Here is a 101,554-nt window from a genome sequence, read left to right on the forward strand (position 1 = left end):
TTTTTTTTTTTCTTTTATTAAAGGAAAACCTTCCTTTCTCCTGCCCGCTCCCGCGCACCCACCCACCCCTCTCCCTCTCTCCCTCCCTCCCTCCCTCGCTCCGCGGGGCGGGGGCATCCCGGCTGCGCTCCCCGCGCCGCTCCGCGGGCGCTGCCGGGGGCGGGCGCGGGGCCGCGCGGGGCGCGCACGTGTGGGCGGTGTCGCGCGGGGCCGGGGAGCCGTGTGGCCACCCCCCGGCGCTGTCCCCGAGCCCGCGGCGTGCATGGCCCTGCGCGGGCGGCGATGGCTGCGCGCTGATGGCCCAGCCCGCCGCGCTCGCCATGGCTGCCAGAGAGGAGCTGTACAGCAAAGTCATCCCCCGGCGGAACCGCCAGCACCGCGCCGGGACCATCAAACATGGCTCGTCGCTGGAGATCCTGCTCTCCATGGGCTTCCCCAAAGCACGGGCGTAAGTCTCTGCCCCGCAGGGTTTTCCCCCTCCTTTCTTTTCGCTTTAGAGAGAGAAACGGCGGGCGCCGCTCGGCTGCGCTGCTCCGGACCGGAGCGGGGCCGGACGCGGGGAGGGAGCGGCGGGGAGCCGGGGATCCAGCCGGGAAGCGGCGGGGATGCGCTGCCGGAGAGGGGGGATGCACTTCTGGAACGGGGGGGGGGGGATGAGCTCACGGAGAGGGAGGATGCTGTGCCGGAACGGGGGGATGCGCTCCTGGAGAGGGAGGATGTTCTGCCGGAGAGAAGGATGCGCTGCCGGAGAACGGGGATGCACTCCCGGAGCGGGGGGGGATGCTCTGCCGGAGTGGCCAGGACAGCGGGGGATGCTCTCCCGGCAGCGGGCAGTGCTTCCCCGGCTGCGAGGGGACACGCTCCTGCCTTCTCGGAGCAGCCAGGGCAGCAGGGAATGCTCTGCCGGCTCCCGGAGCCGGGGGGATGCGCTGCCGGGGCAGCGGGGCGATGCTCTCCGGGGCTGCGGGGGATATACGGCCCGAGGATGCCTTCTCGGAACGGCCCGGACAGCTGGGAATGCTCATCTGGCAGCGGGGGATGCGCTCCCGGAGCGGCCCGGGGATGCTGCAGGACCCGCGGGATGCTCGGGTCTCCTCCTTCGGTGGCCACCACGGCCAGGCAGGAGCCCCGGGCACACCCGGTCCCGTCCCCGCAGCCCGCCCGCATCGCCGGGAAGTTGGAGATCGCCAGGGAGGCAGTCTTTGCAACCCAAATTGAAATTGCTTTTGCTCGGACAGCCGGGGGATTTTCTTTAATCCGTGTACCAGTCACCCTAAAAGCAACGGAACAACAGAAGTAAATTTCCATACGTAGCCCGAAGGGGTTCGGTTTTTCCTTGTCCAATTTATGCCCTGGTGTAATCTCCCTGCCTGTGCTTACGTTTTAAATTAATCAGGCAGCAAACTAATGACAACTTAGTGATGGAACAGTGACTCCTGAAGTGCGACTGCTCGCTTTAGGATGCAAATGAAACCGGGGGGGATCGGGATGGTTCCGTGATCTGCTCAAGTTTTCTGGTTGTTGTTGATACCAATCAGAACTCCGGGGTTTTGCAGCCTATCTTGTCACAGGGGTTTTTTTTTAATGAATATAGAGACAGGCACATGCAGTTTAAGGACATATGTTCCTTGTGGATTCCTGGGATTGCATGGATCCACCAGCACATGCAGGAAATCTTATTTTTGTTTTCCACGGTGCTGCTGTGCACTCCTTGTGGCTGTCAGTTGTCTCCTGAGATCAGCACACAGCTTTTAGGTACAGCGAATGCAAATGAAGAGCAGAGCGGTGACTTCATGCTCTGCTCGGTTGGAGCAAAAGATGTGCATTTATTCCAGATGAGCTGGAATAAAAAACCAGCTTAATCCTATGAATGAAAGTGGTTCTTACCTGCACAACAGTGCCATCAAGGCTGCCAGGCAGCCCTGCTCTTACCTGATGCAGGAACTGTGTCTATGGGTCACATTCCTGCCCAGGAAAGCACTGACATTTGTTAAAATGCACTCAGAGCTTCACCGTGCAGAGCAGAGGAGGTTAAACACAGGGAGCAAGCCAGAAAAAGGGTAAAATGTCCCTAAATGCAAAAAGTACTTATTGGCAATCCAGCCAGGCAGATGTGTTGATACTGAGGTCAAGATGAGCCTGTGTGACAGCTCAGCTCTCTGCTGGGAGAGGGACCCCTCATCCCATCCGGAGGAGCAGTGAGTGCCCCTCTTCCAGCCGGCTGGAAATGCTACCAGTAATTGATCACTAAAATTCAGCCAGGAAGCAAAACAGAAATAAACCCAATAAAATCCAAGCAGTGCCACCAAGGGTAGGATGGGGAATGGAACACGGGTTTGGGAGCTTCAGAGAAAGGAGTGCATGGCAAAAGGACATTCCCTAAAGGTCCAGAAAATGCTTTTTAACTCAGAGCTTATTTCTCTGTAAGTGGGAAAGAGAATACCAAGATGCCGGGGAGGTAAAAAAAATTCATCTCCCTACCAGAGATGGTGTGGAGAAGTAGCCTCAAAGCCCTTGTGAGTTTTCCCCCAAAACTCTCCCACCTCTGTTTCCTGCCCCAAAGCCACAGTCGCAGCAGGAGATGGGGAATTCGGTGAAATGGGATTTCAGTTCTGTGCACACGAACACGAGCCAGGCTGGTATTTAAAAGTGGTGACCATCTGCTTGGGTGGCTTATGCAAAACAAACCTCCAAGTTGTCAGACAAGTCTGTCAGGCATGTCACAAAACACCATCGCTGCTGGCAGCAGCGGCCTCCTGGCTTTTTGGGAGAGCCAGGGGGAACTGTTTGGGGCAGGGGACAGAGAGGAGCAGGTTGGGCAGGGTCACAGACACAGGGGTGAGCTAGAATCAGAATTTTCAGGTGTGGTATTGAACCAGGAGTGAGATCCTGGGGAGAACTTATATTGCCTGACTTCCAGCTTTACCCTGTGGATGTTAAAATAATCAAAGGTAAAAGGTTGAATGCGACTTCCAAGTGTTTCTGAATGGTTAATGCAGACTAGGTGAGTTGAGGGGAGGAAATGGGCTGAGCCAGGCTGGAGCCAAGAGAGGATGTCAGGTAGGGAGTGCAAAACTGCCGTGGATCGTGTGTTATTAAATGAGCCTTTACTTGTCCGTCCCACAGGTGATTTATGGGGGGGACTGGGGACAAAGGGCCCACCAAAGAACCTTGTCCTTCCTTTCTGGACTAAGTTCTGAACCAAAGTGCTTTCTGGACTAAGTTCTGAACCAAAGTGCTTTCTGGACTGAGCTACATTGAGGCCAGGTACTGAAATCAGTGGGGCTGCGCTGATGTCCCCCAGCCCAGACTGAGACCTTGGAGGTTCTCCCTGTTCCCCCCTCTGAAGAATTTTTTGGCACGGGTCTGTCTGTTTTCCTTCTTCCCAGCACCAGCTCCAGTTCAGGGCTCCTCTGAATCACAGGGTGATGTTCAAAGCACCTTTGGGAGCTTTTGCCTGAGCGTGGCACCTGCTCCGACCGCTGCCGTGTGTCATCCCTTTGAAGCAGCCCCACGAGCTGCTGTTCTGCCTTGCTGGGTTTTGCCAGCACACAGCCATTATTATTTTATTTTGCAATTAGCCCGTTGGATTACGCACTGTCTGGTCTCACAGGCTGTCCCTATCCCAAGGAGTCTCTGGTTTAAGCAAGGAAGGAAGGCAAAGGTGATGTTACAATTCCCGTTTTGCAATTTGGGCACCAAGAAAAACACTTCACCCTTTTTCATACAAAGGCCAAACCAGACCCCCAGTGCTTCAATGCCCCAAATGCAACAAGAGGATTCCTCCAGAAAGAGATTTCATGCAAATATTATTTCCCAGTTGCCCCAAAATATTATTTATCATCTTGTTAGGCATTTCCCATCAGTGGTTGGCACCTAATTCTCATCCAGTCTGCCTGCCAGCACCTCTCCCTGTTGTGTTTAATCCCTGTATATCCCTGAGAGTAGAGAGAAGAAAAAGCACAAAGTAATTTACAGGCCATCAAAAGCACAGGGGATCACTTACAACTCTTATGCATGTAGAAGCAATTAAAAAAAAAATCCATAATGTGTCTATAGAAGGCTAAGATTAAAAAAAAAAAATTAGTGATGGACTGCAGTTTCAGTCAGGATGGAAGATGACCTTTGACCAAACTTAAATTATTGAATATTTTTTATCCTGCATGCTGCAGAAATCAATGCAGCTCCAGAATTTGCAAGTTTTAAAAGTTTCATGTCAGCCTTTAAACTCCTCCAAAACATCCTCAAAACCAGAAAGTTCAAATTCTACCATGAGGAAAAAGAACTAATCCTGCTTTCTGTGTTTTAGTTCTGCGTTCACATTTGTGCATGAATATGTAAATGTATAAAATTTCAAATGTTTCAGTTGCTGCGTACAACTCTGAATTCAAGCCACAGCTCTGAGCTGCTGTTTCAGAAGAGATCCAGGCCCAAGAAAATGAAGATAATTCCCTGGTCCCTGCCATTACTCAGGCTGGGTAAATCACTGCCCGTAACCAGACCACTTAAATTAGAGATATTGTGCTTTTTCTGTCACTGTGCTGTCTCTGATAAGCAGGAGAGATGACACAGGTGGCAAAGCTTTCCAAAACTAAATGGATGTTCCTTCCCCTCATCTGGGCCTGGAAAAGGGTTTAACTCTGTGTTCATGGCCTGAAGAGGAGTTAATTCCCCTGGACCTGAATAAAACCAGTCTGACTCAGATTTGCCTTCTCAGAAACGATGAGAATTTAGAAGTATTCAGGGTTTCATTATCGTCAAAGAAGCGAAGCTCAGATCAAGTTTACAAACAGTAAAGGCTTCTCTGGCCTTTTGAAAGGGTTTTTAGCCTGCTAAGACATGTTTTGCTTAGTAACAGACTTAGCAACATCGCAGGATTTCAGCACAGCAAGGCTGGGAGTCTCTCCTTCCTCTAGGGCTGGAGCTGGATTTGGGGAATTACTGCATGGAAGCAAAGTGCTGCTCGTAATCTTTGGATTTTGAAGTGGTTTCCCTTCCTGCACGGCCTTGCCTTCAGGGTGTTTGTTTTCTGCAAATATTCCTGGCTGAAATTCATCCTATGACAAAGACCCAGCCCAAAATCAGACCCAAGTTCCACTTGAGCCCAAGCATTTGAGGGGTTTTCCTGATTCACAGTGCCTCGTGCAGGGCCAGGGTGTGGAGGGAAACCCCATAGGGAGGGAAGAAACCGATGGGCAGAAATGTTGGTGGAAGCAGCAGCTTGGGAGGCTCCTTTGGAAGTGATTTCCAAGTTTAGCAGCACTGGAAGAAATCTTGAACTCTTGAATAGAAAATGCAGGTGTTGTAGGCACAAGAGCTAAGGGAAAAGCTTCCCCCAATGCTCTGTCTGTGCTGATCGCTCAAGACAGCGAGTCTGGGGCTTGGATAGAGCCGTGGGTTGTGTGGCAGAGAAACCATGTAAGAAAATGCTTCCATTTCCAGTGCTGCCCAAGGACATTTGTGAGCAGGAGCTCCCTGGGAAGAGTTTGTGACCTGTTTCCAAATGGTGACAGGGGCAGAAGTGGCTGGAGGTGCTCCTGTGGGAGGTCACTTGCAAAAGCTGCTGGTTCCCTGCACTCAGCTCTGCCCACGCTGGGGTTTAGGGGATGAGGTTGGAACAGTCTGAGCAATGAACTGCTCTGGTTTGTGTATTGCAATTCCTGGGTCAGCTCTGAGGCCTCGGAACAGTTCTCTCCATCTGTGCTGGAGGGGATCCAACAGATCTGTGGTGGGACAGGGACAGTGAGATGAGGCAGCAGCTGCCAGGAAGGTGCTCTGGAGAAAGCCTTCAGAAACATCCATTTGGGACTCAGCCCCGTGGCTGCCCTGCACGTGGATTTTTAGTGTTCTTCCATTGCCTTTACTGCAGATTTCTGCTGGGGGACTGAGATGATTCCTGCAGGATTCAGGTTGTTCTGTGCCGGCGGCTCCAGTGTGTTTGGGGTGCAGGGATCTCCATGTTCCTTACTTTAAAGACCCAAAGTGATAAAGCACAGAGGGCTCTTTATTTCCACTGTATATTCTGAAAACTGAGGCACAGAGAAGCTTAGATACCAGATCTGTAGTTAGGCTGATATTTGCACCTAAATCTGTGGAGTTTCAGTCCATTGATGACAAGATTTAGATGTGGTCTAAGTACAACTATTTCCATGGCAGGTTACAACATTTTCAGGGGGAGGGAGATCTCTTATCAGAGGCAAAGGAGTCGTGATAAGATCACACTGTAAAATGATAATGGCAGCAGCAGTGCTGGTGTTACCTCAGTGATTCAGGATGCTGGACAGAGAACTGCCATTAATCAAATCTGCTTGGCTGGCAGATGTGGAACAATCAGATATTCAGGGCTGATATCCACAAAGAAAATGCTTCTGCCACAAACATGGAGGGAAGAGTTGAAGGACAGAGCACCCCTGCACAAAGATTGCTCAGCCAAGGTCAGCGAGTCCCTGTGGGACTTGCTGGCCCAGAGAACAAGCTCGTGTGTGTTCAGGGAGGAAAACAAACAGCAAACCCCTTTCTAGTGCCTGCACACCCCACACTTCACTGGGATCTCGTATTTGAGTGTTTAAGCAGCATCACCGCGTGCAGGGAGGTCCCGGGTCAGCCAGCAGCCAGCATTCCCTGGATTGCTGAGATGTGGTTTTCAAGGCTGTCTGACTTTGGCAAACGCTGACAGAGATGTCAGAGAGTTTCCTGGTCCCTGAGTGCTTGGTTTGTTTTGGTATTAAAATTACATGGTGACAAGAAAGCATTTCCTTGGGCTTCCATCCCTCTGATGATTTTCTTGTCTCGGAGCCAAGGTCCTGAACTTGATCCTACCCTGTGCTCTAGGAAGGAGAGGAGCTCAGAAAGTGCAACCCAGACCTCATATGTCACTGAGGGAGCTGAAAAATTGCTCTGTGCCTTCTGTGTCAAAGCCCCAAGCAGTTAAAAACCTGATCCTTAGGATGCAATTCCCTTTCAAGCTTCCTATCAGCTTCCAGGGATACAGATATCAGTGTTATCTCTTCTGTCCCTTCTTCTTTCTCCTCACACCTATCTCCAGACCTGACACCGCGGTCAGGAGCCAGTTTAAATTTACTGATGAGATTCTCAAGACAAAGAGTCGCTGGAGGAGTTCAGGATTTCAGATATCCAGCATGTTTGAATGGAGCCTTGTTGGCATTAAATGCTGATTCTCCTTCCTCCTTGGTGGTGGTGGCAGCATGTTGGGCTGTTTCCTGTAGGATTCTGCCTCTTGTGAAGCCCTCTGGAAGTTCATCCCTGGATTATTGCTGCCACTTTGCTATGCAGCAGCCTGTGCTCAGAGGATGCTGCAAGCCCTCGAGACTGGCAGAAGTCGGGGGGAATTCCATTCTTTGAAAGATGATGAGAAAAAAAAATCAAAAAAAAAAACCCCTAAAAATGTGGTGCTTTTAAATATCGAGTGCTAACCCTGCTGCCTCCTGAGGACACTTTGGTGGTTTTAAGTCACTTCTGAAAGAGAATTTGGACTCCCAAATCTTGCTCACAGTTGAAAACGCTGCCCTGGGTTTTAACTAAGAGCTCATCGTGGATTCACAGCATGTGCTGTGCAATTGCACGAAGAATAGAGACATCCGTGTGTGTGTCTGTGCTGCACCAGTCTAATTATCCTCAACAAGCACAGTCATCAAAGGAGCTGGAGTTCAGCAGCTGACAGCGTTTTGGATTCCAGCACTGGGACTCTCTGCAGCCTTTGTGCTCCACAATGGGCTGCACTGCCACGCTGGGTCTTGCTCACCCCTTCTATAAGCACCCAAAGAGGAGAGTCCTGGGCGTTTTCCTGTCCCCACCTCTCTCTGTGCTGCCTGGCTGTGCACAAAGGCTGAGTCTGGACAGCAGCGAAGTGGAGGGGAAAAAAAAACCCAGGGAGAAATTGAAGGAATTGCTGAAGTCACCGTAACAAAGCAGCTGGCAGCCTGCATGAGCAGTGTTTGAGACAGCCTGGACCTCTTGTCTGTGTTCATAAGGTGCTGACCCTTCAAACCCACTCTCCTAAAATTTCTCCTGGAGTTTAGCCAAAAGTGCTGCTTGAGGTACTCCTGAACACCCACAACTCATACAGAGCTAAGAGACACCAGCCTCACACACCTGGGGAGCAGGAGTGCTCCTCCATTCCCTGGGAAGCCTCAGAATTCCCATTTCTCACACAGACCCCCAAGAGAACGCAGTTGCACGTGCAGGTGTGACAATATCCTTCAGGTGTGCTCAGGACCTGAATAAAACTTAAACAGTAAACCAGTAATTATAAACTGAGCCTGGAATGAGGCAGAGGAGATGTGTTTGATGTCTCTGCTTTCCTCAGACACCAAACCTGTGCCCTTGAGGCTGAATTCTGGCATTGCCAGCACCTCGCAGGCCAGTCCCTGTCGGCAGGGGAACCCCCTGGGAATGCTGCTGGGAAGGATGTGGCTGAGCAAACCTTGGGATCTCTTCCCTCTGTGCTAGACCCAAAGACTGGGAACTCTGAGAGACACCCACAGCGTGGCATGGAAAAGGGTTTTAACAGTGCTGCACTCACACCCATCACCCCCTGCCGTTATCAAACGCAAGGCAAGTGCCACTTTTCACCCTTTCATGAAGTGGTGCTCCTCTCTTCATGACTGCGCACAATTAATCATCTGGGGCTGCTGACTGTGACATAATTTGCCAGTGTAGAGCTGGGGGTGTTTCAGGGAGGTTTTCTCATCTCCTGATTTGTAAAAATGACTATTTTCTTTCCCCTCTGCTTAATGAAACCCAGCACGTTCTTTCACGACTCATCCCATTAATGGCCTAATTCATCCAAGCCCCTGAGCACGTGCTGGAACCGAGATGTCCCAAACATTTCCACCCAAGCAGGCATTAGATGGCACTGGGAAGACCTGAAATGGATGAGGTGGTGCTGTTTTTCTTCTAAGCTGTTCCCCATTTTACCGAGAGCGATTTGCAGTTTCGTGATGCAAATTTCAGGCCCTGAGTTGGTGCTGAGATGAAACCCCTGGGATCATTTTTCCCCTCCATGGCCCCAGGGAGCAGAAACCTGATTTTTATGTACCACAGCCCTGGAGGAAAGGTAAACATCCTTCCTGTTCCAGAAGCTGACACTAAATAGAGCCAGAAAGAGCCTCTAGAGGGGAGGATGGGGAGAGGCCACAGAGGAAGGAGCCAGGCCCTAATCCCAGCATTGCCTCCAAAATCCCTTTTTCCCAGTGGTTACCCATAGTTACAGCAAGTTGGATTGATGGGTAAATCCACAGCTGCTTGAGAACGGCTCTGTGAGGAGCAGCCACTCCCAGATAAGTGCCATTCCCATTTTACAGACAGGAAAATGTAGCCTGAGACAATACATCGAGGCTCTGGTGCCAGAGAGGGCACCTTAATTAACATTTGCCATCCACTCGAGACAAAGGGCTCTCCAGAGCTGCAGGCTCTAAGTGGTGTCAATGATGTCCTGCTCCCTCGTTGTACAGTTATATTGGATTTTTGCCTCACAATCAATATTTCCTCTGGAGAGGAGCTGCCAAGCACCAGTAAGGGTCAAATCACAATGTATTAGCCAGGGATGAGCCAGTTCTCCCAGGCTCCATTCAAAGAAATCTCCAGCTAACCCAGATTTGGAGCTGGTTCTTATTCACATCAGTCCATGGGCAACAGAAGCAAGCCTGGGAGTAAATGGAGTTTACAGCTGCACCTTACAGGTGACATTTCTGTTCCCTTTACAGTCTCTGCATGGCTGTATCATAAATGCATTCATGCTCTGAGGGGCAAAGCCTTCCAGCAGTGTAAATCAGCCCAGCACCATTTCCTTTGTCAGAGCAGTAATAACACACACCAGCCGAGCATCTTCCCCAGAAATAACCCAACTTTCACTGCTAGCACAGTTTCCTTTAGAGAAATGGGTATTTTATACCATTCAGGGAATGCAAAAAAGCCTGAGCATAAATAAGAGTCAGTACCAAAGCCTCTGGGAAGGAAAATAGAAACCTCAGGTGTTTCACAGCACGTTGATGTGTTGGGGCTGTGGAGTGTTTTATAAATAGTGACTCCAGCTCCCTGCCTGGAGTTGGGGCACATGAAACTGCCTTTCCAGGCAGCTGGATCCATGGGAACCCTGATTATTTGGGTCTCAGACACGTCAGCAGAGGATGAGTCAGGGAGGGCCCACAGAGCCCCACAGTGTGTGGTGGCACAGCACAGCTGATGCTGCTGCCCTCCAGGATCACAGCAGGTACAGGAGAGTCCATCCTCTGTCCTGTTCAGCCCCCAGTTAATCTCTGTCATGAAATCTGTGTGGGGTGAGCTGCACAATTAGAACCCCTCACACCAACCCGAAAGCAGCTCTGTGAGGGGGGATTTTTAGGTGTTGCTTAGCTTTGGTAACAACAGTGCAATTTGCAGGGGGAAAATCACCTGCTCCCCCCTGGTAGGTCCTGTTTTCTCCCTGAGGTAAAATTTTCTACTTGCATGGGAAGGTCAGGCTTTATGAGGATTCTTCATTTCATCATCCAGCTTCCCAAAGAAGCCCATCAGATGCTATCACAGAGAGGATTTCACTCCCTACAAACACCCTGACTTTGGGGATCCACGTATCTTTTCCATCTTCCTCCGCTTCCTGTCCCAAAGCTGCTTATCCTCACTGAGATCAAAGGACTTCCAGCCCTCGGGAATTCCAGGGGGAAGGATGATGTGCTGGAAGTGCAGAATGTGCCTGGGATTCAGCTGGACTCACATATTCCTACCAACATTTGCCAGCTTTTAGCGGCACAGCCTGTAACTCCTCTGGAAGCGCATCCCACGTGGGGGAACTTGTTCATCACCCTGTGATCTCGGCCCTGGCTGTGTCCTGCCAGGCTTCTGCTGTGAGTCAGCCTGACTGAGGGCACAGGGCCTGCTGAGATCCTTTTCATCTTCTCCTGGGCAGCTCCAGGGACCAGCTGCTGATTCCTGTGCTCGTTCTTGGTGTTCAGCGAGGCCCATCTGCTGCAAGGGGAACTTTCAAAGCGTAGGGCCAGGGCTGCCCGGAGAAAATGTGACAACAGGAGGGGGGAAATGAAGAATCTTTCACAGAAATGTGTCATCCCCAAAGAGCCTGAGGCCAGGTTGGCAGGGCTAGGTTTGGAAGTAAATTCTGGGAACCCAAAGCAGGGGAACAGGATTGCTGTGTCTTAATATTTCCTCCCTCTGTTGAGCCCCCACCAATCTCCATGACAAATGGAGATAAAATTCTCCCATAACTGCTGCCACTGCTGCTTTCCAGCCAGAAGACCAGGAGCTTGCTGAGGTGTCATGGGATTTCCCTGGATGACAGCTCAGGAATTTTACATATTTGCTGTCAGCAGCTTGTTTTAGGGGAGAAGGATGGCAGAGATGGCACCTCAGCCCCTCCTCACAGCCACGGGGGCTGTGCAGGCATGGGGAGGGATGAGAGCAGCGAGTGCCAGAGCACCCAACCCAAACCCAGCACCCAAAACCCTCTGGTACCTCTGTGGGAGTGAGGAGGACACTCACAGGGGCTGTTTTATCCTTTCTGACAGCGAAAAGTCAGTAGAAAACCTTGTCAGATCTTACAGAAAGCTGAAATGAGCAACACAACTGAGCCACCAGTGCAGAAAAAGCATCTTCCTTGGTTCCTTGAGCCACAGCCAGCTCCAAGTGCAGGGTGCTGCCTTCTTTTGGCTTCAGGACTGCAGTAACACCCTGTCTCACAGGTGTTCTGGAGTTTAAATTCATTAAAGATGCCAGCTGTGATAGCGATGGGCCACAGGAGTTGTGTTTGGACCACAAAAAGGGCAGGATTCCCCCTTGGATCACCAAAAGTTAAAAAAAAAAAGTCCCCTAAAAATCTAACTGAGCAGCACACAGGAGGAAGTTGTGTTGCTGGGGTTTGGGTTTATTCTCTGAAAGGAACTAATTATGAAACCTGAGGCTGTGTCTGGAAGCCAAGGCCTTTCTGGAAGTCCAGAATGGATGAGCTGAAGTCAGCAGCCACTCTGGGAGATCTTGGCGAAGGGATGCTCAGTGTCTCTGCAAATTAAGGACTCGCAAGGAGCATGAAAGCATTTTAAGGTTTTTGCCTGAGGACACAAAGAGAGGCTCTGGCAGCGCTGGGTTTGGAGCTGGGTGATTTGGGTTTGCCATCAGGCCATAAATAACCCCAAAAGGTGCTCTGAGGTGGCAATTAGCTGCTGTCCCAGGCATCCACCTCAACCTTGCACCCGCTGGATATTATTTCAGTTTTGCTGCGGCGCATCCCCAAATCTTGCAGGACCTTTGATGTGACTTTCATTTCAGTAACAGACGTGAAGTTTTGTGGTTTCTTAGGCTGGGTGTAAGCGATGGTGAGGAAGGAATCCTTTTTCCATGCTTTATCTTCCCCTTGCCTGCAGCACATCAGTTTTGAGTGTCAGGAGCACGCAGGCAGTTTATTTGTGGAATATCTCTCTAATCACTGAAGTAGCTGAAGCAGTTGAACAATTTAGATGAGCTTACCAAAACGGGATTGAATGTTGTGATTAGATAATTGTCCCTTTGCTTCAAGGTATGAGTCAAAGCAGAGACAAGTTTTTGGTTGCAATGAAAATTCCTCAAAACTGTGGCTTTTGTGGTGGTGGTGGTGGTAAAACAAGCAGAGAATATCAGCAGCATCCCAGCCAGGTTTGGGAGGTGCTGAGGGGTGTTTAAGGGATAAACATCCCCGTGGTTTTTGAAGTTTAGGGCAAAGCTGGGCAGAGGGAATGGCACCCTTTGAACAGCGCACTCCCAGCAGCCACACAGGTCCCCACATGTGGGTCCCACCTCGCGGGAGGAGCCCAGGATGGATTTTGGTGCCAACCTGGCAAGGAATTCAAATGTGCTGCTCAAGTTCAAATGCATGAGCAGCCCCGTTGGTTGGGATTACTCAGCTCGGCCTCGAAACAATTTTGGTTTTAAATCCAGTGCAGGGTGGAGCTTTGCTGAGAGCCCTTTGCTGCTGGTGTTACCGTGAGCTAGCTGCCATCCCACATTAGAACTGCTCGATTTGGTTATCAGGATTAGCGGCTCTAATTTCATTTCCTCTTGGGTGTTTGTCACAGAGGGTTTTTCTCTGATGTGTTGGCGCATCCTGTTTGGTCTGAAATGTGCAATTCCATCCTCTGGCTCTGCTCACTGCTGTGCCCACTGCCCATGGCCCTCACCTCCTTGTGAAGGAACAGGGTTTCGAGCACGGGCATTGCCCTGGAAGAGCTGTGACTGTTCTGCCACCCACAGCAGGGTGAGGCAGGCAGAGAAATCTCCCGGCAGCGTTTTTGCCATCAGCAGGGTGATAAGTGTTATCTGCATCACCCCTTCGCAGCGAGGGGAGCTGCAAGGACAGAAGGATTGAGCTTCTGTTTTCAAAACTGGCTGTCAATTTTTCGGGTTTCAACATGGCAAAGCAGGCATGTGTGAGCACTCCCAGCTGCATCCCGCCCTCCTCGGAAACCCTTCCACAGCTGAGATGGAGGCATCCAAAATCTGCACCTGCTCGTGGCAAACTGAGCCTGTCCTTCGTCCAAAGGCAAATTACCAGTCCAGTTTGAGCACACAACCTGGGGTGGGATGTCTGACATAATCTAGGAATTCAGTAGTTGTTTTCAGTGGTGTGTGGGGATAGATTTTAAGAAGTATTCAGGCATCTAGACAACAATTCCAGCCCCTCCTGTTTGGTCTCAGTGATTCTCTCAGCAATGTCTTGGCTGCTCCCCCAGCCAAGTTCTGCACTCTGCTGCGTGCCAGATTTGGCTGCATATCTGCACTGGCTCCTCTTGTACCTGTGGTGTTATGTTGCATTCATGCATCTTATAATTCAGGGGAAAAAACAAGAGGTTTATATTCTACCTCATTCAGGTTAACCTTTCCCTTTCAATGCTGCTGCTTAAGATCTTGTAACCACACGGAGGAGGCAGAGGGATCTGACATCTAACACAAGAGCTTTCTTTCAAGATGTAGATTGCATTATAGGAAATGAGAGGCAATAATCGAAGGAAGTTCTTCATTCTCGTTATCCGCTCTCCCCGTCTCGTTTCTCACGGCAGAGCACTTCTGTATCTGCAGCACAGCCCCTCTCAATTCTCTTCATTAGAGATGGGGCCTCAGCATTGCACCCTCTGTGCAGCCACAACCACCTTCCCCAAGCCAGCATGGATTTTTTTTTTTTTTGCCTTTACCTTTAAACAACTCATTTTCAAACCCAGCCAAAGATGCAGCTCCTCTCCCGCAAAAATCAATCGCTATCAGAGCTTCCCTTTGTCCAGCCTCACTCAGAGCACGCTGCCTTGAAGAGGAATCATTCCCTTGGATTCATCAGCCTTTGGAAGCATTGATTTTCCTGCCTGCCTTGTGTGCTGCTGCTATCCAAGTCAGCTCTGGAAATGTGATCAGCCTGGCCAGGAGATTGGCAGGGCTCAGCTGGTCAGAGGGCCAGGCTGGGAGAGGAACGTGTAAATGCTCGCAATAACTGGTGACAGTGAATCTCCTGTGCTGGTGGCTGAATGGAACCTGTTGGGGCATGCAGAGAAGGACTTTTAGGTTCTGATTTAAGAGAGCCCTAAACAGATATTTACATGCCGTTGATCTCAGGGAATGGCACGGACTGAGGTAAAGGAATATTTTGTTCCTGCCTCCCTGAGCAAGCTGAGCACAGCCTGCTTGAGAACAGAGTCATTTCCCCGCTCTGCACGTGTTCAAAATGGTTCCACACAGCAAATGCCCAACAAACCCAGCCCTCAGAGGGTGCTGTGCTTTACTGGCACCGGTTAAAGTTTGCAGGGAGCACTGAATTAACTTTGGGTTCGACTTTCAGGAGGTTCCCGAACCCCTGTGAGCACCCAGTCCCCGTGCCAGGGGACACCTTTGCAGAGGTTTGGGGAAACAAGAAGAGCAGATGTGGAGGTGGCCATGGCCACTGTGACCTCCCACCCAGCTGCAGAGCACGTCCCTCCCCACAGAGGTTGTTCAGCATCACTGGGAACACGTGGCCACCTCTCCTCCCCATCATGTTAACGCTTCCCAGCCGTGCTCCTCACCTTTGCCGGGGTTATTGCACAAATTTTTTCCCTTCTCAGGGTCTCTGCTTTTGCAGAAATTCAAATTCCCCTGATGTGGTGGCTGGGAGCACTGAACACATCCCAGAAACACAGTCCCTGGCTTCTCTCCATCCCTTCCCTCTCCCAGGAGTGTCAGACGGGGCACAGCATGAAACTGTTCCTGCTCGGGGCAGGAAGCAGAGGTCAGAAATGCGGAGCTGTAAATCTGCCAGCAGTGGCTATTTCTGGGGTCAGCTCTGCTTACAGCACTGCTCTGGTGACAGCACAGCTCTGGTGACAGGTGATTTCGCTGCTGGCCCACCTTAGGTGAAAAGAAATGTTGAAATACAGGATTGTTGTGTCTTCCTCTCCCCCGCTCCTTGTGATGCACTCAAAGGAGAGGAGCAGTAATTCTCCCTCCCCTGAAGTGTGCAAGTTTTACAACTGCTCTGGCTTTTTGCAAGTTGTGTTCTTCTGGTTTCTTGGATCACTTCTGACTTTCCTGTGTCTCCATGATCTCTACAAGCCATAGGAGAGTGTCTAGAAGATAGTGGAGGTCCCTTCTTCCATCCAAGCACTGGTGTTTGGGTTCTCTCCCTGCTCTGCCTCCTGCCAGTCCCAGGGAAGCTGTCAGGACCCAGCACAGGGGCAGTTTGTCTCCTGTGCACTTCTGAACCTGAGGAGGGAAAGGAAATGGCTTCTTCCATCTCTGCAGCACTTCTGCAACTCCCCAGCTCCCCCAAAAACATCCTGAGGCAGTTAAAAATTTATCCAAACACAACAGATGTGTAAAGCTGGAAATCCCTGAGGTTCCTTAGGGCTGGTAGCTGTAAAAATACACAGAAAATACCTATTTTCTAGCTATATCCAGGCATTTGCACACATTTATCTACAATGTTCCTACAATGGGTATTTGAAGTTTAGCAGCCATTTGTGGCCAGTGTGTGGCTTGCTTTCTTCTTTATTTCCCCCCCCCCTCTCTACAATACAAACCATCAGAATTAGAAGCACAAACCATGACAGCTTGTTGGTTTGGAAAAGAACCTGAAGACTGATGACAAACATCAAGTAATAAGACTGAAAATTGCATCTTAATCACCCAGTGAATTATTGTGGAGGGTCTGCAGGGTGAAATGATTCAGCCACAAGGAAATTGTGTGCAAAAGCTGCCACTGGAAACACAGAACTGTCCTACGACGTATTCGTAGGTCTTGCTCATAGGAGCTTGGTGAATAAAGTCTCACCTTTGCAGAGTTATTAACATTTCTGTTAGCCAATCCTAATTTTAATTTCCTTTTCTTACTGCATTTATACTTCAACCACAACAACGTGTGCCAGTAAGTCCCACCACTCAGTGCATCATCTTAAAAGCTCTCAAGTGTGCTTGCTTCTGTTTTTAAACACAAGAACTCTGAAGCTCAGATCTCAGGTTGTCTGAAGAACCATCTGCATCAACTCCAGAGGATGCCCAAGGCTCCTGAGCTTTTATTTTAGGTGGCTTAAACACATCTAGAAGCATCCAAACCTGAGTTTAGGCGGTTCAGCAGAGAGGACTTGAGTTTTACTGGCAAAATAAAGTCAAACTTCTGCTTTCCCTCTCTCCCCAAAGATATCCAAGCCCTCTGTTCCTCAAACACTTGTATGGGTGCTGCTTGTATATTTTTATTGAGAGACCTGGGAGAAAGCATGGACGTGCCCCCTTAGCTCTTTTAAATGCATTTGGAAGAGTTCAGTTATTAATCTTAGTAGAAGTTTTTACAGTTGGGTCAGGCAGATTTAAATCCTGGCCTGCAGGAGGTACTAACAGAGCCATGGTTCATCTGGGCTGGGCATCTGCTTGCTATGAGCCCATCAGGTACCAGGCTGAGGGCAGGAGTGTGACACAGATTTCAAAGATGATATTGCAAAGACACATAAAATCAATGGGAGCAGAGCTCTGACTCATAATTAAATCATAGCAAGTACAGCTTGGAATCTAGAGCTCAATCTTACTGATTTTTGAAGGAAAGGAGAGATCTGAGGACACAAGTTACTGCAAGCAAGAGGTTGGTGGGTATTATTGAGCTTAATTCCCTTTTAATGGGAAGCCAAAAAGCATTTAGCAGAAGTGGGAAATCCCCCTTCTGCTTTTTAGATAAAAAAATTATCTTAACACTTCAGTGTGAGAGCCTTATCTGCCCGGTACTCCCCTGTTCTCCTGGCTGCCAGGGTGGCTGTGTCACACCTCACTTTTAAATCCTCTGAACCCAGCCTTGGTGGAACAGCCCAGAAATTATTCAGCAAAAGCAGGAGCGAGCCATCATCAGGCAGAGCAGTCATGTGGCTCTGCTCTGAGCCAGCCCTGGGATGAGCAGAGCTGTAAACCAGTTTACAGAGTCATGGTGCAGAGTGATCCAAGCAAATCCCAGCACCTAATTCCTTGGATTCTTAGCTGAGCTAATTCTTGGGTGGGTGATAGCAGTTAATTGGAGGTGGAGGGGAAGCCATACAGGAATACTGGGAGGAAATTCTGCCCTGTTCTCCAGAAGAAAGGAGCCCCACAAGAGCTGACATCTGCACCAGCAAGGAGCTGGGAGGAGCTCAGGATCAGCCCTGCAGGAAAGGGAGCCTAGAGCTGAACCAGAGCCAAGCTGGGAGGTCGCTGGGATCCCTGCCACCCGATTTCCTCCGACCTGGAAGGGAAGGTCACAGCCTTCCAGAGGTGACTGAGAGGGATAAACAGCTGGGCTGTCACTTGGTGGCAGATCAAGGTATTGCTGCATCTGCTACATGGGTGGGAAAACTCCTTCCATCCGGTTGGTGCCTCTTTTGTTTGTTCATTCTTCCTGACACCTGATAACAGAGCTTGTTCCAAGAGCTTGTCCAGGTGAGCACAGCTCATGCTGTGACCATCAGGGACTTCAGCCGGCTGCCTTCTACTCCTCTTCCTTCAGAACAGATCCATTGCAAGAGGATTTTCCCTGACCATGGCTTGCAAGAAAATTATGAGAGGCCAAAAATTTCAGGGACAACAGCAGGAGTGTGGAGATGAGGACTTTACCCAGATGGGTTTGGGCAGAAGCGCTTTGATGGTGAAGATCTGCACATGGAGGATGAATGAACCTTTATTCTGCAACCAAATGCACACCAGATGCTGGGATGAAAACCAAAATTTCTCCCTGCAGGCCTGGGAGGGCAGAATCACATCTGGCCACAGGCCACCTCACGGCTCAGCAGCGTTTGGAGGCTGCTCTGGGGGTTCTGCTGTGAGCAGGTGCAGCGGTCGGAGGTGACAGAAGGTTCAGCTGCTGACGGGATGGAAAAAGAGTCACACAAACAGGTCTCGATTTTCAGTTCTGGAGCAAAGCCGAGAGTCATGTGAGTGACCAAACATTGGGCAGTCCTGTAACCACGGGCTCCCCCCACCCAACCCCCAGTCTCACATCCCGCACACGTCTTACCTGGGCTTCGGGGTGTACTTGACTCTCAATATTTGCCATGGAAAGCCCCTCTGGGTGGTGTTAACAACAGTTCCACTGAAAAAAAAAAGAGTGTTTGATGCAAAAACCTCGGGGCGTTTCACAGCAGTGCACGACAGGGGTGTCGGGGGACACCCTGGGGGTGCAGAGTGGGGTGTCCTGGGTGAAAGCTGCTCTCCAAATCCTCATCCCCTTGTCCCTACGAGTACTGCAAGCTCCTGGATCAAGCTTGACTTTCAATTCCACACAGCAGCTGGAGCCATTCTGGATTTACCTCCTTGGTGGCCTGTCAACCAGCTGGACCCTCCCAGACACAGCCAAGCTTATGGAAAAGGAGAAAATCCAAAATGATGGTGCTGCTGCAGAAACCACACTGCTTTGGGAGTGGAAAACTTACCAAAACAAGGTCTGAGACCTACACAACACATCTGGCCCTCTCCCTCCAGGAGATCCCAAAGACTCTTTATCCCATCCTCTGTCCTGTGGGCTGTTTATTCCCTCCTCTGTTTAAGCTGTGAGCATTTCAGGGCAGGGACTGTGCCTTATCCTCTGAACAAACAGCAGCTCCGGGCCTGAAGGAGGTCAGGGCATCTCCCACCCCGCGTATTTCAGCATTCCTGGGCAGCCTGGCTGTGAACAGCACACGGGGTTCAGCTCTCAAACTGACAGAAGACATGAGAAAATGTAGTAAACAGCCCTGTTTGTTTGAGAGGGGGTTGGGGGATGTAGGTGGTGCGAATTTTTAATTTTTTTTTTTTTTTTTTTTTTCTTTAAGCCCCGGTCACATTTTAGTCTCTTGACTGTTGGGTTGTGCCATGTTTTAGTGAAGATGGATGGTTTGTTCCCGTGGAAAAGGATGGAGCATTCGAAGAAGCAACACCCCATTAGTTATGAGCAGATTTAACACCCCTGCAAAGCTGCCATCTGCCACCAGGAATGGGGAATGGAAGCAGGATGAGCCTCAGAGGCTGCCAGGGCCCGGCTGCCTCCTGCTTTCTGCTTTGTTCCAGGCAAGCTGAGATGTGAGCTGACACCTCGCTCAGGTGTTGTGCCTTTAAAAGAGCATTTCTGTAGCTTCTCGGAAAGGAGAAGCTCTTGGGTTTGTTTGGGGGGTTGTTGAGAGTTGTCAGCCGGGGGGCTGTAATTGGCTTTTTTGCACTGTAAAGGGAGGAAATGGTGCTTTAAAGATCAGGAGATTCCCTCTGCTAACAAAATGGTAGCACCACGTGCTGTTTGCTCTCTGCTGACTGTTTCAGGGCCCAGAGAAATGCAAAACTCACAGCGACTTTCATCTTGCCCCACTGACAGCACAGGAAGTGGTTCTTTGAGTGTTTCCTACTCAGCTACAAGGAGGAAACACGCACAGGGCAGGACTCCCCAAATGTGACATTTCGGGTGGAGACCACAAGGCTGAGGGGAATTATGTTCACATGGGGACACCCCCAATGCATCCCAGACTTCTGCCTGCTCCAGAATCTGGGAATCATGGAATGGTTTGGGTCGGGAGGGGCCTTAAAGATCATTTGTTCCAAGCCTCGGGTGGATGCCACGCACTAAATAATGGTTTTAACCCAGAAGAAGGGAGCAGGTGGAATTATAAAAGTCCCTGTGGATGTGGTGCTTGGGGACACGGTCAGTGGTGGCCTGGCAGCACTGGGGGAAAGGTTGGACTCTGTGATCTCACAGGTCTTTTCCAGCCTAACTGATTCAGGGGATGGGGAAAATGATGCCAAAAGTATGAGGTGAAATCCTCGCCTGTTTTTGGGGTGTGCTGTCCCCTACCAAGCTGTGAGCACAGGAACCACCAAAGTTTGTTGGGTCTTTCAGCTCTTTTTCTCCCTTACAATTCAGTCATTGTGCTGTGGTATAAACAACAAACACGGGGTTTTATCAGCTCTCCTGCCCACTTGCAAGGTCAAAATGAGTGGAGCCTGTTAAAACAAAAACAAAACACATGCAAGGATATTCCTCGGCTGATAAAACCCAAATTAATTCTACAGATGTACCGATATGCTAAACTGATGAAAATCAGAATTTCCTGGAAGCAGCTGGACCAAACTGTGGCTGTTGTCAAGGCAAAAGTGTTTAGGGAAAAGGAGAGACAGTTCCAGGGATTTGCACTCTTCACCATATTAATGACATTCATAACGTGACTCACTCGGATGCTTCCATCCCCAATGAGCCTGGCTAATTCCAACATGAGATTTTACTGTGTGTGCTTCCTTCTACTCCTCCTTTCTAAATGATGTCCCAGCACTCTGCCATAAACATTTCCCCTTAACTCTTTGCCCTGAATGGATTATTATCCACAAAAAGACGATGCCTGAGGCAACAAACAACAGGAGCAGAAGGAAGATGAGATGTATTTTTTTTTCTTCTAGTATTCAGCAAGCAGGATGGGAGAATTACCTTGTTCTCTCACTGAATTACTGTGTGCTAAGTTTAGCTGCTGAACCCATTTGTGCTGTGGTTTTCTCCCTATTAATGAGGGTAATGACTACCTGAGACAGCAGCCTGGAGTTCAATCCACCAAGTGCTGCAAAACATCCAGAAAAACTCAGGAAATCGGGTGTAGGAGCCATGCTTCCCCTGGAACGATGGAAAACCCACCTTTATTCCGAAGTGAAACGCCGTCCCTTTAAGTCATTAAAGACGTAACTGCAATACAGACGCACTTAAATAAATTATTTCAAGTTATTTCTAGTCGTGTGTGGGAGGTGGGTGGGGGACCAAGTTGATACTCGGTGGTTGGAGCAGCCTTTAGCCTTTACATCTCTCCCCGCTCTGCACAGGCGCTTTTTGGGTCTTTTGAGCTCCTGAGCCTGATGCAGACAACGAAGCAGGTCCTGATCAAAGTTAAGCACCCTGTAAAAGGCACTCGGTGACAATACAAGAGCAGCGTGGCCCTGTCCCACTGGGGAGATGAGCTGAGAGCCCTCAGGCAGCTTGTCAGGCTCTTGGCTTCTCCACTTTCCATTTAAGCATGAAACCAGATCATTTCCGTGGGATCCTCGTGGCTTTTTTCCTGTGAAACTTCATCTGTCTGCAGGCAAAACTCAAAAATCCCTCCTGAGCCCTGTGAATGTTCCTTAATGAAGCCAAATTTCGGTGCCTGTTTCTGTCCCCATCCATCACACACCTCAGCACTGCAGCGCAAGTCTTCCTGCTGCAGGAGCAAATTACAAACATCAACCCTGACTTTCCCGTTTTGCCACACTTATCTACCTTCTATTTCCTCTCCTAAAAATGGTTGGGAATTGAAAAAAAAAGTCAGATTGCCTGCTAAGAGTTTTTCCTAACAAATTCAAGTTGAAAGAGGGGAAATTTAGGTTCGCTTTCCTCATTCTGCACAGAGGTGGGAGTGCAGGGCTGCACCCTGTCCATCCATAGTATTCCTAAAAAAACAGGAATATTAGCCCTTGTGACACACAACTCTGGTTATTTCCCTCTGGAGTTGCTGAGCTCCGTTCCAGCACAGACATTACAGATGAGCCCTGACCCAGGAATTCTTTCAGGGATGGGGTTTTCAGAGAGGCTGAAGAAGTGGAGCAAGGCAGACCTTGGCAAAGCAAGGTGGTTGGGATTTGGGAAGCTCCCAAAGCTCAGGGTGCCTGTGAAAATCCCAGCTGAGGTGCTCAGGAAAAAAAGAATCACCGAGACTTTGCCGAGGTACCTCCAGGAGGGAGCTGTGGACAAAGCAGGGAAATCCAGAGCTGCCCTGAATGAATGAAAGGAATAAAATGCGCATTGTCTGAGGGACAGGGCTGGGATCCCAGCCCTGGCTGGAGCATCCTGTGGCAGGGACGTGGGACTGGCACCCAGTGCTGTTCCCCACGAGGGATGATGATGATGATGATCCCTGCCAGAGCTCCCTGCTCCCAGGACACTGGCTCCAAACCCTGCTTTCAATCCATGCAAAAAAGAAAAAGAAAAAGCCCTTCCCAGAGCAGGCAGAAGGGAATGCAATTAAGGTGGCCTCGTGAAGCTCATAAAGGCTCATAATGCATGAAAATGAGCAGAGACAAATTACGGGGGAGCATTAGGAAGAACATTTCTAATTGTGAGGTCAGCTGGCCCTGTTCCTTCAGCCTCCCAGCGCTGAGCTGGAAGGAGAAATAAAAGGATCCTACCGGGAACAGTTCTGGGCTGTGGGGAGCTGGGCAGGATGAGTAAGATGGAAACTCCTCTACAATATAATGCACTTTTTCAGTCTTTCTGCAGAAATCCAGCCACGGCTTCTGGCACTTATTTGTCAACCTGTGTCCTTCAGGAATGAAAATCTTTGGTTGTTTTGGCCCAGCTGTTTTCTCTGTCCTCTCCGGATGTTTCTTTGGCAGAGGAGTTCATGCAGGTTCCTGATTCAGGAGGAAGGAATATCTCCCATCCTTAAACTCTCAGTCACTGCTGGAATTGCTCTCCAGTTCCTACTGACATATTTGGCTCTTCTTTTGGGTTTGTTTTCAGAGCTTGGCTGCTGCTGCAGCTTGAATTACACAAATACCACATGCACAGAGTGAAAAAACCCAGCACCTTGTTCTCAGTGTTTCCTGCCACAAGTCAGATCTTCTGCCTGCCCTGACCTTCTTTCCAAGCAGTTCTTTAGCCCTGTGTGCTCCTTTTTTAGCTCAAGGAATGAAATCTGGGAAGCCATCCCTTGGAATCCATCCCCAGCCTTTGGTTTCTTAGGATCACCCAGCAGCTGCCTGTTTCCCAGGCTGCGAAGCAGGAATATCCCATTGGTAATCCAGCAAAAACCCAGCAAGCTTTTCCATGAGAAAAACTGTGGGAATTGGGGTGTTCGTCACAAATGTCCCAGTGATTAAAGCTGGTTCAGGGCTCATTCGTGCCTCGGTGGGGAATGTGAGATGGAAATGAATATGAACATGAATGTGCGAGTACATTTTTATTCTGGATCTCATCTCTTCCAAGGCAGCTGCAGGGCAGAGGGATGGACAAATAGTAGCATTATTCTGGGGTGTGTGTGTGAGTACATCTCACACGCTCATGCACAGGGAAGAAATCATGAGACGGAGCTTAAATAAGCCTTTGTGCAATTTTTATCTACGGTTTTCCACTATGACTCACCATCATTTACATGTTATCTAACACTGAGAGTCCCAGCTTTAGGTTCCTTTCAGTAGGGGAAAAAAAAACCAAACCCCTTCTTGGAAGAGGTTGCTGTGGCTGGAAGGAGTTAAGGCTGTGCTGGAATAAGTGTCAGCAGACAATCGTGTTCTAAAGAGCAGCAGTTACCAAAATACATTTTAGCCGGCAGCCTGCAAGAACAATGCAGCCATTGTACTGCAGGCACAGGACTTGGCACCCAGATAAGCCGGAGAGGGAATCGTGTTCTGTTGATTACGGAAGTGATGGAATCCATTGAAAGGTTATTGTTTGAGCCCTTTGGGAGCAAATTCCAGCCCCTTTGCGGAGGGTGTTGGTGGAGTTTGGGGTAGGTGGTGTTACCTTTCTTCTCCCAGAGGTAGCCTGCGGGATCATAAACGCAACCTGCCTCCAGGTGACCTCCTGGCAACCCCCTGCAACCCCAAATTTCCACCACAAAGGCAAGGCAAAGGCTGAAATGTTGGGCAGAACACTTGAGCGGAACTTTCTATTGTCATCAAAAAAGCCCCGCTCCCTAAAAAGAAATCCGAGTTGGAAAATTTCACCTCTTCTCAACGCTGACAGAAGTTGCGTGTTGGGTTTGGAAATGTGTAGCTCTCAGACGGGGAAAAAGTTGATTTTTCAGGCTACATAAAGTGCTTAATCCTCATGGATTTGGACAAGGTGTGAGGCTGTCGCTGGTTTGGCTTTTATCCAGGTTCTTGTATTCCTGGTTTTAGCAAAGGTCCTGCAGCTGGTGCAGGAGGCCAAAGGCTTTAAAAAAACCTCAAGGAAGACTTTTCTGTGTGGGAAGTGTCTGAAATAATTCAAACCACCTTGATTTGAGAGGAGGGAAACGATGGGAACTTCAGTGTAGTGAGGAGGTTTTTAAATGGTGGTGGATTGCCCCAAAAAATGCTCTTGGAGCTCTCCCTATTAATGGCACGGAGGGACACAGAAAATCAGCCACATCCTCGCTAAAAACTGCCAGAGATTTGTAATAATTCTGGGGAACTGCCACAAAGTTTGAAGGTTGGAGTTTCTGAGCTTTTTTTTCTCTCCATCCTGTGCCTATTCCAGCAGAAATCTGCAAAACTCAGGGCTTGACTAAGGACAGAAGCTCCTGGGCCGGGCTTAAAGACAGTGAGGTTTAATTATCAGAACGTTAAAACTTGAGATTTTTTTTTTTTTCCCTATTATAATTTAGGACACACTGAAGTTGTTTTCTTAAGCTTTTCAGCTTTTCTCGCCAGACAGGAAGGGCATGGATCGACTTTGCCTTTACTAATGAAACTCCTTGATTCTGAAACAATCACTTGATATTAGGAGCTGTGCCATTAAAACAACAACAAGGAGAGGTAAAATTACAGGAGGAACTCGAACAATACGAGTGTGAAATGGCTTTTAAAATTCTTCAAAGGTTATTATGTCCACAACACTTCGCTGATTTTTTTGAAGTGCCTAATTTCATTTGAATCACTTCCCTTATAAATGACACACTTAAAAACCTGCTGATGTTGCCTCCAATACTTAGAAAAACACCCAATTTTTAACTTTTTTTTCCCCATCCCCCCTTGTATCTCAATTTTCCTTGGATTGATAATTTCAGGCAATAATTTCCTCTTCTTTTTAACCTCAGGAGCAGCAGATGAACTCAGTTGCAATTCCTCAGGTACAGTGCAGAGCCTTCAGAAATCTTCAGTTTGTTTTGCAACAGAAGCTTTATTTTCCCTGATTTTAATTCACTTCAGACCTGGCATTACTAATTTTAAGCCAGGTTCAGTAGGGAGCTGTGGCATTTCATACACTTGTCCAAAATGCCCACACCTTCAATTAGGAACGTTAAGGCCAGAGACATTTGGAAGCCACTGGGAATTTTTTCAGCAGGTTTTGGAAGAAATTCTGTGGTAACCTAAAGAAAAGCAGCAACAGGCAGAGACCTCCCTACCTCTATTTTGGGCAGAGGATAAAATGCACCCAAAAATAAATGGATTTGTCAACATCAAGCAGCAGAATAGAACCAAATCCAGCACGAGATTGAGTTGCTCAAGCCCCCTCACCACTTTAATAATCCTGTTTTATCTTGAGTTTTGCTGCCTGGCCTTCCTGCTCTGCAAGGAAGAAGCTCCTCCATTAGAAAAAGCAAATTTACTTTAATTTCTTCTCTACTCCATCCATCCATCTGGGTCCCACAAAGAGCTGTGATTTCATGCTGCAGATGACAGGAGAATTCATGAGATCTCACTGATCTTGGTGAATCACCCAACAATAGAGGTTCTGTATTTGTGTAAACATCCCAGAGACAAAAATAGGGGAAAACTCAGAGAAGCATAAATGTGTTCATATCCAGAACAGGCTCCACAAAGAATACTTTGTGCAGTCTTCTTATTGTTGGGTTGGTTTATTTTTTTCTTTCCCAGAAGCATCAGCCGTTCCTTAGGCATGTAATTTATGAGAGGCTAAAATCTAAATTATGCATCAAAAAGGGAGAGATGCAACTTCAGGGTAATAACACATTTCAAAAATAACTTCAAATGCGTCGTTCAGAGCAGCAGCCTATAGCTGGGAACCAGTGCCCAGTCAGCAAAGGCAGCAGAGAAGTAAAAATTACTCTTCCTTACATAAAAAAAAAAAACCTCCTGTAGAGATCTTTATTTTTAAATCTGACAGTGGCAGAGCTGGATCCTGGAACCCTGAATCTATTGGGAGGGGTGATCCTTCAGAAGTGCACTGAACAGAATATTAAAATAATGCAGGAAATTATGTTTCAAACTGAAAAGAAAAGGGGTTTTTTTTTGCTTAACAGACAGAAAAACACTCAAACGCAGCCCAGGGCTGATGTTTGTACAAATAAAAGTCCCTTGAGAACTCTGAGATCCCTTTTTGTCCTGCTTGAGCTGCTCTACACCAACCTACAGCAGGGAGAGAACTTCCTACTGAATTTCCCTGCACTTAGGGATGGCTGATCTTTCCCTAATAACTTTTATCAGCTCTTTTTACAAAAGATATTTGCTTGAGCATAAAGAATTGGTGAGTCGTACGTAAAAGCTGCTTTCCTGGCTTAAGGTGAGAGATCCTCCCCCTGGGGAGTGCAGAGACCTCACTGGGAATAGATTACGTCTCACAGTTGATTTAATTTCTGTCTGCCTGTGCTAATTAAAGAGCCTTGCACTGTGATTTTTGCCACGGTGCTGCTGAAGGAGCCCTGGGATAACATCACCCATGGCAGGAGCTGGCAGTGCCAGGGGGAATCCGTGGGCTAAATATGCAGCAGAAAGGGATGGGGCACAGCAAGAGGCAGGGAAAAGGCAGAGGGAAGGAGGAATTTCACATAACCTGGCGTGGCAGCAGGGTCTGGACTCCACCTCACTCTTTTCCCAGGCACTTCCAGCCCGTGAACCATCTGAACTCTTTGGAAAGCCACCCATGGCAAAGCAGACATGCCCTGCAGGAGTGTGGGCAGCCTGGAGCGGGTCTGTGTGCCAGGGGAATGGTGCCCTGGCCACAGGACTCGTTCCCTGCACAGAGTGACCCATGGGTGCCATCCCTGCCTGGCTCCTGGAGAGATTTCCCCTCAGAACTTCCTCGAGGCAAAAGTCTGTCCTTGCTGTGGCAGGAGGCTTTTAAACGGTGCCACGAAGGAAGGGATTCAGCCTGAAACGCCACTAGATAAGGGAGAAGTGGGGAAATCTGGGCATAACCCGGGCAAGAGGCTGCAGGAAGGGCTGGCACAAACCCTCCCTCGCTGTTGTCCCACGAACAGCTGGCACCCAAAATAAAAGCCAGATTCTGCTGTGCGGGACCCAGATGGAGTCACTGCAGATTTGCTGCGAATCCAGCGCAGCTCCTGGGGATTCCTGCCAGGAGAACTGCAGGGAGCACGTCCTCTCCAGCTCCCCTCAGCTGCACGGGCACAGTACCAGTGTGAAACTCTTGTTTGGGAGGTGGCAAAGCCCTGTGCTCACACGTGGCCACCGTACGCTCTCTTGGTAGGCCAAGAAAAAAACCCCTTTTTTTGTTTTTGGGAGTGTTGGATACAGAAAAACAGCAATAAGGAGGGTGATAACTCTGGGAGATGACCTTGGAGATGCAATTTCTTGTCTCTCAGCTTTTAGTTTCTCGTCAGGGCTGTGCTGCAAATGAAAGCCTTGACTTTCACAGCGAGCAGATTTTTATCCTTCACCAAAATCAGGGCCCCAGTTAAATGTCAGGACCAGGGCTGGGCTGGATAATAAATTTTTCCCTCTCTCATTTTCCTCCCGTGGGTATGTTTACAGCTCCCAGGGAATGCAGTTGTTGAAATACCACCAGAATATGTGATCACACTGTCAGGAGATACAACAATAATCACTGATTAAAAAGGAAGAATGAAGAGAGTAAGAGCTGGTGGCAGCATTGCTAAATGCTGATCAGCGCTGTAAGACAGCCTTTGATTTTTTAAATTAATTATACATTCCCTCATACTTTGTACTGCTGTAGATTTAATTGGACTCCTTATTTTTAGGCAACTACAGCAAGAGGAAGATAGGATAGATCTTTCAGCAGCTCGGCTCCAGCCTAATTCTGCCTCATTCAATGCCAGTGGGAGCAAAATTAGGCTGATGCTGAGCTCTTGTGAAAGCCTCGTGGTCTCCGTGCAGCTCAGCACGCTGCACGTTCACCTGCCTGGCAGGATGGAGTCATTTCCACACAGGAATCCAGGCAGAACTGGGCTCAGCTTCCATAAAGATCCCCAAACTCCCAAATGGTGCCGAGGTCTGTCTGCTACCTACAGAATTCGCCCTGATAATTCACCTCAGCCTCACTCCTCGTGATTTATTTGTGCTTTGCAGAGAGAAAGCATGAGATGTTAGACTGCAGAACAAAGAGGATCGCACTGAGGAAAAGGGTCTGGTTTCAGCTGCAGCCTGAAATCTCGTATTGCCCTGGGGAGGAGGGGAGCCACAGGAGAGACACCTGCACACACACAGAGCAGTCCTCATTTCGGGGAATCTGATTGTCTCTGCTTCCCAGGGGTGTTCTGTGGGGGTGCAGGGAGGTGGGAGCAGGCTGGGAGAGCAGGACTGAGGAAGGGCTGTGCTCTCTCCTGTGTCTATGCACAGCCTGAACAGCAGCTGCTGGCCCTGGCAGGGCAGGGTCCTGCAGAGCTGCAGCTGGGAGCCCTTTACCTGCAGGATTGGCTGACTCAAAGCTCAGCTGCTGTACCTGACACGTTCTTCTTGTTCAACACACACATTCTGCTCTTCTGGCTTTCCCAGGGTAGCATTTCCTACAAAACCTTCCCCCTCCCTGTGCAGCTGTGGCTGTATCACAGTGCTGGTGTGGTTTATGCGCTCTCAGCCCTTCAGTCCTCTCCCTCTCTGCACAGCAGCCCTGCCTGCCCCGCTGGATCCACGGCAGGAGAACGTGTGGAGCAGCTGAGGTGCCTCTGAACCTGGCCTGGCTGTGAACAGCAGCTCTGGGAGTGCCAGGACCACTCCCAAAGCCTCTGTCTGGGGGCTGATGCTTTTCCCGTGGCTGCAGCCCATCCTAGGGCTTGTTCCTGCCAGGATCCTCTGATGGCTGATCACCAGGAAGCTCACATCCCGATGTTTTCCAGATGGTGCACTCCTGGAGCTGTCCAAGAGCCTGTTTGGATTTTTCTGTCACACAGAAGCTGCAAGACATGAAATACCCTTGGCAGCTCTACGTCTCTGCCACGCTGGGTTCAAATATCCCAGGCTCAGGGGTTGTTGTAGGAAGTTGGAGAGACCCAAGGGCACACACAGGGGTGCAGCACAGTCCTGTGAGCCCCAGCTCCTTTGAGAACCAGACCTGAGAGAGGCAGAGAAAAGGTTGAAGGGTGTTCAAGGCCAGGTTGGACAGCGCTTGGAGCACCCTGGGATAGTGGAAGTGTCCCTGCCCATGGCAGGGGATGGAACTGGATGAGCTTTAAGGTCCCTTCCAGCCCAGACCATTCCGTGATTCCATGATTCTGTGACTTATCAGGCATGCCTCGCTCTATCAGCCCCTGAAATTTACTGCAAAGAATTCCTCTGAACTGATACATTCTCCTTCCTTGCCTACTTTTCCCGAGGCAGCTCTTAAATACTTACCAGAAAGGGACCTCACATGAGTCTAGGTGCTCTGCCATCACCACAGGAGCCTGCAGAACAAACTAATCTTTAAAAACCAAGAGGACTTTACAACCAACCCTTCTAAGCACTTGCAGCTCGTTTTATTTATTTATTTTTCTGGTTCCAGCTCCCAGGAGCCCACTCTGACAGGCGAAGGGAGGGGTATTGCTGTAAGCACAGATACTGTTTTGAAGTAGCAACACTGCAAGGTGTTTTTCTACTTCCTAATGCTGCTGTTAGTGCCAGTGCCTGGCTGGAATTGTCCCTGGATCACTGATTCCATCCCAGGACACCCTGCCTCCTCAGCAGGGTGGAAAGAGAGGCCAGAACAGATGGAAAAAGCGGCTCCTTCTGCATTCAGGAAAGAAAAACTGCACCTCTCAGGCTGCTTTCTAGATATCAGCCACACACGAAAACCCAGAGAAGATGGGGCTCAGTTGTAAAAGGTTTTTTTTCCCCCATGAATAATTTTAGCAGCACACCCCCACAGCAGCACTCGCTGCGGTGCGGGGGAGAGCTGCGCTCTGGAAATGAGGTGCTGCTCATGGGGGGTGTCTGTCTGTCTGTCTGTCTGTCTGTCTGACAATACCTGCCTGCAGAGCTCAGCCTGGATAACGAGGGCTCCAAGGCAAGCATCCAAGGCCTGGCCTCCCACACAGCCCTGGCAATGGGAGGAAATGTGTCCCTGGTGCTGGTGAGGTGCTAGGATGAGGTGTGAGCTGTGTTTGTTGGCTGGGGAGGGAGGAAAAAGCCATGGGAAAAGCTGCTTCATGCTCAGGCAGCACAGCTCAGCTGGGAATCCTTGTGAGCAAAGGTCTGAACTGAAGGGAAGCCCCAAATCTCCCACTCTTCACAGAACATCCGTAGAAATTTTGGCCAAGGACAGGGATAAAGGAGGTGGAGGACAGGGCAGGCTGTGTCCCTGATCCTCACACACACACAAAGCAAGCTTTTCTCAGGAAAAAGGAATGAGGGCTTTGTCCTTATCTATTCCCACCCCATTGCTGCCACCTCTTAGGTGTCCAAAATTAAAATGGCAGTGGGGAGAGAAGAGAGGAGAGGAGAGGAGAGGAGAGGAGAGGAGAGGAGAGGAGAGGAGAGGAGAGGAGAGGAGAGGAGAGGAGAGGAGAGGAGAGGAGAGGAGAGGAGAGGAGAGGAGAGGAGAGGAGAGGAGAGGAGAGGAGAGGAGAGGAGAGGAGAGGAGAGGAGAGGAGAGGAGAGGAGAGGAGAGGAGAGGAGAGGAGAGGAGAGGAGAGGAGAGGAGAGGAGAGGAGAGGAGAGGAGAGGAGAGGAGAGGAGAGGAGAGGAGAAAGGAGGTTTAATCACATCGTAGTACCCACATCACGTTGATCCTGGATATGAAAAACACAGAGTTGGAGTGGAACACCTTTGTGGTCAGTGCTGTAAAACTGGCAGGATTTCAGCAGGGCTTGAGCCCTGGGAATTCCCATCCCCTGTGATCAGAGGAAACCGTGTGCTGGGCACTTTTTAAGATTAACACTGCTTGTGTTTACCCAGGTGGCTCAGCAGAGACTGAAATGATGGAGGGAGAGACCTGCTGAGCTGGTATTTTCTGATCTATACCATGGCTGGGCCCTGTTGAGGCCTCTGCCACAGCTGCAGAAGCATTTGAGTGTTAAACAGACATTTTGGGGCATGGGAAGGTGAAGTTTTTCCCCCGCAAACGTGAGAATTAAGCCCTGGAGTAACCAGTGCTCTGTGATACCCGCTGGATTTGGGAGTCTTTAATTAAAGGCCATGAACTGGGTCAAGGAGGATCCCGTGGAGAGGGGATGGAGTGGGACCGCAGGGGATGTGCTGTGCTGAGAGTTGTGCCAGACCTTTGCTGCTTGAGGGGATTTTTGTGAGCAAACGCTCCAGCAAAAACACACCCCTGTGTTACCTGCCAGCATCAAATCCCCAGGTTTGCAGGGAGCTGAACAAAGTTCCTTTTATCACGGCAAACACTTGGTTTAAAATCCTTGGAAATTGTGCTGGGAGGAAGAAGAGACCCAAAGCCTTGATTTGCAATAACCTTCCAGCACCTGCTTTGCATAAGAGGAGGGCTGGAGTCTGTAAGTACACGCTTGAAGTTAAAGAGATGCATAAGTACTCTTTGGTGTAGGGCTAATTACTAAATCCAGGTCTCGTTAAAGTCTTCCTCTTGCTTTTTTTGTAACTCACTCACATATTCTGCAGCATCAGATACAGGAATAAAGGCTCTCCATTTAGAGCTGACAGGCCAGAACAAAATCAGGCAAGTATGCAGGGAAATCTTCCCAGTCTGTGGTGAAGTGTTCTCATTAAATTCTTAGATCCTTCTTTATCTCACTGTTTCTCAGTTTATCACAATTCTTCATTTCCTGTTCCCTTTTAGATTTCAAACGTATTTATTTTTAATGTGGGGCTTTTTTTAACCCTTCCCTAGTGAAGATTGAAACTTTTTGGAGTCTCTTGGTTAGACCTCATGAAAAAAAAAAACAAACAAACAAAACATTACTGAGCCAGACACTGCAGGGTCATTTTTAATATATAAGCTGGAATTCGAGTTTAAAGTCTGGCCACGAGTTTACAACTTACCACGGTTATAACAGCAAAATAATTATGCATTTTTATAACTTCTGTATCACCTGAGGACTCCAAAGTGACCTGAAGGAGACCAAATATAGCCCCCCCAAAGTGAAATTCAGAGCAGAGCTTGCTACCTCGCTTGTTTTCTCTTTCCCTTGATGGAAACTTTGACTTTAGCAGTAGCTCACTGCTGTAACCGCACACTTCAAAATCTCTGAGGCAAGAGGCCGAGCCCTGCGTGTGTTTTCTCACCCCCAAATGGAGCTTGTGGTACCAGGGGACTCCCAGCCCCAATTCTGTTTCAGGGGGTGTTTTAGCCTTGAGTCAGTGGCAAATGTCCCTCATCATCTGCTGCATGAACCCTCTTTTCCCCTGTTCCTGCAGCGTTTTCGGCTTCTTGGCCACACCTCCCACGTGGATATTGACATAATAAATATTGACATAATTTGGTCCTCTCTAGATGACCAAAAAAAGGTGAGCAATACTGATTTGGATTATTGTGCAACCTGTGTATTACTGAAAATGACAAGGCTTCAAAAATTTCCTGAACAGAGCTGTCTAGAGCAGGAGGCTATTTTGAGTCTTTCTTTCTGCCTTTGACCCAACTATTTCAGCACCCCACCCTTCTTCTTCCTTCCACCTTCCTTAATTTCTTAAGACTTCCTTCTTGCTGCTTTGCCTGAGTCTATTTTAGGTGTGAGAGAGGGCTTAGCTTCTCGCCAGGCATCCACTTCCCATTTTCCATCTCTAGGGTTTGCCTTTTCAGCAAAGCTGTGAGTCCATGAGCACACAGAACCTGTGAGAGTCCCCATGATGGGGAGGAACTGCCCCTGAGGAAGGGAAAATCACCACTTGAGGAGAAAATAAGGGGTCAGAATGAACGTTGCAGGGGATAATGGAAAAAATGATCAGGGCAAAGGACACCAAATGAAGCTGAGTCCAGGTGTTAGGATGAGGGTGGCTGAACTCACCCATTTCTGGCAAAGACAAGATATTCCCTTCTTCACTGGATAGAAAGGGACTTGAGTGAATGGATTTATGGAAGAAATTCTTCCCCATGAGGGTGGTGAGGCGCTGGAAGAGCTTCCCCAGAGCAGCTGTGGCTGCCCCATCCCTGCAGTGCCCAAGGCCAGGCTTGGAGCACCCTGGGACAGTGGAAGGTGTCCCTGGTGGAACCAGATGATCTTTAAGTTCCCTTCCAACCCAGACCATCCCATGACTCTATGATTTGGCTGTGCAGGACCCAACCTGACAAAGTTTTGACCAAAACCTGTTGTTTGCACCTCAATCCAAATCCCATCGCTGCCAAGCAGAGCAAGTCCAGACCAACACTCCGACTCTCCCTCTGAGGGTGTCCATCGCACCAAGGCCTGGACTCTCACCGAGGAGGAATTCTGCATCACAGCTTTCCTCACAAGATCCAAGCCAAGCACTCAGTGCTCTGTGTTCAGGCTGTGGCTGTACCACGCTGGCTCTGGGCTGTGTTATCTCTGCTCGCTTCCTCTGTCAGCCCGGGAAACCTCCCCGGAGCACCGGGCTTTGCTCGGGCTCTGGAGGACAAATCAGCTCTCCACTGGCAGCCAAGAGGAGCTCAGACTCCTGCAAACAGGAGCAGCACATCAAAACCTACTGAGAATTAGTCCCAGAAAGTCACATCCTTGGTGGCCGTCAGGGCTCAAGTTCCCGGTAAAGCCCGGTGTCCCCAGCTTCACAGAACAGCAGCTTTCTGGCAAATTGTGCAACTGCACCGCCCCCAAACTTCCTGTTTTGAAACCCCAAGAAGCTGGAAAATGTTAACACTGGCACTTTAAAGTGCTACTTGTGGCTTTTCTTTTTGGTTTTTTTTTTTCTTCCCTTCCTAAAGATCTACTAAAAATTTTGATGTACAGAGGAGTAAAGTGGGGCTGCCTTGAGGACTGGGGGCAGAAAGAGGGCACGGGGAGCTTCAGAGCATCCCTGACCTGCTCCACCTCCCTGGATTCGGGTGTGCAGGGCTCTCAGGTTTGGGGCAGCAGGTCCTGGAGCTGTGCTGGGCACTGGGGATGCTGCGGATGGGCTGTGACAGATGGAGGGGCAGGAGCTGCCGAGGTGGCAGCGGGACTCTGGTGACTCGCGGGGTGCCAGGAGCAGCCACCTGGCCCTGCTTCCCATCCCCCTGGAAGCTCCACCAGCCCAAACCCCATCCCTGATGGGAGAAAGAGGCTGTGGCAATGAGAGCACCTTGATCCCAAAAGCAGAGCTGTGGCAAATCTCATTCCTGGATAGGGAGAAGAGCAATTAGGGAGAAGAAATCGTCATGTTTGCCTCAAACGCTGCGAGGGACTTAATTTCTTTCCAATCAGCGTGACAACTGCTTCCTTTTCTGGCTATCACTGAGCCTCCAGATGGTGCATTGGAGCATCCTTAAACCTCCAGCTTGGCTCCTTGCAAGGACATTGTCTTCCTGGTTAGCTAAAAATGGATTAATAGTTTTGAGATGAAAGCTCCTGCTCCCTGTGAATAATGAACTCGCGGTCACTCTGCAGCGTTCTGGCCACTGTTAAAATCAGGTGTTCGAAGGGGATGAGCCCCTGCCGAGTGTGCTCCAGTTCTGAGTGAATTTATTTGCATTAACTCTATCTGGCTGTTTTGCTGATGGTCACAATGCTGCAAAACCTGTAAGAGCAGCAGTTATTTCCCACCTTCCTTAACCAAGTCCCCATTTTGCAGTGATTGCCCTGCATCACGGTTTTGAATCTGAACCAGGCAGCTGAGGTGCTGCCATTTTTTGTGGGTTTATTAGGGAATTGTGAAGCATCATTTTCTTAAATTCCCAGCTTCGGGCCTCCTGCTATGTTCAGAGCTTGTTTGAGCAGCCATATATTTCTAGATTAGCACATGTGGAGAGAAGCTGAAGGAAGTGAACCAGGAAGCCAGACAGCAAATGTCATCCAAACCAGAAATTGAAAAGAAAACCAATATCAGGATTATAAGCAATCCGAATGGCAGGGCTTTGCAGCTGAAGGGGAGAATGAAAGGACAGAGGAATTCTGATGGGGTGTGACCAATTCAAATCAGCCCAAAAACCTGTGCCTTGTTCCTCCTCCATCCTGCGGGGACACGGAGGGGCTGGCAGGAGCGGGACATGCAATCCCACGCCTCATAAAAAGCTGCCCTGTTGTTGTTCTAAGGAAGGGACTCTCCTGCTTCCTCTTTAAACTTGTGTCTCTTTAGAAATGGTAAATGGCTGCCACATTCCTGCCTTTATCCCGGCCACTTCTCAGGAGTCTGTGCTTCCCTCTCCTCCTGCTTTAACAAGCCGGCTGAGCAGGGGATTAGGGAATGACTCGGTGCACATGTGGGGAGAGAAATCCGCCTTCAAAAATCTTACATAACTCTAAAAAGCAGGAGACACATGCCCAGGCCCTCATTCTTTGCACATAAAAATCATCATCTCCTCCTCCTCCTGTGGCCAGGCTGCAGTTTGCTTGTCTTCTGAAAAAAAAGGAGCATTTCAAATTGTGGAGACTACAAACACACAGCAGCGTGCTTCCACATTGATTTCTGATCACATTTGCCCTTTGCCTTTCTTCCTTGGCTAGTCCAGATCTGGGAATGAGTAGCCAGCCCTTGGGAAGAGGGAGGAAGGGAATTTCCAGCCCCAGCAGGCACCTTCCATAAACATTTCCGTGACCTCCAGGATGCGGCACGGCCGGAGCTCTTGCAGTCCCTGTGCTCCCAGGCACTTCCCCAGCCCCTCTGGAAGTTCCTGTGCTCCAGGCAGGACCTGGGTGTTTTCCATGGCTGGGATCTGCTCGTGGGCCCTGCTGACCTCGGGTCGGGGATGTGGTTGGGAACGGCGCCTTCCGAAAGGGGATCTTGGGGTGTAAAATCAGCTCGTGCTCTGGGGGGGATGTGGCTGCAATTAGAGTCAGTTCAGCGTGAGCAGGGATTTATCTCTGCCACCCATCAGGCAGGAAAACAGCAGGAGAAGTTCAGGTAAAACTCAGTGAAGGGAGAAGAATTAATTATCCTGCCACGCTCTCATATCGGAGTCGTTCTCCTCGCAAAAACACCCGGGGTTTTGTTGTTTTTTCCTTCTCAAGTGCAGAAAAGGAACATCCCCAACCCCCTGCCCTAAACAGGAACTGGATCCCTGGTGATATCTTCCTGTCCTGTCCCTATTTATAGCAGGAAGGTCACCCAAATAAGAACAGAAGCAGCATGATATGATTTTTTTTTGGGGTGGCCGAGTGAATTCAGCATGAATTCAGAGGAGCACAGCACATTTGGGAAGAAACCTGCCTGTGGCTGTTTTTGTGTGGAGAATAATTAAGGAATTCATGGTAGCCAGGAATTCGGGTGTTTTTCCCTACACCACATAAGCAACTCATTAAATGCACAGAAATTTTCCTTGCAAAACTGTTCCTCAATGTGCAGTTGTGTGTTGAAAGCCTAGAACAGGCACATTTCCATTGTTGGACTGTTAAGAAACAATTGATTAAACCTGCAAAAATTCAGGAATCTGTAAAGGTCACTCGACTGGCGATTTGGGAAAAAAACCTCACAGAAAATACTGGGAATTTTACTGTTTGTGGAGATTTTGTAACAACTTTCCTGGAGGTTATAGAGCAGAGTTTGAATTTGGGACCCCCCACCCCATGATTTTGGCATGTAAGGCAAGGAGAAATTTAAATTTTGGGCTCCTGACCTGTACCTGGACTGAGAGATGTGCTCCAAACAGCAGCTGCAGCCAGACAGTTCCTATTTTTTCCCATTCCCTGGAGCCAGCCAGCATTTTTGCTTTCTATTCTTTCAGCATAAACCAACAGAGGTGGAAAAAGCCAAGCTTTAAATAGATACACAGAGCTAGTTGAATATATGTTTATATAAATATGTTTTATAGGCACAAACAAGCAAAAATGAAGGTGCTTATTTTATATTCCTGAGGAAAAATGCTCTGTTTGACAGCATCCTTCTTTCAAACTCATTTGGCATCAATTATGAGCTGTAATTTCTATTTTACCCTGTCAGGCAGGCCTTGGAGTGGGTCCTGATCAGGAGAGCCAAGTACTTCCACCATATTTTTTAAAAAAATCTTCATTTACACAGCTAAATATTTGATGGGCCAAAGACTCAGGTGGTGAATTCACCCCTCTGAGGGGTTGTGCTCAGGGGGAAGGAGTTTGTGTGAGCTTGAGGGATGGGCTGAAAGGGCAGAGTTGGTCACTCCCTCTCTTTCAGGGGCTGTCTCCATCCCTCCAGGGCTCATTCCCAAATCCCTCGGTGCCTGCGGAGCTGGGGCGGAGGCTGAGGCTGCTGCTGGCGTTTTCTGCAGCCTCTAAGAGCAGAAATTCAGAATAAATCCAGGTCCCTCTCGCAGGCAGAGCCAGCTCAGCTCTGCTGATGGCACAATTAGTGAAATGAAAGGAGAGCCGATGGAAATCCCTGCTGGAGGCATCAGCCCCCTGAACTTTGCGCACTTTTTTAGTGATGTGTCTTTATCTGCATCATGTTTTATCTCAGAATAGTTCCCCCATGCCTTGCTCTTGCTCTGTTTGCAGTGGTCACTGCCACTGGCAGCCCCTCCTTTTTTAAGCTGGGCCTGAATAAAGCTGAGCACTTCTTAAACTGGACTAGAAAGAGAAGGCTGAGCACTCAACAGAGGGAGGATTTCTGTGTGGTGCTTCTGAGGCTGAAGGTTCTCGTTATGGTTAATGCCTCATTCCCCATTACAGCCATTTCCTCTGAAGCAAATGGGATTTGGCCATTATATTTTATGTTTATTGATATGTATTTCCAAGCTGAATCGACATTCCCTTTTTTTTTTTTCCCAACCAGAAGTGACAGGAAGCCAAAAATCCTTCAGCAGTAAGGGGGGAAGTTCTGCAGCACGCAGAGCTCTGTGCTCTGCCACTGAGTGGGCTGGGGTTAAAATGGGCACCATTTACACATTAATGGGTAAGCTGGGGCAGCAACACCAATTCTGCTGTCGTGTTTTGGGCCAAGAGGGCAGCTCGTTAGCTGGGATGCTTCCTGGCAGTATTTCATCCTGTTTAAGCAGTGATTGAGTGGTTTTCCTTGGGCCTTGTCATGGGGAGGGCTTTGAGGCTGAAGAATCAAGCACATCTAATTCTTCCTGATGAATAAAATACCTGCTGTGCCTTTGGAAGCCATTCCTATCAGGATTTTCTTTCCCCCTCCCCGAATTCTCCAGACCTGCAGTTGCACAGAACCTCTGCCTTGCTGTTCAAAATTATTGTTCCATGTTTTTGGGTGCTGTTAAATCATTTCCCTGCACTTCATCTCAGAGGCAGCAGAAGCCAAGAGATGGAGGAATTGGGCGGCTCAGGGGACCAGCAATGCTGCACAAAGCTTCTCATGCCCTACCTGAATCCATTTTGCTTGACCAGAAATGGTTACTGGGTGATACCACTGAGTAAATGCTGAAAAAATAAGTTCTTCTCTTACTTTCTCCTCTTTTCTGGTTCATCTGAGTCACAGTTTTGTCTAATACTCCAGCCAACACTTGCTACCCAGTGTGAGGAAATCTGAGCACCTAAGACATAATTTGTCACCTAATTAAGTGACCTGATTTTCTCAGGAGCAGGATATGTTTTCCAGCTCCCCCTGCACTCAGCAGTTGTGAAAATCAGGCCACTTTTGTATGGCTGTGACCAGTTTTGAGTACTCAACTTATAAAAGTCTGATCCTGGCCTGGGAACTGGAGGTTGGGTCCTCTCCAGGTTTTGGCCAGGGTGGAATTTTGGGAGGGATGCAGAGACTTATCAGTCATCAGCACCATCCCCTGCACTCAATTAAAAAGTAAGAGGGAAAAAAAAGAAAAGAATCTCTCAGTTGCAGGTCCTGGGATAAAAATATCCCTTGGCTTTGTTTGCTTTGTGCAGCATTTCCTCCTCACACTGAAAATTAAATTGAAAAGGGAGCTGATTGTCCCTGTGGATGATGGAGGCAACTCTGGAAATCACACATGAACATGAACAAATGTGTGTGGGTCCAGCCTAATGTTCTCTGGCTTTGGGGTCCCCAGGCACTGTAGGAGCTGCAGTTAATTCCAGCAGGGCTCTGCTGTGTGATTTGTTCCAAGGAATCATCAGGTCTTTGAGGAAAAGAGTCACCAAGGGTGGGTGGCAGAAGCTGGATTGTGTACAGCTCCTCCAGAGGTCTGTGCTGGGGTCTGGGCAGAGGAAATCCCGGAGAAGCTGCTCATTTCAGAGCCAGAGCTTTTCTGGGAGGGCAGTTTTAACTCCCACATTTCAGAGGAGAGTTTTGCAGAGTCACATCCCAGGGGTGTTTCAAAGAGCAGAAACAACCCGGACAGGAGGGGAGGTGACCTGGGCAAAGGCAGCACAACAAATGATGGGAGCAGGGCAGGGACAATCCACAGGCACTGCTCCCTGAGAGGTCCCCCTTATCTTTTAGCTCATTGCCTTTGCCTGAGCTGCTTTCCAAGGCAAAGCAGTGGCTGCTTTGCATCGAACATTTTCCAGAGCAGAGAAAGGTCAGCAAGGCAGAAACAGCAACCCACGGTGGCCACCACCCCAAATCCATCCTCCCAGAGGGCAGGAGCTGGGCCCAGCACTCTGCTGACCTCGAGGGAATGCTGGCAGATAAGGGCAGCAAAACGGCTTCGGGAGGAAGTTATTTTCATAATCACACGTTTGCAACACAGCCCTTTTAAATTTTTTTTTTTGCAGCATTATCTTTCTGCCTTCCTCTTACCCTCCAAACGAACAAAAATGTGTATATTCAAGGGGTGGGGACGGCAAGGGCAGAGCTGAAGCGCAGCTGAGTCAACAGCACATGGTTGGGCGCTGGTGGGTAACGCTGCAGGAATATCCTCCGTGGTTGTCAGAGCACTTTGAAAGTCGTCACTGCAGACAGAAAGGGTGACACAAGCACGGTCACAAAGTCTTGGAGGGTCCCAGCTGCTCTAAACCCAGAGCCACGGGCTGGACCCTGCAGTCTGCCCCGTTTCCCTTAAGTAGGAAGCTCTGAAATCACCTACTCATGGGGAATTCTGCACCTTCCCCAACTGAGAGCCTGTCTCTGCCCCATGACCCTGAAATTTCTATCCTTTTCTGCCTCCTCCACTCGTAGTTCTTGCTCCATTTGGGTTCTGGGTGAATCCCTCCCTTTGGCTGTCCCTGGTGTCACAGAGCTGAGCTGATCCACAGCTGCTTTCCAGTGTTGGTGTCGAGCATTCGGAGAACACAATTCCATGTCTAAAGCTGTTACCTGTGCTGGTCTGCTCTGGAAAACTTGCTGAACAGCAGCCCTGGGTGTTCCTAGCTGGAGTGAAAAGGGATTTAGAGGCATCCTGAAGAGAGGGAAGCAAAAGAGCTCTTTGAGTGTAGCCAGGAGTGAAGGGAACTTTTCTAACCTGGAAAATCTCTGCTTTCTGCCCTCTCGTGGCAGTTGAATTTTTCTTGTCCTCGGTGCAACGCCTGCACTTTCAGACCCAAACCTTTGGGGTTTCATGCTGAAATTCCCAGCAAAGAGACCATCAAATGCTGGTGTTTCTCTGTCCAGAAAAAGTGGGGAAGTGGGAAAACCCAGAGGTCCATATTTCATATTTTGCCCTGGCTGTGTGACTTTGCCCTTCAAACAGTTCATGGGGATTTGACAGGTGGCACATCCAGAAAAAAGCCCCAGGGGTGAGAGAATTGGAAAGGGCATCCCACGAGTTTCCAAACACACAGCAGCAGCTGTGGCAGGAGCCACAGGACCCAGCAGCACTGAAATTCTCTCTTTGTTTTGCTCTCTCTGCAGACAAAAAGCGCTGGCATCGACAGGTGGAAGGAGTGTTCAAGCAGCATGCGACTGGTTGGTATGAAGTAATAAATGTTAAAAAGTAAAAGAAGTGGTGAATTTAGGATTTTAGCCATTAGAATGTGGAATGTTTAAACGGGGGCGTTGCCTGAAAAGCACCTGCAGAATTAGTGAGATGCTGTAAATAAGCAATCCAGAAATGAGCCTGGCCTGAGAGAATTGGTGGAACAGGAACAGGTGAGAGAAGGAATCCCCCCACTCTGCAGCTGAGCAGGAAAGCTGAGAGCTGCCTTCCCAGAGGTGTGGAGCCATTCCTGGTGCTCTCCTCCCTGTGTTTCACACACTGAAAGGCAGAAAAGGCAGAAGCAGTGACCTGGGTTAGACCTGCAGAGTGCCAGCCTGAAACTCAAACCCAATTTTCGGTATTACTTAGCAGTGATAATGGGCTGCAAGCGAGGCAGTGCCTGACCTGCCAGAGCTGATTTTTCCCGTAAAGGGACAATGAATGGCAGCCAGCACATGGGAAGCTGGTAAAAAAGGGTTTTTTTTGCTGGGGAAAAGAAATCTGTCATTATCTCTCAATTGAACAGTTTTTTTCTGCCTGCCAGGCTCTTCTCCCACGTGGGTGACCCGTTCCTGGATGACACCCTGCCCCGGGAGTACGTCCTGTACCTGCGCCCCACCGGGCCCCTGGCGCAGAAGCTGTCGGAGTTCTGGCAGCAGTCGAAGCAGATCTGTGGCAAGAACAAAGCTCACAACATCTTCCCACACATCACCCTGTGCCAGTTCTTCATGGTAAAGCACAGCTCCTCTCCTGTCTCTCCTTTAGCCATTCCTGAGCAGCCCTTGCCAGGCTCAGCCTGGAGACTTCCTCCCAGTTTAGAGGGGGGCTGGGGGGGGGTTTTGCTGATGCCTGGGCTTCTGGAGGAGGTAATTGTTTTTTTAAGCTGTTGTTTTCAGGGAAGAGCAGCAGCAGAAGACCGAATTCTCATCCTCTCCAGTGATCCTTAGCATGAGAATGGGTGGGGGAGCTTGGGAAGGTTACTTGGGGATAGCTGATCCTGCTTTGAGGACAAGGGAGGGGCTGAGCATTTCTAAACATAGATTTTTTTTTTTTTTTTTTTTCCTCCGTGCCCCTGTGCTTTTTCTCACTGCATGAGGGGAAAGGTGAACCATTGACACCCACCCACATCCCTTTCTTTCCTGAGCAATGCCTATCCTGCTTCCCTTGGCAGTGCGAGGACAGCAAGGTCGATGCCCTCACGGAAGCCCTGCAGGCCACGGTGATGCGCTGGAAATGCAAATTCCCGGCCCCGCTGCCCCTGGAGCTGTACACCTCCTCCAACTTCATCGGGCTCTTCGTCAAGGAGGAGAGTGCTGAGGTGCTCAAGAAGTTTGCTGCAGACTTCGCTGCGGAGGCGGCTTCCAAAGCAGGTGAGTGACTGCTCTGGCAGCTGCCAGGAGCTCCTGGTTGGGCACCATCAGAAACCCAAAGCTCTGATGCCACGAAGGAGCAAAGCAGCTGCCAAAGCTCACGGTTTGGGCATTTTCAGAAGCCCAAAGCTCTGATGCCACGAAGGAGCAAAGCAGCTGCCAAAGCTCACGGTTTGGGCATTTTCAGAAGCCCAAAGCTCTGATGCCACGAAGGAGCAAAGCAGCTGCCAAAGCTCACGGTTTGGGCATTTTCAGAAGCCCAAAGCTCTGATGCAAAGCTCAAAAGCAAATCCCTGATCTTTTAAGTGAAAACTGAGGGGAACACCCCTCCCGGGGCTTTGGCTTTCAGTGCTTTTATCTCTCACTCAGTTTTCAGTGCTGTCTCTGAAAGGGAAGCTGACATTTGGTGGTTCCTTAACCTTTCACACAGCCGCCCTGAGCGGGGCTCGGCGTTTCCTGCCCCGCTCTCTGCCTCCAGCCACCACCACGGAACTTTCCCCGGCCATTTCAAGGCCGTGTTTGTTTGTTCACTGCATGTCTGAGGTGTAAAGGGGGCTCCAGAAAAGACCCCAAGCGTCCTTTCCAACCTCAGTGCTCACAGGACTGTCCCCACGGTCCTCTCCTGCTTCTGGAAGGAGAAATCACCAGAACACCTCGTCCTCCCATGGTCTCCACTGCTGAACAACCTCGTTGGGTGTCCCCCAGTTACCTCCAAACTGGGAAGTCACAACAGCTTAGGAGCACTGTAACATCTCCCTGATTAACCCTCCCACCCTTCATCACCAGAGAGCTCAGCTTGGGCTGCCCACAACACAACTGGTTTAGTCCTTCGCTATTCCAGGCTTATCCTGGAGTTTAAATGCATCAAGAGGCAGCAAATTCTGCATTCCTGGGGTGTTTCCATGCTGGACAGGCACCCCACAACCATGCAGGAATGCTGTGAGTCTGCCCCTGCTCCAGAGGAGGGATCCAGAAGTGTCCAGAACCTCTGGAATGTGTTGCTTTCACCTGACCCAGAACTTCCCTTCCCTTTAGAAGAGGGAGGGAATTTTATCTTTCAAAAGAAGATTCTGGAAGGCCGGCATTGGGTGGGTCCGAGGACACTGCAGCCACAAGAGAGCAGGATCAGTGTTCCCCTCCAAACCAGCACAGCCAAAAGTTCAATTTTTTACCCAAAAAAACCCCCACTGACCCAGAATAAAGAAGCATTGGTGACTTCCAACAATCTTCTGCCCCTGAGACTGCTCCAATTCAGGCCAAATTGGGGTTTTTTAGGGGAAGGCAATTGCTGCATTTCAGCCACAGCTTGGGCAGGTTATCACATTAAAGTCTCTGGGTTTTTTTCAGAGATCCTGAACATATTTTTTATTGCTGATCAAAAACAACAACAACAACGACAAAGAAAAAAGATGGATGAGCTTGCAAAGCTACCCCTGGCTGGCACTTGGAGCCAAATCTCTGAATAGCTGCAATTGTGACTGAATAATCAGTCGAATTTAATTGCAATTTTTGGTTGAATAAGCGAGAATAAATTACACGCAAACAATGTATCCTGTGATTTCCACATCTGCTGGAAGAGCCCCAATATTTCACATACTTTCACCTGGAATCTTTTCCTAATGCAGGTTCTTTTTTTGGGCCATTTTGAATCGTTATTATGTTTCCACAGTTTGGGAATAGCTCACCCTCAGTGGCTAAACTGATAATCCGGCTAATGTCAGGGGAAGCGATTTAATCAACTTGCAGGAACCTGCAAATTCCACGGATCTGTAATTGTTAGTGCAGCAGAGAGAACAATGGAGGGAGAGTAAAAATGATGCTTTTTAACCTGCTTATTTTGGACAGATCCTCAGGTGCTCATGAAAGCCTCCCCACTACCTGGAGAAGTGTCTTTTTTGTTGGCAGGAGATGCAGCGTGTTCACAGCTGCAATAATTACTGTCACACCACCGGCTGTTTGGCAGTTTGGCAAGGATGCCTCGTGTGGCACCCTGCTGTGCCTCAGGGCTGAAGCAGACCCCAAACCTCTGATCCATTTGAGACCCCACAGCCTCTCCCAAGTGAACTACAATTTGTTCCTCCTGAGCACCTTTGGGAGTCCAGCTCCCGTTAGAGGCGACAGTCACTAATCCAGCACAAAGGGGTTTTTAACCCTCCTCTTCCCGTCACAGATGTCCACGTGGAGCCCCACAAGAAGCAGCTCCACGTGACCCTGGCCTATCACTTCCAGAGCAGCCACTTGCCCACGCTGGAGAAGCTGGCCCAGAGCATCGATGTCAAGCTGGGCTGTGACTGGGTGGCCGCCATCTTCTCCCGGGACATTCGCTTCGTCAACCACGAGGTAAAGTCCTGGAGCTGTTTCATCCCAAAAAAAACCACCCCAAAACCCCAAACAAACCAGTCAACAAACAGACCTTATTGCCTTTTTTTGGGGATTTTTACTCACACTGTCCAAACTTGACCTTCACCCACCTCATTCCTTGCTTCTTGTGGGAATAATGTCATGCTGATTAATTAGTTCTAATAATGACTCTCCTGTGAGCTCAGCATAAGTCCAGAACCCAGAACCAGACCAGCATTTTAACCTGACCAGTCCAGTTCTACTGTACAGTCTTGACCTTATTACTAACCACAGCATTTAGTTTCATCATGTAGGAAACACTCACCCTCACAGCCTTTCTATTTCAATTACTCATATGGATTCTTATACCTGAAGTATCTAAGCCTCATAAGATAGTTTCTTTAATTATGTTGTTTTTCAACATAAAATATAGAAAAAATATTAATTTCCTTTTGAAGATTGAGCATAGAGAAGCCACATGTGAGATCCATCATCACTGGAAATATCCCAAAGTTTGACCTCATGTCTGAGCCAGTCTGAGGCCTGGGGTGGAAAAACAGGCACCTCCAGAATATGAGACATCTCAGATGTCCATCTCAGGATGAGATGAATCATGTCTGGAGGAGGGAACCTCCAGAAAATGCCTGCTCAAGCTCAGGAGGCCAACTCAATTAACTCCCCAAAGTTCATTGCCCAGGACCAACACACCAAATCTGTGGCCAAGCTGGAAAAAAGCTCTTTTAGCCCAGCACGGGATACACCAGAAATGCCAAAGCTCCTGGAGAGCTCTCTGAGCCAGCCCAGGCTGTGCTGCCACGTGTGACAGCCTCCTTTCCACCCAGAGAGCCGTGTCCCTCAGAAGCTCCACTGATGGCACGGGGAGCTGGGATGGAAACCAGCCCCCAGCTTTGCAGATCTCACTGCAGCCCCGTGTGAAGGGTCTGGCCCTGAGCTATCAGGGGACAGGGACTGGTTCCCACCTTCCTTTGGAGATGCCACAGATGGTGCAGGAGGATTAGTGAGGGCTGCCACCAGCAGGAGAGCCGAGCTGCTCAGCAGATGGTGGCTTCTCTTTCGTGGTGCCACCGCAGAAGTCAGGCTTGTCCAGGGATGGGAACAGGTCAGTTCTCCTCCTAAATGGAGGATTTCCGTGGCCACTTCCAAGGAAAGCTACTTGCAGCTGTTCGATCCATGTGGGTTCCTCGTGCTCAAGTGAATTACAGAATCACACTCGCTGATTTGCCCCCACCTTTTAACTTAATCCTGTTCATGTCAGGAGACACAAAGAAAACAGTGTGGTCGCATCCCAGAATTTCTCACCACCTGTGCTTTTTGCTGTGCATTCCCATGAATTCCAAGCTCTGAGGGCAGCATGTCAAATCTTTTAGGCCCCCCAGTAATGTCTCTGCTCTGTCTTCAAAGGCAACAGCAAACAGAACTGCTCTTTGAGATCAAACATGAGTAGGGAAATCAAGAATGGTCAGTGACCACCAGAGCTGTCTGAATTCCAGAACTCAGTTCCATTCTTAATGGGGTGTTTGGATTTAAACACACAGCCATGGCTTTGCTTGCTCTTAAAAATCATCCACCCCTTGCCCTCCTGGTTACCAAAAACACGACTGGAATCAAGCTGGGAAGAATTAAATGCCTAGAAAAGCTTTCCAAGAGAAAAAAGGGGCAGGAATCCGAAGGAAAGCTTTCCTGGATAAAGCACTGGGAGAGGAGCTGAGGTTAAAGGCTGGCAGTGCTCCTGCCCCACTCTGTTAAAGATTCCCTTCCATTAACAACCCTTCTGTGCTTTTTCTCCCCCAGACTCTGCAGGTGATCTACCCCTACACCCCCCAGAACGATGACGAGCTGGAGCTGGTCCCAGGGGATTTCATTTTCATGTCTCCAGTGGAGCAAACCAGCACAAGTGAGGGCTGGATTTACGGCATTTCCCTTGCAACTGGCTGCTCGGGGCTGCTGCCTGAAAACTACATCACCAAGGCAGATGAATGTGGGACCTGGGTGTTCCATGGGTAGGTAAAGCTGCTCACCCCACTTTCCACGGCTGCGAAAAGGGGCTCAGCAGCTGGGATTTCAGCTGGGAAGCGAGGAGGGCTGCTTAGAAGGGCACTGAGGGGAAGGAGCTGGCACACAGAGCCCGGTCTCATCAGCCAAGGAGGAGCAGATGCTCTCCCTTAGCGTGGGATTAGAGGACAAGGTGATTTTTTAGCTGAGATGTTGCAGCAGCTCTTTATGACTCCCAGGACTGCTGCTGGTTAATGGAGCTGGAGCAGATGGCTGCTGTAGGCACTGCTGTGCAGGCACCTCTGAGGTGGGCCTGGATCAGAAAGGTGTAAATTTGAGCGTTAATTTGGGAAGAGGCATCTTCTGTGCCTGACACCCTGGTGAAAAGGACTTTGGATCAGCAACATTTCTTAGCAAGATTTTTAGAAGCCTGCCACTGGCTTCAGTGAGAATGCAGCCCTCACCTTTTGAATAAGGTTATGCCTCTTGATTTTTGTGGGAATTCGTTAAACAGCAATTTTAAAAAGTTATGTTTGAGGGGTGGCTTGATACCTAAGCGCCCAAACACCTTTGGCAAACCTGGAGCAGAGGGAATTGTTTCTATGGAAGAGGAAAAGGTGACAAAAAGGGGGGAGAGGCACATTCCAAGCACCATAAAATCACACAAATCTGGTCCCATCACACCAGGCAGCAGGTCAGATACCCAGGGAAGGGATGGGGACATGGAACAAAACACAGACTGTCTGTATTTCACATTTCAGTGGGCAAACCTGCCCTGTGGGAAGGGCTCTGAGCAGAAAAGAAAAGCATTTGGTAACCCCTGATACAGGCCAGACAGAACTGACCTAACTCAGCACTTAATGCAGACTGAGCCTCCTCAAATTAAACAAAAGGCAGGAAACAAAAGAGCAAAAAGGGACACCCCAGGCTGTTCCTTGGCTGTGAATTTTCAGGCTTCACATGAGCAAGGTGGTGAGGGACAGACACAGAGCAGGCACGGGGCAGTCACGGCTCTGATGTCCAGATGTGACACCACCACCTCCTCCCTTCTGGAAACCAGCTCAGCCCTGAGCCCTCCCCAGCCCAGAACGCCAGCAGGCACAGAGAGAGATCTCTCATTCACCCCTCATCCATCCCTGGCAGAGCAGGGAAGACAAGGCAGCACCCAGAAGACAGCAGAGGTTGTTGTCTGCCTTCAGTCCCTGTTTGCTGAGCAGAGGAACCACGAGCCATGGGGAAAAGCTTCCAAACAATGACCTGTCCTTAGGAGATGACTAAGCTGGAACAGCCTGGCAGTCTCTGTTTTCCAGCAGCAGGAAGGAGGCAGCACTGGAGACAGGCTGGTGGCTCTTCTCCAGGCAAACTCTGAGAGAGTTTGCCTTTGCCTCAGCATCATTCCCAGCAAGTCCAGCCATCTATAAATAGATGGTGAAGCACTCGTGGCCTTTATTAAAAGGCTTAGAAAGAAAGAAAGACTCAGAAATTGAGTGGCAGCTCCTGGGGGCAAAGGGAAGTGGGGTAACAAAAAATTTCTTGTTATTTTCCAGACCAGTGTCCTTAAAAAATTGTCATATGGGCAAGGCAGGAAAGGGCTGAAATGGGAGGAGGGGCTGACAGCTGGAAGAAATTCACTTTGTACTGAGCTAGAGATGGGTCCTAAGTAAGAATTGAGATTCTGTTCACACTGAGATACTGAAGTTTTGGGGTCAGTGAGGAGGGGTCTGTGCTGACTCCAGTGCTCCACCTGCATTTGTGCAATGAGGGGAGCAATTCCTTGGGGCAGGGCCAGCCCTTGTTGGGAACTCAGGAATAATCCAGCACCTCAGTGTCATCCCTGCACCCTAATTCCACCAGATAACAGATCAGGACCAACAGCACGGTGGGGTTTTTTTCTCCTTTAAATCATATAAATCATGCAGGTGACCTATTTTTGTCCCTCTGGCAGAGGCACTCGAGGTTATTTTAACAGCTGTGAAACCCCTCTGAGATTTTCTCCTAACTGGGTGCTATCAGGAAGCAACTCCTGACATGTTTAAGGCATTGAAAAGGTGCCAGCTCTGGCAACTATTTCTGTCAAAGTAAATGACCACATCCATTACCTGATAATGTTCTTTTTTTTTTTTAATGACTAAGCAGAGGTAACTGAGTCAGCAGAGGGTTGCTGCAGCTTCTGGAATTGCCTGTCACAGTTTAGTCCCCAGGGTTTTGGTCAAAGTCCTTGAGGATCTGGGAGTGAGAGCTTTATTCATCATTAGGCAAGGCCCTCGAGGGGGAATGGGGTCTGTAATATCCCTTTGGCTGCACTTAACAGGAAGCACTGAGGGGAATAAATTCCCAAGGAGGTGGGGAAGGGAACAGGCAGCACTGAATAATGCAGGAACAACAGGGCTGAGTGTGCTAGGTCCCTCCCAGGGGGTAGAAGCTGTTCTGGGCACAGGAACCCTGAAAAATGCCCAGGGAGAGGCCCCAGCTTCCTGCTGAAGCCACAGCTTGTGCTACAAAGGTGAATGAAAACTCCCTGTAGCCTTTAATTCCAAAACTTTGGACCACAAGCCCATGGTCAGTGACATGGACTGGTGCCCAGGTGATGTTAGTGAGCATCCTGTGGTCGTCAGGAAGGTCCTGGCATTTTGCATGAGAATATTCCAGGGCAGAGAGAGCTTCCCAGACCAAAGTTTGGGAGCTGTTCTGTAACCTGTTTCTAAGGAAACAGCCTGTGGAGATGGAATTTGCCTCCTCGTGTGAGCATCACCTGGCAAGCTGCTCTCTGGGCAGCACTAAAACCCAAATAATAATGAAATAACATCGTAACAGTAATTACCACCGGCTCCTGGAGGCTACAGAAACGTCCTGAGAGCAGCCTGAGCACACAAAGCATGCCCAAAGCCAATATTTGTCTATTTTTGGCAGGTCCTACTCCATTCTGAACACCACATCTTCCCCATCCCTTCAAGCCTTTGCTGATGGAGCTCTGGAGAGAAGGCAGCAGGAAGACCAAGGGCCAGGGGACGCAGGGCCACTGACCATCATCTGCCAGAACGTGCAGGTAGGGACCCCACAGCCATAAATCATTAGGGACAAGCTCCCAGTGAATGGATTTCCCCCCAGAATTTATCCCCGGGGCTCTTTTCACTCCCTGCAGCACGAGTTACAAAGTTTTTGAATGACACAATCAACCCTGTCCCCAAACTGCCTCTTCAGCAGAGGATGGGGTGGCAGTGATGCCTTGAGAGGCCACCTAAAAACAGAGACTAGACAGGAGTAAGGGAATAAAGGCAGGAATTTATTTGAAAGGCCTTCAAAGGTGCCCCTGGGGAGCCAGAGGCTGTTCTCAAAAATGGACCCTGAGATGGACCCCAGGTCACGAGTTCTTCACACTTTTATAGGTTTGGTTCATTGGCATAGCAGGGTTAATTCTCCAATTAAAGCTTCAGTTAATGATGTAATTTCCCCTCAGCTTGCCCCCCTCTCAGAGGCTTTTGGTTTACACTTTTTGGGCCTAGGACGGTCTGGGTGTCCTTGGAAAGCAGGGCCAGAGAGGCTTTGTTATGTCTGCCTGGCTTGAGAGAGCAGAAATCAACAGCTACAAGAAACTCCAGAGTCACACACTGAGCAGCACAGAATTTAAAAAATATAAAAGTTAAAACCTAAGCCATCATTCCCCCTCCTTTAGGGCCCCATCCTCTGCCCCCTTCAGCAGCTTTACAGCAGCATAAACTTACCAGGATGCTAAATACCCGAAGAGCTCCGTAAATCCATAAAAGTCGTAAATCCATAAAAGTCATAAATCCTGCAGCCTTCCCTGTGACGTTTGCACAAGGGCAACGCAGCAGGGGCCTGGTGCTGGCTCCTGTGGGTTGCTCAGATGTCTGTGCTGAAGGTCAGAGCTGCTGTCCTTTCCCTTGCAGCCGCTGAGGATCAGCAGCCAGCCGGGCCCTCAGAAGCGCTGCCTGTTCGTCTGCAGGCACGGGGAGAGGATGGATGTGGTTTTTGGGAAGTACTGGCTGTCCCAGTGCTTCGATGCCAAAGGTGAGCCCGGGGGGTTTCCTAGGAGCGGCCACTGCCTGGTGGAAGCTGTGGTTTTTTACATAAAATGATGCTTTGTGTGCTGGCAGAAAGTAATCCAGGGGGGAAATACTCCATTTGCCAATATTTGGGAAAATATTGCGGTACACTCTGCAGTTACATCACCAAAGAGCAAAGTAGGCATGATGTTGGTAGCCAGTGTTCAGTGGAAATATTTGCTGCCATCAAGAAAATATTTTGCACTGCTGGCTCTCAGTCCTGAATGAAAATAACACTGCTCAGAGTGGTTTTGGGGGCATAAATTGGTGTTTTCAACCCAGTGTTATGCTTGGGTTCCAGACTATAGTGAAAAAATTATAACTTCAGGCTCTGTTGGCCTTAGAGCTGATCAGAAATTTGTCCTAAAAGTCTTTTTTCTGTTCAAAAACACCAATTTCTTGTAGGATGATTTCACAACTCCCTTCTTTCTAAACTGTGCCTGAAGAGCTCTGACATTTCCAGCCCCCTGTAAAAGTGTAACATTTGTTGTGGGAGAGAAGTGACTTTGCCTTGGGGAGAATCGATTCTAAAGAAACATTTTAAAACCTTAACAACATCCTGTGCTGACTTGGAGCTGGTGAAAGGCGTTGGATTTAATTCTGTGAGATTCCTGATGGATTTACATGGGGAAAAAGTGTTCACGAGCCAGGCAGGAGCTGCAAAGCACAGCCGAGGTGGTGAGAGAGGGGAAAATCAGGTGTGATGTTTCTGCCTCTGTCTGAGGGGATAATTCCAGCTTGGCACCTCTCCCTGCAGGAAGGTACATGCGCAGTAACCTGAATATGCCTCACAACTTACCTCAGAGGAGTGGTGGTTTCAGGGATTACGAGAAAGATGCTCCCATCACCGTGCTGGGCTGTACCCAGGCCAGGCTCGTGGGTAAGTGCTGCTCAGCAGGCAAAGCTTTGAGCTGAAGGAGGCGGGATTTGGGTGGGATTTTGGGAAGGAATTCTTCCCTGTGAGGGTGGGGAGGTCCTGGCACGGGTTGCTCATCCCTGGAAGTGTCCAAGACCAGGCTGGATGGGATTTAGAGTAACCTGGGATAGTGGAAGGTGTTGCTGCCCCGTGGGGTTTTTGGGTTTTTTTTCCAACCCAAACTATTCCATGATTCCACGAAGAGCTTGCCCAAGGAAGCTTCACAGTCTTCCTCCCACACCCTCCATCAGAGAAAGGTAAAGTGCAAGGCAGGAAAATATTGATTGGATGCCCTGAGCTAATGGGATTTAAACGTTTCAAGGAGCTTTGCAGTCCCCTCACCTTCCCCAGCAATTTCCCTCTTTCAAAGGAATCTCCTTCAGCTCACTTCCTTCAGCTGCTGCAGCTGAGGAAAAGGCAAAGCAGGACGTGTAGGACATGGGCTGAAATCAGAGCCATCAGCAGGATGGGTGCATTGGGAAGATTTTGTTGTTATCCATGCTGGGGAGAACTGCAGCAGTGGGACTGGCACCTCATGCAAAATGCGCTTTTTTCATCTCCAGTTTGCCTCACCAATACACGTTTATCAGTCTGCCTGGCTTTATATTGTCATAAACACAGCCCAAATCTTTTCCAGTGTTCTCCCACCCTCCTCCCCATCCTTGTCCCTGACTTCTGAGCCCGTTGGTTTGTGTACAGACAGAAAATCCTTTGCCAGGAAAAGAGCACATCTTGAGAGCTGTGATGATGAGGGGAGCCCAGCCCCTTAAAGACACGAGCTCCAGCACTGAGCATTTTCTCCAGCTCAAATCCTTCCGAGCACTCCTCGCTGGTCACATCCAAACTAGGGCAGCTAAAATTATCCTGGCTTTTTTGAAGACAAATAAATCACTGTGCAGCAGCAGCAGCAGCAGCAGCAGCAGCAGCACGAGGAGGATGCTCAGACTCCTGGCCACATGGCAGCGGGGTTTGCAATCTGCACGTGATGGAAGGACAGCTGGGAGTGTCACACCACACTTTGTGGGGCGTTCAGGGGCCTAAGGACACTTTGTGGGGCATTAAAGGGGTCTAAGGCCACACTTTGTGGGGCGTTCAGGGGCCTAAGGACACACTTTGTGGGGCATTAAAGGGGTCCAAGGACACTTTGGGGGGCATTCAGGGGTCCAAGGACACACTTTGTGGGGCAATAAAGGGATCCAAGGACACACTTTGTGGGACATTAAAGGGGTCTGAGGACACTTTGTGGGGCATTAAAGGGGTCCAAGGACACTTTGTGGGGCATTCAGGGGTCTAAGGACACACTTTGTGGGGCATTAAAGGGGTCCAAGGACACTTTGGGGGGCATTCAGGGGTCCAAGGCCACACTTTGTGGGGCATTAAAGGGATCCAAGGACACTTTGGGGGGCATTCAGGGGTCCAAGGACACACTTTGTGGGGCATTAAAGGGATCCAAGGACACTTTGTGGGGCATTCAGGGGTCTAAGGCCACACTTTGTGGGGCATTCAGGGGTCCAAGGACACACTTTGTGGGGCAATAAAGGGATCCAAGGACACACTTTGTGGGGCAATAAAGGGATCCAAGGACACACTTTGTGGGGCATTCAGGGGTCCAAGGACACACTTTGTGGGGCATTAAAGGGGTCTGAGGACACTTTGTGGGGCATTAAAGGGGTCTGAGGACAAACTTTGTGGGGCATTAAAGGGGTCCAAGGACACACTTTGTGGGGCAATAAAGGGATCCAAGGACACATTTTCTGGGGCATTAAAGGGGTCTGAGGACAAACTTTGGGGCATTCAGGGGTCCAAGGACACACTTTGTGGGGCATTAAAGGGGTCTGAGGACACACTTTGTGGGGCAATAAAGGGATCCAAGGACACACTTTGTGGGGCATTAAAGGGGTCTAAGGCCACACTTTGTGGGGCGTTCAGGGGGTCTGAGGACACACTTTGTGTGGCATTAGAGGGGTCTGTGGACACACTTTGTGGGGCATTCAGGGGGTCTGAGGACACTTTGCTGGTGGCATTCAGGGGTTCAAGGACACACTTTGCTGGTGCCAATAAAGGGGTCTGAGGACTGGCTTTGTGTGGTATTAAAAGGTTCCAAGGACACGCTTTGCTGGTGGCATTCAAGGGGTCCAAGGGCACGGCTGCAGCTGTGGTGGCACCGTGTGACCTCGATGGTGCTTCTGCCATAATTCCTGTGATGACCAGAGCCCGTGAGCAGCTTCCCTGTGACAGAGGGCTGGTAGATGTCCCTCTCCTTCTAAATGACCCCACTTCTCCCAAGAGATTTCTAGGTCAGCCTGCCATGGTGACAGCCACTGTCAGGGTTAATGTCCCCTCCTTGCTCCCCCTCCTTTGTCCTGCTCTTCCAACAGAACAAAAATGTGGCTGCTGCTCACTACAAGCCTGAGCAGATCCCTGCTCTCCTTTGGTTCCCCGAGACACTGCAGGAATATTAAAAACCCTGACAGTGGAGTTGATCCTTATCTCGTTTGCAGTGATCTCCCACCTGTGTAATGAAATGGTGATTTATGCTAGCTGAGAATCCAGCCAGTTGAATTAAGCTGGCTTTGAGTTGTGTTGAATCATCTGATTTACAGCTTACAAATGAAATGAAATTTAATCAAATCCAAGACCTTTACAATTTTTCTGGGTGTTTTTTGGCCAGACCTATGAGAAGCAGCTCCTTGCAATGCCATTTACCTGCATTTATTCACAAAGATCAAAACTTTCTTGCAGGTGAAGCCTTGCTAGAAACAAATACCATTGTAGACTACATCTACAGCTCCCCATCCCTGCGGTGTGTCCAGACAGCTCACAATATCCTGAAAGGTAAGAACCCACCAGGGAGAGGCTGAATTCTCCTCACTTTCTGCATAAAACACTGACCAACTGATAATAAGCATGGGCCTAAGTGGATGGTAACTATAATTTCCATGGGAAATTATATTTTATATATTTTTATATTTTATATTAGCACAATCCATAAGGAATCCTTTTCTAACTGCACCAGCTGCCAGCCAGAGGTTGACATTCCCTGGCATATATTAAATACATGCACTCAGTACTTCATTTTCCATAGAAAATAAATAAATTAACAATCAAACTGAAGCACTAAAGCTGCTTTCTTCCTCCCCAGCTACTCCCACTGATATCTGGTCTCCTCTCCCTCTTTTCCAGGTATGCAACAGGAGAACAACCTGAAAATCCGGATAGAGCCAGGCTTGTTTGAGTGGACCAAGTGGGTGTCTGGGAGCACTCTGCCAGCCTGGATACCCCCTGTGGATTTAGCTGCAGCTACTCTAAGCGTTGATACAACCTACAGGTAGCACAAAAGGGGGCTGAGAGGGTCTGCTGTTGCCTATTTGAAGATTTAGCACCAAACTCTGCTGAGTTTTGATGTTTAGGCACTGACTGGAAGAGCTGCTGAGGCTCCCAAAATAAACTTGGAGCAGGCTCGAGGCTGCTGTGCTGAACATGACCTGAAAACGGCTTGTTATAAACCAAATTTCCCTCATCCCTGGCAATTCCAGCCACATTCCTGATCATGGAGCTTTTCTTTCCAGCACTCCTTGTCCTGGGATCTTTTGTGTTTCCAAGGAACCCCCAAAGCATTTCTAATGCTTTTCCTAAAACTTGAGAGTTTGGGCTCAGTTAGCACACACAGGAGTGCCACCTCCTTGGCCTTGGTGACAGACATTTTGTGTCAGGCCTTATCTGCTTTTAGGTATCACCTGAAATCCTGGTCTTTCCCTTGTCCTGTTGCACCCCTGTGTTTAAGAACCCTCAGGTGGAACAAGCAGTTGAAACATTAAAAGTTTGAAAAAAGAAGGAAAAGGTAAAGGGAAAAAAAACCCAAACCTGGACGTGTTTTTCTGCTCACAGACCTTGCACTTAGAATTCTTTATTTTTACCATTCACTGGATGTGTTTTTCTGCTCACAGACCTCATATTCCTGTCAGCAAGTTGGTGGTTTCTGAGTCTTATGATACCTACATAAGCAGAAGCTACCAGGTAACAAAGGAAATCATCAGTGAATGTAAAGGCAAAGGTGAGTGCTGCAGAGGGGGTGAAAACCAAGCCAGGCAGGCTGGGATGTGGATTCCAATATTCCTGACCAGTTTTTCCCTCTTTAGGGGATGAATTCCCACACCTGAATCTCTCATCCTCTCTCCCAGAAGCACTGGGAACCCCTGTGTGCATCAGAACTGAGTTTAGATACACTCAGCTTACAAGAAAAGGCCATAAAGTCAAATAGCAGAATTATTTTAGGGATCCCTACCCAATGGCAGCTGTTTCCCAAGGGCATAAATGAGTTATTTGCCCTCTGCTATGTGTTCCCAGCATTAAATGGGGCATTTTCCTTCCCCTGTCTGAGCTCCTCCTCCAAATTATATTCCCCATAAAGACCTTAGAACATTTCTCCAAACACAATACTGAATATTTTTTTTAAATCCCCAGCTGTTATCTTTCATTCACAGCATTCTCAGAATTGCTAAATTCTGGTGTTTTCACTGATTTCATTTCACTGACCTGCCTCTGCATTCTGAGCTTTGGTTTTAAGGCTTTGCCCACAGACTTCAGTAGCCCAGTGGGGCATTGGTTGTAAAGGAGGATGGAAATGGCAACGTAAAGCTGCCACTGTGGAAAGCCAGCCAGAGAAATTAAAGTGTTTGTTGTCATAGGAATTCATTTCTGCACAGGCAGAAAGCATCTGCTTCCCAACACTGCTGAAACCTTGCTGGAATTCTTGGTATCTCCAGGAAGCATTTTTAAACCAAGTAGGAGCAGTTTAACCATTACCCTGAAAGCCAAGAAACGCTCTAAACCTGTTAACAAATCCCATTTTCCCCATTAACCATGTGTTGTTATATGATAAAGTGCTTTAAATGTCTGCTTGATCTTGAGCACCAGCCCCTAAATCTGGCTTTGCCTCCCTCCTCAGCCTGTGTTTCTCCTTTTATTTCAGGAAATAACATCCTGATAGTGGCTCATGCATCCTCCCTGGAGGCCTGTACCTGCCAGCTCCAAGGGCTGTCACCTCAGAACTCCAAGGATTTTGTACAGATGGTCCGAAAGGTAATTGCCAGCAAGGAGCAAAGCCCTGGCTTTGCAGAGAGGAAAAACAATTTGCAATCTGCTGAACCAGGCTTTGTTGTGAGTTTTACTCATGTCAGGAGGGTGAAGGAGAAGGGTTTGAGAGGCTGGGACAGAGTGTGGGGTCTGGTACCCACCTAAGATGGGTTTGCAGGGATTGTTTGGTGCTCTCTGGGGTCAGGTACCCACCTGGGATGGGTTTGCAGGGATTGTTTGGTGCTCTCTGGGGTCAGGTACCCACCTGGGATGGGTTTGCAGGGATTGTTTGGTGCTCTCTGGGGTCAGGTGCCCACCTGGGATGGGTTTGCAGGGATTGCTTGGTGCTCTCTGGGGTCAGGTGCCCACCTAAGATGGGTTTGCAGGGATTGTTTGGTGCTCTCTGGGGTCAGGTGCCCACCTGGGATGGGTTTGCAGGGATTGTTTGGTGCTTTGTGGGTACCAGGGGCTGTGCAGAGTGCCCCAAAGCCCCTCAGCACAGCGAGCAGGGCACTTCAGCCCTAGAGCACTTCCCCTTCTCATTTGAAGAGATGTTAACCATCCAAAAGCTGGAAATTATTATGGGTTTTTATACTTTCTCTCCTTTCCTGCTTTCTGCCAGCCTTTTAGAGGCTCTCTCAGATATTCAGGGCTCATGTGGGGACACCTGAGCTGCAGGAACATCCACATTTCCCTCCAAAGCTGTGCTGGTTTGGGACCACATTTAGTTTGATCTGGCCCCTACTTAAAACCAGATTCCATTTAAAACTACATTTTTTTAAACTACATTCCATTTTGAAAACTACATTCCATTTTAAAAACTACATTCCATTTGAAACTACGTTCAGTTCAAAGCCACATTCCATTTAAAACTACATTTTCAGACTGCATTCCAAGGGTATAATCTCCTCTTCCCAGTGTTCTGCACAAGCAGTGGTGCACAGTCGGTCACTCACTTTCTGAAAATGGACTTTGGGAGAGGGAAAGAGAGAAAAAAGGGTGAAACCCTTGAGTAGCACAGCAGGGCCACATCCCTTGGGATTGCCCAGCTCAGTCCTTGCTCCCTGCCTTGATTCCCATCTCTCTCCTCACAGATTCCTTACCTGGGGTTTTGCTCCTGCGAAGAACTGGGAGACACTGGTGTTTGGCAGCTCACAGACCCTCCCATCCTCCCTCTCACACATGGACCAACTGGAGGCTTTAACTGGAGAGAAACCCTGCTCCAGGAGTAGGGAAAAGCCCAGCAAGGACAACCCATGGCCTTTCCAAGCGCTGGAGAATGTCTCTTCTTCCTTGTGTTTTATTGACAGTGGGAAAAATCCTCATCATCTGTCCAGTGGGTCACTCCAAGCATATCTCACACAGCCACAGCCATAAAAAAGTCTCATTCTCAACAAAAGGGGCTGATCTGAGGGGGGAAAAAAATATGAAAATCCAGCTTGAGGCTCTTGCACAGCGCAGAGTCAGCTCGGGGTTGGTTTCCCCACCTTGAAGGGAGCTCTGGTGACACTTTCACTGCACCACGGTAGGAACAGTGAGCCCTGGGTCAGGCAGGATGCTGGGGCTGTTTTCTCACAGCTATTTTTGCAAAGCATCTGCAGGCTTGTTCAGCACCACGTGCTTGCTCTGCTCACAGCCCCCAAAGCCTCAGCACTTTCCTTGAAAATAAAGTGTGTCCCCAACGCTGGAAATGAGAGTCCAGCATTGCCTCTGCAGGCAGCACCAGGTTATTCCTCTGCTCTGCCTGAGCAGACAGAGTTGGGAGTGCTCAGAATGTTGTTGGATATTGTGCTTTGGTTGGTGTTGATCTGCATCAGAGGAAAATTCGAATTTCACATCAGGTCCAGGTGAAGTTGGAGCATCAAAAGTCAGCACAACAAAAGCTGGGAGGAATTTCTTTGAAGTGGAGATAAAGGAAGCCTTTTCCAACCAAACCTGAGGGATTTAGGAAGTTCAGATTTGGGTTTTTATTCCTTTACCTTGATTATTGACATCCACCCTTGTGCCCAGGCACAGCCTAAAAGGTTTGTGCCACTTGAATTCCCTTCAGAAGGCTTTGGAAAAGGGGTTTTCCCCTTTCATACCAGGATTTTTGTGCTGGCCATTAGCCCAGAGGTGGCTTTGTGTCCCTTTGTGGGATTCTGCAGCCAGCAGGTTGCTCCAGGAATGATGGAATGAAAAGCTGTTGGAATTCAGCCTCCGTGGAGTGCTTTGCTTCCTTACCCTTAATTCCCAAGTGCCATCTGTCATAAAGACAAAGCAGCTAAAAAAACCCAGCACTCTTAAATTTAGGAACAACATTTGGCTTATTAAGATGCTATTTATCCACTGGGGGAAGGGTTGGGATTGGGGGAAAAGTGGAAGAGGAGGGTTTCCATCTCTAACCAAAATGTTTGGGATCATAAGGGGGATCCTCTTGGTGCTGGAGCCTGCAGGATGCCCAAACCAGCTGCACCACAAAATACACCACAGTGGGTATTTATAACATAAAGTGCCATCAGAGCAGGGATTTTTAGGATTAGAATTATCTAAAATTACCAGTCCTGGGTTAAAAAGTTGCTGCAGACACTTCAGCAGGGCAGACTTGCTGTCAGCAGGTACTTAAAGATGTGTTTAAATGGGATGAAAGAGATTTAGGCTCTCTCCTTTCTTGGTTTGGGCCACAAGTCTGAGTATTCACAGAAATGGGATCATCCCAGACTGGTTTGGGTTGGAAAAGACCTTAAAGCTTGTCCAGTCCCATGGACAAGGACACTTCTCACAGACCAGGTTGCCCTTGGACACTTCCAGGGATGGGGCAGCCCCAGCTGCTCTGGGCAATGAATTAAAAACACGAAATAATAAAAAACAGCATCCCAGGCCCGCTCAGATGTGGCAGGAGAGACTTTCTGCCCTCCTTGCCCAGCTCTGCCTCTGCTCAAAGTGCTGAATGCCCTCGTTTGAAATGGGTGAGAGGCACAGGAGTCAACACTGGCCAGATTTGATGTTCATTATTCATTAAAAAGTCAAGTTTTGGGTGGTGTTTGAGTGGATTTTCCGCTTGCACGGGGCTGGTGTCACCTCCCCCAAGCTGCCACAACAACGGAGGAGTGACAAACTGCAATTCCCTCTTCCCAAACCATCGGGATCAAACCAGTCCCAAGGGGTTGAGCTCAACTTGGAGCTCGCCAGGGAGGGCACAGCACATCCTGTCCATATTTACAGTCAGCAGAGAGCCCATCCTGGGCAATATCCTGGATATTCCCACAATCCATAGGAATATTCTGTTATTTATACCTTGAGGACTGTGTAACACACCTTAGGCATTATTATAGCAGGGATGGAACTGAAAAGTCAGGGAGGAAGTTTAGGACAGGGCAGGAAAAAAAAAACCTGCTCCTGTGTGGTTTTATTGCTGTCAGGTTAATTTTTTTGTTGTAATTTAAACTATTTTTGACTGTGTATGGACATTCTGAAGAGCATTTTCTGGCTTGTTTTCCTCCATGCCAAAAGTTTAAAATGAAATATTTGACAATCACACCAAAAAAAAAAAAAAAAAATTGGTTCCTGAGGCGTATGAATTCTCCAGATTTTCTGTTTCATGCCAGCAAGGTGTAAATTGGGGCAATAAATGTTGTTATATTCTAATGTTTATTGCCTGTAGAAAGAGTGGAGGCTGCTCAGATCCTGATGGAGTTGTGACATTAAAAGGAGTTTTTTTAGAAGCGTGAAACAGAGAGGGAGCAAAACCTGAATGCACAATTTGAGTGGTGGTAGCTGCTCTTTGCCTATAGTAATAGAGAAAAGAGTGTTCTGGTTGAGGAGGTAGATGTTAAAATACTCTTCTTTAAAAAATATATATATATTTTTTGATGTTTGGGAAATATTTTGACAACTGTAGTCTTGTCTCCAATTAGGTGTCAAGAATCACAGGGAGAAAAATCTTATTTTCTTCAGCATTTTGAGTTTTCTTGGGGGGTTTGTGTTAAGCAGTCTCATGTTGAAAAGGCTTTTTGGGGGGAAAAAAGGAGAAAAAAGGTATTCCTTTTAAATGTCTAATTGAGAAGTCAAGAGTACAAAGGAATTGCTGCTTCACTTTCACTCCGTTGCTGCTCATTAATGTGGATTTAACGTCACTCCAGTGTTTTGTCCCAGAACATTAAACCTGATCCCTCCAGAGTCTTTTCCTTCACTGTGAGCTGCATCACATCCCAAGTTTTACTCCAGGAGGCAAACAGCACTTCCCAGATTTTTCCCTCTCTCCATAATTAAGAAATAAAGCTGCAAACCTGCCAAGAATTAATGTTTCGTTTTCATCATTTGCAATTTATGGCTTAGAAAAAGAAAAGAATTAAATTGTCGTTATACCCAAATCAACAGAGCCTTGCTTGTTTATGCAAAATGAGGATCCAGACCATAATAACTTCAGAAAAAAATGGCTATTTCCCGTTTCGCTCCGCCTGAACAGTTTCAGACAGAAGCTGGCGGAGAGCAGCTCCTTCTGCTCTTAAATTCCAGTGAATTTAACGAAAGTGATCATTTTTATCCCCAGATGATGGCTTTGGTTTGTGGTTTGGGTTCGTTTCTTTAAAAAGAGGCACACAGGGAATGATTTTTCAGTCACAAATGGAAGGGCTGGGGGAGCAGATGAGCTTGGGATGGCGATCAAGGAAGAGAATAAATGCAATTAACAGTGGCTGCGAGTGGCTGCAAAGGCTCTAAATCATTTCTTGCTGCTCCCCACTTCCTCAAATGCATTCCCTAGGGAATCCTCATGACCCACAACAGAAAATAGCCACTTCCTTCGTTATTTGCCATTAAAATGTATTTTCCAAACTTTCTCTCTGTGACATCTCTTCAACCTGATCTCATCAACGGCTCCTTTTTGTTTGTTTGTTTCATTTTCAACCTGTTGTATCATTCTGTTTATTATGTTGGGTTTTTTTTAGTGTGAGCAGATTGTATTTATTTGAGGAAAAAAAAAAGTTTGCTGTTAAAAAACCCCCAATAATTGTATTGCCAAAAATAGCTGTAATTCCCTGTGACATCTGTATTTTTTTATTTTGGGGGTGGGGGCAGGCAGGGAGGGTGGGTGGTTGTTTTTAATCTCAGTTTCAAGTGCTAACAACTGTTAAAACAACCACTGCGTTTTAATTTGCTTCTCACATTAAATGGAATTCTCGGAAGTCAGACAAAAGTATCTCGTAGGTGATTTAATAAAGATGCCAAGCACCCTTCCTATTTCCGATTTCCTCTGGAGCGTGGTGGAATTTTTCCTTTTCTGAGGCTGAAATTCATTCACGTTGGCAGCAGATGGCACAAAATTCTCTCGGCTCTGGTTTTCCATGCTCGGGGATGGGGTTTTCCCTCTGGATTCAGTTTTTCCCCAGAGTTATTCCAGTCTCAGGTTTGGTTGTGTGGACCTGAAGGCACAACTTTCCAACCAAACCGACTTTTCCAACACATTTTTCTTAATCTGGATTTTTTTTAATCCAGCAAGAGTTTTATCTTTCAACCTAACTGCTTTAAATTCGTGAGCCACAGCTCTGTTTTCCAGTAAAATTGATTAATGATGAGCATAAAACCATAGCTTTTATCAACCAAATGCCCACTGAGTGATGCCCTTCCCTGCACCTGAAAGTTTCATGGGAACAAGTCCAAATGAATCACAAATAAAACAATGGATTTATAATTAACCATTTTGTCCGTTTTGCTCCAACCCACATCCTGCAAATGCAAACGGGTTTTAAACCGTAATTATCTTATTAAATTCAGTTCATTTTGATGGTAGGAGTTGTCCACACCGAATTTTGGGCAGCTGCAATGGAGGGCCAGAAGAGGATCTGCCAAAACTTCTTTTTTGGAAATCACAAATCATAAAATAGACTTGGATAAATGTGATGTCCGTGGTTATCACACCCCGGGGGGGGGGGGGGGGGGGGGGGGGACACTAAACTGGAATAACCAGACCTGCAAAGGGGACACGGGGAACCCAAATTTTGTCCCCTGGGAGCTGCTGATGTCCCCAAGCGCCTCAGCAAGCTCTGCCCTCCCTGCAGAGCCACAAACCACTCGCAGAAATTCCCTTTCGCCCATTGCTGCTTTCTCCAGCATCCCCGCAGGCAGAGCCAGGCAAAAACCTCCTGGGACAGCAGCAGAGTGGCACAAGAGCGATGTGCTTTAAATCCAGGGATTTTAAATGGGTTTTCAAGCAACCTTGCCAACATCCACCATGTAAGTGCTGCCTTCCCGGGTGCCTCCCGGCAATCAAACCTCCACGGGGGATTAAATCCTGCGGCATCCCTGCAGCAGAGTGACCCCAAACCCGTATTTCTCTGATGTTTTACCTTTCCCCTCCCCGTGCATCTCTCCCTGAGCTGAGGCAGGCAGAGCTGGAGAGGTGCAAGACAAAGTCCGCCCAGTCCTGTCGCCCACCAGTTCCGTCTGAAGGACCCGTGAGGTTTCTCAGCAGTCGCCAACACGGAGGAAACACGAGGTGTGGACAGAGGAGAGAGAGGGAAGGGGGCAGAGACCCCGGTGCTGATGAAGTCACGGTAAATGTGCTCCCCCCGTGCTGAAAAGGGACCTGCGGCAGCAGCAGCCCCGCAGAGAGAGGAAGCCAAGCCCGAGCTCAGCACAGCATGAGCGTCCCCGGGGTGCTGCTCAGCGTGGCTCTGCTCCTGCTGCAAGGTAAGCCATGGGGGTTGTCTCATCCCAGCTCCGCTTTCCAGCCCAGCTCGGAGAATTCTGCTCCCGGAGCGCCAGCGCACCGGGCACAAGGCTGTGCTGTCGGTCTCTGGGTGACAGGGAAATATTGGCACCCCATTCCCAAAGCTCACTGACTCCTAAACCCAGGGTCAGTGAGATCAAGTCACCTCCAGCCGCTGGTGGCACGCTTGAGGCGAAGTATTGGGGTATCAAAAGATTCTGCCTTAAATTTGGACAGAGGGTCACTGCTTAGTGTGCTTTTGTTCATGCATTGTGTAAAAAGAGGCTGATTGAAGTCAGAGTAATTTAGGGAGGACTTGCAAAGTACTTTGGAAAAGAAAAGCACTTTAGATGCTCAATCTCCTCATTCCTGCTCAATCTCCTCATTCCAGAGGAGGCAGTTTATTTCGACCTCCTCTGTCTCTCATGCACAGGAGAGTGTGAGAGATTCATATTTGACCCTGTCAAACAGGGAAAGATCCAAGGAGGGAAGGAGCAAAGGATCCACACTCAGGATCCCTGCAGGCTTCACTCCTGACCTTTGCAGGAGAAATGGGTGCACGATCCTGGTGCTGGAGCAATATTCCCTCTCCCTCCCTGACAGACTCAGGAGCAGAAACCACTGCAGGGCTGTTGCTGACAATTTGCTAATTCTCAGAACAACCCATCTCCCCCAGTTTTGCCACAGACTCCTGCAGGATGAATTTGTAGCTGCTGCCTTGGCCAGAATTAATTCAGCTCCATTCACAGGTCAGCAGCCAGGACAAAAATAACTCATTAAACAGGGTGGCTCTGTGGGCTACAGCCTCACAGATAAGTCTGCACCGATGCTCTGGGTGCAAGGTTCAGTGCAAGGAGCTCTCAGTCACTTCCTGGGGGCTCCATTAATAGCAACCAGAGCAGAACCACTCTGCTCAGTGCATCCTGCAATTTCCAGCACGAAATTGTTGCCCTTCCCTGCCGAGAAAGTGAATGTCTCACACTGTACTTGATGCCAGAGTGGCTTTTCCAGGCGGGATCCTCATGGTACAAGAGCCACCATTCCTGGAGCTGGCAGGGGGACATCTCCCATGCTCAGTGACCGTCCTGGGGTGGGCCACAGTGGCTGCAGGGCAGAGCCCCTGTGCAGGAAGAGCTGCCCTGTGAGTCATGCTCTGAATGAAGCCCATTTTCCAGTGGTCTCCCATGGAAATTACATTTATGTGCTGGTTTGGAAAAGCAAGCAACACCCCCACCTCTTCTTGCTCAGCCCCGCCGCTTTCACCCCCAAAGGTGTGATTTGCCAGACCCCACGCTGGTGTTGGTGACAGGAAACCATCACGGGGACAGAAATACCCGAGGGGCCTGTGGAAAACCACAGACAACTCTCAAACAACTCTCAAACAACTCTCACACAACTCTCACACAACTCTCACACAACTCTCACACAACTCTCACCTCCTGCCCCAGGTCCTCTCAAGGACAGGCACAGCCACAATCCCCATGAGGAACTGCAGTCCTACAGGGAGCCAAGTCTGATTCGAGCGGTAAAAAAACTCAGCAAAATGCCCGACAAAAACTTCATTTCTGAGGGATTTAAAATTTTAAGAATGTGAAAATCTTCCCTGAAGCCCAGAAAGATTCATTTCCCCGACCTGCAGTGGGAACTGGCAGCCGACAGCTACCTGGAAAATCAAATGAAAACACACAAAACGGGTGAAAAACAAAACTCTCCTGCTGCCCATTTACTGAACTCCAACCCAGGCACCACTTTTAGTATTCTCCAGGGCATGGATTTTGTCTGGAGAAGGCAATTCATTCCAGGGCATCAAATGTTTTCACAAAGTGTTTTATCTGTCTCAGAATGTCTGGAGAGGAAAAACATTTTACTGCCCGCCTGTGAAATGAACTGGCAGAAGAGAGAATGAAATTTCATTTTAGTAACCTGTGCCGGGCCAGGTTTGGTTTTTTTCAAAAGAAGTTTCAAGCAGCTGTAGCATGATGATTTCTGAATACAAAAAGCCTCATTTTTAGAGGTGCTGGAAAAGCATCCACTGCTCAGTCACACACTGAGCAAATCAGGGTCAACAGCTCCAGAATGGGACATAAAACCAGAGAATGGTTTGGGTTGGAGGGGACCTTAAATATTATTTAGTTATAATAATGGGATAATTGAAAATTGAATGTTTGTGTTTAAATACAGGGAGCGAGTGCATGAAATGGGTCTGCTATCAGTTCTGTACTGGCTAATAATGAAATATTCCATTGGCTAATAACTAAAACAGGTTTAATAACTAAAACTGGTCATGCTGGCAGGTGATGATCCCAATCCTTTGCCACACAGTGCCTGTGATGACCTGTCCAATGACAGGGATTTGCTTATATCCCTACAACCATACTGGCAATGTAGAACTAGAGAAACACCCTTGAAAAAAAGGACAACTGGCACATTACTCTGTGCCAAGCATCGCTGCTTTGCTCCATGTCACAATTTCCCCACTTGTTTTTCCCCCCGGTGCATGGCAGGGGGGTTTCCAGGGGCTGCCAGTGACACTGTGTCTCTGAAGGAGGGAGAAAACCTAAACCTACACTGCACCTTCAGCACCCTCAGCGACAGCAACTCTACCCTGCAGTGGTTAAACCCTCACGGTTTCACCATTTTCCTCAACGCTCAGCGGGGTAAGTGTGAAACCCCAGCGTGGTGCCACTTTCCACCGGGGCTGGGGGCACTGGGCTGTCCCCGCTGCCACCCTGGCCAGGGTGACTCCTTCCCTCGGGGGGTGGTTTGAGCTCCAGCCCCTTCCCAGCACAAGAGAAGTCCTGGGAAATAATTTCCTGCTGAAATGGAAACTCCCAGGAGGGGTCTGGCAGCAGAGCTCCCAGGAAAGAGCTGGAGTTGGAAGCAGCAGCCAGAGATCAGCACAGAAGGCACTTGTGGCTTTAAGGGAGACAAGAGTGGATGCTCCTCACAGCCCTGGGCACTCTTCCACTCAGGGAATTCGATGCAGTGCATCAGGAGGAGATTTTGGGGGAAAAGCAGTGATTTTAAGATGTGCTGGCACGGCCAAAGTTGCAATTTCTGCATTCCCCTCCTCTCCCTCCACCTCACGTCTCTGTCTCCTCCTCTTGGTCCAAATTCGACAGCTCTGCAGCATGAGGAGTGCCTTGGCCTTCCCCCTTTGCATCTAATCAGTATTCCTTGTGAAATCCTTTAGATTTTAATGACAATAATAATAAAGTACCAAACTGGGTACCCAGCTCCCATGGAAACTGCCCAGGAGCTGAGGGTCCTCTGAGGCTGCTGCAGGAATCACAGCCAGCAGCTCTTGCCACCCACACCAAACCAGCCCAATTTCTGGTGTTTCCCATAAATATTGCCAATATTTCTAAACAGAAAATGTCATGAGGAGCTCTTTTCCTACTTAGTTACAAGAATAAATGGGCTGAGTCTTCATTGGCAATGTGAAATAGCTCAGCCCTGTGTGTAACGGGGCCTGTGCAATCCAGGATCCCAAATTCAGCATTCCCGGTGCAATGCACAGGAATTCGGTTCAGATGGGATCCAAAACGACGCAGTGCTGAGCCCCTGTGGGAAATGGGGCTAATCCATATGAGAAATGGGGCTATTGCAACCCACCCTGTGCTGCTGGGACATCCAAGCTCCCAAAATCCACAGCAGGCTGTCGTAGGAGTTCCTCTCCTCTGTTGCAGTCAAATAATCTGATTATTTACTAACAAGACCTTGGAGGAAATCACCTCTCCATCAGTTATGTCTCTTTTTTCACACATGTTTATGTTCCCAGTATTTTACACCATAGAGGGAGGCAATTTATTAGGGGTAGGGAAGGAACTGGGGATCCATAGGAGCAACACCCACAAGGACTGGAGTTCCCAAATCATTTGGATCCTGGAGAAGTTCAGGCTCTCTGGATATTCTTTTGCAAGACAAAAGAAAAACAACTGTGTTTAGGGAGAAACCAAACCTGACCCTGCACATGGAGGTTTTCATTCTTCATCTGAGTCACCACCTCTGTCACGTTGCTTCTCCAATGAACCACTTTGGGAATCAGTTCCCTCCAGTCTTGCCTACAAATATGACAAGCCAGTTATGAGCCTTACATCTTGGTGGTCTCAAAATCCTTTCATATTTAATCCATAAATTGCTGTGATTTTCTTCCAGCTCTGTATTTCACAAAACCCCAGCCAAAAAAAAAAAAGAAAATAAAAAGAGTTTTTGAGGTCTGGGTTTTTGAGGTCTCTTTCTCCCTGATGATTGTACAAACCCCCAGTTTCAGTTCAATTTAAGGGCAGAAAGTTGCATTTGCTGTGCTGCAGTTGTGGAAAAAGTTCATGGACTTGTTGGGCTGACCCTGAGGGCTCCTGTAAATCATCCAGCAGGAGGAAAGAAATAAAGACTAGAAATTCAAGAGGGAGAAAGGAGAGCAGAGATGTCCTGGGAGATGTTTCCAGTAAAAACTAAAAATTTTAAATGCCCTAAAATAAAACCTCTCCTCATGCTTTGAATCCCTCTCCTGTACCCATACCCATGGCGTGCTGGCTTTTCTTTTCCTTGCAGTTTTAAGAGACCAGAGGTACAAACTCCTCCGTTATTCCAGGGATGAATTATCCATCCAGCTGTCCAACGTGACAGTGCAGGATGAAGGCGTTTACAGATGCTTCTACTACAGCAGGCACTTCAAAAGCAAGAGCCAGAATGTTGAGATTTTGGGTAAGTTCCCCCACCTGTTGGGTTTTTTTTTTTCCAGAGGAGCAGGACAGACAGAGCCGGCTCCTCAAATCCACACCTGCATTTCTCCATGCAAATTTATGGTGCTTAACACATCATCCTGCTCTTAGCTCAGTCCCCTCCAATAATGTTCATAAAAATGAGCAGAAAATGCCCTAAACTGATCCTAAAACCTTCCTGCTGCAGCTGCTCCTTCCCATCCAGTACTGGAAGTGTCCCAGGATGCAGGAGGAGGTGTCAAACTGTCTTGCTACACCCAGGGATGCAAACCCCAGCCCCAGATTTCCTGGCTGTTGGACAATGGGATAGAGCTCCCAGGTAAGAGCACTAAAATTTGTTTTTATCAGTTTTGGGGTGTTTAAAAATACTGGGGGGTGAAACCTCAGCTGGGTCTGCCCCTCATCCCTACAACTTGGTGCAGGTCTGGGGAACAGCATTAATTCCACTGGGATAAAATGAACCCCAACCCCCTGGAACCTCAGCATGAAATTCCACTGGGATAAAATGAACCCCAAACCCCTGGAACCTCAGCACGAAATTTCAGTGGGATAAAATAAACCCCAAATCCTATAACCACAATTTTCAAAGCCCCAGCTGCCTTTCTTCTCCTTTAACCTGATACACCAAAAACTGCCATTCTAATAGTGCTAGAAATAGCATTATTCTAAAAATCACTGCCTTATCAGCTCCAGTGCACGTCTGTATCAAAATGTGAGAAAAACACTCCCAGATGCAAATGTCTTTTCTTTCACACATCAACAAGCTCTTACTTGTGTTTTGCATCACCAAGCAACATATTTAAAGCTGAACCTGTAACCTCCCCTGCCCCAAGATGGTTTATTTTTAAATAACAGCTCTAGAAAACAACAGAGAGTTGTGTTTTATGGCCTGAATATAGATAGAAATTAGAGTTAGTAATAAAAATAAATCAGGTTGGCAGACACACGGGTATTAGAGCAGAAAAGGTGCTCTAGAGCAGTGCATGGGTGTTGGAAAAGCAGGTCCTGAGCTCCTGCCTGTGCTTGGGAAGGGCTGGGCTGTGTGTGAGGCTGAGGGCCTGGGGAATACCAGCTGGGAAGTTGTAAAAAACCTCAGTGTGTCCCCCCCTGATTTTTTATATCTGTTTCTCATGGTGTTTTTCTAAAACCAAGGCATTCCCCAAGCCTGAAAGCACCCTGATAAAGTGAATTATTTGCAACATCACAACGCACAGTTCAGACACTGAACACCTCCTTCAGGCCAGCAACACATTTCTCCAATATTTTAACCAAAACCTCTCCTTACCTTTATCTCCTCCTTGCCTTTGGAGCAGAGAAAATACCTGAGCTGTCACCTCACACCCCCCAGGAAAGCCCCCCAGGGCCTGAGCTGTGTCTGCTGGGTTGGTTTATCTGGGGCTGGCTTTCAGAGCAGCAATGTTTGCATGAAGAGGTGGCCGACACAGATTTAATTGTTTGAAAGATAAAAAATAATTGTCCTAATCCACTATTTCTCAAACTTTCTGCATGTGTTTTTCTCCATTTTTGGAAGGCCTGGAGTAACTCTCCTTCCTCTCCCTTCCATTCCCAGCTTTAATCACTTGCTGCAAATATTTACACTAATCAGAAAACAGCTAATAAATCTTAATTACTGGCAACACCTCAGTTCCACCAGGGCTCAGCAGGGGCAAACCAGCTGTAATTACTGAGCTGGTGCTGACAAAGATGATTTCCTTCCCAGCAAAACCACTCTGAAATCCTTTTGGAGCTCTTTCAGGGCCCTGCTGGGGGTGGAAAAGAGGGTTGAGAAATGCTGATCTGTAAAGGTTCATTTGGAAATCAGGGGTTTCTTTCATTTAAAGGGTAACAGAGCAAGGGGAAGCATCAGAACCTCTGCATTATAAACAGAAATATTTGTGCCCTTCAGGTAAATCCAAAACACCTCCCTCTCCACCAGGGCTGTTCAAACACATCTCTGGTCATATGAAATACAATTTTATTTTCCCATATCACCAGTATTACCTGGAGGACTGGGAATCACACCAGACTCTCCCTAACTCCTTGTGGCAAGGCAGGGAATCCTCGTGTTCAACTTCCCACAGCTGGAAAAGGGGAAGAGTCAAACCTGCACTGCAGCAAGGATGGAGAACAGGATTTCAGGGTTACATAAATGCTTTTATTTCTTGCTCTGGACTAGAAAGCCCTCACATTGTTTCTCCCAACGGGTGTGCAGGTGACACCAGGCACCAGCTGGGAGCTGATGGGAAGAAATGGAGCACAAGCAGCACCCTGAGAGTCCTCAGCTACAGCCCCAAAGTGACAGCCAGCTGCATCATCCAGCACCCTGCACTGAGGGGAGAGAGGCTGATAGCCTCTCTCCACTTCCAGGACCTGCCCAGCACGGGTACTGCAGCTCCTCCAGCTCTGCCTGTCCCATTTTACTGCCCCGAGGTGGTAAAAATTAGGCAGATACACACAGAAGCCCAGAGTCTGCTGCCCCGTGTGTGGGATCTGCTTTTAAATGAGGAACCTGGGGCAAAATGAGTTTGGAGTTGTTCCTCGGTGGCAGATCTGAGCAGCAGCACCTGCCCCAAGCTCCCCACAGCAAAGTGTTTCATTGTACTGCTCATTTCAGAGCATCGAATACATTCTGAGGAATAGGAAAGCTGAGGGTGGGAGGATGGGACTGTAAATGTGACCCCTGATCAGACACAGAACCCAAACAATCCAGATCATGGAGCGGGGCAGGGTCATTTTTCAAGGATCTGCTCAGTGGCAAAGCCTCTTCTGATTTTTTGTCATGTTTGGGGGGGGGTTCTTTAGGATCCAAACAACCAACCAGACTTTCAGAGGACGCAGAAGTTCCCAGCCCTTCAGAGAACCCAGCAGCTTCCAGTTCCCCAGAGAATCCGGGAGTTCCCAGCCCTTCTGCAGCCCCAAAAGTTCCAGCAGTTCCCAGCCCTTCTGCATCCCCAAAAGTTCCAGCAGTTCCCAGCCTTTCTGCAGCCCCAAAAGTTCCAGCAGCTCCCAGCCCTTCTGCAGCCCCAGAGGATCCAGCAGCTCCCAGCTCAGCACCAGCAGCCCAGCAAACCCTCACAGATGTCACATGGAACGGTGAGTTTGGTCTCAGCTACCCGAATTTATCAAACCCAAAATGACAAACACAGACAAGCTGCCAGGCACGGAGTTACATCCCACGCCCCAGAGAAGTGTGGGACTCAGGGCACAGCACTTCCCGCTTGTTCCTTCAGCTTCCCAGCCGTGCAGGCAGCCAAAATCTCCCTCCTTGGAGGAAGAAGGACAGGATGAGGATGAGGATGAGGATGAGGATCAGCAGCAGGGTGGGAGCCAGGCTGGGATGCTCTGGGTGGGCTGCACTAGATGGCACTGTGCAACAACTCTTCATCCCTGCTTGCACCAGGCTGTACTTGCTGAACTCGGGAGTTTCTTTCCAGCACAATTAAAAGCTCCACAGTCCAAATAAATCGGCCAAAACCCCACCAAGAGTTTTGCACCTGCTTAGCACGACAGGCCTTGCAGTGACAAATCAACTGCTGCTCTAGAAACGCACAAACTCCTTGTTTATATTGGTTTGAAAGTGATATTTCAGTGGTTACAAACAGCACAGAATGAATCCATCCTGACAAACCCTCGTCTGATAAATCCTGACACGTGTGTTGATGAACGTGCATGGAAAGGGAGCCTGAATCTTTCCAGAGAGGATGGAACCAGACGGGTTTTAAGGTCCCTTCCAACCCAAACCAGCCTGGAATCCTGTGGCTTTTACCAGGTGCGAAAAGGAAAATCTCTTATTAATGCAAAGTTTTGGTACACACAGCACACCCCAGCATCTCAGCTTTGCAAATCACAGTTATACTCTCTATATGTTATGTATATAATTACACAGAAGGATGTGTTGTCTGTATCCATAAGAAATCTGAGCTCACCTCTCTGTCTGCACAGGGCCTGAAGAAACGACAACAGCAGAAGAACTGGGAGGTTCATCGAGTTCTGGGGGTTTCAGTGGTAAGAATTTACCTCATCAGACATAGGGGGTGGTGGCAAGGGACAGGGCTTGTTAGTAAAGGAGTAGTCAAGGACATGAATACCAAAATATTTGCTTTAAGCAGAAGGATTTCTGCTCATGGCTGGTTTTTCAGGCAAGAGGAGCAAACCGATGCCCAAGGAAAGCCCCAAAATGACCAAGCTCAGCTTGGTTTTAATTGTTTCTCTAACAATGTGTTCAAGACTGAGGATTTGCTGTTCGTAAAGCTTGGGTGAGCTTCAGAATAAGGTTAAACACAGAGTCAGGGAAGTGAGCACAGACCTGGAGTCAGGAGCAGCACCTGGTGACCTGAAGCTGCTGGGGAAATGAGCACTTCTTGAACATCCCTTCAGAGAAATATTGTTCTCCTTTCCCTTCCTCCAGCGACTGAAACAGCAGCCAGTGGAAATGCCACAGAAGAGGAACCTCCCAGGACAGAGGTGCCAGCACCATGTGAAAATGTGACTGTGATTTCCACCCTCACCCTCGGTACGAACACTTTAATGAGCTTCCAAACCTGCCATGAGCTTCCTGGGTCTCCCTGGCCACAAACCCCCTCCAAATCTTGTGACAGGTTAATCCTCTGATCCTGGGGGAGACCACAGAGACACAACCATTTGTATCACCTAAAAAATAAAAGCTGAATTTTACTGTTTGCTGGGCCAGAGCACAAGGCCGCTGAGTTCAATCAGGTTTTCTTGTTCTTGCCATAAAAAACTTGACCTCACATCCTAAAATGAAGTCCAAAAAGGTGAATTCTGCTCTCTCACCGTGTTCATCCAGGTGATATCATTCTTGTCTTAATCACCAGGACATTTAACAACGCAAACCTCTGTTACAGAGCAAAATCCCAAATCCAAAGGCATCCTAAAGAAGGAGAAGAATCTCCTGCTGCCAGTCCTGGTGGCTGCCCTGATTTTCGTGCTGCTCATCATTGTCCTGCTTTTCATGGTGAAGCTGAAGAAAGCCCACGGAGTGTGGAAGAGAGGTGAGGGATGGGCCTGGCCAAGCCTGACCTTGGAATTGTTGTCCCAAGCCCATCTCGGAGGTGGTCAGGCTGGTGGAACCCCCACTTTATAACCATTTCCTCAGGATTTTTATGCTCAAAGCAGAGGGTGAGAAAGAATCATGGGGGGAAACAATCTCGTTCTCATAATTAAATTTGGTTTTTCCACAGAAAATGATGTTTCAGAGCAGACACTTGAGAGTTATAAATCCAGATCTAACGAAGACGGTCCGGGCCATGAGAAGAACGGACAAGGTAAAAAGCTTTAGTCAACATAAATGAATCCTTGTTTTAATTAATTGCTGCTGGCCATGGCCAGAGCAGGTGGCAACCATAAATAATAAATAATAAATAGTAAATAGTAAATAGTAAATAATAAATAATAACATTAAATAATAAATAATGAATAAATAATAACAAAAATGATAAGTGATAAATAATAACAATAAATGATAAATTATAAATTATAACAATAAATAATAAAAAGTAATTAATAAATAGTAATTAATAAATGAATAATAGATAATGAATAATAATTAATAGATAATGAATAATTGCTTTGTTTTAGCTGTCAATCCCAAATCCAACACTCAATATGTAACAGAAGGATATGTGGAAACCCCAGAGAAGAATCTGGAAACCACAGAGAAGAATCTGGAAACTACAGAGAAGAATCCAGGCGACAAAAACGTGGCAATAAGCGAGAAAATGTTCAGGTGTGGAAGAGAGACAGATATATAACAATGGAAAACGTGCAGGAAACTGCAGTTTCCTGATATTTGTGTTCAAGTTTTCAGGGATCTTGATTTCAAGGAGCAGAAGGACCAAGAGCTGCCCTCCCCCCCAGAGCCACCTGGGGCTGCTTTGGTTACCCAGCAGGACAGGTGGGTGGGACTGGTGCTCCTGGAAACCTGGACTGATTCACCTGTAACCCTCAGGGGATTTTACAGCTCACCAACCCCACGGCAATCAGGGTCCTGTGAAGACACCCAGGCCCAAATGAAGATATTTATGTGTTGCTTTGGTCACCTCCTCTGTGACCGCGGGACTGAGCAGGGAATCCTACAAACCACCTGTGGCTTTTATTTTCTTCCTGTGAAACCTGGATTTAACCCAGCTGGATTTAACCCGGCTGGGAAGCAGCCTGATGTCCAAAGGGTTAAAAAAAAACCAGAAGTCCAACCCAAATTAGTGAATGATTTTTATGATTCTGTGAAGTCTTCAGACGTGCAGAGGATGTTCCACGTGGGACTGCCCAAATCCTGGAATGAGGTCAGCAGCAGAGCTGCGAGTTCCCCAGGACCTGACGGCCACAGAGCTCTGCCACACCATCCCAGGGAACCTTTCCTGTTCCAGAAGGGTAAAAGCAGCTCCCTAAAATAAAGGAAATGTGGAGTACAATGATTTTTATCATTTGCAGACTCACAGAACAGCTGGGGTGGGAAGGGAGCTCTGGAGATCCCCCAGTCCAACCCCCGTGCCCAGGCAGGCTCACCTGGAGCAGGTGACACAGGGACACGTCCAGGTGTGTCCAGATGTGTCCAGATGGGAGAATCCACACCCTCCCTGGGCAGCTGCTCCAGGGCTCTGCCACCCTCATGGAAGAAAGTTCTTCCTCGTGTTGAGGTGTAATTTGTGTTTTATTTCATGGCCCTTGCTCCTCATCCTGTCACTGGCACCGCTAAAGAGTCTGGGACCATTCTCTGGCACCCCTTGGATATATTTGTATGGGTTGATGAGACCCTCTTTCAGTCTTGTCTTCCCCAGACAGTCTCTCCTCATAAGAGAGATGCTCCAGACCCCTCATCATCTCTTTGGCTTCCACTGGATCCCCTCCAGCACCTCCCCGCACCGAGAAGCCCAGAACTGGACACTGTAAATCTCACGAATCTCATTAAATAAATCCCATTCGAGCCTATTATTTCTCACTGGAAGTATGAAAAACTGGTGAAAAATGGGGTTTGAATAGCGAATGAGATAAAATCCCCCGCGTTTTCCGTTTTTCAGTGGAAATAATTCCATATTTCAATGGAAATAATTCCATTTTTCGGGGGAAAGTGGCTGCTCCCGGGCGCTACCACAGTCCCGGCGGGGGGGGTGGAGAGGGCAGGACCGTTCTCCCCCCGCCGGCCCCGCGCTTGGTAGGTGCCGGCGTCCTTAGCGGTTGCCGTGGCAACGGGGGGAGGGGGGGGGGGGGCGTGCGACACGTCCGGGAATGGGCCCGGGACCGGGAACGAACCGGGAACAGACGGGTGAGAGGGACAGGGACCGGGAATGAGCCGGGAATAGACGGTGAGAGGGACAGGGACCGGGAATGAGCCGGGAATAGGCGGTGAGAGGGACAGGGACCGGGAATGAGCCGGGAATGAACCGGGAATAGACGGGTGAGAGGGACAGGGACCGGGAATGAGCCGGGAATAGACGGGTGAGAGGGACAGGGACCGGGACAGGGACCGGGAACAGACGGGTGAGAGGGACAGGGACCGGGAATGAGCCGGGAATGAACCGGGAATAGACGGGTGAGAGGGACAGGGACCGGGAATGAGCCGGGAACAGACGGGTGAGAGGGACAGGGACAGGGACAGGGACAGGGACAGGGACAGGGACAGGGGAGAGGGGACACGGGACAGGGGACATGGGAGAGGGGACATGGGAGAGGGTAGAGGGAGAGGGACGCGGGAGAGGGGACTGTGACTAAGGCACATTTCAGCACAAAGCACTCCTTTTCCTCCCTCCCGCTTCACCTTGGGAATGTCTGGCAGTGCAAATGACTGCTGAGCGCTTCAGCCGAGTGTAAAGAAAACTCTCATCCTAATTCAGAACGAGCTCCAGTTCTCACTGTGTTCCCTGTCACACCTTCTTGCTGCTTTTACATGTCCAGAGGGTAAAAAGTTGCATAAAGAGAACAAACAAAATTCATTTTAACTCTCAAAAGTTCACAGATAACAGATGCTTTGTCTCAGCTTCATTTTCTTAGTCACAAGCTGTTTCTGCGTTCTTTATTGCCATCAATAGTGGAGATTTCGTAGCAATAAATCCTGTATTTGATATGTAGAGACCTTGATACTACTGCTTAAAGGAAAATCAGTGGGACAGATGAGAATAAAGAGTTGTCTGAACAACAGAAGGTCAAATTCTGAGCCTAAACCAATGGCAGTACCCAAAACTCAGCTTTTAAATATTATGACAAGGTAACAATGTTTTATGTTTGTGTGTTCTCCAAACACAGAGCCAAACTCGGGATGAATTCTTCAAATGTGAAATACATTTCAGTCTCTTCCCCACACACTTACAACATGAATAACATCCATGTCCCTCCAAAAGTCCTCGTGCCACCCGTTTTCCAACCTGCCAGTTGGGAAAGGGCGTCTGGAAGGGATGGGAGCTCTGCCTCCAGTTCGGATGATTCCCAGGAATCCGACTCCAAGAGCCTGGCAGAGGAGAGGCAGTACCAGCTGGGACTCCAGCAGAGGATCCTGGAAAACGAGGGGCTGGTAGGGCTGGATCCTGATGACATCCTGGAGGATGACAGCTTGGAAGAGGACAGCTTGGAGGAGATGAGTTCGGGAGAGAAAGGAGCTGAGCATGACACAAATGATAAAGGAAAACAAAAGAATTATGGCAGTGGAAGGTAAGGTTTAAACTTCAGTGGAGTAGAATAATTCTGACACTTTTAAAACCCTATGTTCCTCAAGGCCACATTTAAACATTCTTCAGAAAGCATTAACTCTGTATGTAAAATAAAATTGAATATCCTGTCATATGCGTGGAAGGTTTAACCCTGGATAAATTGGGAATAATTCTGGAGTTTAAAGGGATTACATTAAACCCAAAGTAATAACAATGTGCAGTTTCAATTTAATAGTCTACTTAAAATAAAATGACAAACAAATGAAGGCTAAATGATTAATAGCATGCTTTTATTCACCTCCTCAACAAGCAAAATGGCCAGTTATTGAATATTTTATTGTGAGTGCAAATGATGTTAATTGTACTAGAAACATGCTCTAATTTTTAGTAATTTTTTTGGACTGAATACTGTGCTGAATGCGAGGCTCTTCATTAAATGGAAATTTGATTTTATTTTGTTTGAACTTAGCCCAGTAAGTACTCCAGTGCAGTCCATTAAGCAGAGCAAATATCACAGCATATACATATGAAACCCCCTCTCTACATCCATTACCAACCTCGGAATTTGAAGAGGAAATGCTGCATCTGCTGTCTGCTCACCACACTTTTGTTGAGGAGCACAGAGTCCATCTAACCTCCCCATCGAGCTGGGGGCAGGAATAAAAGGTGCCCTTTTTGTCTGGGGATGATTAGGGATGAAGGAGCTCTTCACACTCATTTTGTCCCCGCTCCGTGACCTGGGCTGAGTCCCACAATTGGGTTCTGTGCACACATTTCAGCACAAAGGGACTCTTTAGCATTATCCTCTGCCATTTCAATCATTGCAATTAGCTCACATATTTCTGTACTCACTTCAAAACAGCCTCACCTCGTTCTGTTTACCTGCAGTGCCTGCCAGCTGGGAATAATGATGTTTTCCCTGGTGGAAATCAGCTCCAGGATACCGTGGCACCGATGCTCACCTGGAAAGCAAAAACAAACAGATTATTTTGTTATTAGGAGCCACTTGAAACAGAGGCAGAGGCATGTAACTCACTGAGAAAGGAGGAATAAATGATTTAGGGAAATGTTAATATCATTAACTAGGCCACACTTGGGGGAATCCAGCAGATTTCTTTAATAGGAGCTGAAGAATCAACCAGATTTCAGAGCCTGTAAATGCCCCTCTGACAGATTCACCAAGAAAACAGGGCTGTGCTGCAGGTCCAGGGAAGAGAAAAACAAGTGTTAAAAGCTTTTTTCTCCCTCATTCCTTCCTCCTGCCACTGCCTGCACAGCTCCTGGAAGCCTATTTGGATGTATTTGACTCCTGTAGTTGGTTTTCCTCCCATTGGATCAGATCTGAAATCAGAAATTGGATCAGTTGTGGGGTTTTTTTAAGGCAGAGCATCTGGCTTTGCTTTATGACAAATGTGATTCAGAGCAAGAATTTGGCAACTCATTAAAAAAATAGGCAAACTCACAGATCTCTCTGATTTGTGTTTTCCTACTCTTATCTCAATCACAGCTTGCTTTATAATAAAAAGTGGTTCTAAGTCTTTTATAGACGGAGTTTTTTATCAAAGCATCATGGTGTTTCATGGGAATGAGAAGAGAAAATAAGAATACAGAGCTGGAGGCTATTCTTGCTTGGACAGCCTCAAAGGGACACTTGAGAGACTGATTTTACCAGGAATTTCACTTTTATTTCACTCAGCAGAGTCTTTGAAGAAGGAACAACACAAACTACCTTTTGCAGACTGTATAATTTTAAGGGAGCAACAAAATAATGCAATTTATCGTTTCACCTTTTAGCTGATTCTGCTAAGATTTACAATTTCTATGCCAAATTTGGGATAATGGTTGTAATCCACTGTGATCTGAATGGGAGATCAATTTATCATTCACTGATGATGAAAATTAAAAAGGAAGAGGAAGCCTTGCCTAAATTTTCTCCTAAAAAATACTTCATAAAACTGTTCTGATCCTGATCCCATACTGAACACACTGAAATAATTCATTTGGCCACAGCAGGACATCTGTTTACACACTGAAATAATACAGAATTTGTACAATTTATGCAGAAATAATTCGGTGTTTGTTTTTTAATTAGGAAAAAACAGCCTGTGGACAAATATTCCAACCTGAGGTACAAACCTCACTGGAAGAGAACAAAAAAGGGAGCAGAATTTTTTAAGGCAGAGAAAGCATCCCAAGCTTCTGGAGGAAGCAGTGAGGACTTCTCACTGGATTCATTTTACCTCCATTCTGATGGCTCCTCAGAAAATAATCAACAGGAGGCAAAGACCCAGGATTCACTCTCAGAATTATTCAGCTTTCGTGGAGCAAATGTTGTGGCCAGCAATGAACCTGATGGGCCACAAGCCAAAAGGAGGGAAGCTTCTGAAGGATTTCATTCCAGAGATAATCCTGGCCGTGCTTTTCCTCCTGAAATTCAACAAGATCCACCCCAAAGAGCAAAAAAAAACTTTGTGAAGAAAAATAAACGGACATTAGGGTTACAGTCAGAGAAGAGAAATTCCTACCTTGAGCTGCACAATAAGAAGCAGCAAGTTCTTCACAGGCAGGTGGGTAAATTTATATATTCCTTAATTTGTATGGGCTGAGGTTTGTCTGGAGTTAAACTCTCAGCTGTGCAGAGGAGAGAAGCAGATTTGAAATCCATCATGCAAGTGGCAACTTCTGATTTCCAGGGAGAATCTTTTTCACCCTTTATGGAATAATTGACAAATCTCCAGTTACTCCCAAGCCCAGCGATGGCCACATTCCAGCTGCCTGTTGCTGGCCAGGAAAGTGGCACAGATCTCACACTACTTTTTAATCTTGATGCTTAGGAAATTCTGCCTTCCTTTCCTGGCATCTGCCTTGCCCCTCAGCAGTGGTTCTTTTTATGCTGCCTCTCATTTTTTCTCCTTGGCCAACATGAGTTTGATAATGATTCTCTCTGCTAATGGCTTATTCCAGGTTTTGGTCAGTGGAGAAAATGCAAAATTGGGTTGGAAAGATCCCTAAAGCCCATCCCATCCTATCCCCTGCCCTGGGCAGGGACACCTTCCACCATCCCAGGCTGCTCCCAGCCCCGTCCAGCCTGGCCTTGGACACTGCCAGGGATCCAGGGGCAGCCACAGCTGCTCTGGGCACCCTGTGCCAGGGCCTGCCCACCCTCCCAGGGAACAATTCCTTCCCAATCTCCCATCCAGCCCTGCCCTCTGCCAGTGGAAGCCATTCCCTGTGTCCTGTCCCTCCAGCCCTTGTCCCCAGTCCCTCTCCAGCTCTCCTGGAGCCCCTTTAGGCTCTGCAAGGGGCTCTGAGCTCTCCCTGGAGCCTTCTCCTCTCCAGGTGAGCACCCCCAGCTCTCCCAGCCTGGCTCCAGAGGGGCTCCAGCCCTGGGAGCAGCTCCATGATTTCCTCTGGACTGTGCTTGGCCTTGAACTCCATGAGATTTCCATGGGCTGATATCCCAAGCCTGTCAAGATCCCAGACCAAATCTGATATTGGACATCAGCACTTGTGTCTGGAAGTCCTGACCAGCTGCACAGTGTCAGCCAACTTGTGGGAAGGTTCGAGTGGAAATGTAATTACAGTTCCTAATGAACCATTATAAACGAGTTTATTGCTTTTCCTTGCTACTTATTATGCAGAATGGGAAGGGGGGGGTCACTGAATCACTCCACGCAGAAAATTCTTACCTTGGAAAGCTCCAGGGACTCTGTGCTTCAAGTGACACCTCTGCCAAGGCTAATGAAGAGTTGACACAACATTAGAGGGAATTTTCTGACTACATTCCAGTGGCAGGAATGATGGACAAGATTTTTTTTTCTAGCAGAGCTATTAAGAGCACTTGGTTTTTTCAGTTCTAATTTGAATGATGGTAAAAATAATGAATGTAGATGGATGCTGATTAGAGCTATGTTGATATGATTATGTTTTCTATTCAGGGAATTCTGGAAATCTTTCCTATCCAAGTGCTGGAGCCAGGGATCAGGACTTCATTGTGCAGACACTGTTCAAAAATATGAAATAGGCAAAGGAATCTGTTAAAATCAGGGCTATGAGATTGTCTTGCTGCAGTGGCCATGGGGACAGCAGAGGTGGGACCCAGCAAGGGCCGGGCAGTGGGTAGGGAAGTGAGTTCCTAACCTAGACAAGTCAATACAGCTGTAACTGCTTGTTTTCCAGCAAAGTTGTGGACTTCCCATCCCTGGAAGTGTTCCAGGACCAGGCTTGGAGCAACCTGGGCTAGTGGAAGGTGTCCCTGCCCATGGCAGGGGGTGGAACAAGAGGAGCTTTAAGGTCCTTTCCCACCCAAGCATTCCATAATTGTGTGATTCCATGAGCAGCATCACCACCTGCTGTCAGCCACCTTTGGATTTGCTGCGGCACAGGCTGAAGTATTTACTTATCCCTAACCAGGATATGCATGGCTCAGTCTTGTTGGGAGGGGTGAAAAAAGGCCTGAGGGGAGCATCTTGGTGATCCAGGAGGCAACTTTGGTCACCTCACCTGGAAAACTGCATCCAAAGTGCAAAACCACCAAGTATGAGAAGAAATAAATGAGCCCCATGTCACCAGTCAAACTGTTGTTTCCTAGACTGGATTATTTTGAGCTTTGCAGGGGGTTGAAGCTGGATTTATTGATTTGCTCACTGCTGGCTGCCAGGGGCTGGGGTGATGAGGGAGTGTTTACTGTGAGGGCAGGACTTGGTGCACAGCTGCCATAACACGAGTTAAAATATTTGCAGCCTCGCTCTGCAAGATTTACAGCTGTGCTGGATGTACCAAAACACACCAGAAACCCGTGCTGATCTGTATATTTACTAATTTGTAGAGCACCAAGTTCTTTGCAGTGTTGCCTGGTTCTTAACGAACCCCATGATGAGTTTCTCTGAGAGAGAGAGAGAGAGAGGCAAAAAGAGAAGTAGTGGCCCAATCTAGCTCAGCTGTGCTCAATCTGAGTTGCTTTCCTACCTCCAAGCCCCTTACTTCAAAGCCAGGAACATAATGTACAATTTTTTAATGGCTCTAGACCAAGGCACTCAGACTCTGTGTGCACTGAGCCTTCCCTCGGTGTAAACACCTAATCAAGATTGCCTGTGCTTCAACAATAGCAGCCAAATGCAATTCGAGAACCACAAGCCTTTGAAGTCCTCCCTGCAAAGGCTGGTTTGCCAGTCTGGGATAATGACATGCCATGATTGCTGTCTTTGTTGTATCTTTTCAGTGGAGAAGCAATTATGGGCCTCAATTTAACAGAATAGGCATTACACAGCTTATGATTCTCAAAATGCAATTTCATTTGATCATTTTCTCAATTTGATTGGTATTAATAGAATGGTTCACAAAAAAAAAAAAAAAAAAAAATGCTGGCAGAGGTTGTGTCCTGTTCCTCTTTCAAAGAGATAACGTAGAAGTATGTTTTACCTGCCCAGCACTCCATCCATGCACTGAGTCAGTTGGTTCCACCAAAAACATCTTATTCACTGCAAAGCTCTGTCTGTCCACAGCTCAGGAAAACCTCTGTGGTATTTTTTAAATTTTCTTGTGAATTTTTCCAGTCACAGCTAACGGGATTTGCATTGTATTTGGAGCCATGAGGTCACCCATAAACTCAGCAATAAACCCTGCCCACCTTTTCTTAGCTGGCCTAATCTCTTAGCCCCAAAGTGAGAGGTTCAGCTTCCCACATTTTCTTCCCACTGATGATTTGCAGTTGATAATTCTCTTGGTCACAAATAAGTTCTCGGTGCACGTTCTCCTGTGGGGCTACTCTGCAGTGGAGCAGAGGTTCCTGTGCCACAGTCCCCTATCACAGTGACACTGCCTAACACACTTCATCAACTAAAATACCCGGCAAGATAGTTTGGGACAAAAAAATTAAATTAAAAAACCGTTAAAAATTGGATTTCCAGCAGTTTTATAGATTAAGAAAAAAATTCAAGTATTTCAAGGAAATTTTTAATTATTGCTGTATTTACAAGGGTATCACCTGGCTTTGTGCAGTGCCACCAGCCACCCTCAAAAACTTGCTCCAGTTCAGTTTCCAGCCGTGGTTATCCCACAACTGTGGCCACGTGAAGATATCCTTGTTTCCAAGCTTGTTTTGCCGGGCTCTGTGCATTCCATGCTTTATTTCTGCAGCTCCTCGTTGTGCTTTTCACCCCCTCCATTACTGTGTTTTTTGCCAGCTTTTCCTGCAAGCCTCTCTTGTTGAGGCCTGGGATGTGTCTGATTGCCTGGCCAGGGATGGTTTCTGGTTGTTTTGCTGTTATTAGGTGCATCCAGTGGCTCTCATAGAAATGGGAGCCCAGACATTTGAGAGGTACAAGAAGGTTTCTGTGCTGCACACTTCTTGCAATTTTCCTTCCCTTTCTTCCTCTTAAAAGTAGAAGGAATCCTCCCTCCCAGCTGTTAGTTGGGTTTTGCTTCTTTTTCTCTTTTGGCCATTTCTCTCCTTGTTATCCATTCTACAGTGCCAAACTGGAGCATTTTCATTTTAATAGGATGCAAATTATTTCTCATTATTTCCCCCAAGATTTTGAAATCCTTTCATCTGGTTGTGCTGTCACCATGAACATTCTTGGTTTTTAGGTTACAGATCCTACTCCAGCTGATGAAGAACCACTCCAGGGTGTCCCAGCATTCCAGACTGGGAAGATGAAGCCTGAAGACAAAGGGTACCCAAAAGGACAGCAGCTCAAGGTTCCTTTTCAAGAGAATTTGATAACTGAAATTCAATAGAATTTAATAATTGAACTATATCTATAAAAGCACTGAATTTGAATGTTTAAAGCTGTCATCTTGTTGCTTTTAAAGTCCCTATTACTGACAAGAAATCCTTAAATATACCTCAATAGGTAATCACTATCATTTAATGCATGTGTGCTTTATGTACTGAATGCATTTAAAGCAAAATGCCAAGAAATTCTGAGCTCACAGCATCTATTATTATCTATTATTATCTTTTTAGGAGATTATTTGGTTGATAATCTAAAATTACAAACTAGTACATGGTTGTGTTTGATGGCTCGGGAGGGCTCTGAGCCAGAACTTCACCGTTTCTGCCTTATTTGTCCCCTAAAATTAAGGGGGAGTTAATGAATTAATTACCAGAAACCAGAAAATGTTCCAAGCAGAAGTTGCACTCGCTTCCTCCACACTCCTCAATCTATAAATCTGATTTATGCTGGCCTTCAAACCAGTGCAGTCATCCAGTCTTTGGAGCAATAAAGGGACCAGGTTATCATCACTGATATAAAACCCAGGGTTATTATTGGCAAACCCAGTTAGTCTCTGTGTGCTGCAAGGATCTGAAGTGATCCAGGCACTCTTTAAATTCTGGAATTTCAAGACTGGGATTTGCAGTGCTATAAAATACAAACAGCATTTTATGCTGCTGTTCACTGGGAAAGATTTGCTTTCTCCATGGAATTTCAGAATGAAGTAGGTATTTATTTATTTCATTGTTTAAATGGGGAAACGTTGGCCTGCTCCCAGTTGGGCTCTGGCCAAAATTATTATCTATTTAGGAGATCATTTGGTTGCATTTTCTGGTTTATGGCAATTAATCAACTCCACCTTAATTGTAGGGGACAAATAAGGCACAAACAGTGAAGTTCTGGCTCAGAATCCTCCCAAACCATCAAACACAACCATGTACTAGTTTATCATTTTAGATTATCAACCATATAATCTCCTAAATAGAGAATAATTTTGGCAGGAGCCAAACTGGGAGCAGGCCAAAATAGATAATTCCACAGTGTGCCAGGACATGAAGCTCCAGGAGTCAGGATTCCCAGGGCTAAAGCTCTTCCCAAAACCTCCTGGAGTTGGGTGGATTTCACATCTACCATTAGCCAGTTATTCTGAGTGCATTTGCCCCGTGCTGACTGCAAGGGTTGCTCACAAAAGAACCCCAGAGGGACAGGAGGGTGGGGAGGAGGATTTCAGCCCTGGCAGAGATTTAATGGGCTGAGAATGGATTTGTGGATTCCCTGGAAGGAAATCCAAGTCTTTCCTCCAAGCGGGCAAGACCTGATGCTGTAATTGGAAAGTGATAAATTTCAATGAATTTTGGGGTTAGAGTGTGGCAGTTTGGCTCTAAACAGCAGTCCTGGTGTGCTTAAGTTCTTGAAATTTTATCATCTTATTATGTTATGTTTATCAGGGAGGAGTGCTTGGTTTAGAAGTAAAATTATTGATATCATTGGCATCAGTCTGTTCTACCATGGGCCAGTCTAACAGTGTGTACAAAGCCATTGTTCCCTGAAATTTGGAACATAAAAAGCAAGAACTGATTTGATTTTTGGAGCATTTTTTCCAGGTGGTTGACAGGGAGCTACCACTAGTCCACAAGGTTAGACCTGGGCACTTCAGGGCACCTATTTTTGCACCTCCTGCAGATAAAACTCCCTCAATCCACATTTACCACATCTGGTTTGTATCTGCAAGGACCTGTTTTTATCCATTAAGCAAAATCTTGATGCAGAATTATTCACGGTGCAGCACCTGAATAACATCTCTGCTTCTGTTCTGGACTGAGGGCTCCTCCAGATTTGAATTTTGGGTTAATTCCAGCCATGAGCAGGGTTAGATGCAAGCAGCACGGAGGGATTTTGATGTGTGTAATGAAACTTCTTAAGGAATATCTAAAATATCAACCACTGAAATTCACCCAGCTGTTGGGAACTTGTTTCAGGAGCAGCACAAGTTCTCCCAGACAAGCAAAACAGAATCCAACCAGACTCTCAATGGAAGAGCTTTTCCAAGGAATGACAGCCAACAACTCCCAGGAGGAGCAGCAGAAGCAAAGTCTTGGCAGAAGCAAATCCCAGGATTTCAGGCTGCTCCCAGTGCAGTGGAGCAGGACAGCAGCACAGAGCTGCAGGAATGTCTGAATCCAAGCTCTTCTCTTGGCCCTGGCCCAGCAGAAAAATCCCAAACTGGCTTAAATAATTTCCCAAATGCAATCCACCCAGATTTTACCACATCTGCCTATCATTTTCTCCCAATATTCCGTAATTTTAACCCAGCAGAGGATTTATACCCAGAATATCCCAGCAAGGAGAGCAAGAAATACCAGCATGACTCTCCACATGGAATTCCAGGGCAACACTCAACCAGCCACATCCCTGGGCAGCATTTTTCCAGGGATAACAGCACTGGTGGCCAGGCACATCCAAAATTCAGGAGTATTTCATCTATTTTTAATGCAAATTTTCAAGAAAGGGCGAAGGATCAAGCACCACTTCAAGATTTCAAAAATCATATTGATGAGGATAACAGGTATCAGCACAGTTGGTGGTAAGGATATAAATGATAAAATGATGTTATCATAACACTGTGATGCCCAAAAAATGAACAAATGGACAAGAAAATGCTTTAAAGTCCAAAGTGTAAAGTTATCTTGCTACAAACCTGCCATTATGATTTGCTACTAATTGAAGATGCATTGTGGCTACTGATTTTTAAAAGTGGCATTGGAAAAGGACAGTTCTGTCCTCCAGGCATGGAATTTTCCCCAGTTGAAATTTTCCTTCTAGGAGGCTGGGAGGAAAAGTTTAAAATACAGATAGGAAAGGGCATTGTGCACGAATTAAGAGTTTGTAACAAAATTGGCTTTTCAGGGTGAATATCCAGGGTGCATCCTGTCCCTAAAGGGGAGAGCAGGAAAATCCTCAGTCATGTAGAATTTCACCTGTCTTGATTTAAAAAAAGGAAGTTTTTATTTCACATAAACAAATAATTCTTTCAGTACTCAGCAGGCCTGATCCAAAGCCTTTCGTTGGCTTCAGCTACTTTTGCATCAGGCTGAAATTTCAGGTTTTTCCATTTATTTTCCATACACCTGGGTGCAAACAAAGTTATTTATTGGGAAATCCCCATCTTCCCATCTCCATGTTCCCATATTCCATGTTCAGGTTGTTTGTTGAACTCCCTGCTGTGTGTAAATGAAGGTTTTTACTCTTTCCCCCTCATTTTTAAGGCTTTTTCCATGTTTTGTTCACAGTTCACCAACAGCCTCTTGTGGAACCTCCCATTTTACAGAAATGGGGCAACATCAGCCAGGAATTTCTGGTTTAAGAGATGATTTTTCTGACAAGTGGTTGTGGAGTTTGCTCCCACCTGCCCTGTCCCAGGTACAGGGGGGTTCACAGGGAGATTCAGGAAGAGCTGAAGGAAATCCAAGGAAAATGAGACGCAGCAACTCAGAAGGATCTCTCCTGCCAATGGAAAAGCAAAACCAGCCCAGAGCCAGCAAGAAGGTGAGAAAATAGATGTGGGTTGGGTGGTTTAACATTTCTATGCCTCCTCTAACATTTTTCCTTAATAATCCAAAGTTCTTTGTGAAAAAAAAAAAAAGTGATGAGAACGGAGAAATATTTCATTGTTGCAGGAAGCACACGGACACCCAGCAGAGAGTTAAAAGTCATGGAACAAAGGTAGAAACAGACACTGAAATCATTTTAGTCCAAAGAGCAAATGGATCCACCAGCTCTCCCTGGGTCAGTCTGGATTAGCTCCAGGGACACACAGAGCTGTGTTTGTCCCATAAGTTATCCACAGATAAAATTATTTAGGATCAGGCTGTTTGTGCAGAGCAGCAGGCAGCCTGGCCTCAGATCTGAGCCATCCATTATCCTGCTCATGCTCATTTGCTGGCCAGCTCAAATCTCCTGCTTTCCAAGGGATTCCAACCCCAAACCTGGAGGATTTGTAAAGCTAACAGCATAAACATTATTCCAAGCCTCCTGATGATCCCACTTGGGTCCTTATTAAAACTTGGATCTCTTTGTCTCCTCTGTGTGTCCACTTTTCCTGGTGTCAGCACTTAACACAGCTGCAGGGGGACACCAGAGAGCTGTCCATGACCAATTAAATGTTTAAGAAGTTTGCTTCAAGTCTCAGGGCAGACAAACTAAGCTGGAATAATTATTCCTGTGTTTCATCCAGGAGGCAGTTTGGGTATTGCTGCCTGAGTGCCTCTAAGAAGAATTATCAGGATTATGATGGTAACTGAAGGGCAGATTTCCTTCCCTTTCTGTTCAAACCTTTGTTTCTTCTCCTGTGTTTGTGGCAGTTTTCTCACGCTTCACATGTGAGGAATGCACAGAGAATCTGTTTGTGTCTCCCAGGAAAATCCAGCTTTTCCTCATAACCAAATGCACTGGTGCTCATTGCAAAAGCGAGAAAACCCGGGTTTTGTGGGACACAGCTAAATGTGTGGCTAAAATCAAAAATTAGTGAGTTATAGCATGTAAGAGTAGGGATGGCTGACACAAAGAAACCTCAAATAGGAAATGTAGTGCTTAGAATTCATTTCTCTGCAGTTGAGTTCAGCTTGAACCTGTGTTTTGAAGAAATGCCCACTTTATTTGCATACAGCAGTTAGTGTTGCTGCATTATTCTGTGGGTGAAATTACTGCAGAGCTGATCATCATGAGCTTCACTGACGAGCATTTAAAACATAATTCCCTTCCAAAAATAATCTAGTGGCCTTGAAAGAGAATAAAAATATTATGGAGACATTGGGGTGTTTGTGTAATGTCCTGAAGGATTGGAATGGCATCACCCATCACTCCTGCCTTCACTGTGCACTTGTCAAGCTTTGCTGTGCAGCAAAACATGGATTTTTCAGCTGTCTGTGGACAACTTTCCAGTGCAGCTTTGAGAACAAGGAAAGGTTACTGTCACCAACATCATTTGATAATTTTTGCCACCAAAATCGGGAAATTTTATCTTTTTCTCCTACAAGAGTTTCTTTGGAGTCTCATTCTAATCCCATCAAATGGGTGGCTTTGAGCTGTTTCAAAATAAAGCTCACAAAAGGTCATTTTTGATTGAGAAAATAGGAGTTTGTGCTTTGGATAATTGGCAATTTCCCACCTGGATCCAAAGGAAATTCTGTGTCATTTGACTTGTGCCATTAACTCAGTCCTGTTGGCCACTTATTTAAAATGAGACATGCCAGGGGTAAGGCTGAGATTGCAAATTAAATCCTGGAGTTTCCACTACAAGACTTTCTTTAATGAATCTCTCTGTGAAATCACACCAAGGAAAATCTGTTTGCTGTTTGTTTTTCAGGTGTGTAGCTCAAAATTCTACATCGACCTGAATATGAAGCTTGGAGGCCTCGGACCTGACTATGAAGCAATCAAAGAGAAAGTGAGTGACCCAAAAGTGAATTCAGGCAGGGGAGAATGGCAGAGAAATCACTGCTGAGAAGCAATTTATGATTATCTGGGACTTTATATCCTTGGCTAGCTGGAGATCCTAAAGGAAAATTCAGACAGAAGGAAAGACTAGCGTCCTGGGGATAATTTTAGCCCTCTAATTTTTTTAAATCCAGAAATAGGAATGAATCAGGGCTAATTGCTCATCAGGAAAGGACACACTCCTGTGGCTGAGTTGCCATTCCCAGTGTAAAGATGCGTCAGATGTTCAAAGTGGAAGTAAAAGTTGTGTAAACACAAGAAAATATCTGGCTGCACTCTGGTGAAATGGAGACAGATTGCTCAGGACATTCAGAATAAAGATGGACCTGTCACATTTCTGCTGAGCTCCATCCTCCATTCAGTCCAGGGAAAAGCTCTTAAGAGGGAAAAGCAACTAAAAAAAGCTGTGTGCCATTTATCAGGGCTTCCTGTTGTGTTCTGCTGAGGGATCAATGGCAAAGCCAGGTTGAACAGCAGCAGAGGTGGGAACGGAATATTGGTGGGAAAAGGGTTTCATTGATGGATCCCTGAGCCATTTAATTCCATAGCCCTTTTCTGCTTTTCTCAGAAACAGAAGCTAAAGCTGCAAAAGGAGTATTCCAGACAGATTAATGAATATAACATGAAAAATATTATTGTGGTTCAGAGGTTACCTGAAAAACCCCAGGTGTCGTCGGTGTCCAGACAGAAGGTGAGAACTGAGTCCCTTTAAAGGGTATTTCTGCAAGGTGGCAAGTGACAGCCACAGGCTCCAGGAACAAAGCTGTGGAGTTCAGTATCAGAATTCCTCAGTTCCTTGCATTTATTCTCAAACCTAAACCACAAGGAGACAAAACTGCATTGTTTGGGTGTCATTGTTTGGGTTCTTTTAGGAGACTTCCCAGACACATGAGATAATGCAACTCCCACTGGAGACTTAAGAGGTGCTTCCAAATCCACGCAACAAACACAGACCCCAAACCCCATCCCAGGTTAAACCAGGGCTCTGCCAGTTCTGGGATTTCTGTCATACTCCTTCCATTCCCTGTCCAAGACAGCCTTCCATGTTCCAGGCATCACTTTGCTTTTTAGTTTTGATAGTTCAGTGCAGTAGAGCCTGAGCTTGTCCTGTTCACCTGCAAAACTCCTGCCTGAGGACCAGAGCTTAATGAGACTGGGGAAAAATGTTTATACATTTATTAGATTTTTGTTGCTCTTCCTTTTTTAAAATCAAAACACTTCTTCAGTGTCAAAGGTGGCCTTCAGTAGTGTCAGGAATCAAATCTCAGGCTGGGTTATTTTGCAGTCACCACTGAAGCAATCTGGGATTGAATTCTGTCAGAAACACGATCAGGAATTCAGAGAAACCTTACTCAACCCACCTAAATATTCTTGGAAACGTTGGCCAGGTTTTCTCTTAATCGGTTTACCCCAATTGTCCTGGTTTTAGGCTCTGGAATATGCCAAGAAGATTCCAAGACCAAAGACCTTCGTTACGAGGCAACCAGACCAAGAGGTGAAAGAGGAAAGGGTTCTGCCCCAGGCTCCAGCTGGAACCAGTTTACCCCAAATCCCATCCCTGGAATCTTTGTGGAACAGGCACGAGAAGGAGAAGGAAGTTGTGGCTGCTTTCAAAGCCCTTCATATTTTATAGGTGTTTGGGAAATCTGAGCGATCTCTTCAAGGCAAAAATGCCTGAATTGTTTTATTTTGAGCCATTATGACCATCACATCTTGATTTCCCAGCCCACTGAAATTTCAACTGGCTTAAGTTTAACCATCTTTAAATGTTAGAATTGGTTCTACCTGTACCTATTTTGTTTAATAAATTGACCATTTGCGTTTATAGCACTTTAAATCTGGTCCTCTGTTCTTTTTCTTTGAACTAAATAATCCAGAAATTGCACCTTTCAGAGCAATCAGCTCCTGCCTTGTCACAGCTGGATCATTTTTAAACATATAAGCATACAGACATAGCTACAAAACATTAAAAATAAACTTCTGTTTCATCTGATGATCTTAACCCAGGCAGTATTTCTCTTTCTGAAGTGCAGACAAGACTTTTGGCCAGAAATAAAGGCAAAAAATAACCCATTGCTACTAAAAAAGAGAACAAAATTATGCACCAAACCCAGCAGCTGGTAATGACACAATGCTAATTATTGAATTGTTACTCTGTTACCTCTCCATGAAGAGTTTCCACATCAAGCCCAAAATGTTGAAGCTTCATCTGGGACAGGAAAATTCCAAACAAGTCCTGGCTGAGCATGCAGAGAATCTGGGATTAACCAGGAGCAGTTGGAAAATATATTGGGTAACTAAGGATAATTGAGAGCTGCATGTTTGAGAGGAAAGAGCTTTTAACAGATTAAGGCTGTAAAAATAACAACAAACAGATGGGTTTCTTAGGATGCTGCCATTTCTTTAACTTAGTAAATTATGAATTAAGCCAGCATATGAAATGTGATTAGAGCACACAGCAAGGGAATTTAAGTTAAAACCTAGAAAAGAGGCTGGGTAAAAGGAAAAAAAAAAAAGCCCCAACCACCTTGTGGTGGTGTGGAATTGCTTTATTCCATTTATTTGGTCTCTTTTTTATGGGAGGCTCCAATTTAACATAGAGAAAAGTAATCCCCACCCTGCCCTTCCTCATGGCAAAGGGGCAGGGCCTTGCTTTAAACCCCTCCTGGCACCCCTGAGGGCAGGAACCTCCCCTCCACCTGCTGGATCAGCCTCTTGGGCTCACAGCTGGAAGTTGAGAGGGCATTTTTTGGGAATGTTGAGAAATACTGAGAATATTTTGGGAAGCCTTGGTGGGAGAATCATCATCCAGTATGGGAACGTGGGGCAGGCTGCAGGGGGAATGTTTTCCATGATATTTTTGTCACTTCCACCATCCAATTCCAGCTTCTGGAACAGAACCTTCCTCTTCCTCAGCCTCTTTCCCCTCTCCTTTGGGCACTGCCAGGCTGGGAAATGGTTCCAGGCTCTGCTTTCCTACTTTTATTTTTCAAACCAAATGGTAACACTTTGAAGCATTTCTGATCAGGGCACCTCAACTTGTTGTTCCTGCTTAAAAGTGATAATCCCCCCTTAATCCAAACCTCAAGTGCCTGTTTTAATGAAACCTTCAGATGAATATCAAAGAGCTATTTACTCGTATCTAATATTTTAATTAGATTATATTCTCAATTTAACCCATTAAACCCCCTTTGATGAGCTCCATGTTTAGTGTTTAGCCCCAGATGCTGGAGGTAATGAATATTGGACCTTTGATTTAATGAGAACTTCTGCCTTTCCAGCCTGACTCCCTTTGTATCCTCCCCCCTTTTTTTTTTTATTTTCTGGGCTATAGAATTCAGTTAATTGAAGAAGTCTCTTATCACCACACATTAAGGAACCTAAATTAGCATCCCTTTTCTGATTAGAAAATGCAAGCAGACATTTTCTCTTTGATCTGAGCACTGAGTTGAAGTAGGCAACAGCCCCCTGAAAATGAGCTGATGGCTGCATTATTTGGCTGCCATGCAGATGTGTCCATGTGGTGCAAAATGCTTAATGTCTTAATTGATCACCTTCCTCCCTCGCTGGCATCCTCCTCCCATAAATTAGGGGGATTTCTGGGGGAGGTTGGGTTGTTTTTTTTTTTAAAAAAAAGTGAATTTTTAGGAAGCATTTAAATACAAAACCTGTGCTACACTTGGGTACAATGCTGCAACTGGAGGAGCACACAATAATTTTTTGGTTTATAAACACTGATGAACATCTCACAAACCATTTAGAAATTCTGTTAGTCCTGGTGTTTGGGGTGTTTTAAATCCCAGAAAAAGGCGGTTTTGCGTGGAAAGAAAATCTTTTGATCTACCTCAATACAAATTCAGATTTTCCCTGCACTTCACAGACATGGTGGCACAGAAAGGGGAGCAGTGAGCACCCACCTGCTTAGAAGCAAAGGCCATCATTTAATGGAAGGCAAAATATTTAAATAAGAAATCGGCCTTGAATGTTGAGTTAAATATTGAGGGAGGAGTTGAGTGGGAGCAGAACCTGCCGTGGTCCCGTGGTGTCACTGAGCACAGAGAGGGGTCTGTGTGCTCCATGCATGGAAATTCCCGACCTTTTCCTGGCAACACCTTTCCAGTGCCATCATTTCTTAATATTTTAGGTTCTGGAAGTGTTGCAGCTCAGATCTGCTTCAGTCCTACCCACAAAGTGCTGCTGCAATATCAGCCCCATTGTGTTCCTTCCAAAAATAACCAAAGTTGGCTTCCCAGCACCTCACAAAGGGCATGAGCAGGCTGCTGACCCCACAAAAATATTAATGTTTATCAGTTAAAAACATGAAATAAAGGGAAACCTCACAGCCATCCTTACAGCTCTAAAAAAAGGTGAGGACTAAAACCAGATGAGGTTTTGCCCAACTCCTGCAGTCACTGAACGCTTCAAACAGCCATGAACGAGCTCTGCTGTCACCAGCCAAGCACCTGATGGTTGTTGTCTCCTGCTAGGGATCCATTCTTTTCCTTGTTGCCCAAACCTAAATGTTTTCCGTGTGAGAAACAGCAGGAATGTGAGGAAAGGAGCAACTCTGGTGTGAGGAGGAGCTGGAGACACGGAACCCCAGTGAGGGGTAAAGGCAGGGAGCTGAAGCAGAACATCCTGGTGGATCAGAAGTGATGCTGAGCCAAAATCCTGGAGCTAAAGGAGCATCTTCAGCTTTGCACAATCCCGAGGGCGGAGTGAGGAGCTGCAGGTGATGCTCAGAGCTGCGTTTGTGTCCTGGGAGCACTCCAGGGTTTGTTCTGCAGCCACAGCAAAGCCGACAGAGTGCACATCACCAGGGAATGGCAGCCCAGGGAAGCACCTGCAGTGGTCTCTGGAATAGCTGAGACGTGGCTAGCTTGCTCCCGGCAGCACAAACCTGGATCGCAAAACCTTAAACCCAACTTCTGCCTTGACAAAAATGTGCCCTCAGGGGTAGAAAAGCCACCTGTGCGGTCAGGGTCACACATTTACACCATTTACACCCTCCTGCCTTTCCCAAGCACTGCTGCCCCTGCAGTAATGCTGAGAGCAGCTGTCCCCACCCCAGGGCACAACACCAGCGTCTCATCCAAGCTCTAGAAACAAATCCAAGACCAACATCAGCCACTTTTTAAGCCAAGACCATCCAAGCAGGAGTTTGCAGCTAATTAAGGTGATGCTGTTTGTTGTTGCGACTGGAAGAGAGGAAAAGCTCCTCAGCATGGCCCACACCCGCAGAAGCTTCACTTCAGGACATCAGTGATAAAAAAAAAAAAAAATGCACTGAATCCATCAGTCGGCAGAGAGAAATGAGGAGAGGAAGATTAGGAAGGATTTCACATCATGCCCAGGTCGTTGCTGGGCTTGGCCATGGGTTATTTACACCTTCCCCACGGGGCTGAGCCCCCCACATGCTTAACAGCAAGAAACTGCAAATTACTTGCTCTACAACTGTCCTTACAACCCATATCTGATCTGCTTTTATGGAGCTCTGGCCACGGAATGAAAGAATTGGGGTTGGAACTGTTTTCCAGACTCATAAAAGTTCAAAATGTTGAAGGCAGCACGCGGGAAAACTCTCGAAATCAAAACAGAAAGGGAAGGTTCCATGGCAGGATTTTACCGACTGGGTTTTGATTTTCTATAATGACAACAACCAAAAAACCCATTAACTAATTAAGTGTTAAATTAATCACCAGAAAACCATTTCATTTCAGAAAAAATTCACTGAAGAATTTTAATCAAAATCAATCTTCTTGAAAAATAGGAAATCCACCGATATTTCCTCTTTCCAGCAATTATTCCCTGCAAGCCACTTCCACCCCAGCATTTCCCAAACGAGCACATTAAATATTTTTTAAAAATAAAAAGAGAGAGAGACCAGCTCTAAATCTCTCCCCTACTCCTCAACCTTCTTGGAAAGAGCAGGAAAAATTCGGCTGCTGTCACAGAATAACTCAGGATGCACGAATAGAACCTCATTTCATTTATTCCAAGAGAAAAATCTCTGAAAGAAGGAAAAAAAAACGCCTGCCCAGCCCTTCCTTTCTCCCAGGACCATCTCCATTCTCCAATAGCCTCTTCCCAAAACATTGCTGAGTCTGGAAATTCCACTTTTCCACCTCCAGCATTGCTCCCAGCTGGGCAGGAGCTGGCTGGTGACACAGGGAATATCTCTGGCAGTGACTCTTTCCTTCAGCTGTCTCAGTTTCGGAGTTTTGAGCACCAAACTTTGTGGGATAAGCAGCCTGTTCCCAAATCTTCCTGTTCCCTGCAAGGCTCAGGGATGGGGACATCCCTGAGCTGGGAACGTTCCCGCTCTGCCTGTGTTTGTCACTGAGGGGTCAGCGGGTGCAGTTTTTAATATGATTTGTAGCTTTAACTGTCAGCCAAGGCGCCTAAAACCGCCCAGAGGTGAAGATGGTGGCCGGGTTTGGTTTATTGATCAGCAGGAATACTTTGGGAAGGGAGCTCCTGGAGCGGCAGGGGAGACACAGCGGAGATTTGAGGGTTCTTTGAGTCATATTTTTGACCTTTTCTTATAGATCTGGCACCCTAGAGCAGAGCCAGGCCAGCCCCGAGCCACTCTCCACCCTGGCAACAGCAGTGGCAGACGCGGTCAAAAAAATGTTACCCCATAAATCTCGTGCACAGCTTTTCTCTGCTATTATTTTTAGTGATTCCCGCTCAAACACGCGCACAGGGGAGGCTGACAACGAGCACAGAGCAAAATACTCCGGGGGCGACACAGGGAAAGTGTCAAATTTCCAGGTTTTCCAGTTCCCATCGCATCCCTGCCCACGGGAGTTGGGAGAAGGGAAGAGCCCCGGAGCTGGGAGCGGCATTTCCAGCCGGCTCTGCTTCAAACCACGCCGAGGTTTCAGGAGAAGAGCAGTTGCTTTGCCTTCTGAATCCTAATTTTAGGGAGATGGGTGGCATTTTGTTGGTGGAAATTATTGTCCTGAAAGGATTTTTAAAGCCGAGCAGCTTTTCCTGGATAGATGGATGGGGATTTCCTCTACACGCAACGCGTGATCTTTATTATTTTGCATGTGAAAAACAGAAGGGCAGACTCACAAAAAGGAAGCAAACGCACACATTTCAATCGGCTATATTTTATATATTAAACAGGAAAATTAAACGTTTTTCTCCTCACAAAACGACATGTCCCATGATCCAAAACGCCCTGAAAGTGCTAATAACGCCAGACAACCAAATGAAATTCCTGATAAAAACCAAAAAACAAGGTAATAAATTAAATAACCTAACGAGACACCGCCACGCCGCCGTGTTGCTGCTGCAGCGGGGGCTGCCAGGGAGAATCTGAGCCAGCACAGCCCCCGCTCCAGGTTTTTACCGGGGAAATTCCCAATTCCACCATCTCCTCCCCGGAGATGCGGAGCCTCCGCCGCGCTCCCGGCGCATTTCCCAGCCAGCAGCTCAGCCCAAAACCAAAAATAAATCATAAAATTCTGGATTTACCTGGAAATGAACCCCATTTCCCTGGCAGGAAGGTAAAGGCAAAGCGAGCGCGGCCGGGGGCTGCTCCAGCTGAGCGCGACACGGAGCGCAGGGAGAAGGGGGGAGATGCAGGCGGGGGGACAGGAGCCAAACGCGGGACCCGCTCCGGGGCTGTTTCAGAGGAAAAGGGAATTATCCGGGATCCACACCTGGAAGCCGGGCAGGAATCAGGCTGCCGACACTTCTGCAAGCTGTAGAAAATCCCTTTTTTCTGGCTGGGAGCGCCGTTTGCTCCGTGCAGCCGTGGCAGGATCGAGTTATTGGTGATGCTCCCCTTTCCTTTCCCCACAGCGGAATGAAAGAAACCGGAATTTTTGCCTTACCTGTTTCTTCGAGGGCTTTTCTTACAATTCTTTTTATTTATGCACGTCTCGGAAGCTCTGCCCGACCTCCCCCACTGGGGATGGAGACGGCGAGCGTGGAAAGAGCGGCGAGGATTTAGGGATTTGGGGAATAAAGGGTGCAAGTCGCCCTGCCTGCCGCTCCCAGGAACCACAACATGCTGCCACGAGTATACATTTATTTTAAACCCGAGGAAAGTTCGGGGAACGAGGAAAAGTCCGACACTTTTCGGAGGAAAGGGGGAACCTAAAGCAAACTCGGTTTTACTCTCCCCGCACCAGATTTCCGAGCACAGCCCAGGCTTGGGGTGATGCTGGGGGGCACCGGCGGCACCGCGGGGTCCCGGCCCCCTCGGGGGCATCGCCACCTTCTCCCCGGGGAGGGGAGTGGACTCCCCCCGCATCCACACCCCCTTCCCGAGCCGTGCCCCCCTTCCCTGTGCGCGTTCCCAAGGCTGGGGAGGCGGGGGCGCCCCGCGGGGCCGGGGCAGAGCCAAGGAGAGGCAGGAGAGCCCCGGCTCTCCTAGAGGCGGTGGGGGCCGGCGCTGATGTCCCCCTCCTCCAGGATGTCCACCTCGTCCTCGGGGTCCTGCAGCAGGAAGGGGCCGGGGGGGCCCTTGCGGGGCTCGGCGCCGGCCGGCTCGGGCAGCTCGGGCTCGGGGGAGCTCTGCTCCCGGCTCTCCTCCCCGCCCGCCTGCTTCGGGTCGTCCTGCGTCTTCCGCAGCTGCTTTTTGTGCTTCATGCGGCGGTTCTGGAACCAGGTTTTCACCTGGAGAAGAGGAGGGAAAGGGGGAGAAAGATTGGAAAAAGAAGGGGGGGAAATGTAATTAAAATTAAAGGGAGAAAGATGCTGGATGGGATGGATGTGGGGATGCTGGAGGGGGTGGATGTGGGGATGCTGGAGGGGATGTGGGGATGTTGGAGGGGGTGGGGGGATGCTGGACGGGATGTGGGGATGCTGAAGGGGATGTGGGGATGCTGGAGGGGAAGTGGGGATGCTGGAGGGGATGGATGTGGGGATGCTGGAGAGGATGGATGTGAGGATGCTGAAGGGGATGTGGGGATGCTGGACGGGATGTGGAGATGCTGGAGGGGCTGTGGGGATGCTGGAAGTGATCCGGGGGATGCTGAATGGATGGGATGTGGGGATGCTCCTCGGGATGTGAGGACGCTGGACGGGATGAGGGGTGGGGACAGGTGCCAGAGCCAGTCCCTACTGCCCGTACCTGGGTCTCGGAGAGGCTGAGGGCCGTGGCCAGCTCCACCCGCTCGGGCGTGGAGAGGTACCGCTGGATCTCAAACCTCTTCTCCAGGCCGGAGAGCTGCGAGTCGGAGAACACGGTGCGGGCTTTGCGGCGGCGGCAGTGCTTCCCGGGCAGCTCGGCGTGAGCGTGGTGCTGGAAAAGGGCTGGCACCGGCATTCCTGGAGGGACACACGGCGGAGACCCGCGCTGCGGTTGGGCAGGGAGATGGATCCGGGGGAACCCCCAGGAATGTCGGAGCTTTCCTGCGGCGGCTCGGGGTGGGCTCTCCCCCTGCCTCTTTTAATTTTTTGTTATTTTTTTCGTTTATTTCGTTTTTGAGGTCGATTTATTGGTTTGGGTTTGGGGGTTTGGGGGTTTTGTTGTGCTGAAAACAGGAGGATTTCCCAAGCGCTTCGCCCCCGCCGAGCCCACCCCGGGAAGGTGAAGGGAGCCCGGGCAGCGCTGCCACCGGAGGGGACTCGAGGCTGGCGGGGACACCTGAACCCTCCCGGCGACGAAACCACAACGAAATGGGCATGGAAAAAACCGGGGGAGCCCTGGAAAAGGCTGGGAAGGGGGAAGCGATCCTGCACGGCCCCGCTGATACATGGCTTGGGAAACTTCGGGGGTTTTCTCCTTGTAGAGAACGGGCCCTGGGACGGGCAGAGCCCCAGGATGAGGAAGAGGAGAGGCACAGCCCCAGCACTGCTGCTGGAAGTGGAAAAGCGAAGCCCGGTTGGACAACGCGAGGAAAAAGCGACGTTATCGGTCCCCCCAAAAAAGTGACTTTAAAAAAAAAATAAAATTTAAGGCAAAGAGAGGGAAACCCTCAAGGTTTCGGGCACCCGCTAACGAAGTGGCTGCCCCGGGATGAGGGGCTCCTGCCCCGGGAGGTGCAGCCAGGGTGGTGGCGAGGGATGTAGAAAGATGCCCGGCCGTCCCAGAGCGGCTCTGTCACTCTTGTCCTCACCCCAGTCCCCACCTGGACGCCCCAAACTCGGCAGGCGCTGCCGCACTTACCCGAGGTGGTGAGGAAATAGGGGTGGTGGTGGTGATGCTCCGGCTTGTGCAGGGCGGGGTGCGGGTGAGGCGCCAGCAGGGTCGGGGTGGGCATCAGGGGGTACCCATAGTCCAAGAGGGGCACGCGGGAGGCCAAGGAGCCGGGGAAGTGCTCGGGGGGCACCTCCCGCAGGGGTTTGGGCTTGTGCAGCAGGATGTCCTCGATGAAGAACGAGGTGGGCCTGGCCGTCGAGACGGGGTGCACGGGCGACGTGAAGTTGAGGTTCATGGCGGTTCTGTGCCCCTCGGGCAGCGGGGAAGGGAGGGAGCCGCGCCGAGCTGCGGGAGGACAGAGAGGGGGCGGCCGGCTGCACCCCCGGGCCGCCAGAGAAGAAATGAAAGTAATGATGAAAATAAATAAATACAATTTTTTTTTTTTAAATCCGCAGTCAAAAAAAAAAAAAAGATAATATTAAAAAAAATATATATATATATCTATCCCCCAGCCAGAAATAAGCTGGTGGAGCCGGGGGAGGCGAGGCGGGCGGGTCGGGGATGCGCGGGGCGCTGCGCGCCTTTGAGGCGCGGTGGGAAGGGGGATGCGCGCTGAGCCAATGGCGAGCGGGGGGGGGACGGGCCTGCCGGGCCACCCAAACCACCCCGGGGGCGAGGAGGGGGCGAGGAGCCTCTCCGGAGGAGCTCCGCAGCCGCGCAGCCTCCCCCGCGCACCGCTCCGCACCGAGCGCGGCGCTTGGGGCGTTTTCCCAAACACGGGGGGTATCTCCTTTTTTTTCCCTTAAAAACAAAACAAAAAAAAAAAAAAAAAACAAAAAAAAACCACAAAACCAAAAAACTTGGGGCAAAAATAAACCAGCGGCTCTTTCCCACGCTGCGCTCCCAGCCTGTCCCCGCGCACGCAGCTTCGCCCTTCGCGCTCAGGCTCTCATCCCGTCACGGTTTTGTTCCCATCCCTTCCCCGCTCTCTGTTGCGCCAACACTTTTAATTTGGGGTCTTTCCTCTGTTTGTCTTTTTTTTTTTTTTTTTCCCCCTTCCTCACCCCCTTAATCTGCACCATTCATTTCCCCGGAGTCAATTTGCTCAAATGAGGGTGATACACCACATCATAGCCGAGATAATTTCGGTTCGCATCTCGGAAAATTGCTCTAATTATTGATGTTAAACTCAGGGAAATTAAAAGAAGGCGCTTCTCCTTCATCTCCTGATTTTAAGCTCTAATTTGTTGAAATCGAGTTGTCATCACAATTCCAATCACTACCGTTAATAGTAAAAGTGTTCTAATAGAGCCAGAATTCGCACAACCCATGCTATTAGATAATTAAGAAAGATGTTAGAAAGACAAGTGCTAATCCTTGGGCACACGGACAGCGTTTCCATCTGATCCAGCAGGTAGAACAAATTAATTACCCGAATCAATTAGTCCTAAAAGTACAGTTCTCAGGGAAGTGCAAGCCATGCCTTCCATATGGATGAGCTGGTAAATGGTAAATAGATGAGGAAAAAGCTTTAAAAGAATAGAAACGGCAACCGTCGGGCTTTAATGAGTGTGCGGCCCGCGAGTTCTCCAGCCGTGCCGGCTCTTCCCCGCCAGCGCCGGGCACAGCCAAGGGGGCGGGGGACAGAGGTGGCTCCTTCAGCAGCTGCCAAAATTCGGGAGGAGGGGGACAGAGAGCTCCCCGTGCCACCAGGAAAAGCCACGGGAGCGTTTTGTGCCCCGTTGCAGCCACACCCACACTTTGTTTTGTGCCGTAGTGCCCGTCCTCACACACTTCAGCAGCGTCTATTTCTCTATATTAAATAGATAAGCGTTTCTATCTTTATATTTGTATTTACATCGCGCGTTATACTCATATATAATATGTATTTTTATATATATATATATTTATCCATACAGATCCTTGCCTGCCCAGTATGGATCAGCTACCCCGATGCAGGAAAGCAGGAGAAGCCCCCCAGGACTGGGGGAAAAGCTCTTCTCTCCCTCCTGTCCTCTCCTCTCCCTTTTTTTTCCCCTAGGAAAAAATAAACAAATAATTAATTAGAAAAATAAATAAATAGATAGATTAAAAAAAAAAAAAAAAAAAGGATAAACGCAATAATTCTGTTGCAGTGGCCCCTCCTGAAATGACCATTAGGAGTTTTTGGCTGAAGGATTTAAAAATCCAACTTTGTCTGATGGAGCCAATGAGTCAATGAATTAAGAGTGATGAAACGGGGCTAATGCCCCCCTGTT

General features: G+C 48.0%; 4 protein-coding genes and 1 long non-coding RNA gene across 8 annotated transcripts; 3 read left to right on the top strand and 2 right to left on the bottom strand.

Annotated features, from left to right (window-relative positions):
- The first annotated feature begins 208 nt into the window (after positions 1–208).
- UBASH3B (ubiquitin associated and SH3 domain containing B) lies at positions 209–62,134 on the top strand. Of its 2 annotated transcripts, none has more exons than XM_068994792.1 (14): positions 209–448; positions 41,068–41,121; positions 41,676–41,862; positions 42,303–42,501; positions 44,672–44,841; positions 46,654–46,862; positions 49,765–49,900; positions 50,763–50,883; positions 51,676–51,798; positions 54,577–54,669; positions 55,018–55,162; positions 55,782–55,888; positions 56,807–56,916; positions 58,005–62,134. In XM_068994792.1, exons 1-14 carry the CDS (start codon positions 297–299, stop codon positions 58,140–58,142), a joined length of 1,944 nt encoding a protein of 647 aa, XP_068850893.1. In that variant the 5' UTR covers positions 209–296; the 3' UTR covers positions 58,143–62,134. The 2 variants fall into 2 exon arrangements, with proteins under 2 accessions (XP_068850893.1, XP_068850894.1); XM_068994793.1 differs by having other exon boundaries at positions 324–448; positions 41,068–41,125.
- Positions 62,135–63,383: 1,249 nt separating this feature from the next.
- Positions 63,384–74,753, top strand: CRTAM (cytotoxic and regulatory T cell molecule). The gene is made up of 11 exons (XM_068994711.1): positions 63,384–63,579; positions 66,103–66,255; positions 68,153–68,305; positions 68,510–68,641; positions 70,535–70,705; positions 71,125–71,415; positions 72,265–72,327; positions 72,731–72,835; positions 73,188–73,334; positions 73,524–73,607; positions 73,921–74,753. Exons 1-11 carry the CDS (start codon positions 63,531–63,533, stop codon positions 74,091–74,093), a joined length of 1,521 nt encoding a protein of 506 aa, XP_068850812.1. The 5' UTR covers positions 63,384–63,530; the 3' UTR covers positions 74,094–74,753.
- A 1,544-nt stretch (positions 74,754–76,297) lies between these two features.
- JHY (junctional cadherin complex regulator) lies at positions 76,298–90,935 on the top strand. The gene is made up of 8 exons (XM_068994890.1): positions 76,298–76,983; positions 79,075–79,549; positions 83,571–83,681; positions 85,678–86,264; positions 86,989–87,244; positions 89,064–89,144; positions 89,763–89,885; positions 90,624–90,935. The coding sequence occupies exons 1-8, from the start codon at positions 76,550–76,552 to the stop codon at positions 90,825–90,827; spliced, it is 2,271 nt and encodes a 756-aa protein (XP_068850991.1). The 5' UTR covers positions 76,298–76,549; the 3' UTR covers positions 90,828–90,935.
- LOC138098378 (uncharacterized) lies at positions 82,975–91,787 on the bottom strand. 3 transcript variants are annotated; one of them, XR_011146608.1, is made up of 4 exons: positions 91,722–91,787; positions 91,356–91,434; positions 89,848–90,008; positions 82,975–83,643 (listed from the first exon to the last, which is right to left on the bottom strand). It is a non-coding gene; the product is annotated as an uncharacterized lncRNA (long non-coding RNA). The 3 variants fall into 3 exon arrangements; XR_011146609.1 differs by lacking the exon at positions 82,975–83,643 and adding an exon at positions 83,644–83,685; XR_011146607.1 differs by lacking the exon at positions 82,975–83,643 and adding an exon at positions 87,124–87,202.
- A 5,795-nt stretch (positions 91,788–97,582) lies between these two features.
- Positions 97,583–99,591, bottom strand: BSX (brain specific homeobox). Its single transcript, XM_068994911.1, has 3 exons — positions 99,324–99,591; positions 98,286–98,482; positions 97,583–97,828 (listed from the first exon to the last, which is right to left on the bottom strand). The coding sequence occupies exons 1-3, from the start codon at positions 99,589–99,591 to the stop codon at positions 97,583–97,585; spliced, it is 711 nt and encodes a 236-aa protein (XP_068851012.1).
- Between the last annotated feature and the right edge of the window lie 1,963 nt (positions 99,592–101,554).

The sequence above is a fragment of the Aphelocoma coerulescens genome, chromosome 24 (assembly GCF_041296385.1).
Source record: "Aphelocoma coerulescens isolate FSJ_1873_10779 chromosome 24, UR_Acoe_1.0, whole genome shotgun sequence".
NCBI classification, from domain to species: Eukaryota; Metazoa; Chordata; class Aves; order Passeriformes; family Corvidae; genus Aphelocoma; species Aphelocoma coerulescens.

Coding starts and splice junctions, on each gene's coding strand:
- UBASH3B (XM_068994792.1), top strand. CDS start 297: ATGGCCCAGCCCGCCGCGCTCGCCATGGCTGCCAGAGAGGAGCTGTAC. Junction 41,863..42,302: donor CCCTGTGCCAGTTCTTCATG/GTAAAGCACAGC, acceptor TTCCCTTGGCAG/TGCGAGGACAGCAAGGTCGA. Junction 56,917..58,004: donor TTGTACAGATGGTCCGAAAG/GTAATTGCCAGC, acceptor CTCTCCTCACAG/ATTCCTTACCTGGGGTTTTG.
- CRTAM (XM_068994711.1), top strand. CDS start 63,531: ATGAGCGTCCCCGGGGTGCTGCTCAGCGTGGCTCTGCTCCTGCTGCAA. Junction 68,306..68,509: donor CCAGAATGTTGAGATTTTGG/GTAAGTTCCCCC, acceptor TTCCTGCTGCAG/CTGCTCCTTCCCATCCAGTA. Junction 73,335..73,523: donor CCACGGAGTGTGGAAGAGAG/GTGAGGGATGGG, acceptor GTTTTTCCACAG/AAAATGATGTTTCAGAGCAG.
- JHY (XM_068994890.1), top strand. CDS start 76,550: ATGTTTTATGTTTGTGTGTTCTCCAAACACAGAGCCAAACTCGGGATG. Junction 86,265..86,988: donor CATATTGATGAGGATAACAG/GTATCAGCACAG, acceptor TTTTGTTCACAG/TTCACCAACAGCCTCTTGTG. Junction 87,245..89,063: donor AGCCCAGAGCCAGCAAGAAG/GTGAGAAAATAG, acceptor TTTGTTTTTCAG/GTGTGTAGCTCAAAATTCTA.
- BSX (XM_068994911.1), bottom strand. CDS start 99,591: ATGAACCTCAACTTCACGTCGCCCGTGCACCCCGTCTCGACGGCCAGG. Junction 98,483..99,323: donor CTATTTCCTCACCACCTCGG/GTAAGTGCGGCA, acceptor GTGTCCCTCCAG/GAATGCCGGTGCCAGCCCTT. Junction 97,829..98,285: donor TCAGCCTCTCCGAGACCCAG/GTACGGGCAGTA, acceptor CCTCTTCTCCAG/GTGAAAACCTGGTTCCAGAA.